This window comes from Hemicordylus capensis, chromosome 2 (assembly GCF_027244095.1).
Source record: "Hemicordylus capensis ecotype Gifberg chromosome 2, rHemCap1.1.pri, whole genome shotgun sequence".
Lineage (NCBI taxonomy): Eukaryota > Metazoa > Chordata > Lepidosauria > Squamata > Cordylidae > Hemicordylus > Hemicordylus capensis.
Genome location: NC_069658.1, coordinates 376,871,689 through 377,014,305, shown reverse-complemented (window position 1 = coordinate 377,014,305; position 142,617 = coordinate 376,871,689). Strand labels below are relative to the sequence as shown.

Below are 142,617 nucleotides of genomic sequence, written 5' to 3'. Positions count from 1 at the left end.
GGTCTGACTCAGTATATGGCAGCTTCCTATGTTCCTAGGTTTCCCTGTCTCAAATCCAGTGGCATTCACTTTGACTCTCTTGAAGTATCGCCTTAGGTAAAAAAGGCTGCCTTAAAAAACCCAGTAGTCCTACTTGTATCTGAGGGCAAGGAGTGGTGGCAGGTTGGAAGCTGTATCAATTCACAAACTATAGATGAAGATTTAAAAGCAATTCTTTTCTGCCCATATTGCATCCACGTCTGGCGGAGTTGTTCAGGGTTGTGAGAGGGCTAGTATGTGCCCTTCTCCCTTGAATCAGAATCTGGAACCATCGATTGCCCGCTGTGATGTGTTTAATGAATTCTTTGTGGAGAAAATATCTTGTATTCGGGCCGACTTAGATTCTGTCTCCACAATTACTTCAGTGTCTGCTGTGGAGGTGTCCAGTGACTCCTCTTATGCAGTTAGGTTGGATCATTTCCAGTTTCTGACTCCTGAGGATGTGGACAAGCTGATTGGAACCGTGCGGCCCACCACCTGTCCTCTTGACCCTTGCCTGACATGGCTTATACTATCTGGCAGGGTGGTTGTTGTAGAAGGCCTGGTAGAGATTATAAATGCGTCTCTCAGAGAAGGTAGGATGCCTCAAAGTCTTAAGGAGACAATTGTTAGATGGCTTCTGAAGAAGCCTACCTTGGATCCCTCAGAGCTGAGTAACTACAGGCCTGTCTCCAACCTTTCATGGCTGGGCAAGGTAATTGAGAGGGTGGTGGCCTCCCAGCTCCAGACAGTCTTGGAGGAAACTGATTATCTAGACTCATTTCAAACTGGCTTCCAGGCTGGCTATGGGGTGGAGACTGCCTTGGTCAGCCTGATGGATGATCTCTAACAGGGAATTGACAGAGGAAGTGTGACTCTGTTGGTCCTTTTGGATCTCTCAGCAGCTTTCGATACTATCAACCATAGTATCCTTCTGGAGCGTCTGAGGGGGTTGGGGGTGAGAGGTACTGCTATGCAGTGGTTCCGCTCCTACCTCTTGGGCAGGTTCCAGATGGTGTCCCTTGGAGACTGTTGTTCTTCAAAATCTGAACTTTTGTATGGTGTCCCTCAGGGCTCCATATTGTCTCCAATGTTGTTTAACATCTACATGAAACCGCTGGGAGAGATCATCAGGAGATTTGGTGCAGGGTGTTACCAGTATGCTGATGACACCCAAATCTATTTCTCTGTGTCAGCAGCATCGGGAAAGGGCATAACCTCCCTAAATGTCTGCCTGGAGTCGGTAATGGGCTGGATGAGGGATAACAAACAGATTAAATCCAGATAAGACGGAGGTACTCATTGTGCAGGGTCGAAACTCTGGAGACTGTTCTGGATGGGGTCACACTTCCCCAGAAGGAACAGGTATGCAGTTTGGGGGTGCTTCTGGATCCGAGTCTCTCCCTGGTGGCCAGAGGTGCCTTTTATCAGCTCCAGATGATATTCCAGCTGCGTCTGTTTGAGATAGATGACCTCAAAACAGTGGTATATCTGCTGGTAAGCTCCAGACTGGATTACTGTAATGCATTCTATGTGAGGCTGCCCTTGTACATAGTTCGGAAACTACAGTTGGTCCAGAATGCGGCAGCCAGGTTGGTCTCTGGGTCATATTACTCCTGTATTGAAGGAGTTACACTGGCTGCCGATATGTTCCCGGGCAAAATACAAGGTATTAGTTATAATCTATAAAGCCCTAAACAGTTTGGGCCCAAGGTATTTAAGAGAGCGTCTTCTTCGTTATGAACCCCTCCACCCATTGAGATCATCAGGAGAGGTCCGTCTGCATTTGCCACTGGCTCGTCTGGTGGCCACTCAGGGACGAGCCTTCTCCATTGCTGCCCCAAGGCTTTGGAATGTGCTCCCTAGTGAAATAAGAGCCTCCCCATCTCTGACAGCTTTTAAAAGGTCTTTAAAGCCTCATCTGTTCACCCAGGCTTTTAACTGATACTGTTTTGATTGTTTTCAATGTTTTAGAGCATTGTTTTAAAAAAATTTAAATTGTGTTTTAAATGTCTTGTTTTTGTTTTTAACTAATGTTTTAATGTTGTTTTTATCTGTTGTAAACCACCCAGAGACATAAGTTTTGGGCGGTATAAAAATATGTAAATAAATAAAATAAATTTAAGGAAATGGCTTTAGTTTGACAGGAATGAAGAGAGACTATTTAGCTTTAGATGCTGCTGCTTAGTGAAGACACAATAATTCAGCGCAGGTTTGTGTCAATCATGCAGGGGTAGGGGCAACCTTGGCTCTCAGCTGTTGAGCTACAACTCCCATCCTCCCCAGCCACAGTAAATTGTGGCTGGGAATGATGGGAGTTGTAGTTCAACAGCTGGAGAGTCAAGGTTGCCCCTACCCCTGCATGTCTAGCCCATTGTCCATTTAGCATGGAAAAGAATAAGTTAGTATTGATGATCTGTGACAGGAGAGTATGAGAATTATCCACAAAATAGATCCTGCTGCTCTATGGTATGGCTGATATCTGCTGTGACTGGGGGAGCGGGGAGTAGAGTATTATACCCCATAAAGTATAAACAACCCTCTGGGCAGTGGGGCACCCCCAAATCCTGCACTCTATTTGTATCCAAAAGGGAAGCTGGGTGCCATAGAAACTGAAGGATTGGCCCAAGATTCTGCAGGCAGCCTCTGAAAGGAATGGCAGCAGGTTGCTTGGATGAATGCATTGTTCTGTAGGGGAAGTAGCTGCACATGAGAAGGCCACATTGGCAAATGCAAGCCGATGGGAGGGAGGGGAGATGAACATTTTTTCCTCTCAAGGGACTTTCAAAAGGGGCTTTTTCATATATGTTAATTCGTGGGGAAAGCTAGTGGTTCCAGCAGAGCTATATGAGTCAGGAGCAATAATTTCCTATATAAAACAGACCTAGTTCTGATCCTGCCATCCCATGATCTCCTGCTTAAGGCCCAGTATAGGAGCAGCTGCTATTTCATACATAGCCATGCTCAAGCCTTCTTCCGTCAAGTGTTGTGGTAGTTAGAGAGGATCCTCCAGACTAAGTCAACAAGTAAACCATAATGTCAACTGTCCTTGTTGAGCGGGTGGGGCGTTCTGTAAAGCTGTATGTTATACTATCCCTTCCCCTTGGTGGCAGCAGACTGATGGTTCACACAGGCAGGACATTGAATAGGGGAAGAGGAGGACGGACTGATTTGCCAAGAAAAGGGCAGGGTAATATTTTAAGTTGGTTCTCTAGCCCCCTGAATTTTGCTTTTGAGGCTTGCACTACAAAAGGTTCTCTCTTATATCATTAAGGAAAGGAGATGGCAGTTAGCATTCTTCAGTTCTACATACAGTTATATGGGCAACAAAACCCCAAGCATGGCTTTGCTAGAAATCTAGCAGATGCCTCTGACTTGACATGTGTGAGTGAAGCTATAGGCAAGCCAAAACAAGGGAGCAGGATGTGGGATTCAAAGCTTTTTCCCCAATCAGCCACAGATCAAAAGGTCAAGGTGACTCAGAAGAAAGTAAATGGGATACAGGACCTTAGAGAGCGTTCATAATCAGTTCCATGGGACAAGGGCAAAAAAGAAAAAAAAAGGGGGTGGGGGAGGCAGTGTTTGAAGTATCCTGTTCCTGGACTAAGACTACATGATGAAATTTAATACAGGCAGATTGCACTGATGTGACCAAGATGCCTCTGCATGCATTGGCCTAAGGAGGTAACTCAGGGGGTGGCACAGAGAGTACATTTTTGAGCAGAGGGGGCTCTTTCCTGTATCATTGGCAATGCTACAGAGGAAAACAGAACTGACAGCTAGCATTCTCGATTTCTACATGTAGTTTCTTCTGAGGTGTGAAATACAAGTTTCACTGAAAAGCACAGTTAAAGGAGATCAAGTTTTTTTTTATAACAGCCACTAACATTAGCAAAAAATTCCAGATACTGTGACATTTGGAACATAAGATATTGAGAAGGCTTTCTTACACATTTTAAATTTACTTTGTGCTTTTACATTTAAAATATGTAAAATATTTTAAAATATTCAGCAGCACATTTAAAATACTAAAAAGAATTTTTTGTACAACTTTATTCTGTTGTGGGGAGAGATCTATAGAACTTATTTGAGCTTTTACATTTTGGCTGATGACTTCTTATTGGAAATGCTAGTAGATAGTTGCCCCATATCATCTTCGAAGAAGAACCTGTGAGGCAATGAGGCAGGTGAGAGGGTATACTTAATTTTTTGGCCTCTGGAAGAGGACAAGTGAGAACAGGTGGCGGTGGGTGGGAGGGAAGTTGGGAATTGTTCAGGGTCAGGGTGTGTGTCAAGGCCTAGCTGGTTCAGAATGAGGGAGCTGAGGAGTCCTGGGTTCTGTTCCCATCTCTCTAGAAGACAAGATGGCAGAGAGACCCAAGTGACAACAGGGAGGCATTGCTAGGACTCCAGCATTCTGACCCCTAGCTATAGGAAGACAGCAGGGGACAGGGCTTCTAAATGAGTCAGGGAGATGAGAGAGATCTAGTTGGGTGAGGGGACAGAAAGTAGCATTTGGGCTTCCTGAGTTCTTTCCAGTCCCAAGAGAAAAGTGTAATCTGAGGTATAGGGTAGGTCATCAGGGAAGGCTGGGAACCAGAGCACCGACTCACTCCCTGTATTCCTCCTTTGCCCTCTCCACTGCCTTGCCATGTGCTTAACAAGGATGACACTACTTGTTGCTAACATCCAGGGGGGTGGGGCAGACTCCTTGCAGAACCAGCCTGGGGTTATTGTCATCCACAGCCTGCTGCTGTCCCCGGAAGCAGGAAAGGCTGATGCGGAATGGAATGTGGGCCTCAGTGGTGCGTGCCACAGCCGTAGGCCTCAGCAGGGCATGTGTGGTGTGAGACACAGGCAATACTTTGGCCTCATGTCATACCTCTGAGCAAAAGAGGAGGAGGGTGAAAGGCTGTTCTGTCATCTTCCTCCTCCCTCCTCGAAGTTCATGTCTAGGTTGTTGAAACTCGATGGGATGCTGGAGGGGTGGGAAGGTACAGTAAGGCACGAAGGACCTGTTTGACATCATAAGGGAAATATAAAGGAAGTAGAAGGAAAAACAGGTTAGTATGGACTTCTGTTGCATAAATACAGTGAGACAAAAGCAGAGCTGCAAAGGCACCAACCAAATTGCAATGAGCTAGAGAATATGAGAAACAACAAAGAGTGAAGGGGGTTGAGGCTCAGAATAACATTAGTAGCAAAAGCTGGTCTAAGGACTGTAATAAATTTACTACTACTAGCAAAAGTAAGACAAGAGGATATACTGGATTTGCTGCACAGCTTCAAATGAGAAAAAACAGGGATGTTAAAAAGACAGAATTACTCAATATGTATTTCTGCTTCGGTTTTTGCAAAGAAGGAAATTGTGATGACGCATTTAGTACTGGCAAAAACAAGGATGGGGAAAGGTCAAAGGATAGGATAACAAAGGAATATGCTCAAAATACTTGGGTAATCTGAATTAATTAACGTTGGTGAGTCCTGGTGACATTCACAGAAGGCTCTTGAAGGAATTAGCTGCCGGGCACATCTCAGAACCAATCCTATTTGAAAATGCATGGAAAACTGGTGTGGATCTCAGAAATCCATATATTTATTTCACTTTCTATCCTGTCCCTTTCAAGCAATGCAGGCAACAACTGTTCAAAACAAAACAAAAATCTCTTTGAATACCCCTACCTGCTTTAACCCTGGCTGTTGAATGCTCACTCAGCCCAAAGAAGAAAGTTTCACAGCTCTTCTAGAAAGCATTCGGGCCTGGAGTTCAATAGATGGCTAGGGGAAGGAAGTTTCTCAATTGAAGGGCAGCTGCAGCAGCCATCTCTCTAAGTTTCCTTACTGTTCAAACTTGGAGCATTTCCTTACTTTGGAGCATGGTTGGTATAGGCAGGAAGGTGCTCTCAATGATCTTAACAGCCACAATGAGACAAAGGATAGAAGTCAGTCTCTAAGGTATGTAGCATCCAAGCCATTAAGGACCCCTGAGTTAAAAATGAGAGCTTTTATCTGTGTCCAGAAAACAGTGGGGAGCCAAAAGCAGTGCCATAGCAATATTGCTGACTTTAAAAAAAAAAAGAAGGAAGATTCAAGGAATGATAGGTCTGTTAATATGACTTCTGTTCTTGGGAAGATTTTAGAATAAAACTATTCATTTGTAAAATTAGCGAGCAACTGTGCAATCAATATGCACAGTTGCCTTCTTTTCTCTACTTGTGAGATTCCCAGATGTGGCTGGTTGATGTGGAATGAAGCAGGTTACTAGACTAGATGGGCCTTTGGCCTGATCCAGCAGGGTTTTTTCTTATGCCCAACAATCATGCCACCAGCCTAGCTTCCTTATATTATACAATAAATGGTTTAGCAGTCAAAATAAACTCAACTGACATGTGACAGCTTCTTCAAGGCTTTTGAACTAATGCCTTACGTATGACACCCTCATAAGAACCTTGAGAAACGAGGACAAGAAGAAATAGTGTAAAACAAGTGTGCAATTGGTTGAAAACCAGCATTCAAGGGGTTGTAATTTTTCTCAATTGACATAAAAGCTTGTAAAGCGGTATTCAGCAGTGTTCCTTAGGGATCGGTGTGGTTTTATATATTAATTAATCACAACTGAATGAAAGAGTGGCCAGGACATTTGCCAGGTTTGAAGATGGTTAAATATTAGGAAAATATTCTGATGTTAAAAAAAAAAAAACAGTTCAGCAATAGCAGGCTTATGGAATTTCCTTCCCTGAAGACTTTCAAGAAATGTATAGATAATACCTGTTTGGGCACAGGATATCCTGGGTAGGGGCATATTATCATTACATTAGCCATGTGGCCCCCAGTCTTTAATATTATGTAGGTGGGTAGTGATGGTCCATGCTGTGATGGGAACCAAGGCTCCGGTGTCCAGAAGGGGAACAGTTAGATCATCCCAGAAAGACTAAGAGGGATGCACAAAGTAAGCATCCATGGAAAACCTACTGACAAGTTCTCTTTTACTCTAGAATAAGATTTCTTGTTCCTTTCAGAACGGATGCTCTGTATGTCACCACATATAAAGAAGGACAAGGGGGGAGAGAGCACACAAGCTGTGTCACCTGAATGCACTAATGGGGTATAGAAAGGAGACTTGAGTTTCATTAATCAGTCCTGCCGTGTATGCAACAGTAAGTCCCGCTGTTCTTTCTGCCTCTGCAGAATTTTCAGCAAAATCTTGGCTGCATGTAATACGCGCCAAGACAGGGAAGAAGGCTGACTGAGAATTTGTAATGCTGTGTAGGATTCCCACAACGAACCTGTTCACCCTTGTCAGGTCTTTGGCTCAAAACCATTATCTTAACTCTAGAGCTGTCCAATAGCGCTCCCTGGTGGCACAATCATTAGCTAACGTTTGCTTTCCATGTAGTAAAGTAAAGTTGTACCAGTGAGTCATGTGGTGGCATAGTATGAGACGATGCCTTTCAGCATCTTCCTATATCGCTGCTGCCTGAGATGGGTGTTTCCCATAGTCTGGGAAACATAGTCATAATGTTTCCCATAGTTTGGGAAACACATCAGCAGGGATTCAAACCAGCAACCTCTTGCTCTCTAGGCAAGTTACTTCTCTACTGAACCTTTAGGATGTGCAAAAATCATTTCAGGCAGCTGTGGGTGGGGGTGAGGGCAGAGAGAGACAGCTTTAAGAATGAAGCACGCAGGTCCTTTACCTGCTCCTCCACCGCTGTTCCGGTCACAGCCTTGTCCTTCCCCAAAGGCTGTGTGTGGTTGCGTTGCGGCAGTGGCACACACATGGCTGCTGCACATTCCCAGCAGCCATGTGTGTGCCATAGCCGCACACAGCCTTTTGGGGAAAGATAGTGCCATGACCAGAACAGCAGTGGGGTGGCAGAGGAGCAGATAAGGACCTGCATGCCTCATTCTTCAAGCTACCACTCACCTTCCCGCCAAAACATTTCAGATGTGGCTGCCCAAATTGTTTTGGTGCCTTGCCAATGATGCGCCAAAACGATTCGGGCACATCCCTACCCTATAGCAGTGCTCTTCATTGTAAGAACTGAGGAACTACTGGCGGCCCACCATAAGCCCCAAGTATGGCTCTCTGACTTAACTCTGTTTGGCCTGTGTGACCCTTCAGCCAAAGCTGAATACTCTGCGTAGTCCCCCTGGCACCATGTGGAGGCAACCATTCTCACCACACTTTGCCCAGCGCTGGGGGCTCCTTGAAGAGAAAGAGAGCAAGCCCCTGCACCATCTTTGAAGGTATGCATGAAGTGCAGGGAAACGTAGTCGTAGCCCTTCCCAGTGCTTTCTCACTAGAGCTCTTAAGATGGCTCCTTCTCTCTTCACTGGCCCTCCCAGCACTGAGAAAAGCAGATCAGCATACTGAAGGGTGGTTGGGGTCCCCCCCCGCCCAAAGTGACCCCCCCACACATACACACTTAAATACAGTGAAGATTACTGCCCTATAGTAACATGTCATTTATATTGAGAATCTTTTCAGAAGACTCCACCAAGTATTCTCCAAAGCAGCCCAAAAGTAGGGAACCATTTTGGTCTGTTAAAACAAAATGACCAGGGGCAAAAAGTTAATACCTGCATTAAGCCCAAGCAGGGTCCACAGTGTATTATGCAAATGTAAGTCACCACACACAGAGGTAGTGTATAGCTCCTCCTTTCTGGATGGTGGTGAACTGTAGCATGGATGGGTTAGTACATGCAGGTAGGATTAGGAGCAGGGGAGAAACCCGATGATTTGCAAAGAACCTGTTGCAACTACAAGAGATGGGTGGGTTTGTGAAAGAGCAACAGCCTCACAGATACTGATCTTTCCCTGCAATTTACTGTTGCTTATCTGGTTCATTAAAATTAGACCAAATCTCTGATAACTCCTCCTCCTGATCCAGCAGGGCTGTCCTGATGTCCCTTGCTCCAGAGTTTAAACACACAAAACCAGCTGTGACACATAGTGCATTTGTAAAGGGTGGGGATTAAAACTAAAACATATGCCCCTTGCTTCACAGTTCTCATGCATACCTTCTGTATTACAGACCAACTTGAGCACAGTGCATTTGTTTAAAAAAACTTTGTTTGCATATTCAGATGTAACAGTTCTGCTTTCACTACATTTGCTAACAGGGACCAAGAGATGGTTTAGATCTGCCTGTTCTAAATGGGGTTACACTCCCCCTGAAAGCTCAGGTCCTTTGTCTGGGAGTGCTTCTGAATCCCAAACTCTCCCTGGCTTCTCAAATTGAGGCAGTGGCTAGGAGTCCTTTTTGTCAGCTTCAGCTGATATGCCAGATACATCAATTTCTGGAGACAAGTGACCTTAAAACAGTGGTACATATGCTGATAACTTCTAGGCTTGACTATCGTGATGCACTTTATGTGAGACTGTCTTTGTACATAAGCAGCCAGATTGGTCTCTGTGTTTACCTGAAGGGACCATATAACACTGATTTTGAAAGAACTGCACTGGCTGCCGATATGTTTCTAAACAAAATACAAAGTGCTGATTACCTGTAAAACTCTTAATGGCTTGGGTCCAGGGTACTTAGGAGAATGCCTTATCTGTCACAAACCAGATAACCAGAGGTGGGCTGTGGGCCACCTCCAGCCTCAAAGGCAGGATGCCTCTGGGTACCAGTTGCAAGGGAGTAACAGCAGGAGGGAGGGCATGCCCTCAACTCCTGCCTGTGGCTTCCGGCGGCATCTGGTGGGCCACTGTGCGAAACAGGATGCTGGACTAGATGGCCCTTGGGCCTGATCCAGCAGGGCTGTTCTTATGTTCTAAACCCTGTCATCTACTAAGGTCATTTGTTACGGAGATCCAGTTATGGCTGCTGCCAACATGTTCGTTGGCGATCCAGGGCTGGGCTTTCTCTGTGGCTGCCCCAGCGCTTTGTAATGCACTCCCTGCTGAAATAAGAGCATCTCCTTCTCCATTTGCTTTCAGGAGGACTCTGAAGATGTACCTGTTTTCCCAGGCAAATCTAAGTTTTAATGTATTTTTGAGATTTTATCTGTTTTATGAATTTTAACTGTTATATATATATTGTTTTATGTTCTAATTTGTACCCCACCTGGAAATTTCTATATCAGGAGGTATAGAAATACAATAAAAATAATAAATAGTTGTGCTCTATTGACAGAGAACTCTTTCTGGCAGCTTTACTGCAATATAGAAAAAATCATTTTGAAATCACAGGATTGACTGATTTACTTGAAATACAAATACACTTGAGTCCTGCCATCTTGGGCTACATATGTGCCCAATTTCAGAACTCTAAGCCCAGCTACTCTGGAAATGTAAAGGGATGGGCAAAGAGAGGCGGGGCATGGTGCACTTTTTAATCAAGGTGAATGGCAGCATGATGGTCGGAGCAGAGGGGTTTCAGTTCCAGAAGTGTTTAATTTTCTGCCTTGAAACAAGCCACTTATAGAACTTGATTTTTAAAAAAATTCAAAAAATCATCAATCAATGGATTGACTGATCTACTTCAGAATTAATGCTAATCTGTGCTAAGTTTCAGAACACTAGGCCAAGCCATTCTGGAAAGATGAAAGGGGCCCTCTATTTCCTCTGGGGAAATCATGGGAACCTCTAGGAGAGTGGGCACATAGATCTGGGCCCCCAGGACCAGGCTTAACAGTCCCCTGGATGCAAGGATAAATTCCATATGTTCTGAATATAACCCAAAAGGTCATGAACATTTGACAACAATCACTGTAAAGTCTTGTTTATAGTCTTATGAACTTCAAGCCAAAATGGAACAGTGACAGGACTAGACCATGTGTATCAGTATTCCCACATCCAAATTACACCTCCAGTAGCTCGTAGTCTTCAACCAGCCCTTATTAAACATGCTCTGAAGTGTCCAATAAATATCAAATAAAAGTTCATTGTATTAAATCTCATATTCAGATCTAAATAGGAGTGTTTCACTGCCTTCAAGGCAGCTAGCCATTCGTTTGAAAAAATAGGATCTATATATTTAATTCGCTTAGCCAGCATACGTGCCCGGGATTTGGCGGTGGAACTCTCGTGACAGGTTGCGAGAGTTCTGCTGCCAAAGGGCGAGAGTTGTGGGCAAGAAAAATGGCAGCGGGCAGTAGCGGTGGGCCACAAAACGGCCTGAGGAGGTGGGCTCGGCTGGCCGCCGGGAGGCGGCGGGACGGCCTGGCCAGGTCAGGCTGTCCCGGGTAAGGACAAGGAGGCGGTGGCGGCAGCCCAGCCTGGCCTGGCTGCGGGGAGTGGGAGGCAGCGCCAGCAGCAGGACGACCAGAGTAGGCACCGGCGAGAGGGGTGAGTGGGAAACAGGTGACGGCGCAAAGCCCCGGCTCCTGTTGGAGGCCAGGGTGGGAGGGAAACAGGTGGTGGGACTTCGCCGCCCGGGAGAAGGTGGGAGGAGAGCTGGTCTTGTGGTAGCAAGCATGACTTGTCCCCTTAGCTAAGCAGGGTCCACCCTGGTTGCATATGAATGGGAGGCTAGAAGTGTGAGCACTGTAAGATATTCCATTCGGGGGATGGAGCCGCTCTGGGAAGAGCAGAAGGTTTCAAGTTCCCTCCCTGGCTTCTCCAAGATAGGACTGAGAGAGATTCCTGCCTACAGCCTTGCTGGAGAAGCCGCTGCCAGTCTGTGAAGACAATACTGAGCTAGATAGACCAATGGTCTGACTCAGTATATGGCAGCTACCTATGTTCCCTATGTTCCTAGGGTTCCCTGTTTGCCACCCACTGAGGTAAGATGCACTGTGCGGGAGGGGGGGCAAGAGAGAGTGGGGCGGGAGGGAGCAGCTGGCCCCAAAGAGCGCACAGATGCTCTGTGCGGGTAGGCTAGTTTTCACTATTACCTGAATTCAAGACTATGTTTTTTCCAGGTTCTTTGATGTTGGAAACTGGGAAATCATCTGACATTCAAAGTTCTATTCCTTTTGGGTAAATGCAGATATAACCTGTATTTAATCTCTATTTTTAAGGGGGTCTTAAATACAGAGTAAATCTTCTATTTGGGTAAACATGGATAGTTTTTCCAGAGTTCTCAAATGTAATCAGTATAAATCTTGTCTATATCTAAGTTTTTTTTTAATAAAGCAAGTGTTCCAGATACAACCGAGAGGGGGTTTCAGAGGCAGCAATTGCATCAGGACTGAAAAGTCGTACTAGCCAATGTTTAAGTTGAATAAACTGCTAGTTGGCATAGTGAGATAAATTAAACTCAGCTTTCAGAAAGTTGCAAACCATGCCTACTACCCAGAATTCTCCATATATGTCTTGCAACTTGGAGCCCAGGTAATACTTCAGAACAACAGCACAGACATATAAAGGTCCCAATACTTGCCATGATTTCAATGGAGCCATATAGTAGCTTTCCAGCTGCACCAGAAAATAAATAAATGTGTGTATTTGTGAGAGAGACAGACAGACACCCACACAGAAGTCATTGTTCAATCCCAGAACACAGGATGAAATATGCACCCAATGATACATTTGAAAGTGTGGGAAGTTAAACCCACCTTCACTAATGGGTAACTGCAATTTGCAGAGAGAAAACAGAGGTAGAACCCCCTTTCCATATGAAACTGTTAGTTTATACACACCCCTAAAGTGATATAAGAATGGGAAGACCTCTTATTATAAGCCAAGGCTTATAATAAGAGGTCTTCCCATTCTGTTGGATTCATCTTGACTATGTTTATTTTACCCCTAATATTATAAGGAATCCTGAACAACTGATCCAAGTCAGTTTTCATATGTGTCAGAAACCTTGAAAAATTCAAGTTAACTAATTGGATGGAGCTTCCTTGGGATTACCATACAGACAGACAACACAATCTGGTCACCACCTAACGCCCCAGGCCTTATCAACTGTGTTGTTGGAACCCAATGGAATCAAATCCAATTTACATGATATCTAGATAAACTACCAACTAAAGAAATAAGAAATGGAAGACTGACTTAACATTTCATGTGCATACAAAACAGTTATATTCCACCTCACCTAATTTGATGCCATTTATATTCTCAAAATTCCAAATGGCTCAAGCCAGAGGTTCTAACACCAAATTAAGAAAGAGAGAAAGGGAATGAAGGGTACCCAACTGGGACTCTGATCAAAATTAAGACAGACAGTACCCCATGAGTAACAAGTGAGTATGGTACCTATACAGTGATGTAAAGCAAAAAACAAACAAACTTGGGGGAAATAAAATTTAAACACATTCCAGAAACCCTATGTGCACCATATCAAAGGATCTCTGCATCCAAAGATGTCATAGCAGCTGGATCTTGCTTTAATAATAAAGACACTAGGTCAATCAGTGGTCTGATATCTGACCCTTGTCAACCCTGTATAAATCCTGACTGGCTGTATTTCTAGTGCAAATAATCTGCAACAATACCTTAAGTCCAAGTACCATCAATAAATGTTTAATCTTTTATGCTATGTGTTTTAAGTGAATCAGGGCAGAGGTCCATTAATGAGCATTTTCCCGAGTTTGTTGCTTGGAGTAAAAACCAAAAAAACCAAACCTACCCACATGGTAACCTTCCTTTTATTTTGGTAGGCTTTAGGTACCTTTTGAGAGATTACTATAGAATTCAGAAATGCCCTTCAAACCTACCACTGCCCTCAGGATTCTTTAAATACGTACAGTCATCCCTTGTCAACCGTGAGGGTTACATTCTAGCAAAACCCCATGGTTGGCAAGACATAGGAATGAATGGGAAACAGGGAATTAAGGGAACCATGATCACAAACACACCTAAAAATCAAGGGGAAAATGCTCAAAAATGGGTAAAAACCACCAGAAACACCTTAATATTACCAAGTCACCAAGAGAACTGAGCAGATTGAGTCTCCGGAATTTTTTTGAACCCCACTAAATCACTAAAGTTCACCTTAAATCTCCAAGAGTCGACAAGGGTCACCAGGAAGAATTAGCAAACCAAACCTCTGAACCCACCCCCACAGCCATTCACTAAAATGCCCTGCCAACCGCAGATACTGGGATCACTGTTGGCCAGACCAGTCACAGTTTGCCATTTGTGGATATTTAAAACCACGGTTGGCTAGGGATGACTGTACAACACATCTCAAAAGATCAGACAGCATTTGATCAATCCCCTCTCTTATACAAAGCCCATTGTACCTCTCAGTCCTTAACAGGCATTGATCTTTCTGTGGAGGCCAGTCAGGTCTGCTGAAATAAGCTGGTTTCTTTAACAGAAGGTGTTGTCTATTTTATTTTATTTTAATTTACATTTTATATCCGGCTCTTCCTCCAAGAAGCCCAGAGCGGTGTACTACACACTTGAGTTTCTCCTCACAACAACCCCGTGAAATAGGTTAGGCTGAGAGAGAAGTGACGGGCCCAGAGTCACCCAGCTAATTTCATGGCTGAATGGGGATTTGAACTCGGGTCTCCCCGGTCCTACTCCAGCACACTAACCACTACACCACGCTGGCTCATTTTGCAAGTGCTTCCATGAGAGCTCATTTCTACGAGCTATACAGCAACACAATTATGCTATGATCCAACTGGATAGAAGATATGGAAATAGCCAGGTCCCCTGAAGCAACCAGAGCAAAGGAATTTCAAGTCAAGGACTTTACAACAATTCCAATACTGCCAAGTTATACCACATGCTGACAACCCCAAACTTTGTACTCCAAGAGATTACAGCTGCAGAGTTTGGACTTCGAGGGGAGATATTGGTGCTGGGTAGCAAGTGCTTTTCAGTGCACCCAGCAGCCTTGTCCGCCTGTACCATTCGCCACCAGTTCACAAATTCCATGTGCAGCTTGCAAAGCCCAAGCCCCTGGCAACATGGGAACACTTCAGATGCTTTAGGACCAGCTCCTTAGAAGCACAGGATACAGGTAAACACTCACTGACAATTGTTGCTAAACCTTTGTCATTCTACATCAAAGTTTTTGCATTTAATCTGCTGTTATGAACTGTGGAGAGTGTTTAAAAAGCCTCCAGCATAGGTTTGGAGTCTAGGTAGAATTCCCAAGCAACTGGAGGCCGATTGAGGCATGATCTCTACGACCATGGCCCGATTCAAAGAAGAGTTTGTTCTACTTCTTTGGGAATGCATAGCATACCTTCCAGGAGACCTCCCTACAGCCAAAAGGGCATAGGCAAATACTGCTCAAAACCCAAGAAAAATGACTTACCATTAACCTTACTGGGAGGCAGTCCCAGAGAGAGAGTGTATGAGGCTATTCTCACAATGGGAGAAAACTGGGCTAAAGGAGAGAACCACCGGGCTCGCGGGCAAGCCCGGTGGTTCTCTGGCGGCTAGCCCGCCAAAGCCCTCCCCTTCAACAGGGTTAGCAGAGCAAGTGTTCCGCTAACCCCATTTTCTGTGTCGTGAGCCACTATGGCGCAGCTCTGTGCTGTGGTGACTTGCAAGGAGACCCCCACTGGGAGGCTAAAATGAGCCTCCCAGGTTTGGGGGTTTCCCCAGGATACCCCAGGCATCCAGGGGCCAGATGGCCCCCGATCCCTGCAGCCCTACTGGCTCCATGATGGAGCCGGTAGTTGTGTGGGTGGCCGATCCGGCTGCCCAGCAACGAGTGTCTGCAGGGAGAGTGGGCTAAGCCCACGGATCATGTGTAAAGCCTCAGTGAATCACAACTCCCATGAAGTAATCACTCCATTTTAGCTAAGGTAAGCTTGCAGCTTACCTTGAGTAGGAGATCACAGTAGAATCTAAACAGTTGTCTAGAATACAGTGGGGCTATTCACATGTCTGCATGTGTGGGGAGGAGGCGGCAGGGTGCAACCTACCTTCTCCCAGATGTTCGCTCTTAGCCCCTGTGGCATGCAAGTTGCATGCCCACAGGACCCATGCTGCTGGGAGCAGCGCAGATGACGATTTGTGATGTTCCTGCCAGCACAAATAAACAGAGGCCAGGGCTCATAATCCTGTACTCCGGGTATCCCACAGTGCACTGAGCGTGGTGCACTCAGGAATTCCCCCCAGGGGACGGGTGCTCTAGGCGTGTCAGCACAACTTGCAATCAGCTCACACCAACACACAGTCCCAGCAGCCAGCTTAAGAATGAGTTTGCACCCTTAACCTTGGCTAAGAGCTGGGCTTCAGTGCTAGATTTGGTGCCGCAGGGCTGCTTGGATCCACATGAGTCCCAGCAATTCTCACTGACAAGCCCAGGATTGGCTGCTCATGAGAACAGCCTCAACAGGTTACTGTCAATAAGTAGTGCAAATAGGCAGCTATTGCACAGCCTAGTGGTCCAGGCCCATTTTATCCTCCAAAAGAGGTTGCTCTAGTCACCCTGCATCTTCTGCTAATCTTGCCTTAGAAAAAAGTGCCAGGAGCTGGTTACACAGCCGACACATCCAAGCCAGAGTGCCCTCGGGCTCCTATGTGCTCACTAACATAGGAGGCTTGTTCTAACTCCACTTTGCCTTGGTACCATTTGTTAGGCCCCATTTCTGTTACTTTACACCCATTTGGCTTTCTTTCAAGATAAAGAGAATTTTAATTTCCCACAGGCTTGGGTCTAATGGAGTTTGTTTTCCCACCATCCCCTCAAAACAAAGGGTTGCAGAGGCACATCCGTTACACCTCATTAAATTGGTTTGGTGAGCATATATAGTTAATGGAGTAGCAAGAAGCTTGCCTCCTCAGTCCGAGATTAATCGAGTGGAAAAACCACAGGTAATCCCGGGAAGTTTGCTTGTAGTGTTTATGCTGCACAGCTAGTTTAGACAACACTAGCCTCTAAGGTTAGATTTAGGTGACCTCGTTCTAGCCAGATGTAGACAGGATGTCTCAAGTGCCCATGTCTTAGTATTACTGCCTGACAGAACAGTTTTTTCTAGACTGGTCGGTCACTAGGAGACTCCCTCTATTATACACCAGAAACCAGTTAAATTGGAGGTGAAGACCTTTGTTGGAAGAGACTCAAAAGAGGCACATGGCCAGACGTGAAAGGCACTGGGATTAGCAGGAGCGATTTGCGAGAAAGGAATGGCCATTCAGGACTTTTGCCTGGAAGAGAAGGGCCTTCAAGGCTACGCTTCACCATCCATGGACAGAACCTTCTTTCGGAAGCATCTTGCCACACAAGGTATAAGAGCTTGCCCTATTTACCAACCAAAAGAGCAAGTAAATTTGAGTGTTTAAACATTTCATTGCTATCATTCAGTTGGTAAAAATGGAAAGGTTTTTTTAAAATTAAGATTGTGGATTTTCTCCTTTTAGGGATCCATTCTGTGTTTCTAGAAACTGAATCTGCCCAGAGGGGAAAGGAAGTCCTTCTACCCAGTGGGACTTTATGAACTGAATTTCTATCTGCAACAGAACTGAGAAACATATACCAGGGAAGCATGTTCCCAGTGTACTTTAATTCATAATGAAGTTTAAGCAGAAGCTTCTAAGCAGCATATCCTCACCGGTTTTCTTCCATTGGTGGCTGCAGCCTAGTGAAACTAGGCTTGAGGAAGAGATGGGGAAGAAATCCTCATTGTGACCCACTATCTATTCAGTCTCTCTGGAATTTCTCTCACCTGAAGGAACTGGAAGTTTATAACCCAATTTACTACAGAGGGAACAGTTAGGAATTGTGCCTCACCATTACTAGAAGTATTTCAAAATTAGGAAACTGAAGTACAGAATAAATCAGGCTTATTTTAACCACAACTTTTATTGAGGCATGAACAAAGGTTGCCCTACTCAAATGCATATTCCAGCTACCTCTACTAATAACTACCCATGGGAGACTCGTCTGTACCCCAGTTCCCCAAGAGAGCCTCCCCCCCCACCCTAAATTGGGAAGATTCCGTATGAGACAACCCTTCACATTAGATCAGTTTCCTTCAGAAGCACAGCAGTCATGGGAGACAAGCCTACTGTTGCTTGGCAAAGAAGGTCTTGCTGTCTTTCACAGTTGGCTTGATCGTGTCACCACCAGGTTGCCAGCCAGCTGGGCACACTGCAAGAACAATGGGAAATGTTGGAGCAAGTGGAGTAACAAGATCTCATATGGGGATGGGAAAGACTGACAGCAGGAATAAGCAGACAGGCAAGAGAAGTGGACTAGGGAGCCTGGAGGGCATAGGTTTATATTCCAAGAGTCTCCTGTACCTTAGGAGTGGCACTTGAAGTTCTGCCAGGTGCAGCTTGTATCCACTCACAACACTGGGGAGGTAAGAGGCCTACCAAGCACAACTCATTGATGCAACTTTTCAGAGCACCTTTCAGAATTTGGTATCTAGTGAGACAACCCTGGGTCAGGGAGAGGCTGAATTCTAATTCACCAGCGGAGGTAGACCTTAGGCTGAGTTGCTCCAAGCAGGCCAAGCCAGTTAAGCCTGTTCTAGCACAGTGGACAGCCAGTGGCACTAGGCCTGGCCTCCCTTCCTACAGTGGCAGTTTTGCTTTTGGAGATGTGCAGCTTGTACCACAGTTAAAGTTGAAGAGCAATCGAGTAGCAGCTTCAAGTATACATGTGATTAAGCCAATTTATGGTACAGCTTGCCTTCAAGGCAGGGAAGGCCATATTTCTTCCCCACAGTTTGCACCACATCTTGATTCAGTAGCTTTTGACTCCTAGGAGCTGGTACCTGTGCTCACAGTAATCATGTCTCTCTCGAGGAGGAAGAAATGCATCAAGTCAGTTGCAAATAGACCAGAGTGGTTCCTTCAGGTGTCATGTTGTTGTTTTTTTAATTTAAAGGACATGGTTGGTCTTAAGTCTCAAGTGGACAGTATTTGGTTGTTGAAGTTTTTATACAATGATTTAAAGGCAATACTTCAATTTTCCATTTTGTTTAACCCAATATTTGATGAACCTTAAAAAAGATCCATCATTTCTCTACATGCTATCACTGGATCCACAATCAAGACTGCCATTTTGCATTTTCTTTGAATCTAGGATATCCATAGTGTCATGAGCAATGAAAGGGCACTAACTGTGCTCATGGAAGGTTCTAGACTGAAGAAAAAACCTTTAGAAGAGCTACTTAATGCAGGAGTATTCCAGAGCCAATTCACATATGTTTTCTCTACCCACCTACCTACACACACACACGCACCTCTAAAGTATGGGAAGAGAGCTGGTCTTGTGGTAGCAAGCATGACTTGTCCCCTTAAGCTAAGCAGGATCTGCCCTGGTTGCATACGAAAGGGAGACTAGAAGTGTGAGTGCTGTAAGATATTCCCCTTAGGGGATGGAGCCGCTCTGGGAAGAGCATCTGGGCTCCATGTTCCTTCCCTGGCATCTCCAAGATAGGGCTGAGAGAGATTCCTGCCTGCAACCTTGGAGAAGCTGCTGCCAGTCTGCGTAAACAATACTGAGCAAGATGGACCTATAGACTGACTCAGTATATGGCAGCTTCCTATGTTCCTAGGTAAAGTAGAACCCTCATGCTGAAGCTACCCTGTGCCTTTTGCTAGAAAGTGGTTTTGAAGCTGCTGTGCATGGTCCATAGGGAAGATCAGACCCATCTTGTGCCCAAGAGGAAGATACAAGACAGAAGAACAGAATTTCTAAGACTGATTATTCTCAGAGGACCGGGGGGGTCAGGGGGATCCTACCCCTTACCTTCACCATGCTGGTCTGTGAACTGGAAGGCCTGCACCAGGCGCAATGTCTCATCTACAGAACGCCCCACAGGTAGGTCATTCACTGTGATCTGCCGCAGAATCCCTTTGTCATCAATGATGAACAGACCTCTAGGGAAGAAGGGCAACAATAGAAAACCTTTACTAAGGGGCAAACTCTTATTTCCTTCTAAGGGTAAGCCCTACCCAGCACTGGGACTTAAAATCCATGTCAACCTTCTCCACTGCCTTCATTAGAAGACTCTACTAATACCAGGGCCAAAAATCAGCCTGCGGCAGTTCTGAAAAAATTGATACAGACATGACAAAGAACTTGAGATTTTGAAAGGTGGGAAGAGACTCAGCAGAAGCAGCTGGTAGTGGCTACTTTTATCTATTCAGGATCAAGGTTCTCCAAGCCCATGCGCACCATGGAACAGCTTTTCCATCACCTGACCAAGTTTACATGGGGCCTGCAGAAGTAGCCACGCTGGTGAACACACAAGGTGTGCATCAGGCAACTGTGCAGTTCCAAGAGGAATGAGTAGGCTCTGCAATAGCTGCAGACAAATCACAGGGGTCCTATAGCACTGGGATCAGGTGCCCAACTAGGGCTTAGTCAGCCATGGTGCTTCTTTGTTACGGAAAGCAAGATGGATTACTGCTAAAATGCTATTCGCTACAGCCCCCACCCCCCAAGTCTAATCTAGAGATACAACTGCCCTGCAAAGCCTCCATACCTGTGTGCAATGCCATCCTCCACCTTCAGTACTCCATATTCCTTGGCAATGTTGTGGTTTACATCTGCCACTAGTGGGATGTTTGTGGAGCCCAAGCCCCCTTCCTTTCTTGGTGTATTGATCCTGCAGAAAAGACCATGGATAATATTTGGCCAGGATGCTATTACATGTAGCACCTACTTCTTCTAGTTCCATCAGACACACTATTTAGGACTTAAAATCCCAATTAACTTATACTGTCCAACAAAAAGCTACAGGGAACACAAGTTCAGACTTTGGGACTCAAAGCTGTGCCTAGAACCTGTGTAAGCCATCTTGCTCAACAGGAATTAAGATGGGTATGTAAAGTGTTAGTTTTGCTCAGCTGCTCTGCCCACGTCAAAAGAAAGCTGATGAAGCTCTACTAGCAGCCAGAATTTGCTAGTGAAGACTGGGAGGAACCTTCACAGCCTTCAGTCAGTTAACTTGTGCCTAGATCCTTCCTAGTGTTAGGTCAATGGATTTTTGTTGAAGTATCAACTCTAGCCCTCTGAGCAGAGGGACAGCTGGACAGAGCATTTGAGCAGATGTATTCACAGTTGCAAAGTAGTCATGTCATCAAGTCCCTAGAACACCCTTCATATGCTTCCACCTAAAAAGACGATAGAGGCAAGGTTAGTCAGGACAACTTATTGCAGCAAAGCCTTGTGCCCACAGCAAGGTAACAGGAGAGGTGGAGGTTGGATAACAATTGTATGGTGTACTATAGACAACAGGAAAATTATTCCTGCTGTCCAAGAAAAAAAACTGCCCTGCCACACATACCATAAGGGATCATGTCTTCTCTGCAATGAATTAGTCTGAAATGTGTCCCTCTAACCAAGCATAAAATGCTCTGGTTCATTCATGGGTACAATCAATTCTGGCATGACTGCTGGTCTTCTAAATGTACCTAGAGATCATCATCAGTGAGACCAGGTCAGAGCACGCTCTTCGGGAGTTGCAAATACTTGCAGTATACGCCTTTCAGTCAGTTCTAGCCAGGCTTTATCTAGTACTTGCTTCCCAGAGTAATGAAGTGTGTTAGTACTCTTAAGTACTAAAAGACTCACCAGGCCAAGTGGGTGAACTCCGAGTCAACAGAAGCAGCAATAACCTCACAGTTAATCTTGCGGAACTCTTCAGCTCTGTCACTGAAAGCTACAATCTCCGTGGGGCAGACAAAGGTGAAATCCAGAGGATAGAAGAAGAAAACTACATATTTACCTAAGTGAGGGGGAAAAACTTGTTAAACACAGTAACTAGAAATCTAGTACTTTGATCCAGAAGCCTTGCCTACCAACTTCCCAGGCAAGTACTCCATAATTTAATTAGGGCAATGCCGGAGGTCATCAGTACAGGAAAGTTAGACTATTTCATCCTTCCTCCAGGGCTAAAGCAAACCCATGACTTTTTGTCTGTACACCATAACAGATGCATTCAATGCTGTTCACCACCCCAAGGCCATTAGGCTCAGTGGTTTAGGTGCCAAGACATCACTGCTCCCCAACCGCCATATGTTCATGTGCAAAGCCAGAGTGCAATGGGGCAGGGGAGAAGGAAGCAGTTGGGTCAAGGCCCAGCTTCTTCTGAAGTTAGGCCTGGAGAATCCGTTTACTTATATCTAGTCTTTGAAAACAGTTTACTAAATTAAGCACTACAGCCACTATGGTATTAAGCGTTAAAAGCAATCATGATTTACCTTTGTAGTCCGACAACTTTAGTTCCTTGATGGCTCCATCCACCACTGCTGTAGCATGGAAGTCTGGAGCTGGCTTTCCAATATGAGCATTACCAGAGGCCATTTTCTGAAATTAGTACAAGTCTTGGATTGGCTACTGAGCTGAATCACACACTGGAAGATTAGATACAATAAGAGTGGCAATTCCCTTTAGGAGGGCGAGAGCAATTGGCCCTATCCATCACTAGCACAGCATCCTTCCAGTGGCTCTTGCTGGTGTCAATCTTCTGTCTCTTTTTTTAGATTGTGGGCTCTTTGGGGACAGGGACCCCTTTTATTTCTCTGTGTAAACTGCTTTGGGAACTTTCGTTGAGAAGTAGTATATAAATATTAGTTGTAAATATTTGCTGTATTCGTATCCCTCTGATTAGAGGCTTTTACTTCTAAGAAAAAACAGCCTCCTCTGAACCTGCATAGTGTTGTACAAATCTCCCGTCACATGAGAGTCCGTTGAGTTGTAGAATGTAATCCTTTTCCACTCAAGGCAATCCTTGAGGAATGCAAGATCAGGTAGCCATGGATCCCAATTCCTGCAAAGCAGCACTCAGAGAAAACTTCTGGATGTATTGTGATCCATAGCCATTTTTGAGCATCACTTCCCATTTCTTGGCAGGCAAGGCTGCATCTCGTTAAAGACACATTCCCATATTTCATACTTTAAGTTGGGCAATACATTGGAAGTTTTCTAATCCAACCCCCTGCCCCCACCACCCAAAGCAGGAAACTGCTACAGCACACCTGTTGGGGTTTATTTTCCTCACCACTCCCCCTCCATTCACAGCAAGTCTACCACACTACAGCCATTCACTTGCTAATTTGGGTCTGCCAACATTTTGCAGAAGTTAAGCCTCTCCGTTGCTTCACAATCCCAAGTCTTTTGCCATTTTAAAAAAATGGCCTTAGGTGTGTGCATAGGAATGGAGATGCAACTTTTACCAAGAGATAAGCTTCAACTTTTTCCAAGAAGCAACACAGGGAAGAAACTTAATACTTGGATAATGAGGGGTAGAACTGGAGCAGCCTGCAAACAAGTACTGACCTGAATGTAGCCAGAATGCTGCAAGGCACCACCATACCAGCAAACAGCACTTCGAGAGCAGACAAGTGCCCAGGTTACTTAAACTTGGGTGGAAAACAGGGTATAAAAGTTACGTTTATTCATTCTCCTTGCCCTGTACTTTGGGGTCAACTTCGAGATACTGTTTGCATGGGAGGCAGAGCTAGGGATAGTGACCAGGATGAAGCTGAACATGCCACTCATTGACTAGTAGGATGCAAGTGTTGAGGAAAATGGCATTCTTCTTTGATGGGCTCCAGCAAGCCTGAACAGAATGTGAGTAGTAACTGCAGGGAGTTCTCCTGTGTAGACAGGTGGGTGGCCCCCTGCAGGTGGGCCTCCCTCAGATGTTGGTTACTCGTTATTGGGGTGAAGCTGGTAGAATACACTGCATTCCAAGCTGGGCCACACATTTGCCACAGCCACTCTAGTGACATGCAGAGGGAGGATTCTATCACCCACCTAATTAGCCAATGCAGAACAAGACTGAGGTAGCATGTTGCTTAAAAACGAATGATCAGGGAGAGCATAAGGAGGGAGCTTCCTTCGGTGACCCAAGACCAGCAATGCATTTTTCAACAGAGAGGTCACCAGAGCACAAACCTGTCTGGAAATGTGGCCTGCATCCTAGCATTACCAGATTTCAACCCAAGAGCTGGTTATCGGTCAGTGAAGGAAAGGCTCTCATGTTTATTTATTCCAAGACAGAGCCGCGCCAATGCTTGCATTTCAGAGCTAAATAATGGTACGTCCCAACCAGTGTTCTCTCTAATTTCTCATCTGTGTGCAGAATGAGTTTATTTCTAGGCAGCAGTATCAAGGCAGTGTGTGCACACATGCATTCAGAGTGGGACCCTCCTGAATCAACCTGAGCAGGATCTAAAATTAACTGAGCAGACATCAAAAGGCATGTGAGCACACGCACACCTTAGAGGGAAACTGATGCCAACTCAAATTAAGGCTTGCTTTCAAAAACCAAGCCTCAGATGTTCTTCATATTTTGAAGATAATTTGAACAGCCTCTTTCTCTGCAGCAAAGATTCTCTAGAGACAGAAGAAGAGTTGTTGGGGTTTTTTTTTTTTTTTCGTTTTGCAGAAGCCAAGAAGCCTTATCACAGCACTCCAGACATGGGGTGTTACAGAATGGATAGCCCACCCTGAGGCAGGTGATTAACGGTCTTTCTGAACTGCATTCTGCACACAGGACAAAGCAAAACCACGGTTTGCTTAAGCAGAGTCCCTGTTTATGGGTTAATCCAGTTAGCACAGAGATGAAAAGTTTTTATCCTTTCTCTCCTCTCTACCCAAGCCGTTGAGCAGACGGCTTAGGAGTCACAGTGCCCAACCCGCATCTCCAAGACTCTTGCACTATACTCTTCCCTCCCTTCCCAACAGTTCTAAACTTCTTCTGGAAAGAAGAAAGTTCTTCCTAGTGCCATCTTTCGTTTGTGCCGTTCTCCCTAGCTAGAATTAGGGTTCCAAAGTGGCAAGTTGAATTCCACCACGGAATCTCCCTATACTAACCCCCTTTTGAAGCGCCACAACCGTACCTTTTCGATCGCCGTTCATTCACTCTTTTACATAGCATCTCCCCTTAAGGATATGGAAACTTTGCCTAAAGCCCTTATATGAGAGATGGTTGACTAAATGCAATTCTGAAGCCGAGACCAGACTGAAAGGTTCTTCTGGAGATTGGGGGGGGGGGGGGGCAGGCGCAGAAGGAGCACCGTCCCCGGAGCTGAATGAAGCCCACCGAGAAGCAGAGGCCGCCTGGCTGCGTTGCTTCCTTGCCCGCTCCGCGTAGTGCTTGGAACACAAAAGAGAGTCCCGCGACTCAGATGCCGAGGAAGACACAATAGGCGGCATTCACACCGCTTTCCAAGGAGACCGATGGGCAGCTGGGGGGATGGGGGGAGAGAGGATCCCCGACGCGCAGGCTTTCCCCTCCTGCGCTTCAGTCAATGGAAGCAACTCCCCCTCCCCTTTACGAAATTTAGAACAAAAAGAGGCGCGGGGAGGTGCCGAGTCTAGGGCTCAAACGAGGCTCTTCGCACCCTCCTGCACACAATGCAGATCCGAGCCCGTGAGCGAGAACGAGACCCTTTAGCAACCGTTAATGTCTGCAAAGGCTGGAGAGTGGCGCTATCGCTTCAGGCCCACGACCTTAGGGCGGGCCTTATGGGGCGAGCGCTACCTGCCCCCAACGCCTGTACATGTACAGCACTGCAGCCCCATGCTCGAGCGCTGCAAAGCCCTGCCAGAATTCCCGCCCATCCCTACCTCCTTATCCGTGCACCGCCGCCGTCAGCAAGCAAAGTCAAGCAACCGGTTCCAAGCGCAAAAGAAAGAAGCGTGGTAGCACTAGCAGAAGGAGCCGCAGGAGAGCCGGCTGCCCGGCTTTATAGGCAGGCCGCGGGAGAAGTGGGCAGGGTTAGTAAGCGTGGGAAGGCGGCGCGCGATTTCGACCCTCCTCCTCTCCGGAGAAAGGCATTTGTGCGCCTCCTTTGCTTTTCCTCTTCTGTTGGGCTTAAGGGATTTCAGCCCAGCCCCTAAATATTATCCAGTCTGCTATGCGTGAAACCCGGCCGCGGGTTGCTGTCTTTTCTCCTCGCTGCACAACTATGCGACATGACAGTCAGACATTCAACAGGTGAGGCTTTCGCCTTCACTTCATCTACATGCCGAAGATAAGCTGCACGTACTGGATTTTCTCTCTCCATGTCATGCCAGAAGCAAAGATGTCAACTTCATCCCCAGCCTGCACTCGGAAAATTAGAATATCGTGCAAAAGTCCATTAATTTCAGTAATGCAAATTAAAAGGTGAAACTGATATATGAGACAGACGCATTACATGCAAAGCGAGATAAGTCAAGCCTTAATTTGTTATAATTGTGATGATCATGGCGTACAGCTCATGAAAACCCCAAATCCACAATCCCAGAAAATTAGAATATTACATGGAACTAAGAAGACAAGGATTGTAGAATAGAACAATATCGGACCTCTGAAAAGTATACAGTGTACTGTGCTTGACTGGCCAACAAACTCGCCTGACCTGACCCCATAGAGAATCTATGGGGCATTGCCAAGAGAAGGATGAGAGACATGAGACCAAACAATGCAGAAGAGCTGAAGGCCGCTAATGAAGCATCCTGGTCTTCCATAACACCTCATCAGTGCCACAGGCTGATAGCATCCATGCCACGCCGCATTGAGGCAGTAATTGCTGCAAAAGGGGCCCAAACCAAGTACTGAATACATATGCATGCTTATACTTTTCAGAGGTCCGATATTATTCTATTCTACAATCCTTGTCTTCTTGGTTCCATGTAATATTCTAATTTTCTGGGATTGTGGATTTGGGGTTTTCATGAGCTGTACGCCATGATCATCACAATTATAACAAATTAAGGCTTGACTTATCTCGCTTTGCATGTAATGCGTCTGTCTCATATATCAGTTTCACCTTTTAATTTGCATTACTGAAATTAATGGACTTTTGCACGATATTCTAATTTTCCGAGTTTCACCTGTACATCCTCTGCTCTCCGTGTGGAAAACAGGGTTGCCACTCCCCCTCCCTCACCACCCCACCCATAGTGCTCCGAGGCCTTTACCAGCCTCGGGACAAACGTCCAATAGGTTAACTCTCCAACACTGCATATGCATGTCAGATGAAAGTTACACCTGTTGGATTTCTGCCTCTTTAAGCCACTTAATGGCACAGCGGGGAAATGGGTTGACTACCAAGCCAGAGTATAGGAAACGCCTATATCGGGCAGCAGCAATATAAGAAGATGCTGAAGGCATCATCTCACACTGTGTGGGAGATGGCAATGGTAAACCCCTCCTGTATTCTACCAAAGACAACCACAGGGCTCTGTGGGCGCCAGGAGTCAACACCAACTCCGGCACAACTTTACCTTTACCTTTACAGTTGTAAAAAGCACAGGAGCTTTGCCGGAGGAGTGGGGGGACTGGGCAGGGCAGCCTCACACCAGAGGAAATTATCTATGCTTAGGAAACCCCATATATGTAAACCATGCCCACACACAGAGGTGCACCTAGGTAATTTTGGAGCCTGGACCTAAAGGCCTTTGGAGGCCTGCCCCTCAAACCCCACCCCCCAAGTTAAGCCTCATCCACCTATACAGACAGACACACACACCAGGTACTTTTAACACATGGGTTCTTGAGGACACAAACAGCAACTGAACTCACAAGAATGCAAAAATATAACACAGGTATACATATGCAAATATGCATTAGCAGAAACATTTCACCATGCAACTGAACATATTCCTGTCCCACATACTTCTTTCCCCACTCCCCACTCTGTCTCTAAAGCACCCAGCGCAGGTCACAATCACACCTGGCCACCTGGCGCAGTGTGGGCCAGCAGCGCAGCACACCACCCAGGACAGACTAAAGAGGATGTGGGGGCCCCCCAAGTGCTGTGGAGGCCCTGGACTTCGGCCCTGAAGTCCAGGGTAAGAGCACCTCTGCATGGCAGCAGCGTCTCCAGGTAGAGCTGGGAAAGACTCTTGCCGGAAAGCTGGGAGAGCCACTGCCAGTCTGAGTAGACAATGCTGAGCTAGATGGACCAAGGGTCTGACTCAGCAGATGACAGCTTCCTATGTAAGGGCAAGTCCTTTGCTCTTATTTGCATCTGCGGACTGGGGGAAACGGTGACCTGAGAGGGGGCATCTGCCGCCAGCACTCACCCCCCTTCATGGTTACAGTAACTGCTGGCATGAGCCAGAAGAGCCCCTCAGCACTGGGCCTTCCCTGGAGTGGACTGGCCACTTCTACACGGTCTGCCACATGGAGCAGTGTGAAGGCTCCCCACTCATGTGCCGCCCAGATGCAGGTGCTTTGTGGGCGGCAGGTCTCCCATCTGCTCAGTGAGTAGAGCAAAACGCTGCCCCTGAAGAGAAAGGCCCTCAGTCCACCCCAGGACAGGCCGCGTTAGGGCCTGGCTGGCCACACGGGAGGTGGGGGGGGGAGGGGGGCTGCGTGGCTGCATGCACACAGGCAGGAGCTGCCATCCCTGCTTATACTCCCAGAAGGGCCGGCTGTTCATAACAGTTTGGTCAGCGGCCCGGAAGAGGCTCCTTGTGCTTGCGGAGTCTAAACACAGGGACACCATGGCTGCAGAGATGTGCCCTCCTTCCTGAAGACGCTTGCCTCCACACCCTAAGCAGAACAGCTGGAGAGAGACATCTGGGTACAGGACAGGATCCAACTGGCAGCGCATCAGCCACTGCTCCTCTCTTACTCCTGTTTTAGAAGTTCTGAAGTCATGCTGTGGTCACATTTCCCAAGCATTTGATAAATAAATATGCTTGTTTTTTCACCCTCTCAAAGTACGTTCATGAGCATCTCTCCCTTGAGGAGAGGAGAGCTGGTGGAGGAGAGGAGAGCTGGTCTTGTGGTAGCAAGCATGACTTGTCCTGTTAGCTAAGCAGGGTCTGCCCTGGTTGCATCTGAAAGGGAGACTTGATGTGAGCACTGGTTGCATTTGAATGGGCATTTGAATGGTTGCATGTGAGCACTGTGAGATATTCCCCTCAGGGGATGGAGTTGCTCTGGGAAGAGCAGAAGGTTTCAGGATCCCTCTCTGGTTTCTGAGGAGAGAGGAGAGCTGGTCTTGTGGTAGCAAGCATGACTTGTCCTGTTAGCTAAGCAGGGTCTGCCCTAGTTGCTTGATGTGAGCGCACTGTAAGATATTCCCCTCAGGGGATGAAACTACTCTCTGGGAAGAGCAGAAGGTTCCAAGTTCCCTCCCTGGCTTCTCCAAGATAGGGCTGAGAGAGATTCCTGCCTGCAACCTTGGAGAAGCTGCTGCCAGTCTGTGAAGACAATACTGAGCTAGATCGACCAATGGTCTGACTCAGTATATGGCAGTTTCCTATGTTCCTATGAAAAATGCTTTGGTAATCTTGCAGGGGAAGAACAACAGGGTGATAAAGGTCTCCCCAGGCAAGTAGTTCACTTCCCACCGCATTGCTGCATCCTAAACTGGAAATTAAAATAAGGCTGCAATCCTAAACATGCTCATTTGAAAGTTACCACCATCAAAATCAATAGACTTACTTCAGAGAAAATATGCTTAGGATGGGAGTGTGAGTGTGAGTGTGAAACACCTTATTCTTCTTTCAGATATCTAACTGGGCTAAATCTCCCCCCCCCCCGCCAAAAAAATGCACTTGGTCCTCCAATACTCACTTCTGGCATCACCGGCATACTCTCACATCTGCTGGGGGGGGTGGAATTGCAGTTGTTCCCATTTTGCAGACAGGGAACTGAGGATAAGAGACCTCAAGGAAGGGCTTAAATTCAGCTCCAGATGTGGTATGCTGGGCCCTGCAGCATATTGGTTCTCTCAGCTGGCGGGGGGGGGGGGGAGAGGGCTGCTAAAGCCCTGGAAAGCAATCCTGGCCTCATCTGGGTTTCTTTCTTCCCAGTGTGAAGAGCCAAGCAGGGTCCCTTGCCCCCAAGAGAGGGACAGGGAGGCCTCGGATCTCTGCCTAGTTGCAGAATCAGACCGGCAGCTGTGATGGCAGCAAGGAGGCTTGGGCAGGCGGATTCAGGGTGAGGCTGTTGTCAAACAAACACAACACAAACATGGCGCTTCTCACAGGCCTGCATTTGCAAAGACTCCCTGCAGTTTGCAAAGTCAAGGTTTGCAACAGAAATTGAAACAGATCACCAGCTGACAAAGTCAAGGAGAGCCCATGAGCCCCCCACCCCATGAGTTCCCAGCATGCACCCTACTCCTGTATTCAGTTTCTGCCCGTGTAGAGGAAAGGAAAGGTTGTGCCATTGAGTCGGTGTCGACTACTGGCGACCACAGAGCCATGTGGTTTTCTTGGTTGAATACAGAGGAGGTTTACCATTGCCATCTCCCATGCAGTATGAGAAAACTCAGGTACCTGGGCTAGAAAAGACTCTCGCTGAAGATCCTGGAGAGCTATCAACAGTAAGAGCGGACAACACTAGCCAAATAGATGGATGATGATAGCCCAATGTAAGCTTCACATGTGGCATTCATCAAGGACAGGTGTGACCCAGCTAGAATGGGGACGAATGCTGAGCTCAAACTTGTCTAAATCTCAAAGCCTTTTCATAGTAAGGACTTGAATCTTGAAACCAGGAGTCTACTTCTCACCATATCATCCTATTCTTTTACTAGTTGAGAACTCCTGCAATGGTTGTATAGAGGCTGGAGTTGGGTTCCATCCTGTGGCTGTTCACTTGTTCTGCGACTTTCTCCCACAACGAAGAACTACAGTGCCCAGAAGGCCTTGCACACTGAAGTCTCTCCCGTGCCCCCACACTATTTCCTGTGCTGGGAGGTTTCTCTGGAGTTTCCCGAGCGCGGGCAAATATGGACCTAAGCGCCTTCGAACAGAACAATTCGGTGAACTGTTTGTTGGACTCTGCGGTGCCTGTCATCTGCCGGACTGAGCCCTGCAGCCTCGGCATCGATGAGGCAGGCAGGGGTCCGGTGTTGGGTAGGAGCCCTTTTATGCCCGGGGGTAGGGGGGTAGGGATCCTTTGTACCAATTCTGAATCTCGTCCTGGAAAGCATCCTCAAAAAGCGGCGAGTCACGAGCGAATCCTTCCTATTCGGACGCCCGGGGATTTTCCGGACGGGGCGGGGGCGTGTCTTTGCGGCGACGTTACTGTTTCTCAAGCTCAGTTCCTCATTGGTAAAATGGGAGTGATCGTGAATGATCGCATGATGGGGTTATTGTGGGAATAATTTAGGGTTGCAAAACGTTCTTAGAGAAATGGTAATTAAGCATTAGCACAAAAGCACTGTTGTGCTAATATGTCTCAGTTCAGACTCACACACGCCCAGAATGTACCGGCTTTCCCCACTTCCTGTGCATTTCTTCTGAACAGCAGCCTCACAAGGAGAGTTCAGTAATTGTATTGTTATGGTGGCGGGAGGGAGAAAGAGGGTCTTGTGAGGGATTATCTGTTGTATGGTCATAATTTGCCCTGTAGCTGAAACAACAATTATTATTTATAATATTTATATATAATATGCTTAAAAGTAAAAGGTAAAGTGTCGATTTCAGTCAAGCCGATTTCGACTCCTGGCGCTCACAGAGCCCTGTGGTTGTCTTTGGTAGAATACAGGAGGGGTTTACCATTGCCTCCTCTCACACAGTACGAGATGATGCCTTTCAGCATCTTCCTATATCGCTGCTGCCCAATATAGTACCAGTGGGGATTTGAACCTGCAATCTTCTGCATGTTAGTCAAGCATTTCCCTGCTGCTTAGAGTACTCAAAAATATTTCACACATATGAGCTTGTTCTAACCCTTGTAATAATAACTCTGTAAGGTTCATCAATATTATCCCTTTATTGCACATGGCGGGGGACTTCGGCTGGAAAAGAGTGGCTTGTGCCAATTTCTCTTTTCTCCCCAGGTCCCATGGTCTACAGTATCTGTTATTGTCCTGTGACCCGACAGGAGGACCTAAAGACACTGAAGGTAGCAGGTATAAAAGGGAGTGCCTGATTCGGATTGTAATGTAGTGGGGACAAAACTGAGTAACATGAAGTGGGTTCTTGAAAGACAGGGTAAACGAAGTGCCTGGAGTTCCACTGGAGGAAGGTTTCTGGTTACAGATTTCAAACACAGTCCACTTTCTCCTCTTCCTAGGCTGCGTCTCTCAGGTTTGTTTCCCCCCCCCCTTTGGTTCCTCTTTCCAGACTCCAAGATACTGACAGAGGCCCAGCGGGAACAGCTCTTTGAGAAGCTGGATGCAGCCAAGGATTTTGTAGGTTGGGCCTTGCACATCCTGTCACCCAACTTCATCTCAAACAGCATGCAGAGGCGGTGAGTGAGCATGGATAAAGCCATCTGCCCATTAGATGACTTAAGAAACCACTAGAATCCCAGATTTGAAAGGACAACAAATAGGCCTGTCCTGCAATTGACTGGAAATGAAACCCATGTGGATCTGATTCCAAAAGGGACCAATGCAACTGAACACTGTCAGAACATAAAATACTGATGGCCACTTTGTTTTGGATCATTGACAGTGTTCCCTCTAACAAGGATTCCTAGATGTTGTTGACTACAACTCCCATAATCCCCAGCCAAAGGCCATTGCAGCTGGGGATGCTGGGAGCTGTAGTGAATAACATCTGGGAATCTCTGTTAGAGGGAACAGTGATTGAGGAGAATTGCCAACACTTTGTGTGTCTTAGAAGGCAATTCGTATCTGAGGATAGAGCAAGGGAAGCGGGCTGGAAACTTGAGGTCTCCGACCTCCCATTATATCTTGGAGATGATGACAAAGATTAGATTGACCCCAAGGCTAAACTTTCAGCAAAGGGAAGCCATATTGTTATGTGCTCAGATTCCTGCCCTTCCGTCCTGCAGACTCCTGTGGTCCACAACAAATCACTATACCCCAATATTATGTAACTGCCAAATATGTGAGATTTTAGATCCTGGTGGTTTGCTGTGTGACAGTGTAGCTTCTGCTGACAGTATGCTAGAGGAGCTAACATTCTGTTTTGCATGCCCATGTCCTGGTAAAAGGCATAGTCTCTTTGTTACAACTTTTTCATTCAGCCCCTTCTCAATGGTTAGGCCTTGTTGCTGATAAGTTAGCATATAATCCATTCCATTGCAGAGTGAAGTACAATCTAAATGCACTTTCACATGACACAGCCATTGGCCTGATCCAGCATGCACTGGACTCTGGAGTGCAGGTGGCAGAGGTGAGCCAGTTCAGCATTCTATGACTGTAAGAAGTAGCAGTAGCTCCTAATTATAAATCTTATGTTGTTCCTTCCTACTTCAGGTCTTTGTGGACACAGTGGGGCCAGCAGAGAAGTACCAAGAGAAGCTCAAGCGACAGTTCCCAGAGCTGGTGATCACAGTGAAGCCCAAAGCAGATTCCCTCTTCCCTGTTGTCAGTGCAGCCAGTATCTGTGCCAAGGTGAACGCCTGGCACGGGCTTGGGAGATCCTTGTCTCCAGCTAAACTACATGCTCTGGTACCTGGAGGGGTGCTTGGTCAGATTGTGAAGATCTAGCTGCTGCTTTAATCATAGCAGCTAAATGGATCTTCCATGTCTTGTGCAGAATCCATGTGACTATTGGATGCTGGGGCTAAACAGTAGGGAGCTTTGGCTGTCATGCTCAGTTTACTTCAAGCTGACCACCGTTGGAGACAGAATACTAAACTGGATGGATCATTGTTCTAATGTAGGAAGGTCATTCTCATCTTTTGTTCTGCAGGTGGCAAGGGACCAGGCTGTAAAGAACTGGAAGTTCTTGGAGGGTCTGGAAGATGTGGGATTGGATTATGGCTCTGGCTATCCCAATGGTAAATTCCAGCCTTCTTAGCATGGTGTCAGAATTAGGGGCATGGAGCACTGAGTCTGCAATGCTTCATTCAAACTAATAATCTAAGCCATTGCCTTGGCACGACTGTGTTTTGTTATACTTTTAACTCTTGGAGTACACATGGGCAGTTTGCATCATACAGCCCCCACAATTATGAAGGGGTCCTGCTGAGATTAGTCCATTGGGATGTCCTTCATGGACTTTCCATCACCCTCTTGATGCATCCCTTCATCGTATGGGAGGCGGCTGTTAATACAAACGGCCCCTCTGCGTGCACTCCAAATGCTTGTTTAAACAAGTTCTTGGAGCATGTATATAGGGACCATTCAGATGGACAGCCCCTCACACAATAAAGGGACATCCTGGGAGAGTGTCAGGGTGTCTGTGGAGTGCATCTCAAAGGGTGCACTCAGCGCATTCTCTTCATAATAGCTTGTGCCGGGAGCTGTATTGTGTGATGTGGCCCAATGTTAGTTTGTTTAGCAACAGTGTAGGCTTTTTCCCACCAGATGTCATCAGCTGTTTGAGATCTCTGCTCCTACCTCTCCCACAATCCAGCCCCACTAGTGTATGTGACTGTGCGGCTGGGACACTGCTCTGATTCTGTAGATGCCATTGGTTGACATCTGCTCCATTCAAGAACTAGATTTCCAGTCCATACAGCTCAGATGAGAATGAAGGAGGATACAAAGTGACACATAGGATATTTCACAGAGAGCAAGTGCAAGAACTGAGGGCAGAACTTAAAGATGTCCCATCCTGTCATTTATCCCACACAATTGCCCCCTTTGGTAAGCAGGGCCCAGTCTGGTTTGCATTTGAATGGGAGATGTGTGAGTAAAGGTAAAGTGTGCCATCGAGTTGGTGTTGACTCCTGGCGACTACAGAGCCCTGTGGTTTTCTTTGGCAGAATACAGGAGGGGTTTACCATTGCCTCCTCCCTCGCAGTATGAGATGATGCCTTTCAGCATCTCCCTATATTGCTGCTGCCCGATATAGGTGTTTCCCACCTATAGTCTGGGAAACATACCAGTGGGGATTCGAACTGGCAACCTCTGGCTTGCTAATCAAGTTGCTGTACCATTAGGTGGCTACTGTAAGATATTCCCCTCAGGGGATGGGGCCATTCTGGGAAGAGCATCTGCATGCTTGCATGCAGAAAGTTCCACGTTCCCTCCCTGGCATCTCCAGGATAGGGCTGAGAGAGACTCCTGCCTGCAACCTTGGAGAAGCTGCTGTTAGTCTGTAGGCAATACTGAGCTAAGTGGACCAATGGTCTGACTTGGTATATTGCAACTTCCTATATTCCTATGAACCTGGGACTCCTGGCTGAGACTTATTCTTGGAAGTGCGGACAACACCCGAGTACTAGTACTCCAAGATCCTAGCCTACCTTTTGGAGGAAGTTAATGCTTGGGTGGTGGCTGGAAATATTTGTTTGGATTGTTTATGGACTGTGGTTTTATTCTAGCTCCTATGAGGATTCACAGCTTTATTGTGTTTTATATTATAATTTGTTCTGCTTTCTTGTTGGTTGCCTCCCAGAAGAAAGTCAGGATATAAATGTTTAAAAATTATCCCTTTTTTCCAGACCCCAAGACTAAGGAGTGGCTCTCACAGAGTCTGGACCCTGTCTTTGGCTACCCACAATTTGTACGATTCAGCTGGAGTACAGCTCAGATCATCCTGGAGAGCAAGGCTGTTCCTGTTCACTGGTAGGTGGGGATGGAAGAACGATTCAGTCATGGAAAGGTGCATGTAATTTAGGGTGGGAAATAGAAGGGGACCTTGGAGCTTCTGTGGAAATTACTGCTGCTGCCGCCCTGGGTTCCTTCTAAATAAGGTCTGCCAAGTGGGCACAGAAGAGAGAAGGCATCTTGCTGTAAGGCAGTGGTTTAGTTGGGGCCCTGCAGCACAAGAAATATGTGGGTCAGTGGTCCCTCTGGTGTGACTGGCAATTAATAGAGAAGCAGAGAAAAACTGGTGGCTAGTTGAGAGGTTAGGGGCTCCATATAATTTATGCAGCTGTGTTGTGGTGCAGATTGAAGCTGAATGAGTGTGCTGTGAGTATCTGTGGGACTCTTTCCTTTAAGTCCATTGATTGTCCTTGAGCAGGGAGGGTATGGCTCATCAAATTCCCTCTTTGAGGTTGGCTTACCCTGGTGGTTTCCCCATGCCTTGCTCTCTGCTTGATGGTGATGTTGGCTGTACAAAATACTGCAGAGTCCAAGCAGGAACTGTGGTTGCCCTAGAATGTTCATGACTCGCCTAGCTGATCTCCACTGCTCTTGGGAGGTCCAGCCCAGTCTGTTGAGCAGCTCCCCAATGGGTCTGAGGAGCTGCCAACTCCATTGCTGGTTTCCATCTTAGACCGACCTCGGCAGGCATGTACGAAGCTCCAAAAGGAGCCATGGGGTGGAGGGTGAGAAGAGAAAGAGTTAGTTACCTTTTCCCTAGTAAGATGGTAACAGTGCCAACATCTGTTCTTCTTATTAGAATGCAGTGAAGGTGCTGAAGCAAGTGGAAGTGGCTGGAATCCAAGACAACTAGATAGAACACTCAGTGCAAGGCAGAGTGTGATACTAGAGGAGTGTGTGTGTGAGGTTGCTGCTACATCTAGATCTCTCATTTCTCTCCTTTTGCTTCCCTGACCAGGGATGATGATGAAGATGACCCCTCCCAGAAAAACAAACAATCCCTGTTAAGCTACTTTGCCCGGAAGGAGACTCCCACCAAACGCCGACCTCACCGCTTCTTTTATGAACGCAAACTTGAGACAGTGACCAGCTTGTAAGAAGAAACAGAACATTTCCTTCTTGCAGAGATCATCTTGAATTGACTTCACAAGAAAGCTGCAATTTGTTTGTAATTGCAAAGTTTGTTAGTTTGGTTTTATGCAGAGCTTTTAACTCCTTAGAGTCACAGTTTGTAGCCTAAAAGGGAAAATGTGAGCAGAAGCATTGGTAAACCGGTGTGGAATCTGTCTTTAAGGCCTTTGTGCTTATATTCTACGTATTTTCAGTTAATATATTTTATTATAAAGTCTGTTATACTTTAAGTCTTCCTCCTTGCTGGGTGTAAACTGACTGGTGGTGGTGTCCAATAATAGAACGGACCAAAATGGGACTGAAGTGCCTTCAGATGGGTAACTTTAAAAATTGAGATTAAGTAGGACAGTTTGAATAGTCAGCTTTTCCACATACAGCAAGGCAAAATATGCTCGCTCACCCACTGGAATTCTGTTTGAGGAAGAAAATTCATTTCCTATTCTAATATGGCAAATCACAGTGAACTCCAGTGGTTAGAGAATGGGATCTCTTTTGTGCTGTAGTCATGGAATGGCTTTATTCTGTCTCTGGGTTACTCTTACCTTTTATGAATGTACAAGGAAGACAAAGCCTCCTCAAGGGAGGAATTTTCTAGTCTTCTCTTCAACTTGCCTAGTGTTCCATCTTTAGCTGTAGGCATTCCTGATGTTTGAGGTCAATGAGGGTGGGGAAATTTTCCCTAACTCCTTCAGAGCAGGGCCAGATGCTTAAATAGCAATCTCATATCATGACTAAGCGTGTGAGCTGGAGAGTCTCTGCTTCAAATTTCACTGCAGCCATGTGAACTCCTTAATTGGCCTCTCAGCCAGAGCCCTCCATCTGAAGTTTGGTCATAATAATATTTGCAAGCTGAACCATCTAAAGCCCTGTTGAAGTGCGAAGCATTATTACTGTTGCTCAACAATGAGATGAAGCTGCGTCTATGGGGGAGAGTCTATATGTAACTTCTCTAACTCTTGCTTTTAAAGCTCTCTTTCTGTCCCAACTTTATCTCTTTGTTGACTCTCCTTCTGCTCCACCCCCCTCATTCCTAAGTTTTGCACACACTCCTCCACTATTGACTCTGTCTCCTCCTCTGTGCCTAACACAGTATCTTTCTGTCTTGTCTGTCAAGCTACTTTCCTTTTTCTCCAAGAACTTTCTCAGGATCTGCTTTCATAACAAAGCCTTGCCTTCCCCTCCCTTCCCTGCTCCTCCATTAGTTATCCCATCTTCATTATTTGTCTGTCCAACGTTGGACTCCCTTCCTTGCCCTTTAGCTAGAGGCCGCATCACTTTTGCTGTAGCAACATTTAGCAGAATTAGAAAGTTGTCTGTTCAGCATAACAAGTTTGTTGGGTACTCTTGCGATACAGTCCAGAGCAAAGGAGGGTTAGGATGGACAAATGGGAGTCAAGTGTGTGGAGCAATGACGGAAAGCCTCTTGTTTCGGAGAAATCAAGCTACTGGTTCCTAATGGTCACAAATACTCAGTATGAGATCTTGCAAAAAATACTTCTAACAGCATAATGTATTAGACAGGCAGACCCTGTTATCTACGGGGGTTCCATTCCCGCAGATTTCTGCAAGTAACGAAACCACATTGGGCATCAGGGGAGGTTAAATTCCTGAGGCTGCGAAAAAGGATGAGAAATGGTGTAAATAATCAAAATTAAGTGCCCTGCCCAGTACCCTGCCATTTTTCCGTGAGTTCTCACAGAAAAAAAGTTTTTTTAAAATTAGCCACAAAATGGCTCCTTTTTCCAAAATGGTGGTTGGCACCCTGACACCATGGATATGTGAAATTTAACCCCTTTTTTCCACATATGCTGAGGTTGGGCGTCAATTGCCCAGCCACAGATATACAGAACCACAGATGTCGGGGCCGTGTATGGTGAGGTTTGCCTGTAAATAAGAAATGGTCTCTAATAAGAGACTGCACAGCTCTTGCCTGTTGGCTTCCCTGAGGCATCTGGTGGGCCACTGTGTGAAACAGGATACTGGACTAGATGGGCCTTGGGCCTGATCCAGCAGGGCTGTTCTTATGTTCTTAAAGCTGTCCCCCTTTCCTCATCATTTTGCCTAAGTTTGGTTTGCCATTCTGGCCAATAGCCTATGCACTTTTTGCTAATGAGCCAGCTTATAGAACAGTCCATTCCTATCCACTGATTTCTGACACAGACACACATGCATCACACAGATGTGTATATATATTTATTTCCCCCACCCCTAAAGTATTGATAGGTTGATGAATTGGCTCAATGTGTCATTTGCAGCAAACACAACTAAGGGTGAATAAGCAAGAACACAAGAGGGTGACTGATAAAGCAGGATGGGTCTATTTTGGATAGAGGCTATTCCAAAAGGAATTTATACACAGTACTTATATGCAAGTCTACACAAGGGTTGATTTGGCAAAGTTCATGGACTGTTGCATATAGGAAGGGCGCTTGGGGCTCTCCCCTTGCCCCCACGAGAATACTTTTTCTTTTGGACTACAGCCTCCTGTTCTGTTCGGATAAACTGCATGGCACTGACCACTTTTCACTGCATGTTATGCATCCCATATAGAATACTTGACACTTTATTTTTTGCTGACACATTTGCATTATTATTCTGTAGTTATAATCAGCCCAAGTCTATTCACACCGATTGCATGTATTCCCCCTTTCCCCCATGTTTTTGGCTGCATAAAAACTACAGCTACTACCAGGCATAAGCCAATCTCAGGGCAGCTCACGCCCTATTACTATTAAAAGTAATAATTAATAGGACAGCTCACGCCCTACACCTTCTTATTAGGGAACCAAGTAGTCCTCTAGTAGACTATTGGTCCCCTAGTAACTGCAGCTGGTCTGGCCTGTGCCTGTATGGGTGCAAGTCACCCATGGAGCTCTCTAACCCCAGCGACTGGCTAGTGGTTTTGCGATTGCTTATAGTATTCATATTGAGCTCAACCAGTGAAGGATCTTCATTTTAGCTCAGTCCTACAGGCAATAGTGGCTAGGGATGTGTATGGAACCAGCAACTGCCGGTTCAAAGGTACAGGGGGGATAACTTGAAGGACTGGGGAGGGTGCTCTTCACCACCACCACCCCGGCGTGTCCCCGGCCACCAGCGTGGTTCTCAAAAACAGTCCCGCTGGGGCAGCAGCATACCTCCTTGCCACCCCGGTACGTCACAGACCAGTAGTGGCCACTGCGCATGCGCATGTCACACTCGCTTGTGTGCACGTTGCAAAGTGCGCACGTGCCACAGCCGCTTCTGGTCTGCAGCGTACCAGGGCGGCAAGGAGGTATGCTGCTGCTCCAGTGGGACTGTCTTTGATAACCACGCCGGTGGGGGAAACATGGCGGGGATGTAAGAGCACCCTCCCGAGTCCTTAAAGTTATCTCCTCCACCCCTGAACTGGCCGAACCACAGGTCTTTCGAACCGGTTTGGAGGCCCATAAAGGGCCTCCGAACCAGTTCCGTGCACATCCCTAATTATAGCTAGAACAGTAGGGCTCAACACCTTTTCAGTGTGGATTATTTCACCTATTTCCCTCCTCAGTCCATGCAGCTTCTAGCAATCTCCTTTACCAGAGCCTACCATCTCCACTCCCTTTCCGCAATAGAGAGGAATCTGATTAAGGACAAGTAGGGCCAGCAATTAAAGGGACTTAGAGAAGCACTAGTTAGAAGGGAAGGCAGGGTGTTGGGAGTGAAGACATTACCAGTTAAACTACTGTCTTCCTCTGTCTTTCCAGCTGTACAAACCTGGAGAATACACTGGCCACAGGTGGGTTTATGGGAGATTAAGGTGCCCTGTTAGGGTAAGCTCTACTTCTAAGGCATGGGACTCAGAGCCCTGCTATGATGCCAGATCTGTTTCCTATGCTGTGAGCAAATTGCAGAGAGCTATACAAGATGGCAAGAAGCTGGTAACATGGGATGTGATGGATTTGCATAGATCACAAGTGATTACCCCCCACCCACCACACACACACACACACACACAAGCCCCAGGCAATCACAGGGGAGGGGGTTATTTTCCCCTGGAAAGGTGGCTGTGTGGGATCAGAACCCACTCCCACTCCCTTCTGCATCTTCCATGAAGACTGAACGCTTCTGCATGTTCCTTCTCAGGCGTTGAATTAGCGGGTGGCCTGTGCAGAGCCCCCTAGGGCCAATGCGGCCTTCTCTTTTGCGACGCTCCTTGGTAGTGTCGGGTTCCTCAATGCTGTCACTATCTACAAGATGGGAATAGGCTGAAAAGGGTGGGTCGGAGGTGGTCAGTGTCAGGCACTCACAGGGATCCTTGCTTACTGTGAAAGAGTCGTCCCAGATGGTCTTGCAGAGCTCCTTCCCATCCCTGTACATCTGGGGAAAGAGAAAGTGTAAGTTATGAGTATAAAGACTTCCCTAGGGAAAATTGCTCTGATTCAGCTCTATGTTGGCTGGGGAGGAACCACTTTAGGGGTGAGAAGGGGTGGAGAGGTATTCAAGTCTACTTGGCCTTGTTGGTCCTCATGTCTTTTACTGAACCTGGAGGATGACTGCTTTCCCCACACCAGCCATTTCACAGAGAATGAGAGAGAGACACTCTTAAAAACATTTTCATAGCAAGTTCACTGAGGATCTAGTTACAGAAAACTGCAATTCAAAACACATTCCAAATCATTTTCTAGATAAATAGTTGGTGGGATTAAAAAGCAGCAGTGTAAAGGCATTTTGTATTCATTCCAGTACAATTATCATAACAGTTAGTGACTGACAGAACAGGTCAAGATGATTGCTAGGAACTCCACCCAGCTTATCATCATCCCCAGCCGCCTCTCCCCTCCTTTGGGCCAGTAGTATCCACATCAACATTCCTCTGTCCCCCAACTGAATGGCACACAATTAAACAAGTGCATGCAAACTTGCATGGTCTGTCCATGTTGATTGATTACATAACATGGGGGCCCTTTAGCACCATATTCTAGCAGTCCCTGCAAATGGGGCAGTTCTATCCAGGGGCTGCTAGCCTGTAAACTTAGGCTATTCACAACTGGGAAAACAGGAGATTGTCTTGAAGGTATGAACAGCTCTCCATACCAACTGCAGTATGGCAGGAAAAAACCCACCAATAGCACCATTCAGGGGCCAAGTGATGTCCACAGTCAGAAATTTCCAGTAGGGGCAACTTCACAGTTATGGGATGGAGGCTTGAGGCTCTTCCCACCCGCAAATCAAAGAACGTGGCAGGGAGAGGGAGAGGGAGAAAGGCTACATCACCTTGTTTATTGGCTCTGGTTCTCTAAACTAATCTCCTCAAACTGGCAGGTGGGGAGGGGGATGGAGGGGATAAACTAGTAGCCAGGCTCAATCTTCCAGCCCCCTGTGCTAGGGCAGCATCTCTTCCTACACCAGGGGCGAACCCTTCCAGGGTGCTGTGGTCCAACCAGCTGCCCAGGGGCGCCAGCCACTGCCATAGAGAACAGCTGACATTTTTCAGTGGGGCGATTATGACACATGGTTTCTTTTATAAATAGTTTACAAGCCCTGGTGTAAGGAAAGAGGTGGGAGCGTGTTTTGTTTTGTTTTAAATGGAGGCCCACAAACAAAAGGTCACTGGATGCCCCTGAATCCCCGTCTCATGGTGGAGGAATATTGGGGGAGGAGTCAAATGGTACTGACACTGTCAATCACCTACTGTCCAGATCTTCCGACAAGCTCCCTTTTGCTGTTGCTCTCTGCCCAACAGCTTTTCTGGGACGCTAACTATGCTGCCTGCCTCAAGGTGCAGCTGACTGTCTCAGTGCAAGGCCACCAGCGTTCAGCAGGATTTAGCTTTGCCTCTGGTGGCCGAAGCCTGTCAGGAGGAGTTAACATGTTATGAGAGATCTCCATCTCCCTTGATAACTGGAGGCAATGTACTATGCTACCTCTTGGACTGCAGCTGGTTTTGTTTTCTAAGACAGGAGGTCAGTTGAGGCTCCACAGATCAAGAGTCTAAATTCTTGAAACTGCCTAACACTCAGAATAAAGGCAGACATAACACTGAAAACCAGGGGCGTAGCAAGGTTGGAGTGGGCCCAGAGATAAGATTTTAAAATGCCCCCCCCCCGCAAAGCTAAGCTCAGGAAGTAAAGAAATCTTAAATGAGGCTAAATAGTGGTAACAAAAAGCACAGTAAAATTTATATCTATCTGTCTATCTCTGTCTCCCTATGTGCCACAATAGAACATCATCCTAAATTATTTTTTAAAAGTTTTTGTAAATTGTGGACGCTGCAAGTCATTTAATGGTACTAGAGAAAGACATGCTGTTCTGGTAGCTCCAGGTCTTAACACTCACATCAATTTCGGAGGATGAATGGAAGCCCAGGCGGTGCGTGGCTGGGGGAGTCAGTCATGTGACGTGCCTGTGGGGGGGGCAAGGCAGTGGGCCCCCAGACAACTGTCTCCCCTTGCCCTATTATAGTTACGCCCCTGCTGAAAACAGAAACCGCAATGGGGTTCTACAGCCATGGGGCATATTTGCCCTTTGCAATGTATATGTTAGGGCAGCAAACTGAACGGGGTTCCACTATGACCATTGTCCCCCTCCACCCAGCTTCTTGTGGGTTGTTCCCTCTATAATGCCATGTTCTGTTAAAAACAAACAAACCACACACACACACACACCACCTGGGGCTTTTCTATAAGGTTGCTCAACTGGTTGAGAGAAAAAGCACCAGAGGTGAACAAGGCCCTTTCACACCATGTATTGCATAACTCAGCAGCACTTGCATGCAGAGGTTCCCAGGCTCAATCTCTAGGAAGACCTGGGGACGGGGTGTGTGGAGGTGGACCCTGTCTGGGAACCCTGGAAAACCTAGGCAGTGCTGAGCTAGGTGAGCCACGAGTCTGACTCACATCAGGATTAGGCTGTTTAATAGGTTTGGGCCACTTGGATTATTGTTCGTGCCTCTTGGGAAAATTTTTCACTCTTGTTCCGTGTCCCCTGATCTTCAGATAATTGCTCCTCCTAAACATGGTTGCCCACAAAACCAGTAGAGGCAACTATTAAGATCCTGGACTGTGCTTTTGAAGTGGTGGCTCTCTTGTATTTAGCAGGGAGAGAGCAAGTGTTAGGGATGTGCATTATCCGCGGCCCAAGCACAGTTCAGTAGTGGGGACTGGGAGCTTTAAGAAAGAGGAGAGCAGGTCTTTACCTGCTCTCTGCCATCCCATGCAGCTTCCTGCTGGGGTGGCATACATCCCATGAATCCCTGCACAGTGCCAGCACGCACATGGCATCCACGCATGTGTGGGCACAGTTTGGATGTTGACCATGCACATGTGCAGATGCCATGTGTGTGCCATTGGGACATGCGCTGCCCCAGCAGAAAGTATGGTGTTGCTGACCATACAAATGGTGCCTGTGCATGCATGGATGCCATGTGCATGCTGACGCTGCGTGTGGGTTGTTGAGACGTGTACCCCCTGCAGGAAGCTGCGTGGGGTGGTGGAGAGCAGGTATGGACTTGCTCTCCTCTTTCTTAAAGCTCCCTGTCTCCACTTGGACCGCAGTTCATGCACACATCCCTAGCAGCCGTCCCTTTCAATCCCAGCATAGCATCTTCGGTGGCTGTTGCTAGTATCTAACTGTTTTTTCATTTTAGATTATGAACCCTTTGGGGTCAGAAAACCATTTTCTTCTTACTATTTTTTTTCTATGTAAAGTGCTTCAAGAGTATTGTTGACAAGCAGTATATAAGTAATTTTTGCTGGTTCATGTGCCTCAGAGCTACATCTCAGCCTGAAACCAAGGAGGTAGCACACCCCTCCATTGGTCAGCTGTCACTTTTGGTATCCTCACCTGGCCATACGAGATACAATCCTGACTGCAGTTGTTCCCATCAGGCCCCCATCGCCAATCAGTAAGCCAGTTCCGAGCACAGGTTAGGTCTTCCTTGCAAGCCTCATACCTGAGGGGAGGATAAGATGGGAAGGTGAGGACGATGCTGGGCTGCTAGATTCCTACTGGCAAATGCAAAAACTCGTGACTTATGATGCTAGACTATTTCTGGTCAAAAACAGTAACTGCATACTATTTCTGTCCTTCATTTCCTTCCCTACAGTTACCAGGACTAGATTTTGAGACCCAAACTACACATTACACACAAATACTTCTGTCAGCAAGCAGCCCATATAGAACCAGGTAAGTTGTTTCCTGTGGGTGCAATCATGGGCTGAGAAACATCAGAAAGGGCACATTTAACTTTCCCCCCACTTCAGGTTGGGGCAATTTGGACCATTGAACCAGCAGGCAAGGAAACAAGTACTTATTCTCTCACTGCACCGACCAAAAGCAGCTTTTTCTGTTCAAAATGGCTACCTTTATATGCATTTGTATTCAACATGTAATTTGGGCCTGAAAAATTCCTGTATCTTTAATGGTTGCTTGGAAAGTAGAATATAATCAGGTAGCTCTTCCAGTTACTTTTTTTTTTCCAGTGAAGAAAGAATCTTCACATGACAAAATATCATGTGCAAAAAATTATCTTGTGTATTATTATTATTATTATTATTATTATTATTATTATTATTATTATTATTATTTTATTCGATTTCTATACCACCCTTCCAAAAATGGCTCAGGGCGGTTTACACAAAGAAATAATAAATAAATCGATGGATCTTAAAGTTCTTAAAGGTACAGGAATCTTTTAATGTCTGGACGGGCACCCCACCCCACTCATTCTTTTAAACTTCATCAGCTTCCCAAATGGCTAGGCCTTAAGCACAATCAAGAAAAAGTTGTGTACTTTCTCCATCTCTCTGCATATTTCCCCACTATCATTACCAAGATCAGTGCCTCCATTTAGTCTTCCTATCCCCTCCAATGCTTTGTGCCAGAAGAATGAAGGTAGGTCTGTATGAGACAGGGTGGCATATATGAGAGGAGAATGCCCTCCAACAAGTGTATGTACCCCCTCGATATCCAGTTGAATGCCTGCACTCAGGTAAGCCTTTCCATCTCTGATGTTTTTATGGCCATACTCCAAAACAGAATGAGCTCTGTACAAAGGGAAACAGTCACTGCATACGTACAACTTCTCCAATCATAGTGTACTGAACTGATGGGGGAAATGTTGGTACTTCAGAGGTTAGAGAGAAACTCTTGAGCAGTCAGAAAAAATCATGTATATTTCACGTCTTAACATAGCATTTTGTTTTACACTATGCACAATTACTCTGAAGCAAGTCCCATTTCTTATTTCTGAGTAATGAGGCACAATCCCAAGTAAGTGTGCACAGGATTACTGGACCTACATTTCAGTACCTTAACTCATCTAAATAGGAAATGGTGATTTCCTGACCATCTTCTGTCTTGCTCCCCCAAGGGGATGGGGTTCTTTCCCTATTCCTTCACATCCCCTATGAAGCATCCCTCCAGACAAGGAGAAAGAGCTCACCATTGGTTACAGAAACTCTCGCAGAGTGGCACGGCCCGCACAGCTGTAGGTCTCTGAGGATGGGGCCACTGGGCAGCAATCGGGGAGCAGAGGTAGAAACACTCCAGCTGCTGCAAGTGCTCCTCACATCTGCAAGGGAGAGGGAAACACTTTGCCATCAAGATGGCAGAGGACTCCTAAAGGTAGGCCAGGACCCACCCAGATACTAAGGCAGTCTTATTTGTTTGTTTGTTTAAATAAATTTGTATACTGACCACTACTGAAGTCCCTAGGTGGTTTACAGCATAAAATCAACCAAAAATAAAACCAACCAAAAATTTAACAGTTAAAACATACAAAACCAGATTTAAAATATCCATAAAAACACACTAAGTAACGAAAAAGCTTGGCTGAAGAGATGTGTCTTCAGTTGTTTTCTAAAAGCCAACAGGGATGGAGCAGCTGTAATCTCAGCAGGAAGTGCATTCTATAGTCCTGGGGCAACCACAGAAAAGGCATGCCTTTGACATGCCACCAGACGAGCTGGTGGCACCCTCAGATGAACCTCCCCTGAAGATCTTAATAGGTGGCGGAAGTCTTGAGAGTGAGTGTAGAACAGTGAATACAGGAGGGGAGAAGCATTTGGTGAGTCTGAAGAGCACCTTCCCCCCCCATCCCGGGTTGTTTGGCAACCACCAAGACTAACCCAGGGAGCTGCATAATTAAGCCCTCACCTTTGGTAGGGCTCCTGGGAAAACTATGAGCTGGTTCGGATGTACAGTCCTTACCCATGTAATTAGAAAGGAGACACACAGGGAGGACACCCAATATGATATCCTTTGCAGATGCCCCAATGTCCTTCCAGTACATTCCTTTATTGCAGGGGGTGGGGTGGGGGCTGTTAATCTGAATGATCCCTCTGGGGACACACACACACACACACACACACACACACACACACACACACACACACACACACTAAAGGGACGTACCAAGAAGGCATCAGGACATCTGCAGCTGGGACATCTGAGTGAGTCCCCTTCTCATCACGTCCCCTTTCTAATTGCATCGTCTGAACCAACCCTATACTGTCATTTGAGAAAGGGGCCACAAGTGAAGACAAATCTAACTGGCTTATTCCTTCTCCGAGGATGGAGGGTGGGCCTGACCTTCTGCTGAGGCTCCCACAGCGGTTCCAGTAGATGTCATTGGCTTTGGAAAGGTCTTGGGTGACTTCTGATGAGCAGCAGGCATCTGTGGCAACAAAGAACCCTTCTGTCAACATTTCCATTCATCTGGATTGATATGAACCATTTGCATTTGGGCACCTGACTCATTACCTTGACTGATCCAAGGGCTGCAGGTCTCATAGAGAGTAAATCCCAGGGAAGCCTACTTGCTAGCCAACTGAGGACTGGTTGTTAGAACCCTGTATTCCCGTTCTCTCACTCTCCCTTACACCTAGTATGCTAGGGGCTCTACAGTTTTGAAAAGATTCCTCCTAGAAACTTATGACGACACAAAAAGAAGAGGTATAAAAGGAGAAAGAATATAAAAGGAGAAAGAAATGAAAGGGTTTTAAAAGAGCCATTAATGTCGTTTTGGTCTCTTGGGACAATGTGACAAATAATGAGTAAGAACAGTTATTTCCCCCTATATTACTACTGGTGTTTATATACCACTCTTCAACAAAATTCTCAAAGTGGTTTACATGGTGGGGGGGGGAAGAAAACGTAAATAAGATGGCTCCCTGTCCCTAAAGGGCTCCCAATCTAATTATGCACTAAGAATAAATATCCCCCAATATTTAATAGACTTTATTAACTTCAAACACGTTAGAACAATGTGATTGCAGCTACAGTACCTATCAGTCAATATTTTTGCTTGGCCAGTACAGCTATCTTTTTTTAATATAAAGGTTTGACATGCAGCTATGAATTGTATTTACACTGCAATCCTCTGCTTAGTAGTTGCGAAAGAACAAGAGGTCAGCGCAAACAAAGTTTTGTTTGTAAAATGTACAGACCAAGTCCTTCTCTACTGCCATTCCCGTCAGGCTGCAGCAGAGGGCGAGGCAAGCAGCAAGGCCCCTCCATCAGCTTGAGGAGGAGGACCAAATACTTCCTGGACTCTCCTGTCTGACAACAACGATCCCCCCCATCCTTTTAAATTTTTTTAAAAAGTTGTTTACAAAATAGAGAAGCCTTTGGGGACAGGATTATTAATTTTAAACAATGCTGTAAGCTGCTCTGAGGCAGTCAGAAAGAGTGGGATATAAATCTAACAAACAAAAAGGAAAGGCACTAGACTCAATAATGGACATTCCATGATGAATAACTGCAAGTTGCAGTCCTGCAGCGCACAACGCTTCTTGTAACGTGATGGTTTAAACAGCCTCACTGAGTGATGCAGCGCAGCCCAAGACAGGCAGGAAACGGGGTCGTGTCTGCTGGATCATTCAAGTTTGCTTTGCCTGCTTGTAAAGTAGAAGCACCTGGGACCTATATATTGCACTATATATTGTATTGGACATTAGTAGCGGAAACCCAAGGAAAACGTTCCTAGCCCATAAAGGATTATGGATGCAAACTCCTCAAATGCTAGGGCTGATCCTATGCGCACTTGAAGGAATATGAAGGAAGCATATTCAATATTGTAGCATCAATTGCATTATAAATGCGTAATCCTGTTGTCACATTTAAGGCACGTTACTTCCTGAGAAGCAATTGTATTTTAAATCTGATCAGAATGGCAGCCAGATACTGTAGCTCAGTAGTAGAGTATTAGCGTTGCAAGGTCTCCCATTCAACCCCTGGCATCTCCAGGAAGGGCTGAGAATAAAACCCTCTCTGTAGCCCTGGAGAGTTGCTGCCAGTCAGAGTTGACAATACTGAGCTGGATGGACTAGTGATTTGACTCAGTAGTAGAGGCAGCTTTCTAAGTTCTATGTAGCTCCCAGGCAACTTTGGAGCTAGTTCCTCAAAAACCAATGGAAATGGTAATCTGTACACCACCTCGAGATTTCTATACTAGGCGGTATAGAAATGCAATAAATAAATACGTTAAATAAATGTCCAGAAAATCATTTTAACCCTAAAAACCAACACCACGCCTCTTCTTTGAAGAAGAAGAAAATCTTTTGCTCCCCCATTTGCCTGCTCCTTCTCTTCAAGCCTTCTCATTCCCCTTGCTGCTTTCATGTCCCCCACGAATACTCACTCTCTGCATAAAGCTGGCAGACACCCAGCTGGCCTTCTGGGCTTGGACTGGCTTTGTGTTTTCCTCCAGGCAGGCAGTGACCCTCCATGCCCTTAGCACCTGCCCAGAGCACGGTCAGTGCCCAAGCCATACTCAATATCCAGAGAGTGTTGCTGCTGCCACTCATGGCTACCTGAGGAGAAGAGAGAAAAGAAGTTACCAAATCAGTCAGGATAGACTAGCGCCTCCTCCGTCTTCCAGGCACATCAGCCAGATTAAACAAGATGGAATCCTCCCCGCCCCACATCCCTGCGTACTTCATGCTTTGATCTCCATCCCATTCCAGCAACTCCCCAATTTCTCCTCTCTCTTGATAAGCCACTGTCGAGTTGTACCCTTTGTCCATTGTTTGATTTCAGAGTAAAAAAAACCACTGCAGCTGCTGTTTACTCTCCCCAGGTAACTCAAGGCATGCCAGTAGCAGGCAACTCTTCACTCCCAGCTTTGGACCTGCTGGCCTGGGGAACGCCAGCAGTAATACTCTTCCTTGATTAAAGAACCCAGAAAGGCTTAATTTTTTTAAAAAATGAGCTGAACCACTCAGAAACACTATATCATTGATCCATGCTCATTACATAAGAATGTACCAATCAGTAAGCAAAGAATCTCCATATATAACTGGGACTGATCTCTGAGAATGGGCCTGCCAGCAGGCAAGATTTGTATTCTAGGGCTGCCAAATTTTCAGTTGATCTCTGCAACTGTATCTTTAACAGTGGCTCAACCTGCAGCAATTAGCAGGTGATAATGTTTATCTCCATGTCATTAAAAAGCATGGAGATAAACATATTCAACGTATTCAACATTTATAAACATAAACAAAAGGCATATTCATCAACTAATCCCTCCATATCAAGCCACTGTTAAAACCACAGCTAAAACAGTGGATTTTCACATATCTCTTGTGCTGCTACTTTATAATGAACTGGAAATTTTTGTTACACTTGATGAAGAATTCTATGTAGTTCAAAAGCTTGCATGCTCCTAAATCTCCAAACAAATTAGTCCAATAAAGTTGTAACATTTTGCCTGTTTCATTTATCTCTTACCCTATGGGTAGCAACTTAATACAGCCAGAGGTAGATGAAAGACAAGGGGATATTAGGCCACCCAGGAAGTTATAGGCTGAATGATGCCAAAGTATCCTATATAAGCACTGCTGAGCCAGCCTGGCTGTCTGCCAGGGCTCACTGCCTTGGGCAAGCAAGTCTGCCTGTGTGTCAGTCATCTTCTGAGAGCCTCATCTACAGGGAGGCATGAGTTTCAATTAAAATTTGCAAGCCATTCTGATATGCTTGGAAATTGCATGGTACTAGGGAGAGACTGTGAAAGAGCAAAAACATAGAAGGGATTCTAATGGCTGCACACCGAATCCGATAGTCCTGGTTTCCAGCTTCCTCCTGTTACATCCTAGATGCTCTCTCCATAATGACTTCCAGCAGAAGTCCCCACACCCACCAAATCTTTCCATAGGTCTTATAGTTTGAGTATTGCAGATACTAAAGGGAATGAGACCCACTTAAAGAACTATGGGAAAGGGAGGCCTCAATTCCCTCTGTGAGTTGTAGGTGCAATGATTCCCTGAGGTTTGTGTCCTGGCAGGGCAAAGAGCAGATATTGGATTACTTTCCAAGAAGGAAATACTGCAGAGTGAAATATACTGATCCATGCTCACTGCTGCCTTTGAGATGTGGCTTTGAGCAAAGTGTGCCAGAGGGCAACAGCTCACCACAGCAAGTACTTTCAGGGCAAGGTGACCCCATCCTTTTCTTTGCTGTGTCTAATGTCAAAGAAGTGGCCTAATTTGCAACAATATGAGCCAGGGACGTGCAGGTCTAGATCAGGGATTCTCAATGTTGGGTCCCCAGATGTTATTTGACTTCAACTCCCATAATCCCCAGCCCCAGTGGCCTTTGGTTGGGAATTATGGGAGTTGAAGTCCAATAACATCTGGGGACCCAATTTTGAGAATCCCTGGCCTAGATCACCTGTTCCCTGGAGAAAGAGTCACCTTGGGGCTTGGGATATAGACTGTCAAATGAACTTTAACCACAAGTCCTGCCTTCCTTTCAAAACCAGCTTTGGGCCAACCAATACAGTCAGCATGGTGCAGTAGTTAGAGTGTCAGACTAGAACTGGGGTGGCCAAGGTTCAAATCCCCATTCAACCAGGAAGCTTAGAGAGTTAAGTAACTTTTGGCCGGATACTTAACTCTCAGCCTAATTTACCTTACAGGACTGTTGTGAAGATAAAAATAACCTTGAGCTCCTTGGAGGAAGAGTGAGACATAAATATAAATAAATAAATAACTCCTGAATGCTGCTGGTCTGAGCCATCTGTATTTTCACCAGGTACACACTGAAGGATGGGGAATCCCTACAGACAATTTAACCTTAACATTTATGGGGGCGGGTCAGACCCATCCAAGTCACATGGCTCTGTTATTTGCTTAGCTCTCTCTTCCCAAATCTGCATGCAGTATTCTGAATCAAATTACCCAACCAATGCACAGTCATAGTAGCTCCCATTTCCTTTCTTCTTAAATCCCACATGACCAGTGTCTTTTAATTAATACATGTTAATATTCAAAAAGTTACAGCCGTTCTTCAGATTCAACAGCAGTGAAGAGGGGGCCATCTTTGTAACACATTCAACTTTCCCCACATGGAGTGGCCCCACCAGCGCATCCATTATGAGAGAATAATGCTGATGCCCAACTGCATGCAATTTATTCCTGCTCCCTTTTCTGAGGGAATACATTCCCAACCCAAGGAATCACCCTTTTCAAGGATCCCTGAACTGTAGCCCGACCTGTGAGGTCTTCTCAGCTGGCCCTCCTTAGTATCCCGGGCCCTGGTGTAGTGCGTGGTGCCTGGGCCCATAGGAGGGCCTTCTCTGTGGCCGCCCCTCTTCTTTGGAACACTCTTCTCCCCAGATTCGTTCAGCCCCCTCCCTGGCTGCTTTTAAGGCCCTTCTTAAGACCCACCTGTTTTGCCAGGCATTTGCCCTTTAATAATACTAATATTACTACTAATAAATATTATTTATTAATTAATAATTAATGGTAATACTAATAAAATTAATGTTATTGGTATTGTTGTTCACCGCCTAGAGTACTTGGAGGAGGTGATATATAAGAAAATTTTAATAAATAAATAAATAAATAATGTTACTTGTCATCCACAGCAATCCAAGGTGTGTGTATGTGTGTGTGTGTGTACACGTGTGCAAAAAAGGAAAGGAAGATTTAAAACTTGTTTTATTTTGCAAATGAAAGTCTTTACTTTAGCACAAAAACAAATGTTATAAAGTTACTGTAGAAAAGTGGTGGGGCAAGGGACCATTCTACAAAATTAATCATGGCACAGGCAGGCAATGCAGCTAAAAATCCCACCAATCAGCGGTTTGGTGGGAAAGGGAGAGGTGGCATTGAATCTATCTGCCTCTCCCTCTTCCAAGTAGCTGAACTGCAGGATGTTAACTTTTCTGAAAGGATCCCATGGGAGCAGAACTTGTAATGCTAGCAGTGCAACCAGGAAAGGAAGGGCTTCATTAACAAACAGCCTCATGGACGACTCCTCCACTCAAATGCATCAGTAATGTTCTGCTAGTCCATATGAAAGGCTGGGATTACAGTTGCACTGAAAGTAACACTCATGACCACAATCCAGGTCTTTAAGCATCCCAGAGAGGAGACTTCGTGAAGTATACCTTTAAACTTTAGTTCACTCTCCCCATTTCCCCTCTATACTCATGTGTGTACATAGAAGCACACAGAGGATAACACTTTATGCAGCTGATGAAATGAGCTGCAGTCCATGAAAGTTTATGCTACAATAAATGTGTGCATCTTTAAGGAACCACAAGATTCTTTGCTGCTTTTGCTGCTACAGATCAACAGGGCTACCCCTCCAGAACATAATTCTTTCTTTGTAACTTGTCTTTTACAGCCCCCATTCTGCTCTCAGCTGAAAGACTGTCTGATTATCCTTAGTCCATAAAATATAAATTAACAGTACTTTTGATGTGCTAAGTGCTCTGCAATATTTATTCATTTATCCTTAGAGCAGCCTGATGGGGAACATCTGTTGGAGATGGAGTTCCAGTCCATCAACCTTTCACACCAACTATCCTAATGACCACTAGGGGCACTGGGAGTAGAGGGAGTTAGTGAGGGTCCTCTTACCTATCCCTGCTTTGCCTCTATGACCCCTGCCTTGACTCCTCAGGTATTTCCTTTAGTGAGTCAGTTCTACTTCCTTTCTCTTTGGAGAGCAGATGGGAGCATCTCTCTCCCTCCTGTCCTATTCACTGAGGCTATTCCCACAATCACTGGAAAGCGGGCTAAGGAAGCTTGTCCCGCTTTCCAGTGGTCGTGGGAACCGCCGGGCTCGCAAGCAAGCCCAGTGCTCCCAAGGCGGCTAGCCCATCTAATTCCCCCTCCCCTTAAATGAGGTTAACGGAGCGAGCGCTCTGTTAACCTCATTTGGTTGCTTGTGTGTCGTCGCAGCGTGTGGACACAAGTAGACCCCTGACTGGGAGGCTGCTTGCACCCTCCCAGGCTTGGGGGTCTCTCCAGGATGCCCCATGCACTCACGTGGGGCATCCTGGAACTTCTGGGGGCCGTGCAGCCCCCAATCCCCGGAGCGCCTGCCAGCTCCGTAACAGAGCTGGCAGTCGTGTGGGCGGCCGATTCAGCCACCCAGGACTGCCTTTTGATCGTTTGTGGGGAGACCCAGAAGAAGCTCTTCTCATCGATCGTGAGAAGAGCTTCACTATGTAACTCATAGTTAGGACAGGTCTTTCCTATCTCAAATGTACTTAACTGAATAAATCCTATTTATTTTATACAACTGCACGACAATCTCCATGCTTGTTCTTGACTAACTGCAACAATCGGGCTCTGCATTACGTCGTAACTGGAGTGGGCAACTTCCTCTTGGTGCTTTGCTAAACAATCACAAATTACAACAAAATCACCATTATCTTTTATAGATGAGGAAATTAGACTGATGATGCTGAGACACAAGAGCCTCCTAGCAAATCATAGAACTGAACCTGGTTCTTTCAGGCCCATGTCAGTGCTGTGTCTATTGGTCCAAAGCTCCCATCTTTCTCAAGCTCCTCCTTTCTGTTCTAGAACCCGCAGCCCAGTTTGGTGCTAGGTGGAGTATATTCTCCAATCCTTGGGGCTTAAAGGTCACACCTAATCTTAGTTCTCTCTTTTCTTAACTAACATTGAATGGTGACTCTCTGGTGACCTCCTTCTGATCCATTCTACTTACTCCCTGGCTTAGAGCCTGGAAAATACTTCCAGGCTCCTCGCCAGGGAAGATTAGAGACAGGCCTCAAAGAAGCTGGCTTCCGGTCTCAGGCAATTGCCATGCTCCCTCCTCTTTGTCAATATTACTCTGGGTGATGATGATAGTCAATAGAGCAGAATAAATCAACTATGGGCACTTCCAGATAGGCTTCTTTGTGGTGCTAACTAGTCTCTGCTTTTCTGCTTCCAGCAGAAAAATGCAAGCAATAAAGCAATGACTGATTAGCACTACCAGCCTAATGGTAGTGCAGAACCATCATTTCCCTTTCACACAACATTATAGCGAGCTTTTGTGAGAGGATAGATTGACGCTTCCCCGCTTTAGCCCTCTTGTTCCCGTTGCCTGTTGTATCAGGACAGTTTCACAAGGGCACACTCATATAATTTACCTGTATGCATGAAAAGTATAATGTGTGCATGCAGCAATTCCTTTTTCAAATGACATGCATTATACGAGTGCATGCATCAGGGAGCCACAGCTCTCTACTTGTGTGTGTCCTGGCAAACGCTCATTTTCAATGTTCAGTGGCCCAAACTAAACATGGTCAAGAGACAGGGTGCAAAGAGTGTGAATTCTTTAATGAGCTGATTGATTTAAGAGTATGCACATAGGTGAAATAAATGCAAAGGTCTTTGTTACTTGATAGATTGCACACTCTTTACACTAAGAAATCTTGGTCCAGTAAAATAAATCACTTTGTGTATCTTATTACTTGGGACCAAACATCTGTTCTTGCTTATCTTGGGATGTGGTGTCCAACACAATGGTTCAGATCATTAATGGTTCAGATAAGTCACCAGTATGGTTGTTATCCTAAGCGCTGGGTAGTTGGCGGGGTGCAGGCAGCAGTGTGTTTTACGAGAGTCTGGATTAGGAGAGGGTTAATGGTCAAAACTCAACACTGCAGGTATATTAGGAGCTCATCCTCTCTACAATCCTCCTTCATCTCCTCCCTTTATTCAAATCTTTGCAGAAGCATTTCTCTCTTCTCTGCCTCTTGCTGTGCCTTTTCTTAGAACAACTGAGAAGAGTTTTGATGGGTTCAGTTAACATAAGTTTACTCTGAAAACAGATGGACTGATTGCACAGTAGGAAGATAAAAATAAACACTCACTGACTAGGTCACACATTAGAATTCAGTTTATAATAGGGCTGTCACCCAATTAAAGAAGTCTTAGTATTTTTACTTAAATCTTCATATATTTGCATATGAACAAAAATCATCATTTGGAAGAAAGCCATACTTGCTTTGTTTTCAGACAAGGCACACTCATGTTGCACTAAGCACCATATTAGAAGAGACATTCCTTTAAGTAAAAAAGGTAATAGGTAATTGGTCCTAGAAACAAATCCTAAACAATAGTCTGATCCTACTGTTTAAGAGAACATCTTCTTTGCCATGAACCCCACCACCCATTGAGATCATCAGGAGAGATTCATCTGTAGTTGCCACCGGCTTCTCTGGGGGCTTCTCTGGGGGCTCCTCTGGGGGCTACTGGGGTCATCGCTACCGCCTTCCCATCTCCAACAACTTTTAAAAAGGCTGTTAGTATAAATTTGTTCACCCAGGCTTTTCATTAGATTTGCAGTTTTTAATAGTTTAACATTGTGTTAAATTTTAATTATTTTAATGTTTTAATATTTCTAATTCTGTTTTAATTTGTACGTTTTGTTGTAAATTGCCCAGAGACATAAGTTTTGGGTTATATACAAATGGCCTAAATAAATAAATAAAATATAACAAAGCCTTTATTAGGACCAGCTAAATTACTGCTTCTGACTTTGCATCATTTTGGCTGGTCCTAATACAGGTATTACCAGACTGTGGCTTTTGGATTTATTCATGTGAGGAAGAAAGAAGAATGCCTCTTCTAGGATGATGTCTTCCACTCAGTTTGTTTGTTTTTTTGATGTTTCTGGGATGTTCTGGAATGTTAAACAATTTTTGGAATATGTTTTGGAATGTCAAATAATACACATTACAAATACTTGTGGTTTATCTCTGCTGAATGAGAGAGAAATCATGTACTCATTAATGGCCCCTTCGCATACCAGTCTGTAAATATGAAGAGTGAATCCTACAGGATTATTCTCTCTCCCACAACATAAAATGTGCCCACCTAAGGCTTAGTCAAAGCAAAATAGTGGAACTAATCGAATATACTACACTTCCTCACCTCCTAATGCCCACCGGATAATACCAAAACAGGAGTTCCTAATATTCCACCTCGCGCAATCTCTCCAACGATGGCTAATACACAAAAGCACATCTCTTTAATCCAGAATAATTAATTCGGAACAACACGCAACATCATTCTATGCTCAGTTCAGAAGGATGGATAAAATTAGAATAACAACCATAAACCTGTATTAAAAGCCTGGCGGGGACCACTGGGGCGAAGATCCACGCTTTAGCGCTCTGACTGCAGGTAGTGGTGGGAGTGGGACAATTAAAGAGCGTTGAAGGTGAACTACCCCACAGCAAGTGCTCAGGACTATACTGCGTCCCAAGAAGCCTGGGTTTCACCCCTCGACGTCCTGAGGCTTGGATGGCGGTGCCCCATCGCTTTGTTTTGGCTGGAGGATGACGCGTATTAAGAGGGGCAAGCAACTGTCTCTGACCCTTTTGTAACCCTACTGCTTGGGAGCAGCATCCCGGCTCCAGGCTGGAAAAAACGCAGCTCTGCGACTGCACATCATCAGGGCTTGCGACGACGCTCACCTACCTGAACCCGACGAGGCTGCAACGCGGGAGCTTTGCAGGGCGATGACTTCCTTGGCGGTGTCCTCCTCTCTCGCTCGCCTTGTCTGTAGCTTCAGCCCAGCGAGCCTCGATCTCTGACCAGGGGGAATCTGGGGTACGTGCGCTGTTGCCGCGGCTGTCTCCACTCCACGTTCCCCCTATAGGAGGACTGGAGGAGCGTCTGAGCGTTGCTGCAGCAGCAATGCACAGTCAATCCCTCCCCCTCCTCTGCCCAAGAGCCGCGCAAGGCGCTCGCCAGCCCTCGCGCGTCTGCTGGCGAAGAAGGGAGCGCGAGCGAGCGCGCCGAGTGGATGCTCTTCTAAGCTGCAACCGACGAGGCAGGCAGGCAGCAGCTTCGGGGTGCCTTTATTACTGCCGCTTCACTTGCAAACGGCCGGCTGCTCTTTCACGTGTATATTGCGCCTAGTGGCGGTGCTACCGTAGGAGCTGCCCAGGCAAAGAAAGGCCAATATCCAGCAGTGCTAAGCTGCGCCGGGCGCCCGCCTCGTTAGGCTCTAGTCCCGGAGGTGGCGGCAGTCAGGATGTCATTCCGGCGTGGTTCACAATGGTCAGACTTGCACGAATTATTGTGCTAAAGACCCCCCCCTCTGCCGCCCCTCCCCGTATGTAGCACAGCAGAGTTCCCGCGTAACGCGAGCAGGTGGCGACTTTCTCTATGGAATAATGAGCCCGCTGGAACAAGCCCCCCCCACATCCGTCTTGCTGTCTCCAACAGCCGACACTCAGATGCCCCTGGGAGGCTCACAAACTGGGCGGGATAGAGGCAGTCATCCAATGCGGTTTACTCCCAGCATCTGGGCAGTGTGGTTCATAGCCAAGAAGACATTCTCTTGAAATTTCTGAATGTTCTAAAATTTTAAATTGCTGTTTTTAATAGTTTTATTTCTTGTGTTTTATTTTCGTGAACTGCCCAGAACCCTTGGAGTGAGGTGGTATATAAAATACATCAATAAGAAGAGAGAAGAGGCAGGCCTACAGATGGGGTATGCCCATATCAGTGGCCGCTGCTCTGGTCACTGCCCCTGCCTAGTTTCCTAATAAACAGATAGCATGTCAAGCTCAGGTAAACCTACGTTATGAGGTCATTTGGAATGATTCCATTTTTAAAGGAGGAGCAGCTTTAGAAACAGAGTTGCTGGTATTTTCACACTAACAAGTCTGTTCCCTAGCCGAAGTATGTTGGTGCCATTCTCCCCACTGTGTTTCAAGGCCGTGAACACTCTCCTTGCTGCTCAAGTTAGTTTCTCTGAATGGGAAGTCAACTGGATCCCCCTGAATGGGAAGCCAAAGGACTGGATCCCCTTGGTGCTGCACAGAGGCAGCTGCTGCCAGCCTAGCCATCCCCGCGTAGTTACTCGCATTTCCAGCGCCTGGAGGGATGGATTCCCCCAGGGCTCCATTCTGTCACCAATGCTTTTTAATATCTACATGAAACCGCTGGGTGAGGTCATCAGGAGATTTGGTGCTGGGTGTTATCAGTATGCTGATGACACCAAAATCTACTTCTCCTTTTCATCTTCAGGAAATGGCACTCATTCTCTAAATGCCTGCCTACAGGCAGTAATGTGCTGGATGAGGGGGAACAAATTGAAGCTGAATCCAAGCAAGACGGAGGTGCTCATTGTGGGGGCTCAGAATCTGAGGGATGAGTTAGATCTCCCTGTGCTGGATGAGGTTACACTCCCCCAAAAGGAGCAGGTGCACAGCTTGGGAGTACTCCTGGACCCAGGCCTCATCCTGGCATCTCAGGTGGAGGCCATGGTGGTGTAGTGGTTAGAGTGCTGGACTAGGACCGGGGAGACCCGAGTTCAAATCCCCATTCAGCCATGAAACTAGCTGGGTGACTCTGGGCCAGTCACTTCTCTCTCAGCCCAACCTACTTCACAGGGTTGTTGGGAAAGAGAAACTCAAGTATGTAGTACACCGCTCTGGGCTCCTTGGAGGAAGAGCGGGATATAAATGTAAAATTAATAATAATAATAATAATAATAAATAATAATCTGCTAAGCAGGGGGGTATACTGTCCTTTGATAGGGATGTTCCATTCGCTCCACAGCCATTTATATATTTTCTTCCTGAAGTGATCTAATATTTTTAAAAGCCATAACATCATCTTGGGGCAATTAATTCCATAAGGTTAGTTATGCTTTAGATTTAAAAGATTTTTATGATTTGGTGTGCCTGTGTCTACTGCTACTCACTTTCAGTGGAAGGGAAATAAATACAATAAAATAATCTTTATGTTACTCTCTCTGCATTAAACTCCTCTCCACAGCTTGTGACAATTCTTTAATTTACCCCTTGGTGAGAGCCTCCTGGCGAAGATTGGTGATTATTTCCTAAAATGAAAGATGCAGGTCTCAAACCAGCAGGAAAGCCAGACCAAAGCCCAGCAATTCCTTTCTTCTATGCTTCAAATCATATGCTTCTTTTCTTATTCTTATACTGTCAGTACTTCACTTGCTCTAGCTTTAACACCTGACATTAGGTTGCAGAATGCTGGTGAGTCTGGGTACAAGAAAGCTCTATAGATCTCATGCACATTCCCAACTCCTGTGGATAAAAGTATGGCAATCCAGGTCTTGTGGTTTGCTCTTATTGTGGGCTGGAATCCCACTTCTAGGTGATCTCATCATGGGCTCTTTTCAATTATCCAATGATGAAAGCACCAGGAAGTAGGAGAAAGTGAGTCTCTATCTTTTATGAACTGTCTAGGGCAATGATTCACAACTGTGTTAGGACTTAGGTAAAGGTAAAGTGTGCCATGGAGTCAATGTCGACTCCTGGAGACCACAGAGCCCTGTGGTTGTCTTTGGTAGAATACAGGAGGGGTTTAGAGCCAGCATGGTGTAGTGGTTAGAGTGCTGAACTAGGACTGGGGAGACCCGAGTTCAAATCCCCATTCAGCCATGATACTAGCTGGGTGACTCTGGGCCAGTCACCTCTCTCTCAACCTAACCTACTTCACAGGGTTGTTGTGAGGAGAAACTTAAGTATGTAGTACACTGCTCTGGGCTCCTTGGAGGAAGAGCGGGATATAAAATGGTAATAATAATAATAATTTACCATTGGCTTCTCCCATGCAATACGAGATGATGCCTTTCAGCATTTTCCTATATCACTGTTGCCCGATATAGGTGTTTCCCATAGTCTGGGAAACTTACCAGTGGGGATTCGAACCAGCAACCTCTGGCTTGATAATCAAGTCATTTCCCCACTGTTAGGACTTACTGAGCATCATAACTTGGCAGCCAAGTTGTGTTGTCAGGCTGTTGAAGCTGGCGTCTCTAGGGCAAAAAAAAAAAAGGTTAGGGGTGACTTAACATGTAATTAAATATGAAATAATGTTAAAAACAAAAAGGGAAGAAAGAAAAAGCCAGTGTGTTCCAATAGAGGGTGAGATGGACTTGGAATGTATTTATCTGGGCTCAAGGAAGGAAGGAAGGAAGGAAGGAAAAGAAAGAGAAAGAAAGAAAAGAAAGAAAGAAAGAAAGAAAGAAAGAAAGAGGGCAGATTGTTCCATCTTCCATGCCATGTGCAAAACCTGCCTTAAGCCAAAGCAAGCAGCTTTCTAAAAATAACAATTGCATATAGTGCAATGGTTTCTTATTGCATTGTTCAACTGCGCAGATAAAAGGGCAGAGATTCCATTTGTCTAGTAGCAGAAGGGACTAATGGGAAGCAAAATTAACTCATGTATCCTCTTCAGCCTTGGGGCGGTGGGTAGTGGGTGTGGAGTCGGCTTATCATGTGTAGTTGAAGGTCATCATGTAGTGGCTGGAGGTTTTAATGGGTGCTCCAGTTCCACCTAAGACAATTTCACCCCTGCTAACTGGGCAAAGAGGCACCTTTTACCGTGGTGATTCTCTTTATTTAGCAGGGGGAGAGTAACTGGCCCTGTCCACCTCCAGCACAGTACTTCCAGTGACTGTTGCTGGTGTTTATCTTATGTTTCATTTTTAGAATGTGAGCCCTTTGGGGACAGGGTTCCATCTTATTTGTTTATTTGTTGATTTCTCTGTGTAAACCGCCCTGAGCCATTTTTGGAAGGGTGGTATAGAAATAGAATTTATTATTATTTCTTGTTTACACAGTCAGACAGGTGTTATTGACTGGTTTGTTTTATCCAGACATCGAGTCCTTCCCAAGGACCTGGGATGCCAGAATTTTATTGTCAAAGGTTATAGATATCGCCGCAGAATATAGGCTGTTCCCAGTAAAGCTGCTTTTTGTAATTGGCTGATGGTGATTTCTGTGGCCCCTATGGTGTTGAGGTGCTCTTCAAGGTCTTTTGGAACTGCACCCAGGGCGCCAATTACCACTGGGATTATTTTGGTCTTTTTCTGCCACAGCCTTTCAATTTCAATTTGTAGATCTTTGTATTTGGTGATTTTTTCTATTTCTTTTTTTTCTATTCTGCTATCCCCTGGTATTGCTATGTCGATTATTTTCACTTGTTTTTCTTTCTTCTCGACTACAGTGATATCTGGTGTATTGTGTGGGAGATGTTTGTCTGTTTGTAGTCAGAAGTCCCATAATATTTTTACATCTTCATTTTCGACCACTTTTTCAATTTTATGGTCCCACCAATTTTTGGCTACAGGTAGCTTGTATTTTTTGCAGATGTTCCAGTGTATCATCCCTGCTACCTTGTCATGCCTTTGTTTGTAGTCAGTCTGTGCGATCTTTTTACAACAGCTGATCAGGTGGTCCACTGTTTCATCTGCTTCTTTACAAAGGCGGCACTTGCTGTTTGTTGTGGATTTTTCTACTTTTGCTCTTATTGCATTTGTTCTTAGTGCCTGTTCTTGTGCAGCCAGTATTAAACCCTCTGTTTCTTTCTTCAAGTTGCCATTCTTAAGCCATTGCCAGGTCTTGGTGATGTCTGATTTTCCACTTATATTGTGTAAATATTGTCCATGCAGGGGCTTATTTCTCCATTTTTCTGCTTGGTTCTTGACTTGTTCTTTCTTGTAGGCCTGTTTTGTTTCATTGGTGTTGAATAGTTTTGCGTTCTTGACCATTTGAAGTGCATCTTCTTCACTGTCCCTTATAGATTCTTCAAGGCCTCTTTTCTCCTCCTCTACTGTTTGATGGACTTGCAGCATTCCTCTTCCACCTGAGCTGCGAGGGAGGTAGAGCCTATCTACATCACTGCGGGGATGCAGAGCATGATTGATGGTCATGATTTTCCTGGTCTTATGATCCAGTGTCTCTAGCTCTGCCTGGGTCCAGTCTATTATTCCTGCAGTGTATCTGATAACAGGTATAGCCCAGGTGTTTATGGCTTGTATGGTGTTCCCGCCATTGAGTTTGGACTTGAGGATTTTTCTGACTCTCCTGATGTATTCACTTCCAATTTTTCTTTTAACTTCAGTGTGTGCGATGTTATCAGCCTGGAGAATGCCCAAGTATTTGTAATGTTCTTTCTCTTCCAGGTTCTTGATGTTGCTTCCATTGGGCAGTTCTATTCCTTCTGTTTTTCTTATTTTTCCTCTGTTCATTATTAATGCAGCACACTTGTCTAGTCCAAACTCCATTGCTATATCGCTACTGAATATACGGACAGTGTTTAGCAGTGATTCGATTTCTGACTGGGACTTTCCATACAACTTCAGATCGTCCATGTACAGCAGATGGTTGATTTAACTTGATGTTTTAGATGTTTGGTATCCGTGGCTTGTTTTGTTTAGTATTTGTGAAAGTGGGGTCATGGCGATTACAAACAATAGAGGGGATAGTGAGTCCCCTTGGAAAATGCCTCTTCTAATGCTAACCTGTCCAAGTGTCTCGCCATTGATTGTTAACTGTGTACTCCACATGCTCATTGCTTTTTTAGTAAATATCTGAATGTTTTTGCTGACACCAGTTGTTTCTAAACATTTTAGTATCCATGTGTGAGGCAATGAATCGAAGGCTTTCTTGTAGTCAATCCATGCAACACTTAGATTTGTTTATTATTATTATTATTATTATTATTATTATTATTATCTAGGATAATTCTATTCCAGGAAGAAAGATGTTATTTTGGAGAGAGGCTGGGGGAAAGGGATGTGTGGTGGTCCTATTTTCCTATTTCTTGGCAATGTCCTTAAAGATTGTTGAGCTCGCCCAATTAACAACTCACTGACACCATCCTGGCTTTTGTCAGAAATTCCCCCTGTGAACCTTGAGGTTTGCAGGGGAAATTTATCCAGTTTATTTATCTCTTGTGCAATTTCCTACTTATACATACCAGTTTGTGACACCCCTATCTTACTTTCTACAGGCATTGCTTGATTAATTTGGGGTTTTAGCATATGCCTACTCTTTTAAAAACCATGTATTTCAGTTTAGCCCTCACCATGACCCATTTAACTCAAGCAATCAAGATAACATGATTTATGTACCTCTAAAGACCCTTCCCAGACAATTAGTTTATAGTGCAATTAATGTGCTGCTATTACCTGTCAGTTGTATGTTTTCCCACTATTGCAGAGGTGTTGTCCTTTTTTTAGCACGCAATGGAGCCTGACTCCAGAGAGTACTTGGTAGAAGCCACTAGCAAAGGTGACAGAGGTCAGGCTGGTAACAATGTTCCAAGAAGGTGAGAAGAGTTATTGGGGTCAGAGAGTGCTCAAAGCACTAGAATTAGCTTAGGATTTGTTCCATAATCCAGTCAGTTGGCATCTTGAAAATGTGGTTTACCTAAGACACAATTTGTAAAGACGTATGTGAGAACTTGCCATGTATGGAGCTGTTCAATGATAGTGTATTGGCAGGACATGTAAAGTTGGTTTAAAGGAGACAGGATGGTCTTCTGGAGTCTAATAGAAATTTTGAAGTAATCTGATATAAGAAACCTCCTGCTTGGTATTCTGTGCCCATTGCATATTCTAGATTGTTTCCAATTTTTTGACAAGCCACTTGATAAGGCAATGTTTGCTCACTCTTTTTCCTTTCTCCAAAGATAAAACATGATTTATTTCCACTGTGGCATGCTGATGTTTTGTATGCAGTACTTCTGATAGCCTGATAAAGCATCTTTCTTATATTTGGGACATCAGAGCAGAACGTGTCTGATTCAGATTTTCTCCTTGTCACATTGATGATGATGTTTACAATGCTTTAAATAGCCAAACAGGCAGGAGAAGAAGAGGCAAGCTTGTTAGCTGAGCTGCTGCAATACTTACTAATCCTCAGGATGTTCAGCTATGTTGGCCTCTGTTTCATAGCTGCTTCCTTTACAAACACAAAGTAATCTATAGATTTAACTAAGAGTATATTCAGAAACGACTATTTTTTCCTCCTTTCCCTCCCTTTTCCTTTCTGACACCATCTCCCACACTCTCAGGATCCCCACTGGGACAAACATCTAAAAGTTTGTCCCTTTGGGGGTTTTAATTACTGCAATTGTTTAATTCTTTTTTTAAAATGTTTTTAAATTGTTAACTGTTGTTGTATTGTTTTTAATTTTTGTTTTAGCTCTTTATTGTTTTAGTGGTTTGTTTTTAATTGTAAACCACCCTGAGTGTTGTGAACTACACCTGATTTCACACTCTGTACATGCTCAGAGGGAAAAAGGCAAAGTCACATCATACACAAACTGAATTGGTTCTTGGAGATGGCGACCATGTAGGGTCTGGGTGCGCAAACAGAGATAGAGAGAGACACACTCAGAAAGTTCAATGGGCTTTATTATAGAAAGTTGCTCATCAGGATAAAATAATCCACATTAAAAACATATTTCCGATTCAAAGTGTAGTGTAATGTGCCTAACTAACATATGTGTGTGCAATCAGTAATTACAGCCATCTAATAATCTAACAAAGCCTAATAAAACATTTAGAGAGAAGAAGGAAGGAGGGAGGGTTTAGGAAAGGGATGGCAGTGATTAGTAGAAAGGAGGGAAGAGGGATCCAAGGCTTGTGAAGGCAGCATATTACCAGGATCAGAGGCTTGAGAACGGTGGGGCTTTCAGCTAAAGGAGCGAGGCTGTGGCTGGAGACAGGAGCCTTTTAGAGCGATGATCAAGCATGCAGTTTGCTCAAAGCAAGGCTGAGAGTCAGAGCACCATGGTAGGGGAAGTCTTGACTTCTCACTGCGCAGCAGAAGTCACAGAGTTCCTGTGCATGGACAGAGTTCCTGCTTGTTGCCTCGCGGCTTAGCAGCAAACTCTGGGATGGCTCTTGAGCAAGTATGCTTGTTAGGCAAGATTGCTTGCTATCTGTCCAGTAAGCCTCATTCTTTATAGTTGTATCTTCCTTTGATCTCCCATAGAGTATATTCAAAATATCCTCATCCTTCCTGGGTCCCCAAAAGGTGACAACTTGCTGTTACCTTCTGGATATTGTCTTTCAATTATTCAGGCAGTCCAGGGAGATCTGAATCCCATCTTCTGTAAGCTGTAAACTTAGAAGGGGAGGGGGAACATTGCCCAAAGCAAATCTGCATCTCTGAGTTGCAAATGGGCACCTTTTCTTGTCCCAGATTTGCCAGCTGGGCAAAAAGGTGTTAGTACACCTTTCTGAAAGGTCCTAAAAGGTGTTAGTACAAGGATTTAATCTACAGGTGTTTTCTTTGTGTGCATTTACCTAGAGTGGAATTTCTATAGAGAGCAATTGAGTATAGCAGAGCAATCATTGACAAAGATTAACATAGACTTCTTGCAACAGGAGAGGGGAGATCAGCCCCTGGCCTATTCCACAGACATTATCTGATAGTGAGTTACATTTTAGCATATTGATTAGCTCAGGCCTAGCCCTTGTGTTTCTGTGAGTGCCCATTTCACAATACAATGCTGGATTGCCTCTTCCTTCACAGAGCCGTTAGCTGAGGCAGTCATGAGATCTGGATGTCAGTTCACCTTGAGGCCAGGCAGTAATTCATTCCTTAATAAAATGGAACTAGACACAGGCCTGAATTCCATATAATTCTGGGTTGGTAGCTCTGGGTTGAATGTTGGGGTCAAGGGGGGAGTCCCCAACATGAGCCATTTTGGAAGGGCGGTATACAAATCAAATCAAATTAAATAAACACATACATAAATAAACAAACAACTAAACAAAATAGACTGCATAAAATACAACAGTCTCCCTTTCACCTACACTTTCCTGCCCAGAGGCATCTGGTGGGCCACTGTGTGAAATAGAATGCTGGAACAGATGGGCCTTGTGTCCAGTCCAGTAGGGCTGTTCTTATACCTTCCCTTACCATCAATTGGGAATCATTTGGAAAAAGAGCCTTGTTCACGCATAGGCGTGGGTGGGGTGGAAATGGACACTATAACCATGCATCCAAATAATTATAAGCATCACTGAGCATGCCCAGAAGTCCCTCCAGAAGCATTATTTTTGCTGTGCTACTCAGAGTGATCGCATTTGTCTGAAGAAGCAAATGACACAAGCATGATCATGGGCATTTCCAAGTTCATAAGTCTGGGCTTCTTGCAGCCCAAGCACACACATTACTTTGGCTAAAGGCCAGGGTAAAAACTAGGGGTAGGGGGGCAGGCAGTACCAGGATCCATGCAGATCCTGGCACTGCACATGAACAGCCTAACCCTGGCTGGACTGCCCTAGCCTGGGTTAGGCTGCTTCTGTTAATTGGCTTATATTCTTGGCAGAAGAACAGGAACCAAGAATGCAAAACCTGCCTTCCTGATTGGCTACTTTAAAGGGAGGGGGAGGAGTAATTTTTGGGCAAAAAAGGTAGTGTGTGTAAGGGAGGGTTAGGTAGAGATTACAAAAAGGATCCAGAAGAAAGAAGCCAGACAAAGAAGAATTGCCAGGAGAAGAAAGCTGGTTGAGAAAGCTGCCAGAAAGACTGAGGGCTTGGTTTAGTAAGCTGGCTGAAATAGGCCACAGTTTAGACAAAATAGCTGGTTGTATTTATCCTCCTTTAGTTTCTTATCTTTTGCTCGTTTTGTTGGAGAAAATGTTCAGAAAACAATGTCTAAAGAAATAAAACTGGATTAGTGTTTTTCTTTCTAAGTACAGACATAACTTTGTTCTGATCTCTTGTACTCTCTGAGTTTGTTTCACACCCCCACACTTACTGGCCATCCTACTCTACCTGCGTAACTAGGTTATTGTTGTGATGTGTTTGAGTAAACCAAAGTAACTCCATTTTACATAGAATACTGAAGCATCTCCAAGTTTGCTTAGAAAACCCAATTCTAACTTAAAGTAACCCCAGCCCAGCTCAAGGACACGGCCTCACATGATTATCTCTCTCCACTAAATTGTATCTAAAGAAACTTGGTTCTCACCATTCTTTGCTGAGAAGTTAATAAAACAGGATGTAACCAAATAAGGAGTGATCACCAGATGAACAATGAATCATTCGCATGCGTACTAGATACTTAGTCCACCATTTTACTGCCACGTATACTATGTCAGCATCATTCAGATTGTCTGTATAAATGTAAGATGCACCTATAACCAATTTGTATTCAATGTGGAGCGTGAGCCCCATTGTCTACCTGCTTCTGCAGAGCATTAAACCAAGCCTCTAATTGATTCCCACTGTGTCTGTTTGATTGGCTTAAGGCGGACCCAGGGACGAACTGAATTCACATCAGTTGGAAACTTGGGGATATTGTGGGCTCGTGGGTGGAGGCAGCCAGGGAATGAAGACTTCTGCTTGGTGGCAGAGGTAACGTCCAAAAGGTGGGAGAAGCAAGAGGGGTTTTTTTTGCTTGCTTTCCCCCATATTAACAGGGCTAGCTACTGCTTCTTCAAGCACTGTAAGTCTGAGCAGCATGGCAAGTACAAGGCCTCCTGGCAATGTCAGCACGAGGGGCAAGGACTTCTGGGTGTGCTCCGACTCTGAGACATGATTACAGCACCCCCTTTCCCCTCCAAGTGTGAACAGAGCTAAGGAGTCTGCTAAACTCCTCTCTGGAGAAGCTGGGGTCACAATCACACTAAATGATGGGGGTGTAGACTTCTCCATCTTTGGCCCTCTGTCCAGACATGAAAGCTAGCAGCTATAGCTGACACCAGCCTCTAATTGTGTTGAAGGTATAAATAACCTTAAATGAATGATGCTATTGTGTGGAGGCTAAGTGTGTGAACTTTGAAGTCCCTGATTAAATATTCCCTCTGTCATCAGCTCACTCCCCAACTATACTAGGGGGATGATGAAATGAGCAGACAACCTGCTTGCCCCCCACCCTCACCCCATAGCCCCGCTACAACACTTTCCTTTTGTCCCTGCTGAGAACCTATGGCTCACTATTGGCAGCATGTCAGCATTTGATGCCACACACAGAGAGAAAGATAGATACAATCTTTAAATTACTCAAATGGCTGCCATGCAGAAGCTAGACTGCTGGAAAGCCCATCTGAATACAGTCTTCTCTTCTGCTTAAGGCATTCTTGAGAAGGCATGAGTTATACATGAATTCCTGATGGACATGTTAGTATGCTACAAAATGCTAGCGTGCTAAGAGTTAGTGTGCAAAAGCCACAGTGGGCTTTAACCTATTCAGATACCTCAGAGTGCAATCAAGGCCAAGAATCTGAACCTAAGTATGCAGATTACAGACAACAGAGCCTTTTGTTCTGGCTGTCCTCTGAATGAACAATACACACCCACATTCTCTTTCAAACCCTCTGTTACCTGAGCAGGGGTTTTGAACTATGAACTTTTCTGCCTCTGAGAGGTTTGAAACCTCAACCTTTTATAGGATATTTGAAATCCTATAAAAGGTAGTTTCCCTCAGCCACTTGATCTTTCTGTTCTTGGTTGCAACTGCTCTCAGGACACAGTTCCTGCATGATCGCTCGGAGAGGTAGTGAGGCCTTCTGCTGTTGTGTGCATTTGGCAGCATAACTTGCTGAATCACTGCTCCAGAGGATTAATCCAGATCAACATCTTCATTTGCGTTCACTCCTTTCCCCCTTCACTGAATGGAAATCATTGGGTTGCTGAGCCCCAACAGTTGGGACACTGGATTACACAGGATCCAGAGTTGTTATGCTGAATTCACTAGCTTTGAGCGCTTGTGTGGGATAGTTTGCAGGAAATTCAGTTCTGTGCTGCCTGAGATGATCTTAGCAACCTGAGTATGTGGAATACTCTGTGTGTGAATGTCTCATGCTTACACATGGGCCTTCTTGTGCTTGTGCTACCCAAGAGCAGCTTTAAAGGAATACTAGACACATATCTCTTTCAGATACACAAAGGTTCAAAAATCGTCTGTCCTTCCAGGTATACGCCAGCTGTATGTTGTTTAATACTTGCCAGGCATTAGAAAGAGGATATTTTTAATACACACACACACACTGGATCCATGATTGTTAGAGAATCTTGCAATGTTGTACTTCAGCTCTCAAAAAAACATCTACAGCTGGTGAGTTCAAGTTATTGAAGCTACATTGGTTCCCATCTCCTCAGGCTCCCTTTTTCAGTTCATCGCCTATATGCACTCTTCAGCCACTTACGGTTGGCCTGCTAATGAGGCTGGGTGAAGCAGCTGCCTCAGGTAGAGGCACTGGTGGAGGCAGTGAATTGCCTGCCTTTGTCAGTGCATCCCAACAAGTTTACCTGGCAGTGGTGAGCATCTACACGTTAGCAGCTACTGTCACCCTTGCTCTCTCCCTTCCAGCTCAACTTGCCCTCCCTTTTGGAAAAAAAACCAGAGGGGAGGGAACAGAGAGGCAGGAAGCATCTTCTGTTTCAGAAGGCAAGGTAGGAAGAGGAGCAGCAGGAGTGGAGATGGATCCCACTGTCAGGTAAGGGTAGACCAGGCAGAGATATGGAGGAGCAGAAGTGCTCTTACCCCTGGACTTCTTCAGGACCAAAGTCCAGGGCCTCCACAGTCCCTGGGCACCCCCAAATCCTCTTTAGTCTATCACGGGTGGCGTGGTTGCCCAGCGGAGCATGATGATGATTAATTTGCAGGGGGGCCCTCCAAAGGGCTTTAGGTCCAGGCTCCAGAATTACCTAGGTGCACCTCTGTGGAGGAGACCGAGGGGAATCCATGCATGGATTTTTATGTTATTTTATTTTAGCTGTTTTATTGTATTTTAAAATTTTCATTCCTGATCATTGATTGATTTTAACTGATTTATGATATTTGTGAACTGCCCTGAGCTATTCTGTAAGGGCGGTCTAAAAATCAAACAAATAAATAAATGGAGAACTCCATGGTGATAAAGAAACCAATCTTACTGATTTCCTGAGGGAAGTCAACAAGATTGGGGAAGGAGACAAGAGGCTAATTCACATGTTATGTGTAACACTTATAAGAGCGTACAGTATACAGGTACAGTCATTCACATATTAGGCTGAACACAAGTACAGAAGTACACTTCCTATCTGTACCATGCATGTGAAGGGCCTATATCCAGGTTCACTTTTAAAATGAACACAGATGTAGTCATTCACACAAACGTGTACGAGTGTACAGACATCTGTACACTCATACAGCATAATATCTGAATCAGGCTTAGGTGGCAGGGGAATCTGTGTACAGATCATTCCACACAGACAGAAAGGTGGTTAAGTACAGTGGCAGCTCTCTAGGCTGTCTCAGGTACAGGCAGGCTTGAGTCAGGCCCACAGCCACCTTGCTTCAGGGCTCCATGCCCTTTTAACTTTGATGCCTCCTGAGACTTCTTCTGCTTGTCTTCACAAAGGTCCTCTTATCCTTAGAGCCTGTATTACATATTCATTCAAGATTTTGTCCTCATAGATATCAGACTGCAGACATTTTGTTAGTCTTTGTTTTCTGAGCAGTTCTTTAACATTCTATGCTACCATGCCAGCTCAGCCAAAGTGTATTATAGTATTCTATCGATTCCTGGATAGAAGCTAGGAGTCTGTAGCACCAAGAAAACCTCCACAACTGCAACAGACAGCTCTATAAATAACCTTTGAGATATACCAAAATTATTTTGGTTCATTATATGCCACAGCAGGTTTGACTTTCCCCCTTCAAAACAGAAAGGTTCAAGTTAAAACGATAAAAGCAGACATGGGTTTATACAGAGTCATTTATTTAGAACAAGCAACATTACTTTCCTCTTAACTTCCACTTAGAAGAGATCATGCATTTAAGAGGCTTCAAGCAGTGAGAGAGGATGTAGCTTGTGGTTGCTTGCTCTCTATAGTAGCTGCTTCAAAACTTTGATACAGTACTGCCAGGATGTTGGTATTGCTGGCAAGCTTAGGGTTCCCCATTTTTCCAGTCAGGTTTCCTAGCTTTGCTTGTTAACAGCAGCTTCATCTACAGCAATCAGAAAAAGATAAATATGCAGAATTCTCCATTAATTAAGACAAAAGGGCAGACTTCAGGCTTACAGAATCCACTTTTTGTTACTGGAACCACAAGGTCCACCACCTACAACAGTTGCAAACTAGTGGCTGGAGGGCAGAGCCTAATGCAAAATGGTGCCTTAGGGGTAGGACACCAGTTACTTCCTAACTGCACCCCACTGGGATACAGTTATATACATGAACTGCACCCCACTGCATTTACATGAACTAATCTACAGGTGAAACTCGGAAAATTAGAATATCGTGCAAAAGTCCATTAATTCCAGTAATGCAAATTAAAAGGTGAAACTGATATATGAGACAGACGCATTACATGCAAAGCAAGATAAGTCAAGCCTTAATTTGTTATAATTGTGATGATCATGGCGTACAGCTCATGAAAACCCCAAATCCACAATCCCAGAAAATTAGAACAATATCGGAAATAGAACAATATCGGACCTCTGAAAAGTATACAGTGTACTGTGCTTGATTGGCCAGCAAACTCACCTGACCTGACCCCATAGAGAATCTATGGGGCATTGCCGAGAGAAGGATGAGAGACATGAGACCAAACAATGCAGAAGAGCTAAAGGCCGCTAATGAAGCATCCTGGTCTTCCATAATACCTCATCAGTGCCACCGGCTGATAGCATCCATGCCACGCCGCATTGAGGCAGTAATTGCTGCAAAAGGGGCCCAAACCAAGTACTGAATACATATGCATGCTTATACTTTTCAGAGGTCCGATATTGTTCTATTCTTCAATCCTTGTCTTCTTGGTTCCATGTAATATTCTAATTTTCTGAGATTGTGGATTTGGGGTTTTCATGAGCTGTACGCCATGATCATCACAATTATAACAAATTAAGGCTTGACTTATCTCGCTTTGCATGTAATGCGTCTGTCTCATATATCAGTTTCACCTTTTCATTTGCATTACTGAAATTAATGGACTTTTGCACGATATTCTAATTTTCCGAGTTTCACCTGTACATTTGAGTTCCTCCAGATCACATGGGGTTGTCAACTCTGAGTGAAGCAATTCCTGGAGATTTCTCTCTTGCAATATTTTTCACAACAGCAAGCAATTAAAATCTCCAGGATTGCTTTTCAGTAGTTACCTGGAGATTGATGCCAATTCCTGGAGGATTGGCAATCCTACAGATCAGAGATTCTAGCACAAAATTCCAGAACTGACCAGCAGAGCTGCAACAAAAGATTGATCAAAGGCAACCAATTCATACTCTTATTTTAAAAGTGAGGAACAGTGTGGCAGAGACATAAGCAATTAATACAAGGCCAGCTGTAGCAGAGAACGATTTGCTATCTTACCTGTTAAACTACAGGGAGTTAGAAAGAGACACTTTCCCTCCTTCTTCTTATGTCTCTCTTCTGGCTGGGTCTATAACATTGTTATTATTAGTAGTACATTTATATCCCGCTCTTCCTCTAAGGAGCCCAGAATGGTGTACTACATACTTGAGTTTCTCCTCACAACAACCCTGTGAAGTAGGTTAGGCTGAGAGAGAAGTGATTGGCCCAGAGTCACCCAGCTAGTTTCATGGCTGAATGGGGATTTGAACTCGGGTCTTCCTGGTCCTAGTCCAGCACTCTAACCACTACACCACGCTGGCTCTCTTTACTTTTTCTTTACTTTTTAACCAGATTTGCATAAAAGCAAGCCCTGATGAATCAAGGTCATCCCCCCACTTTGGTAATTTACCAGAGCTGAAGAATGTGAAGTTAGCAGATCAGAATACTAGAAAATGATGATCTACCATCTCATCCCAATGCAGTATTTGTAGAGTTAGTACTGCAGGATAGGGGGAAATTCAGGGTATCCTACTCTACCGTGTGCCTAACACAGTCTCCTCCAATCAAATATGCATTTCCTTTAGATAGAAGAACAAAGCAGGCTATATAGGCTAACAGGCATCTTATCTTTAGATTATTTAAAAAAGGTAAATGCTTCTATAGGGAAAACATTCTGTACAGGCACCTATAATTAGAACGACTAGATTATTTTTTTTAAAAGACGGCACTCCTAATTTCTGCCAGCCACGCAGAGATCTGGGAACCTCTGTAAAGACAAATAGAACAAGTAGCACCTTCGAGCACTCCCCCCGTTTATTTCACCATGGATCATCCCAGACCAGGATTTCTTAACCTTGGGCCCCCAGATGTTGTTAGACTACAACTCCCATTCATGTCTAGGGATTCTGGGAGTTGTAGTCCAACAACATCTGGGGGCCCAAGGTTAAGAAACCCTGTCCTAGACCACCTGCAGCTACAAACCATACATTCCCCTGGTTTTACTACGAAAACGTAGGTGAGTTGCCATCAGCTGCTTGAACTTTTTCAGCAAGCTTGCCTGGCAACAAATCCTGCCGTGTAATTGCAGCCGCCGCCCTGGCTTTTCGGCGTTACCGCCGCGGTGATTGGCTGGGGAGGCTTCGCTTCCGGCCGAAGACCGGCGCGTGACGTCACCCCCGCTTGTTGCCCCCAGAGAAGCGTGACAGGCGCTTCGGCTGGCAGCCCCTAACCGTCGCCCCCAGTTTGGGTTGCTCATTGGGCCGGTAGGGAAGCAGGAAATGACGTGAGAGACTGCGGGTTGTGAATGACGCAGCATCCGGAAGTCGTGAAAGAGAGTAAGTGGAGTGGAGGACGCAGGTAGGATCGTGTTAGGCGCAGGCCTGCAGGAGTGAGCTGGGGAGAAAAACGGGGGTGGTGGTGGGCGATAAGCGGAGGGGCCCAGCACAACCCACAGGGGTTGGGGATGCTGCCGGTGGTGAAGGGGAGGAATTGGGGAGCCCCCGCTGCCCTCTAAGACATACTAGGATTCTGTGAGGAGGCGTTTGCAAAGGGAGAGTGTGCGTTCTTGCTTGCTTTTTGTCCAGTGACAGAGAAAAGTACAGATAAAGGTCTGACTCCTGACATGGTGGAAGGTGGAAAATTTGAAAGTTTTTTTCCCCCGGAGGGCGGGGTGCAGGCTGACTTGCGAAGTATCTCATATCTATGAGGAGCGCAGTGGTTTGTTGGTCGTAAAGATAAAGTGTGCCATCAAGTCGATTTCGACTCCTGGCGTCCACAGAACCCTGTAGTTTTCTTTTGGTAGAATACAGGAGGGATTTACCATTGCCTCCTTCCTCACAGTATGAGATGATGCCTTTCAGCATCTTCCTATATCGCTGCTGCCTGATACAGGTGTTTCCCATAGTCTGGGAAACATACCAGTGGGCATTTGAACTGGCAGCCTCCTGCTTGTTAGTCAGTTATTTCCCCGCTACAATTTTTGCTTTGGGTGTGAGATCTGGATTCAGTCATTGGAATAATTCCATTGCACCTGGGGGTGGGGGTGGTGAATGGAGCCACACTTCTAGAAAATACTGGAGAAGAGGCCATAATCTATTGGTTGCCTCAGGTTCAGATCCTTGTATCTCAAATACAAAAAGGATTTTGAGTATTAGGGGTGAGAAAGACCCTTGCTTGAGACTCTGGAGAGCTGCTGCCAGTCAAAGTAGATGAACCAATGATTTGACTAAGCACAAGACATTTCTTAATATTTTCAGTGTCAGAAGAAGTTGCAGCTGATAACACTTTCATGTCATGCTGCTACTAAAAGTGTAGAATTGCAGTTCAAAGCCAGTATTTAGCAATTATCATTAGGGAAGAGAGTAATCTTCTTGTCCTGGATTGATGAGTGATTCGTTTGTACTATGTCTAGGTTTTTGACTTTGGATGTGGTTGCACTCCCCTGAAAATTCAGGTCTGCACTTTGGAAGTGACTTTAGATCTAAACATTTCAATGGCACCTAAGTGTCCTCAGTGACACAAAGTGGCCTTTATCAGCTTTGGTATACCAGCTGTGATTGGTACTTGTCTTTGTCTTTAAAGCCTATATGTTTTAAGGCCAAGGTACCTCTAGAACTGCTTCCTTCCATACTAATGTGCCTGGACATTAAGATCAGCCTCAGACTCTGCACTGTGTATCTTACCCATCAGGATCATGACAGGTGCATAGTGACTCATGACTCATGAGAGGGTCTCTTCTGTGATTACATCCTGTTTGTGGAATGCTCTCCCTAGAGAGGTACACCTGACACCAAGTTTGTATCCATTTTGGTGCCAAGTGGAACCTTTTTATTTTCCCACCCCTTTTAAGGCACTATAACTTACAGGCTTCTGTTGTCTGTTCCTGATTCTGCTTTTCTTGTGATTTGCTTTTAGTGTAATTGTTTTGTATGGTTTTATTTATTGTAATTATTTATTTTAAGTTTATTAGCTGCCTTAGGAAGCTTCACTTGAAGGGCAGAATAAAATTCTATAAAATAAATACATTGTATGCATACTTTGGTTTAGAAATTTAAATTTGCTTAGAGTGAACTGCAGACATGCAGTCAGTGTGGAGTTGGATGGAATTAGTTGATGATCTGTGGCTAATTTGAGGCCTTTTTGATCCAAGGGTGTCATTATGGGAAGAACTGGCATAATTATGGTCTTCTTGATATGGTGGGAGAAGTTTGTACAAAATCTGTTTATAAACTCAACTGAAGAGTTCAACCTGCTTCACTGAGTACTGCTATGATAATGGTTTAGTACTATTAAGTGCTTCACAGATAAGGCCAGGACTGAAAAAAATTAGCATCTCTAGGCATAAGTATCATGTTTAGATATTTTTCAGATTTGGCCAGTCTTTGCCACATATATAATATTAATTACTGTATGTAAATTTTCTTTCTTTGTTTCAAACAGATAACCGGTTACCTTTCAAGCTTAACATGGAATCTGAAAATGCCATTCCTCCTGAACTGGTTGAGGGTTTGAAACTGATAGATGAGCAAAACAGTCCTTCACAAACCAACTGCAATAATGTGTATGCCTCCAAAATTGCCAAAGAAGTCAGTCAGTTGCCTGAGTTGGAGGCCAGAGAAGATGATGACCTTTTCCATGACTGTAATGACTCTTTTGAAACAGGAGTGAAGCAAGAGAATCATAACAGTGAGACAGCTCCTTCAGAGAATCAAACAGATCCAGATGAAAAATATTTACTAGAACTGGAGAAAGACATGCCAGAGGAAGAAAAGCTGGTATGCTAAATAATACATTTCTTTAAACGTTGTGGTGACTAGCATCTCTGACTTACTATATTTACCTGCAATTAAGTACCATTGATTTCAAAATAATATATTTCCAAATGATGCTTCTTCTCTCAACTTCCGTCAAATCCCTCCTTAAAAATTTACCCATTGCAGGGGAGCAACATCAGGAGAGGGGGCATACTTGCCTCTTCCCAGAGGCATCTGGTGGGTCACTATGGGAAAGAGGGTGCTGGATTAGATATGCCTTGGGCCTGATCCATCAAGGCTCTTCTTGTGATCTTATGTGAGTAAAGGGGCTGAGGCTTATAAAAATATGCATGATGTGGAAAAAGTAGAGAGAGAGTAGATTTTCTACCTTGCTCATTGCACTTCGCTCGTATTCTTAAATGACCGTATGTTCCATGTTTGCCATTCAGTTTTTACTGCCATACAGTATTTTATTTTTGCTTGACTTCTGATTATGCTGTTCTACTTGTTACTCTGCTTTCCTATAACATAAATTAGCAATGTGTGTCTTCCAGCAATTGTTGCAATCTGTTCTTTTTCTTGGAATCCAGTGTGTTCGACTTTTATTATTTATTTATTTGACATATTTATCTACCACCTAAAACCTGTGTCTCTGGGTGGTGTACAACAGATATTAAAGGCAGTTTTGATCCAGCTGGTGTATCTATACATTGTCTTATTTCAATTTAGAACAGGATTTAGAAAAGACAGCAGCTCAGAGTTAAACCACAAGGTGCAATAGTCAACGGGCAGGTGCTTCCAGTGTAGACAAGCTTGCTCTTGCAATGTGATTATTTCCAAAGGTAGTCATGCTAACTGAGCTGTCTGAAAGAGAAATGGCCTTTCTTGCTCTGAGCTTGATTAACTAGCCTTTGGTTCTTGGCTCTTACAAGAAACAGCTTATTATCAAGAATGTCCATCTAAAATACAAGTGAATAAATAAAGTATTTTCTAAGCTTCCCGCTTGGTGAAAGCAGCAATGGCTGCCATTCTGCACACTGAAATCTTGTGTTAGGAAGCACCTGCGGCTGTTTGCAGAGGCGGACTGTTGCACAGCTCCTTAAAACAGCACACTGTTACTTGCGCTGTACTATTTCAGTTTCCCCCCATGGAAATAATGCTGCAGAAGTGCCTGCATGCTGTTTTTGTTTTAAGGAGTTTTGCAAGAGCCCAATGGCTGTCTTTAGCATTTGCAGCAGCTCCAGTGGCGTACTAACGCCAAGGTTTCACTATGCAGAATGTCGGTCACTGTATCCAGCAGCTTTAAAAAGCCATGTGTGAGGGAGGATGCATTCTGTGGTTGGAATAACAGCTCATAAAGTGATTAAAGGCACTGTCCAAATGTAGCTGTTCTTCGGCTCTCCAGATCTGAGCTCTCTTATTGCTCTCCCCCCTTATATCCAGAGGAAGATAAGTTCAACAGTGACTCAGCAAACTGTACATATAAGCAAGGCCTGAGTGTCCTTAAAAATTAAAATTAATACCAATATAATCTAACAAAGCTGATCTTTCTAATCTGTATACATATGCAGACTGAGCAAAGGTGCATATATATTTGCTTGTGTTGCATAGTTCTCCATCTTTGGGATGAGCAATTCGCTACACAGCAGCCACAACCCCCCTGGAAATCCTATCCTTGCACCATTATCTTTTTTTCTTCTTTTTTTTTTTTTTTTGCACTACCCTGAGAATGCTTGCTTGTGGTTAAAATATCAATGATTGAAAGCACTCTTGTTTGGTGGTTGTGCATTCTCTAGCCTTTGAATATTTTTCTGATGTTTGGATTTTTTGTCTCCTTGCTAAAGAAGAATTGTGGGGGAGGCCTTATTGGATGTCATTTGCATCTAGTGCACACCTACCATATTTGCTGGGGTGGGTAAGGAATAATGCTTTTGGCCCTCCTGTCTCTAAAAAGCACCAAACTGTGACAACAGTTGTAACACGGTAGCTGACTTGGAACTGCTCTCTTAACCTAGCTGGATGGAAGTGCCTTATCCTGCTTATCTACACAGGAAAGACCACCACCTCCAAATGTTTTTAAAGCATGAGAGAGGCTCTGCTGAAGTAGACCAAAAAGTCTATCTAGATTCCCCCACTGACCACTACTTTTCGGAAGCCCAGAAGCAGGTCACCTAGGCAAATAGCCCTCTCCCACTGTTGCATCCCAGCAACTGGTCTTCCGAGGCACACTACCTCTGCATCTGGAGGCAGCATCTGACTTGAAACATGAGGATTTTCACAATAAAAATGGCAAAACTCCTTGGTAGAAGGTTTTTAAAATATCAGGAGGATTGAAATGTAATTCATCTTATAGGCAGCTCCTATCCTACTAGCAAACTCAGTTGTGTGTGGATGAGAGAGATGATTGAGCTTGATTTATTTATTTTAGGGCACTCAGAAGTAGTGTTGCTTTTAAAGGAAGGGACATGTAGATCTGTCAAAAAGATGTCATGATGCCAGGTAGTCTTTCTTTGATCCACTGTTCAAATTAAATGAAGGCCAGTTGTTTTGCAAGCCCACTTGCTATTGGTTGAGCTCTTATGATGTCACAGGGCCTAGGATCTAGGAAGCAGTGTTGGGACAGAGGCCAAGAAGACAGGGAGCCTGGCTGTCATGGATGTGAGGATAAAAGGGGATTGGAGGAGGCAGGAACTTGAGGTAAGAGGGGCAGAGAAGACAACGGACCAAGAGGAACAGGGGCCAGTGAGAAGCGTGTGGGAAGCAGGAGGCCAAGAGCAGGAAGGGTGGAGAGGCAGGGGACTGAGGGAAGTGAAGAGAGGAGCAACAGAGGTGGTGAGCACTGGTGGCTGTATGTCTTCCTCTTTGCTCCTTCCTCAGGACATTGCCTGAGCTGCTGTGAAGTTGCAGGATAATCTGAGGTAGGAAACAGACCTTGGGGCAGGAAAAATAGGTGGTGGTAGTGATGGTGGTAAGTGAAGGGGCTGAAGGATTGTGTTTCTTAAAGGTCTGTCTACAAATGCTGACTGTTTCTTGCCTTATTGAAAGAACATATAACAAAACAGTTGTAAATGTTGCTGAGTATGTTGATGGAAAAGTAAAATTGTGACTTTTAAGATGCATTCTTTACTACTCTAAAAGCACAGCTTCCTTCCTGCTTTGTGTAGTAAATGAAGAGTCTGTCTTGCAGCTCCAAGTCAACAATCTCTTCTCAGCTATGGCTCTGGACAAGTCACTATATGTAACCCTTAGTTTTTAAATTTTGCTGTAAACCGCCTTGAGATTGTTTTAATGAAAGGTGGTATATAAATTTCTAAATAAATAAATAAATAAGTGTGTGTGTGTGTGTGTATGTGCACACGCACCATGGAAAGTGACCTACCCAGCAAGATAAATTAACAGTGTACAGGATTGGGCATGTCTCTTTCCTTATGCACTGTGGATGTACCATCTTCCAAACAAACATTGGCATGATGATAGTTTGTGTATAGATAGTATTGAGAAATAGCCACACCCCCAGAATTCTATATTGTTTCTTTGGGGTGGTGGGGAAACTATGGAATGTTGCTCCTTTTCAGAAATCCCTAACATTTAAGTATTCACAGCAGAGAAGCAAGATTACTAGTTTAAATAAATGTGGCTGTTCATGTAACAGAAGTTAAGATTTTTTTAAAAAAAATTATGGCTGTTGCCTTGCTACCGATTACACTTCTTTCCAATTGCCAATTGTGGTAGTAGTATTGTACCTGCCCATTTCAGATCAATAGCAACTGATTAGATGTTGTTGCTTATGTATTGCAGAAGAGAAGAAATGAAAGCACAAAACTGAAAGAAGAAGGAAATGAACAGTTTAAGAAAGGAGGTGGGCTAACTACTTATTATGTACTAAGATGATTATTTATAACTCCTTATTCTGTAAGATCAAGAATTCCAGCATTACATGGTCACTTTTCTCCAGAGTTCCTACTACTATGACCAACTCTTTCCTTTTGGGTAGGATCAGTCAGTTGTCAACAAGATATGTCAGGAATTTGAAGATTCAGTGCTTTTTGAAGTCTGTCTCCCAACAGATACAAGGATGGTTGAAGTCCCCATTATTAATAATTTTTGCTTCCTTGAAACATCAGTAAGTGGCCCGGCCCAACTGGTATCTTATCTGTCTGATTTGGATGGCTGTCTTTATATACATATACATTACTCCAAGGCATACCCCTCACTAATCCCATGCATGGCAGCTCTCGTGAGAGTTTGTGAGCAACTGCCTGGATAGCAATGGGGACGGGGGAGAAAATGGCGGCGGCTGGCAAGGGAAAGTGCTGGCCAGGCTGGCCAGCCGGTGAAGAGAAGAATGAACTGGGGAATGAAGATGGGGAGGAGAGACAGGGGCACAGATGCTCTGTGTCAGATCAGCTAGTTGTTTTATATTGTGTATTTGACCATGAAGCCCTTGAAAGAACTATGGTGGAGGTCTGAATACTTGGTAATGCTGAGGCTTCTGATGATCTCTGACTGCTACTAGAATTGGAATATCTTGGTTTTTGGATCCAGATAATCCAGGGTGGTGTTTCTTGTTCTCTGATGTTGGTGGTTCTCAGTTATATCCTACCTTGTCCCTAAGTTTCTTGTCAATTTAACATTTCAGATTCTATGCATTAAAAAATAAATAAAATCCAAATCCGTAAACACCTCCAAAGAAGCCAGAGTCTTTGCAGAAAACTAGAGAACAACCTTAAGTGGCGCAGCGGGGAAATGCTTGATTAACAAGCAGAAAGTGGCCAGTTTGAATCCTGGCTGGTACTATATCAGGCAGCAGCAATATAGGAAGATTCTGAAAGGCATCATACTGTGTGAGAGGAGGCAATGGTAAAACCCCTCCTGTATTCTACAAAAGAAAACCACAGGGCCATGTAGGCGCCAGGAGCTGAAATCGACTTGATAACACACTTTACCTTTAGAGAACAACTGGTACTGATGGTGTGTTTGCTCCATCTGAAAAGAAGAGCACTGTCAGGCCTCTGGCCAGTAGGTGGGGCTGTCATGTGTTTTGTTTCGTTTTTTGCTGATGGATTTCTTGCTAGGAGATGGTCCAAGCTTCTTGATCATTCACTGCAAATCCACAGATCTGAGCCAGAGTGCATTTGCAAAAAACCCAAACAGAAAACCACCTTGGGATTGTTTTAATGAAAGGCAGTATACAAATTTAACAATAAATAAAAGGTGCTGAGTGATCCAAAAGGATCAGCATAGTCACACTCCCTCTGTCGATAGCCAATTGGAGATAATCCATCAAGCCAATAAAGCCAGTGTTAAGTCCATAGCCCACTCGAAAGCCAGTTTAAAATGGGTCTAGATAATCCATATAATTCAAAACTGCCTGGAGCTGAGAGGCTACCACCCACTCAATCACCTTGTCCAACCATGGAAGATTTAGAAATGGGTCTGTAATCAGCTAACTCTGAAGGATCCAATAGAGCAGGTTTCTTCAAATAAGGTCTAATAATAGCCTCCTTAAGACAAGGAGGCATCCTGCCCTCCACTGTTCCCTCTAAGGTGTGCATGTACGCAAATGTGCACCGGCTTCCAGGTCCCTGTACAGAAGTTTCTGGTGGGTGCACAGTTTCTGCTACACCACGACACCCCATCTCTTCCCTCTCCCCCAGATGGGGAGATTGCCAAGCTTTCCCCCTCTCCCCAGCTGGTTTGCCGCCTCCCCCTCCCCATGGCTGGGCCTCTTCCTCCTCCAGTTCTGGCTCAGAGGAGCTAGAGGAGGACAGGAGGCCCCAGTGGCTCCCCACTCTCCCAGAAGCCCAGACGGAGACTGGAGCTGGGGGCAGGCGGGGGGAGGACGGGAGGTGGTGCCAGCTCCCCCCAGCAAGAGAAAAAAAGTTTAAAAAAAATTGTGCACCCCACAAAGCACAGCACAGTAGTAACAAACAAACTACTCTGTGTGTGTGTGTGAGTGATGTGCTGCCTCAATGCTGCCACTCAGGACAAAACTCTTTCCACTCACTAATTAAACAAACTATAGGGAACACTTCTGCCCTCAGAGAAGCTTTTTTTAATATTTACCGGACACCCCCCCCCCACCGGCTTTACCAGATGAGATAAGCCAAGTTGGGCAAGGTTTAAGAGAACAGGTTGTAGGACTCACAGTCCAAAGCAGTTTGTCCATATCCTCAGGAGTCACAAACTGAAAGTGATCTGCTCTAATACTATAAGAGGAGTTGCTGGACACTTCCACAATAGACTCTGCAGTAATATGCTGACATATTGCTTTTAATTCCAAAATGGGGGAACTGTTAGGCATGGACCTGGGGGTCCACATCTGTGTGCTCACCTCCTAGAGAACCCCATGACTTTTCCCAAGGGAACAGAGGGTCCCTTTTATATTTTTGGAATGGTTTGGCCTAGAGTTCTGAAATTTGGCACAGATATACGACAACTTATCGGGACTCTGTGTACTGATTTGAAGCAGATCAGCTGATCCATTGATTTCTAATGATTTTTTTAACTTCAAAAAAGTTTTTAGTGGCTTGTTTCATGGCAGATAATTACAAAAACATCTAGAACTGAAGCCACCCTGCCCCCCCCCCCCCCGGACCATCATTCCACCCCCATGTGAAGGAATCTTCCCTTTGCCTTCATAAAAAAAGTACAATATGCCCCCCATTTGCCAAACCCTTTACATTTCCAGAATGGCTGGGCTTAGAATTCTGAAATTGGGCACACATATAGTTCAAGATGGTAGGACTTGAAAGTGTCATCTCAGTGCACGGCAGCTGTGAAAAAGGCTAATTCCATGCTAGGGATCATTAGGAAGGGGATTGAAAATAAAACGGCCAATATTATAATGCCCTTATACAAAACTATGGTGCGGCCACACCTGGAGTAACATACAACTCTGGTCACCACATCTAAAAAAGGACATTGTAGAACTGGAAAAGGTGCAGAAGAAGGCAACAAAGATGATCGGGGCCTAGAGCAGGGATTTTCAATGTTGAGTCCCCAGATGTTATTTGCTTAGGGGCCTAGAGCAGGGATTCTTAATGTTGGGTCCCCAGATGTTATTTGACTTCAATTCCCATAATCGCCAGCCCCAGTGGCCTTCAGTTGGGGATTATGGGAGTTGAAGTACAATAACTGTTATGTCTGAATAAACAAATGGCACTGTGCTCAAGTTGGTTTGTGATCCAAAAGGTCTGTATGAGAATTGTGAAGCAAGGAGTATGTGTTGTGGTTTTAACACCCTCCCCCCGCCCCCCATGAATGCACTATATGTCCAAGTTGGTTTTGTGTTTGAACTGTGGAGCAAGGGACATGTGTTGTGTCCCAGTTTGTGAATGGTCAAGAAGCTGTGTGAATCCATTAGGGCTTGCATAGATTTTGTTTGCTATTTGCTTTTTTGTAAATGCGCTCTGTCCCAGATCTCTAGGTTTTCAGTGAATGATCAAGGAGATATATGTATAAACTAGACTTTTAGTTTATAGTTTTAAAGTTTAAAGTTTTTATCTGTATTTTAAACTGTTTTAATTGTGATGATGTTTTAATTGTTGTTTTTAGATAGTGAACCACCCTGGGTATGGGGGAGTGGGGTATAAAAATAAGTTCGGATCCTTTGGGGATTATGTACCGGTAGACTTTTATTTCCATATGCACTCTGGCCCAGACCTGTGGGTTTGTGGTGAAGTGTGTGTGTGTGTGTGTGTGTGTGTGTGAGAGAGAGAGAGAGAGAGAGAGAGAGAGAGAGATGTGCATACTTATTTTGCAGGGGACCCACCATAAGCTCATTAGGTCCAGGGTCCAAAATTACCTAGCTGCACCTCTGTTTCAAAAAAAAAATGCAAAGCTATTAAAACTGAAGGAGACTAATGTTTTTAGTGCCACAATTAGTATTTACACCATGGGTCTTGTTTTATCTTGTTTCTACATTGACTTTTCTTTATCAGTATTTTTTTTAAGAACAATTTGAGTTTAGAGGCAAGAATGGACTGTTATGCTTGCAAACTATTGGTTGTATGTAGCTTTATTATCTAGCATTATATTTTGCACTTAAATTTCAGAATATAAAGAAGCTGAAGATTCTTATGCAAAAGCCCTGGAGGTTTGTCCAGCTTGTTACAACACAGACAGATCAATTTTGTACTCAAATAGAGCTGCAGCAAGAATGAAACAGGTAAACGCTCTTGTGAAGCTCATTTCTGAGACTGTGGGTTGGAAGAACTGATGTGATGACTGTCACATTTATCCTTTCTCTTTCCTTCCCCTGCCACCCAAGTGGCTTCATCTTTAATTTTACAACTCAAGGCATTGCTTCCATTCTGTTATGAGTTTTGAAGCTCATTATGGTAGAAATGCTGAATTGGAAAAAGGGGAGCCAGGAGCTCTGTTCTGGATATCTAAGCAAGCATGTCAGTATTGGCATCCTAACAGTTGCTCTAGGGTCATGGAGTCTTATCATTGGGCAAGCATCCAGACTAGTTAGTTATGACTATAGTCCTATTAATTTCAGTCGCAGTTAGCCATGACTGAAATAATCTTCTCATTGTGTATTGTAACCATGGTTTGTTGTCATTGACTAGTGTTGTGTGCCTCACATAGATTGACTTGTCTTCATTTTCTAGCAAATGGAAAATCCTTGTTTAGCTCAGCGCATTGCCTTCCATTGTGCAGTGCATTTACATTCTGTGGGTTCCTTTACAGGAGAACATCCCCACAAATACAAACCATACTTTCCTAGACGTTGATTTAGCTAGCTTTTTTTCCCTGCAGCAGGACATTCAGAATATACTGTTATGAACAGCCCTCAATTTTTGGTGGGTGTTTGCTTTTAAATTGACAGAAGGGCTTGAGCAGAGCCATTCTGACCCAAGAGAAACCATTTTGTGCTGTTTATGCACAGTCCTGTTTTTGCCAAGAACATCATCTGTTGTGCACTCGGCACATGGCCTTCACTCCTAGGCAAAACAATGAGTTCACTGGCTTCTGGCTTCTTTGTTTTGAATTGGCAGGGGGGAAAGTGAGAGTGAAACAGTCTATCAGAGGCCTGAAAACATGATTTTCGAAGCAGAAGGGGAAAGATCTAGAGTGGATACTGCTGTGGTGTGAAAACATCTAGGACGGAGAAGTCAACTCGGAAAGCTTTTTAGCAAGCCCTTGGGGGTGGGGGGGAGGGAGAGCATTTTATTCTGAGGCTTCCCTTTTGTTTTTGTTCGCTTTGCTCACTTGCTACTGTACTCTGAAATGAAATGCCTCTATTCAAGTATGTGCCTTGCCTTAATGTCAATGACTGTGTTCTGTTTTTGTTATTTGTGTTTTCGTTCTAAGCAATAAGAGAGGTATTAGGGGAGACAAGAATCTTTCTTCTTTTCATTTTTTTTACTTGTCAGAACAATCCTTGGCCTAGCAACAGCTTAGGACCACAGGGTTCCCTTGGCTGGGCTGGAGGCCTGACAGAGATAAGATATACGTTCCCTTATATGTCCCTCCCTCCAGAGGTGTCGTATACATGACAATACTGCCTCTTGCATATCCCTTTCTACAGTATATCTCTTAGTAATTCTCTGAGTAGCTATACAGACACTGCCAGTTTCCTTGGTCTAGATGTGCTCAGAACACAAGATTTTCATAAATATCTCTACATCTTTATAAATGCTAGAAAAGTAGTATTTGGTGTTGAATGTTAATGTCCTCTTTTCTAGGACAAGAAAGAAGTTGCCATTAGTGACTGCAGCAAAGGTACTGTATTGCTGTGCTCTGTATGCTGCTTTCCTGTCTTCTTGGGTAGGCTGTTATCAAGGGTATTGTGTTGACTTCTGATCTCCATGTTTTGGGGCTGGTAAACTGGCAAGTATGGTCTGATGATGGTTGGGTGCGAGTATTGACATCCATGTTTCGTAGGGTGTAGAATGGCCAGTGGCACTACTGATCTGTATTTTCCCCAACACATGATGTTGCTGACCATGCAAATGGCGCCCATGCATGCACAGACACCATGTACGTGCTGGCACCATGTGGGGGTAGTATTGGGATGCACACCAGCCCAGCAAGAAGCTTCATGGGGTGGTGGGGAGCAGCTAAGGACCTGCTCTCCTTTTTCTTAAAGTTCCTGGTCTGAATTCCCTGAAAGTGCTTGAACTGCAGTTTCCAACTGTGAACTACCTGAACTGTGCTTCGAACTGCAATTTAAGCACATCTCTACTGAATGTTTACTCTAGATTGGGGCGGTTTATTAAGGCTAGTCACCTCAGTGGGTCTTCCATGGCAGATGAGCCCATCCTGGAGCATTCATATGAGAGCAAAACTTGAAATGCGTAACATGTGAAAACAAAGTGTCCAAGTGTAGCCAATTAAGAGTAAAATTAAAGTAAAATTGGAACAGGGGAGGTAGGGCATGTGGGAAGGATTTGAAGATGAGCTAGGTAGAATGGAGAAATAGTTCCAGTACTGCAGAGGGAACAGTTGGGAGCAACTGGTCCAAGTTGAAGTGGAGTCCATTTACTGTAGTTTGCCTACCTGTGAAATCTTTCTAATTGCAAAACCAGTTTGGAATTGGGCTGTGTTGTCCAGAATGTATAGTGTTGCCATCCTAGAGGATACTTATGTGATCATCAATTAGAGTTGAGGTTTCTGCCGGTCTTGTGGAATAGACTCTATCCTTATAGACATGTTCTCATAGGTATAATATTCCATGCCAGGATGGATTGACCTTGGATCAAATCAGTAGCTATGGAAAGCTTAAGCTAGTGACTGCAGGAGCTTTTCAGTTGATGTTTCCACTATTTTTCTGAAGAAATGTGCATGCTCATTAGATGGCATAATAAACTGTTTTGATTACAACAAAACAGAGCCTCTGCTTGTGGCACTCCTTTGCATGTTTTTGCAAAAAGTAAACCAAGTTAGAGTATAGGGAACAAGTTCTGCAGTAGCAAAACACCAACTATCTATCTATCCTATCTATCTATCTATCTATCTATTTGAAACCTTTGATATTCCACCCACTCCAAAGATTCTGGGCGATGTACAAAAACATGCAAAAATAGACAGCATTCAAATTACATTCTAAATAAAACTAAAATAACTAACAAAAAGAAAAAGAAAACAAAAAAGCAAATAGGTAAACTACAGGGTAAAAGCCTGGCGAAAAAGAAAAGTCTTCAATAAAGATTTAAAAATCAACAAGGAAGGAGCTAAACGAATCTGCAGGGGAAGGGAATTCCAGAGAAGTGGGGCAGCAACCGAGAAGGCCCTTTAACTATATTTTCATCTCTTATATTTGCTACCTATATTCAGATTCAGTCTGCTTTAAACAAACTTAAAAATGCTGAATAATCCAGAGTGTTTGCTTATCTTCATAACTTTCTCCCCTTGGCAGTACTTTTTGGCAGGTATAATTAAAAAAAACACCTCAAGCCAATAGGATCTGTGGGGAGAGCAGGCTTAGCCCGCTTTCCTCGCAGACAAGCAGGGAGCTTGCTCTGGGCAGCCAGATTGGCTGTCCACATGGCTATCGGCTCCATCACAGAGCCGATAGGGGCAGTGGGGATCGGGGGGGGGGACACCTGGCCCCCGGATGTCCCAGGATGCCCCGCGTGTGTGCTTGGGGCATTCTGGGGGGGGATCTCTGACAATGGGGGGCTTGCTGCAGCCTCCCGGTCAGGGGTCTCCTTGTGAGTCACCGCATCAGGGCATCTCACAATTGGGAAAACAGGGTTAGTGGAGCACAGGAAAATGGCGTTTCACAATTGGGAAAATGGGAGGGGGATTAGTGAGGTTTGCTGCCAGGAGCCATGTGGCTCCTGTTGCAGCACACAACTGCAGGAAAGTGGGCTGGGCTCCCTTAGCCCACTTTTGTGCGGTCGTGAGAATAGCCTCAATATGTTCTTTTGTACTGCTCTTACTTTTGTAAGACTCCTGTGCCAGCTTGATTACACCTTTGTTATTGAGAAGACCAGGTAGGGACAGGTCTTACTACACACGGTTTTTCCTCTTGAGTGTGTAGATATTCCCCGAAGGTTAGCCAGCTTTTGTTTGACAGCCATGAAAACCAGACAATAAAGGAAGAGATGTACCGTATTTTTCGGACCATAAGACACACTTCCCCCCCCCAAAAAAGTGGGGGGGAAATGAGGGTGCGTCTTATGGTCCGAATGCTGTCCAGTGGGGGTATGCACCAGCCGCCCCCCCACCTGATTAGGGGCCGAATCGGCCCAAACTATTGCCGCCACCAGCCGCCCCCGCGGCCCCCCCACCTGATTAGGGGCCAGATCGGCCCAAACTATTGTCGCCGCCGCCGATCGGCCTCCCGCCCTCCCAGCTGCCCGAGTCCTAACCTTGTAGGCCGATCAGGGACCCATAGACGGAGAAGGGGAGAGGAGCTCGCATACAGAGCTCCTCTCTCTGCAAAGCCTCGGCCCGAACTGGTGCTTTGGGCACAAAGGACGCCTGCGGCGGCAGTAGCTTGGGCCGATTCGGCCCCTAATACTGGGTGCGTCCTATGGTCAGGTGCGTCTTATGGTCCGAAAAATATGGTAATTTGATCTTGCTACCATTATTATACTTGATTTGCTGTACCTATTGTATTGTAGATGGGGGTTTGGTTTGGTTTTTGACTTTTGTGTATCGTAAATTGATCATAAGTAAAGTTCTTCTTTTTTCATAACTTTCACTTGAAGTGTCTGGAAGCATCAGCAAACAAGGAATAGCACTATAGAATACAGATCATTGTATTCACAAGATGGGATGGAGTTAAACTGTGAAGTACAAGTCCACTCAGATAAGATTGCTATCTCCTATATCTGGAGGTTTTTCAAGGGAAGGCTAACTTAAACAAGAAACTACTAGAGAGATTCTGAGTAAAATAGATTTCTGAAATACTTTCAGGAATTATTTTCATTGTTTGTTTGTTTGTTTCTGTTTTCTAGCCCTTGAATTAAATCCAAACTATATAAAGGCACTTCTGAGAAGAGCAGAACTGTATGAAAAAACAGAAAAGCTAGATGAAGCATTGGAGGACTACAAGAATGTGTTAGAAAAAGATCCATCAGTACTTCAAGCAAGAGAAGCTTGTATGGTAAGCCTTCTCCTAATAAAGTGCCTTCTTACACTAGTGTAAAAAAGTATTGATGTTGGATATGAGTCTTTTAAAATTTCTGAACCATCATCTTAGGTATGTAATGTATGCATAATTTTTGTTTTTGTTTGCCATAAGAAGTTGATGCTTCTGTTTTAAAGCCATAGCCTGGAGGGCACGGGTATAACTTATATTTGCAGATTTGGGAGGATTCTGCTAGAGAGAGATTTTTTTAAAAAACACACAACAGTAGCACTGATTTTTTGCAAAGTTCTGTTGGTTTTCAAAGATTGTTCACTTCCAGAATCTTCAAAGTAAAGAAACAGCCTGTATGCTTTTAAAAATATGTATATATTCCTACACAGCAAGATTGACTTGTGGCCTTAATTGCTGTGAAAGTTATGAATATTATAAAGTTGTAGAAATGCAACAAATTATAACAAAATAAAAGGCTAAAACCACAATTAAAAATTATAAAACAATGTTAGATACTGTTTTAATAGTTTCCAATTAAAAGCCTGGGTGAACAAATGTGTCTTGGCAGACTTCTTAAAAGTTGTCAGAAATAGGGAGGCTCTTATTTCTTATTTGTGGTCAGCATCCAGACTGGTATTTACATTCACGTAAGGCATTCCACTTGTGCAAGGGAGTGATTTTGCCAATCACCCCTTCCCTCTGCAGCCCCCTGAAAATATATCCCAGAGAGTTGGGGGATTCTCAGAAGGAGGTGGGGGGGGCGGTTACTGGTACGGGATACAGAGGGAAGTGGGGGACTGATAGAAATTGCCACTTGCACAGGTGGAACATCTTGCATGAGCAGAAATACTTGGCTGGGTGCTTCCCCATATATTGTAACTCATCTTAAAGGTTTTTAAGTGGTGCTGCTGAGTTCATAATAAAAATTTCCATGTGGTGGGTATATTAATTCAGGGCCTGGGATTTGATTGTCAAGGACTGTGCTCTTTTGTGGTGTGTGCCCCTGCCCAGCCCCCAGCTTGCTCTTTAATTTGAGCAAAGGATCCTGATAAAACTGTCTCCCCTCCCACAAAACATTTTGAAAAAATTTCAGAACTGAAGCATCAGAAAATGAGGATGCTGTTTATAATTGTTGGAAATAAAATTCAAATGATACTTTGTCCTACTACTTCATAATTAGAGATGTGAAGGCCTGGAAAAAGAATGGAGAACAGTGCTGTTGGGTTTTTTTTTAATTCCAGTCCCCCACCCCTCCAGACTTGACAACTTTATTCATAATATATTTAATGTTTAACTGTCAGTTTCTTTACAAGTGGCGTTGAAGCTTCTTATCCTGTTCATAACTCAAAGCATTCAAGGGACACTTCTCTCTAAACTGTATTACTTTAAAGGAAAAATGAGAAAACGATTTGGCTATAAATTGTTTGATTGCTTAAAGCGCCCTCAAGAAGAAAGCATGTGCATGATCCATCCCTATTTTCCATGTGGCCTATCCTCCCAGAGCTCTTTGAAGCCTTGAACTGCCACCCTTCAGCTGGCCATGCAGAGTGCCTTGAACTGCCTATTTCTCCAGGGCTGTGCAGCTGCCTTAGGTGGAGCAAGGCAGCTGCTGGATCACTTGATGGCATCACTTGCTGCATGGGCCTCCCATTTCACCCAATGGCCAGGTGTATTCCAGTGCTCCTGGCACTGTCTGTGCCCAGCAAACAATCTTGCCGAAACCATCTTTATAACATTGATCCTTTCTTTGCTTTCTTAGCGATTGCCAAGACAAATAGAAGAACGTAATGAAAAACTTAAGGAAGATATGTTAGGTGAGTAGTTTTGCTATCCAGCTTGAGTGGTCATTTCCATATATTGCTATTAAACATCGTGGTTTCCTCTACAGTCTTCTTTGCAGGCAAATGGTTTCTTATATGACTCCAGTACTAGATTTAATTCAAGTTGTTTCTGCTTCTTTTAGTAGGGTTTCAAAAGTCTTTAGCTCCAACTTATTTCTCTGAGCATCCCAACTCAGCAAACATCAGAGCTTGTGCTATGTTACTTTTCTATTGTACTGGGTTACTGTTGGTCTGGGAATTATACTGCCAGAGTTTCCTTTAACTGCAGTGCAGAGATTGTGCACAAATGGAAGACTGGCGATTGGATACATTGGTTCGCATACAGCACAGTGTTGTGTGGGTGCTTCGTGCACTGCAGGTCCTGCTGGGTCTTCCAAATACTAGTTGTGCAGCAGCATGAGTGCAAACCCTGAAATTGCGTATGGGAGTTGTGCAATGGCACGGCCATGATTTCCAATGTTTGTGCCATTGCAAAGCTCCCTCCTGCAGTTTGTGTTTACACAGCTTGCGCTCTTGCACAACTAGCACTGGAAAGACACAGCAGTGCCTGCGGTACGCAAAACATCCAAAGAACACTGTACAGCATGTAAGCCACTAACTTCAGTCTAGAGAGCTGTGGGAAGGATAGTGTGTGTGTGTATATGTAAGTATATCTTTTCTCCTGCCAGATTAGCAGGAAGGAAGTGCTTGCGCTGGGTCCCCTGACCCCAAAGGGAAAACAGTGAGCTTGCTCCATGAATATATGGAGATACGCAGCCCCAGGTACTTCATGTGTATATTTTGAAGCAGGTGGGGGTGGGGTGGGGAGAGAATTGCCCAAGCAAGCCAAGTGCTGGATTTTGGCAGAGACGATGATCTGCGTCCAGAAACATACTTCTGTATATGGTTCACCCCTTACTGGAGCCAATGTGATCATGTATACCTGTAAGCAAAGCTTGAATGTGAAGTTCGTTAAAGTATTTGGATGGGTTTAGCTTTAGTTGTGTGGTGTTTTTAAAGGAAGTGGGCCTTGTTACTAATGTAGCGAAACCTTGATTTTACAAGTTCCACCTTGTAATGTGAGGGGGAAACGTAGAAGAAAATGAAGAAAAGGGGTTTTATTAGCATCAGGTTTCAGTTAATTTTCTTACTGCTTTTCCACTGGCTACTTTTAAAGGAGAAATCAGATGAAAATAACTTGTATGTACCAGTGGCAGTTTTTCCTTTGAAAGCCTCTCATGCACTTTTCCAGACTGTTTTTGAGTATGGAAGTTTAAGGGTTCTGTGGGAAGGATGTCCTGATGAATATGATGAATATTTATATACCACTTTACATACATACATATACCTACCTACCTACCTCTCTCTCTCTCTCTCTCTCTCTCTCTCTCTCTCTCTCTCTCTCTCTCTCTCTCTCTCTCTATATATATATATATATATATATACACATACACACACACACACACGTGCGCGCGCACCACTGGAGGACTTCTGTGCTGGGGATGGATAGGGCCAGTTGCTCTCCCAATAAAGAGAATCTCTACTTTAAAAAGGTACCTCTTTGCTCAGTTAGCAGGGGACATAAGAGGCTTGCTGGATCAGGCCCAAGGCCTATCTAGCCCAGTATCCTGTTTCCCATAGTGGCCCACCAGATGCTTCAGGGAAGCCCACAACTGGGAGATGAAGGCATGCCCCCTCTCCTGCTATTGCTCCCTTGCAGGTTAATGTGTGGTCCCTTTGTGCACACAGTAACAATCACCCAGGATGTGAAAAACAACCAATTTCTTTCTCCATCACACATAGCTCAGTAGTAGACTGAGTCAATAATTTTCTTCCTCTCTTGTGCTGCTGAGCAGTCCATCAAGAAATTCTGAATCCAGGACTTGCTTGTGACAAAGCACCATCATGTTGTTATGCTCTCCTTTTAAGAAGATCTTGTGCAACACCAATATTTTACACAAGATGCTACATCCTACAGACTAAAGTCACCTAGATCTACAGTCTTAAAGGCTGATCAGGGGCACTAGGGATGCAGGAGCTGAGGCTATTATTTGTATGTTGTAAGGCTAAGGGCAAGCAGAAACAGGGCCCAGATTCTCTCCACTACATTTAAAGGTTTGCTTCTGCTTCGGTGTCTGCAACACAGCAGTTAAAAGCAGCAAATGTCAGTATGAACAATAATATTGAACCTTCAAAGAACTCTCTCTTTCAGGTTTCTGTGAAGAGTTCTTAACAATAATGCAACTACATCCCTAGTAAGAAGTGTAACTATGGTGCGGCCATACCTGGAGTACTGCGTAGAATTCTGGTCACCATATCTGAAAAAGGCCATTGTAGAACTGGAAAAGAGGGATACCAAGATGATCAGGGGGCTAGAGCACCTTCCTTATGAGGCAAGGCTACAACACCTGGGGCTATTTCGTTTAGAAAAAAGACAGCTGTGGGGAGACATGATAGAGGTCAATAAAATCATGCATGGTGTAGAGAAAGGTGATAGAGAGAAATTCTTCTCCCTTTCCCATAACACTAGAACTAGGGGTCATCCCATGGAATTGATTACCAGGAAATTTAGGACCAACAAACAGAAGTACGTTTTCACACAATGCATAATCAACTTGTGGAATTCTCTGCCACGAGATGTAGTGACAGCCAACAACCTGGATGGCTTTAAGAGGGGTTTGGATAACTTCATGGAGGAGAAGTCTATCATCGGCTACTAGTCGGAGGGCTGTTGGTCACCTCCAGCCTCAAAGGCATGCCCTCACCTCCTGCCTGTAGGCTTCCAGTGGCATCTGGTGGGCCACTGTGTGAAACAGGATGCTGGACTAGATGGGCTTTGGGCCTGATCCAGCAGGGCTGTTCTTATGTTCTTAAGTGACTTTAACTGGATTGTATAAAGAAGTTTTAATTATTTTTGGCACATAGTGGTGAAGCTGGCATTTGAAAGTGTCTTAACACTTAAGTTGATTCAGGGTTGAGCCTTGTATTGGTTCTTTTCTTGAACAGCTGTGCCCACAAAGTTGTATCTGTAGCAATAGCTTTTCTTTTGAACCAATTCTTAAGCTTCCTGTCCCAGGCCAGTGTTGATTTCACTTAATACAAGCAAGAATTGTTTGCTTTACATGGAGCTCGATATGCTTATCCAACACAGACTTTGCCCTCTTATCTCTTACCCATGTAGTTGGTCTCATTTGGATACTTCATAGTCTTTGGGCAGGTTTTATCTGGGCAGCATTGGGTCTCAGTTCTTAGCCTGCTTTGTTTCTGGTTACAAAGAAAAACTTAGAAGATACCACTCATTCTTTCCAACATATTTTAAGGGTTACTAATAAGTATTTGTGGGTTAGAGGGTAAGCCTCTTAGCTATAAATAAAATGGTCTCAACAATGAATGTACTTTTGCAGACAAAATACAGCCATGTATTCGAACTGAAGAATTATTTTTCGCCTTTCTGTGTGTTGGACACAGTACTAAACATCAAAACATTTTAGCTTAGTGGCTAACATTCAGACTAACATGCACACACTACAGAGGGGTGATTTTCACTGATCTCTTCTTGCTGGGAAGCCTACTGTGCCTCCCAAAAATATGTTTCTAAAGTTCCCAAAAATCATGTGTTGTACATCATATAGATATAGTGGGTGTAACAGAAACCTGGAGGAATGTGAGAACCAGTGGGACATGCTTATTCCTGTATATAAACTCTATAGAAGGGACAGGGAGGGTAGGGTTGGGGGAGGAGTGGTGCTATATATCAAAGAAGAGATAGATTCCAATAAGCTAGAAAGCCTAAGTGGACCAGAGTCCTCCATAGAATCCTTATGGGTAACATTATGAGGACTGAAAGGAAATGTTTTACTAGGGATGTGCTATCGCCCTCCAGATCAAAGCACTGAGAGTGACCTGGAGTTGGAGAAACAAATAAAAGAGGCATCAAATAGAGACAGGGCAGTAATAATGGGTGATTTCAACTACCCCCACATAGACTGGGTAAATTCACATTCAGATAATGAGAGAGTCTAAATTTCTAGACGTGCTAAATGACTGTGCCTTAGAACAGTTAGTTGTGGAACAAACCAGAGAGATGGCGACTTTGGATTTAATCCTGAGTGGTGCCCGGGACCTGGTGCGAGATGTCAGAGTTGCAGAACCATTGGGTAGCAGTGACCATAGTGTGATCCAATTCAGCATATATGCAAGTGGAGAATTGTCAAGGAAGGAAGGACTTCAGAAGAGGAAACTTCTCAAAAATGATGGGACTGGTAAGAAGGAAGTTGAAAGGGAAAGCCAGGAGGGTCAGATCACTCCAGAAAGCATGGAACTTATTTAAAACCACAGTACTAGAAGCACAGTTTGAATGTATACCAAGAAGGAGGAAAGGTACCACCAACTTCAGGAGGATGCCAGCGTGGCTAACAAGTAGTCAGGCAAGCTATAAAAGGGAAGAAGTCTTCCTTCAGAAAATGGAAGTCCTGCCCAAGTGAAGAGAACAGGAAGGAACATAAACTCTGGCAAAAGAAATGCAAGGACACAATAAGGGATGCAAAGAGAGGGTTTGAGGAGCATATAGCTAGAAGTGTTGAGGGGAATAACAAAAACTTCTTTAAATATAGCAGAAGCAGAAAACCTGCCAGGGAGGCGGTTGGACCCTTAGATGATGAGGGTGTGAAAGGGATTATTAAGGAGGATAAGGAGATTGCAGAGAAGCTGAATGAGTTCTTCACACCTATCTTAACTGCAGAGGATACTGACCATATACCCTCTCCAGAACTCGGTTTTTCAGGTTAAGCGGCTGAGGAACTGGGTGAATTTGAGGTGACAAGGGAAGATGTTCTAAACTGCCTTGAAAAGCTACAAATTAACAAATCGCCAGGGCCAGATGTTATCCACCCAAGGGTTCTGAAGACACACAAATGTGAAACTGCCAATCTCCTAGCAAAAATATATAACTTGTCCTACAATCAGGCTCTGTACCAGAGGACTGGAAAGTAGCCAGTGTGACTCCAGTTTTCAAGAAGCAATCCAGGGGTATCCAGGAAATTACAGGCCGGTCAGCTTAACTTTGGTGCTGGGTAAATTGATGGAAAGCATACTTAAGGATGGAATTGTTAAGCATATAGAAGAACAGGCCTTGTGGAAGGATAAACAGCATGGCTTTTGCAAGGGAAAGTCTATTCCTACCCTCTGTTTCCTGTCCTTCAACAACCAGTTACCGATCCATACATGAACCTGTCTCCTTATTCCATGACTGCTAAGTTTACTTAAGAGTCTTTGGTGGGGGAACTTGATCAAAAGCTTTTTGGAAGTCCAAGTATACTGTGTCAACCGGATCACCTTTATCCACATGCCTGTTGACACTCTCAAAGGACTCCAAAAGTTCTACCCCACGAAACTGAAAGTTGGTAAAGTTAGAACCGACAAGAGGAAGTACTTTTTCACACAGTGCATAATTAATCTATGTAATTCTTTGCCATGGGATGTGGTGATGGCCACCAGCTTGGATGGTTTAAAAAGGTGCTTAGACAGATTCATGGTGGACAGGTCTGTCAGTGGCTATTGGTCTGGTGGCTGTGGGCCATCTCCAGTCTGAGGCACAATGCCTCTCAATACCAGTTGCAGGGGAGCAACAGCAGGAGAGAGGGCATGCACATGCTTCTTGTCTGTGGGCTCTCCAGAGGCATCTGGTGGGCCACTGTGTGAAACAGTATGCTGGAGTAGATGGGCCTTATGCCTGATCCAGCAGGGCTGTTCTTATGTTTGCATTAATCTGTGTGTCAGACAGTGTTTAGAAGCAACTTGTGACAGAGGGGTAGATGGGATTTCAAACATCTGCAGTCTTTTCTGTAGGAATCTGTCTGCTGAACCAACTATCTACTGCTGCTTAGTACTGTACAGAACTTGATCCACACCTGTCTCAATATATAATTCATATTAGCCACACCTGTCTCAATATATAATTCATATTAGCCACACCTGTCTCAATATATAATTCATATTAGCCACACCTGTCTTGACTTGTAAGAGAAATTTACTATGGAACTTCTTATGTAGACAATAACCGTGTATTAAGGAACAAATTGCTCTCAGTGTGATCTTGTGTAATTGCTTGTATCTGAGAGGTATACTTATTTTTGTCACTGCAGGAAAACTGAAAGACCTTGGGAATTTGGTTCTTCGACCTTTTGGCCTGTCAACAGAAAACTTTCAAGTGAAGCAGGATTCATCAACTGGTTCCTATTCTATCAACTTTGTTCAAAATCCAAGTAACAACAACCGATAACATAAGCCCAACCTTGCTCTGGTAAAGTTTGGCTTTGAAGCTTGGTGATTATGCATTTCCTATAAGTGCAAAAAGGAGCTGAATAAATGTTGAGTGTGAAACATCTTTATCCAGATATAAAGAACTGAGGATATTCCTATGCATTTCTTATGTGGAGTACTTCTTGGAGGTATAGAGAACAGTGGGAAGTAACCTGACTTATGTGATGGTCTTACCACATGCACTTTATTTTGGCACTAATCATCCTCCCTGATGAAGTTGGGGAGCTTGGCTTTGTTAAATTAAAGAATCCTCATGCTCCCATCCCTGTAACCAAAGTACAACCGTTTCATGTTTTGTGAAGTTTGCAAATCTCGGTAATGTGTTTGTGTAAGAGAGGAAGCAGAAGTACTGACTGGACCCCACTGCCCCTAGGGGTCAATTCCACTTAAGTGTAATAAAATATTGATGGTATTGTGGGCTTCATTTAGTTTTCTTTGTCCAAAGCAACTTTGAAATGCTTTTCTGGTTTCTAGAAATATTGTGAATTGTAGATCCAGCGTGTGAAACTACCATGGTTGGGGTGGGTGGGGAGAAAATTAAGTTCAATAAGTGACTTCTAGCAACCTGGTTCCACTATCACTAGAGAAAACATCTCTACTGATAGACTTATCCAATCATTTAAGTAAGCTGATAGTAGTCAGTTCCCGAACTGTGTACCTAATGGCCGCCTTATATCTCCATGGCCTCTATTTCAGCAAGTCTACTAACCTTTTATGGGCAAAGAAGCAACCAGCTGAAGAAAAGGCAAAAGACTGCTTGGTATTTTTTAAAAGTGCAGAGAAAAAAGTCAAGGCTTTATTTGAATCGATGGTACACAACATTCTTGAACATTTAATTTCAAGCAAACCTTAGTAGGTGAACTGTTTTCCTCATTCAAGTCTACCAAACAAAGGAGGCATAGTGACATAGTATACAGACATGAATGGTAGCATGGAGCAAAGCTTAAATATTAAGCAACTCAAGCAAGAAGGTGAAAAGCAACAATACATTACTTCTACCACTAAAGTTTCCCTGACAATATCATTCCAAACCAAGATGGCTGCAGTTTAATGCAATTCTTCACCAACCAGTATAAACTAGCCATCTTATCTGTTTTTCAGAGACTTACCCCCACCTCTCTTGTTTCACCCATAAGGTAGAAACCTGCAGCTCTTCCACATCCTACAGTGTTGTGAATGTAAAATGGGGCAGTGTTAGTGCTCTTGAAGGAAAAAAGAATTAAGAGCACTCGCTAAAAGAACGATGTTGATGCAGGCACCACTGGCTCCACCCATTATCAATCCAGACATGTACCCTTGTTAGTACAGCCCAACACCATTTTCCTGAGTAGAAACTATCCCTTTGTGCCATGGTTATCTTCCAAGATATATACACCTTCTCTAATGAAGTACCCTCCCCACTTTAAATAAAAAGGATATTACAATGCAGCATCTTGTCTCTAGAGGCAAAACACACTGTACGTGACTTGCTGTAGTAGCTTTTTGTTTTAGTGGCTTCTCATGATTTCTAAAAGTTACTGAATCACATCATGTGAGAAGAGACCACACCATTCACTTTTTGCTTTGACTGCATTGGAAAAAGTTCTGCGAAGCAATTACTTGTGATCCTTACAATCATCTGCAGTTCATAAAAGTGGCACAGCTGAACCTAGTACAGAACATCACATAAGTAATTTTTTAAAAGTAGCTGCTACAGGCTCTCCCCATTTATAAATAATTTTAAATTTTTTCCTCACAATTACTAAAACTTTAATATAGAATTGCATTGTATTATATAGTTAATATGTATTTACTGTACTTCAAATGCTATTTAAAAAATAGAAATCGGTTGCCAAATAGCCAAAGGGATTATTTTTATTACATCATCATGCATGGAGATTATGAAGCCATAATATCAGTTTATATTTGCTGGTATGGGTAACTTTTGAAAAGTGTTCTCTTCTATTAACCTGGAAGTAGTTACCTTAATGCCATACATGAGTGATAAGTCTGTGTATAGAAGGCATCCCTTGAATTTTATTTTTATTGAAACTATTTGCATGTTTGTTAGTCTTTAGATTGTGCATATGTTTTACTTAAGTTTATCATCACCATGTCAGGATACCGGGTGAATCTTGTTCTGCTATTAAGAAAATTAAATGGAAGTTGAGGTGTATACATCTTAAAAGCAGATTGAAAAATATTGAAGTAGATATTTTGACAGCAGGTACAATCCTGTGAAAAATAATTATATCTAACTCCACTGAAATAAATGGAACCAAATTACACAGTTAAATACACAAATCCCATTGAAAAAATATTGGACACTTTTTTAATCTATGGGAGAAAAGTTGAAGTAAACCAACTACTCTTGGAAACAGTAAGGCCCCAATCTGGCTGAAGTTCATTGTGAACAAGCCCCAGTGAAATAAGTTAGGACTTAATTGTGACTTACTTTCAATGGGACTTAGTCATAACTAACTTTAGCTGGATGAGAGTCCAAGTCTTGCTGTTGGATACCTATGTGCAATATATCCATGTGCTAGAAAGGAAGGAAATGTAATAACTTTGGATACCAGTTATCACCCCATCTTAGCAGTAACTCCTATTTTTAGTGGATACTGCTAAAGAATAAAAGAGCAGAGACAGACATTTGTGCACCCTCCCATTGCATTTTTTTATAAATGAGCCTTAGTCCTGGCTATCAAAATAGTTTTCACAAAGGAGGATCTTTACCATGACCACTCAAGAGATCCACGAAGTTTGCTGTTGCTGCTCTCATTACCATCTCTATGGGAAACCTTGGTCTCAAAACAGGACTGTCGGTACTTGACACCACAGCTGAATTTGGACATGCTTCTAGTAAAAGATTACAGCTCCGCTAACACCTGCACTAAAGACTAAAGCTTGTTAAGATGTAAAATCTAACACACACTAAGAACAAAAGTAAAGTGTTCAGAAGTTTACAGCCAACTTTCCAGATGTCTTGATTCCATTGCTGGGGCCTATTCAGACCATCACATTTGAAGAGTAAGAGTGCGGTACACTTTGTGATTCTTCATACTAGTAATTCAAGTGGTTCCTTGCATGTTCACTTTGAACAGGCTCCTTGGCTCATGCCTTATTTATTGCAAAACAGTTTATAAAATATGTTCTAACACTTTTCAAATTCCAAAGTAAATTTACAGTAAGTACAGGTGTCCTGGAAATGGAGTGGATTTCTTTTCTTTTTAAAAGAACAAGTTATCTCCCAGTGTACACCATCATGTAAATTTCAGAGGAAAATGACATTTCAGATATCATTTCTGGTTAGCTGATCCTCTTCGTGCCAGTGTAGGGAGGTTCCATAAAAACAGCAGATGACTAATGTCTTTGAGCTGGAAAGGAGAAGGGGAGGAGAAAACATGGTAAGTCAGGCTTTCACTGCTATGTCCGTATTTTCATACCACCTTGGAGCACAGACAGTCAATAGTTTCAGTCTTCCTTAAATAGTAGGTTTGGACGTCTTCTCTAAGCCCATACAACTACAGCCACAGTCAACTGACCAACAGATACAGAGCCCTCAACAGGCTGTTTCCATTCTTCAGAACAGTTTAAATGTAATACTTCCAATGCTATCAGTAAGACGGTCAGTAGTCTCCCAATATTGCAGATGCAGGGGCTGAGACCAGGTGTTTTGCCCAAGGTCAACTAGTGAGTTCATGGCAGAGGCAAGATTCAAACCCAAGAGCTCCTGATCTATAGCACAGTGGTTAGAGTGCTGGACTAGGACTGGAGAGACCTGTGTTCAAATCTCCATTCAGCCATGATACTAGCTGGGTGACTCTGGGCCAGTCACTTCTCTCTCAGCCTAACCTACTTCACAGGGTTGTTGTGAAAAGAAACTCAAGTATGTAGTACACTGCTCTGGCTCCTTGGAGGAAGAGCGGGATAGAAATGTAATAAATAAATAATAAATACTATGCCACACTTGTTCTCAAGTCTCACTACTGCCAGAGTTTTACCGTATGCAGTCATGACATATTAGCCATAATCCAGTGTATAGCAGTGCACACTTAAGCCCAAGTGATTACATTGGGATTTAAGTGTGCATAAGTGAGGGCATGCCCAAGAACAGAAGTCCAGTTAGTTTATCTTGCCATGGTGTTCAGAGTATATCAAAGTCAGCAACGCAAGAAGGTAAAAGTTCACAATGTTTAGGGTATGTGCGCATACATGAGTAAGAAAACTTGAATGAATCAAATGCCATTTAGTCCCAACTTCCTGTCCAAAAGGTCAGAACCAAAAACTTGAGCAATGCAGTTCAGACTGCAACATGCCACCAGTTGGAAGCACAGCAAACAAATAGCACCAGATGGCTTGAGCAAGGGAACCAAAGAAGCAGGAACAAGGGCAAGGCAGTGAATTGGAAAAAAAATGCTTTGGGAAAACCTGGCCTAAGCAGCAGAGTTGAATGGAATCTTGAACAAGGGGGAAAGGCCACATATAAAGGATAAGCAGAGCTTGTTCACTCAGAACAGACCTCTTCCACTAAACCCTCTCCATAGGAAGCATCAAGCTTTGAGCACCAAGACAGCACAACCATGTCCTAACAGGTCCTGTTTTCACCTATAAAGGCAGCCAGGAACAGTAGCCCCAATATCAAAGGGCTTGTAGGAAGTGGGAGCTTGACATTTGTATTGCGCTTTTGGAGTGCACCAAGTGCTTCATGTGTGCCATCTTGATGTCATCCTTACCACAAGCCTGGAAGCCTGGAAGTACTGTTATCCCCATTTTGCAGCTGGAGCTGGGCGGGCGGGTGGGTGGACTGGCTGGCTGGCCGGCCTAAAGCCACTGGCAGAGGCAAGGTTGGAACGAGGGAAGCCCTGATGTGCAGCTCAGTCTCTTAACCACACCCTTACATTGCCTACACTCTGGAGAGTAATGCCTCTCCAGCAGAAGAGGATAGATCTGCTATACTAGCCACAACAGAGGTGCGTACTGAATGGTTTGTGCCACCACAGCTTCTGCTTGGAATGCTACCCCTACATTCATGGTATGTTGTGATGCTCTGGGATACTGCACTGGTATCACTGCTGGTGTGCCTCATCCCCAACACTGACAAAGCAAGTCTTGGGCAAGGGGCATTAGTCATCCTGGAACAAACAGCAAGAGCATGGCTTGAAGTTACGCTCCACCACGTTGTAAGATTCCCTAACAGACTGCATTCAAATGGGCCAGGGACAGGAGAAGAGCTCCCAGCTAAAACAGCACAAGCAGCCAGAGGGGTCGGCTGGCATGGAAACAGATTCACCCTGTCAGATAGAAGCTGCCTGGAGTCTTATCTTGGGGGGAACAGGCAGCAGGTCTCCTTGCAGAGAGAAGCTCCATGAACGATTATCAAGAGCAGTGCAGTTCCAAACTGTGGATCTTTAGCATGCACAAGATAGCACCATGCTGCTGAAGAGGAGGGAGCAGCTGTAAGGATTGGCTTTGCTCCCCTGCTGTCCCCAGAAGCTCAGTATGCCTTGAGTGCTCTCTGTGTAGCCCCCTGCAGAAACAGGCCAGTTCGAGACAGTGGCTGACATGCTGTGCAGCATCTCAGCACTGGAACACACTGTACCAGGGGGCTGCTGCCCCGATACAAAGTAGCACTACTGCAGTAATCCCACCCCCATTGGGGCAGATGGGAATCGCTGCAGTAATGCTGCTTGCACAACCACTCACTCATAACAATGTCAGGGCCACCTGCATGTCCGCAGTAGTGCCAGCATGAATCATTCTAGGCTGGAACACCGCACATCATGTCAATTACTGAATGCAAACAAGGGTAAAGCTCAGAATTTATACAGCAAAGGCTGTATGGAAGCACTACAGCTTGAATGAACTCAGCATAGCCAAGCCATGGAAATGAGGCTGCAAAGGAGGCACCTGCCCATGTAGTGGCAACACACACTCCTAACACAAGCTAGAATTCAGTAGGGCACCCTGCACAACAAATGGCCTTAAAGGACATGGAATGAAGTTGTTCCCATTGGGCCAACATTGACTCAGCCCATTTGATGACGAGAAGTGGGGCGGGGTTGGTTGGTCTGAGAAAGGGCAATTGGGTGTGAGCGAGAGAGTTAGCTAGCTTTAATTTCCACTTTGGGGCTTTTATAGCCCTAGTATTTGTATACTGATGGTATCTGCAATCAGTCTGACTCATGGAAACTTGCCTTTTCTTTCTAAGAGGGCATTTTCAATTTAAACATAGGAATTCTCCAGGCCATTGATCTTCATTTATCTTGGAAAAGTCATCAGATTCTGGGCTGAATTAAGGCAGTCCAAAGACAATCTAGGTGCCCCTGCTTCAAAGTGCGCTTAATCCACAATGTACTCCCAGCTCTCAAGTTGTTATTCTCAATATGAGTTGAACTCTTCTTGTTCACAGCACCTTATATAGATAGGAGTCACAGCAGAGAGACTCCTGCCTGCAACGCTGGAGAAGCCGCTGCCAGTCAGACAATATGAGCTAGCTCTGGGTCTCACTCAGTATAAGGCAGCCACCTATGTTCCTATGGTATAATTGGAGGAGACACAAGTCTGTACGTGTTTTTAATTGTCTAAACAAGTCATTAAGAATATTAGTTATAACCATGGTAAGTAAATGTGCTTTACAATAAGCAAAAGTGAAACTAATTACTCATTTCCTTTACTTCCGATCTTCTTGTTCATAACAGTACAGTACCAAGAATGCCCCCACCCCACACAAAACAAATAGGAAAACCATCAAGAATCTCAGATGAAAGACCTCTGTAGGAAAGTTAGTTCTGTGCTTTTAGACAAATTGAAGTCAGATCAGTATATGTGCAAGATCCATAACTGTATTTCCAGACTTTTTTTCTTTCAAAGGTTGGTGGTATTAATCCTTCTCCCCTGCACCATTTCTCTGATTTAAAATCCCACCCCGCAAAAGCTGCTATTAGTTGCAGGAGGTAAAGACAGGCACCTGTTTCAATTCCTCCTCTCCCAGCACAACTGCCCCTTGTCCTACTGCTTTTAACCCCACAGAGATGTTGGGAGATCAGATCATAGCACTTCCAGGTGGTTTTTAGTAAAGACACAAAAGCAGCAGCCCAAGCACAACACCTCCAAGACATAATACAGCAATAGCACATTTAGTTGCAACTAGATTCTATTGACACCAATGGGATGAGTGAGTTGCAATTAAAATGTCATTGTGATTTTTGCTGATGCTTATTATGGATGCAACGAACTATGCAACTATTTCTGCATGCCAGAAGGGATTTGGGGCATGTTCCTCTTGAATGCTAGCTCCTCCCCATAACACATGGCAGATAACTTTTGACACGGAGAATATATATCTACTAGAAGTCTCCACTAAAAAGGCCTTTTATATAGTTGCTCTTCAAAACACTCTTACTCTGCTGTACAAAGACTTCTCTACACATTCACACTCAAGTCTTGGGAAGTACAGTGCACTGTGGAACTTATCACCAAAATTATAGAAGTGGAAACTGGTTACTGTACTTTTTTTTCATTTGAACTGCATTTTGCAAGAAGTTCAGTTTTAATGGATGTTTTAATTTCAGCATTTGATATGCATATATAAAATATGCAGCTGACAATTAGAAAACACAGGTGATACAGAATTCGTCTAGATCAGGTACCAATTTTATGAGGAATATAAGGAACATTTGCCCATGCTTCATGGGTCTACGGACCCAGGAATTGCTTCCCCTCTCACCTGAGTTAGGGGAGGCCTCTCCAGTCCACAAATCAAAACATCTGTGAACTCACACAACAGGGTAACCTGTGCATAGAACACTCTGTATGCAGAGGTTCTGCACACACTAGATGCACTGTTACATCACAACATTTATAGAACATATATGTAGGCTTTATCACATAATGACCTGTGGGCTAGAATTCTAATCAGTTTTCATCCTGTGCTGCAAATGAATCAACAACCCTGCACATGATTTTTGGATCTGAAGGACATCTGATTAGCTACACCCCTTCTGGAGACAGGAAGCCATCTTGTTTATGTATAATCTCTGTAAATTGCTTGCTATACAGGTTGAGTATCGCTTATCTGGACTGCTTGGGACCAGAAGTGTTCTGGATTTTGGAATATTTGCATAATGAGATATCTTGGGCATGGGATCCAAGTCTAAACACGAAAGGTTACTGTATTTTATTTTTTTAGGTCCAACAGAGCAGGCGTCAAACTGAGCAGGGAGTGGAGGAGGGAGGCTTTCCCTTTTCCCTCTAGCGCCAAAGTGAAAACATCAAAAACATTAAAAAGCTTCACAATAAAAACAGAGCTGCAACTAGAGAGAATTACAGACAAAACCTCGGTCACTAACAGCCATCTGAAATAAGTAAGTTTTGACTGCATGTTTAAAAGCAGCAAAATTGGGAATCTGAGAGTGAGTGAACTGAGGCGTTTTGTTATTTGTTTTGTTATGGCGCACGCCGTGGTGGTTTCCGGATTTTGGAGCATTCTGGGTTTTGGATGTCCGGAAAAGGGATACTCAACTTGCTTGCCATACATAGCATGTAATAGAATTAAGGAGTAGTAAATATATGAATATTAATAGTTATCACCAAGTGTACCTGGTGAGCCACTGTGGGAAACAGCATGCTGGACATGCCTAGGCCTGATCCAGCCAGGCTCTCCTGGAGTTATATGTGGAGGGAGGGTGGGCATAATGCAAGGACCCTTGAGGGATGCAACATATGTCTGTGTACAGACACACATTTCAGCCACCTGCAAAATCCTTGGCAGTAAGCGTCGGGCTAAGAACAGAGTGCAGGGTTTCCTCTCCCCATAACAGCATCCCCAGCTTCTGTGATTTACACATGCTGGTATGAGAGGAAAGGAGTGACACCACTGGATACGACCCTGCCTCCAACATCAAAAATCAATGCTCTGCCTTGCCTTGCTCTCTCTCTTCATCTACTTCATTCCATCCTGGGTTCTGTCTCTTGGCCATCGTAGCATGCTGCTGAATACTGAGAACTTGTGTGTGTTTTAGATAATCAGAAGTACATGTGTTGTCGCCAAGCGCCAAACCATTGAAAACCTAGAGTGCAGAACATCCCTTCCAGGAAAGGGCATCCGCTTTACCCACTGAGGTTTTTACTATTCTCCTACAAATTCAAACTTGCACTTCCTCCCAAGGCTATTGTGGTATTAGGCATGTTTAAATAGCCATGTTAATCAGCAGCCAGCACACTTAACCTATAAACAAGTTTTCTCATTCCGGCATGAAGACAAATCCTGTGTAAATTCTAATTCTATTTCTAATTCAACATCGCCTACTAATTATGGTAAAATTGGTATCTATCTATCAGCCAAGCAGAATGCATCCATTAATTTCAACCTTTGTCCTTTAATCCATTATATTGCTATTTTGCACCACGTTGTCTTCTTGCTTCCCAGCTGTACAGAATTTGTTGTTGCTGTCTAATAACTGGTTCACCTGCATGTAAACATTTACTACCCCTGCTAACTGGGCAAAGAGGCACCTTTTAACGTGGTGATGCTCTTTATTTAGCAGGGGGAGAGTAACTGGCCCTATCCACCCCCAGCACAGTACCTCCAGTGACTATTGTTGGTGTCTATCTCATCTTTATTTCTAGATTGTGAGCCCTTTGGGGACAGGGAGCCATCTTATTTGTTTTATTTCTCTTTGTAAACCGCCCTGAGCCATTTTTGGAAGGGCGGTATAGAAATCGAATTAATAATAATAATAATACTTTTACAGAATGTGACTCCCAAACCCATAAGACTATGAAAAGGAAGTAGGAGAGATTTCTCATTTCTCTTCATCTAATGAAATTATGATTATTTAAACTGCCTGTATTCAAATTATTTAAACTGTCTATATCTCTTAAGCAAACTGTACCAAACTGTAGAAGGACTTGTCTACAGAGCAGATTAACCCATACTAAAAAGGTTATTTAACATGCTAATTAATTCTTATTAAAATGCTTGTATAGACAAGTTACTGTCACAGCTCCAAGGAGGAAAGCACATAGAGTACATTCCACATGTATAATTTATTTTTATCCTCCACCCCCCGCCCCAGAGTTTGTTACATGTTTATAACATCTACTCTGTGCACTGATCATGTAGGAAGATATTATGCATGTCACCACTTATGCTAGATCTCAACAATGCAAAGAAGTCTTCTCAAACTAGGGCTATAGTGTTTAATTAAGAACTCTCTGATCAACCAAAAAGGTGTGTCCAATTAACCAGACAGCAGCTTTTAAAAGCTGTATTAGCCTCCCTACAAGTCCTACGAACAACCTGTGGCAAGAGCCATCTCAGAAGTGGCATTCCTTCCTCTGTGAGGAAGTGGGCAAGGCCTCCTGGGAAATGATGCTTGCTACAACATGTGTATGCATCATCCAGCAAACAAGGGCAGTGCACTTCTTTCTTTAGAACTCCTGTTCTCAAACAAATGTATGCAGATTTAATATATACATTAAAGTTCAAATAATTAGATCTTAATCTGGTAACAACCAAACTAAAACCGTAAGTGTAACTGTGCAATCCAATCCAGGTCTGCACATTTAACCTGCACTGAAATCACAGACTGAGCACATAATTTCTACAGAATTGCAATACAATTCTCACAGGTATGACACCTGGGAATAGAACTGGTAGGTGAGAGCAACAAGGTGTTAGGGCTCCATTATCAGTCGGAAGTAGTTTTGTTTACGATAACAAGCCATCTGTTCCACCACTAGTTTCAGTCTGTTAATACTGTATCCCATAGGTACAATTTGGGGTATGAAGCACTGAAAGTTACACTAAAATAAACCACTAACTTCAAAGTCTCATTTCTAGTTCAAAGGCTTCAGTTCCTCCGTAGGTATACAGGGATAGATTCCATGTTCCTTCCACTACAAAGGTAATCAGCTAAAGTGGAGTAAGCAAAGATGTTTGATATCCCCAGCCCAAAACAAGAAATACACAAGCAAAAGGACTGCACAGAAACTGAGAGTTAGTTTCTATTACTATATAAATATTCACACGTGATCCACCCCCCACCCCCCAAAAAAAATTCAACAGGTTGTGTCCAAAGACTGCCTGCTGTTACCAATTCCTGTCCCTATTTACAATTGTCCCTGAGAGTCCCCTCAAACCACAAGGGCACTTTTGGGAAGCACAGGCTGCTGCAGTTTTCATGCTACATTTTTGCTCATTTTGTTGAATGTTGTGCCTGACATACTGAACAGTTGTGCTTGATGAACTCTTCTGCACATGCATGGAGGGGAAGAGAGATTTCCGGCAATCCCACCACTCTTCTGCAGCAGCCTGTGCTTCCCAAAAGTGCCCTTGTGGGGTTTTTTTTGGGGGGGGGGGCTCTCAGGGACATATTTTCAGGAGGCACAGGTGGCTGCAGCAGAGAGGTGAGACTGGCCAAAAATTGCTCTGCCCTCCATCTGCAGAACTGATTCCTAAGAGCAAGCCTTACTCAGTATGTGTCAGGCTGCATTTGATTCTGTTTGCAGGAAAGAGAATACACAGTATAGGAGTGAAATATGCTATTAAGGCATTAATTGTGTGTTTTCTAATTTCAAAAAGCATTGATTGAAGGCAAGTTTGTTTCCCTATAGGTTTGGAGATTTATAATCACCTAGCGAAGAGCTCTTCAAAAAAGCTGAGAAAGTTAGAGCAGATTTCAAAGTTGTACACAGCACCAGAATAACCCTTAATATCTATAAAATTATGTTTAAAGAACATACCTTAGCGAACTGTCACAAGAGCCTTCTCTCATTAATTCTTTAGAGTGTGTATTTGAGATACACAGATATGAATTTAGGTTTCACTCATCCCACAACCACCCCAAGTGCTAAGTCACGTACAATGGCCATGTGGATTTCTTGGGAATGAAAGCAGGCATTTCTCACAACAGTGTAAAGCCAGAACAAGTAAAAGCTAGCCAAGTCCATTGGAAAGTGTGGCATCTACAAGTAAGTGAACCAACTGCATATACATGCCCACCAATGTAGAGCACAAGACATGCAGAAGATCTTACAAGCTAGTGGATGCTGGGATTAAGTAACATCAAATGGTGGAAAAGGTTAGTCCTCTGGAAAGATACTCTATCCTTTATAGAATGTTTGACAAGGATTTACTGAGAGGAAGCAGATTGTTGAGTAATTTATCAAAAATTAGAACCTTATTTATCTGTACACAAATGGTGTTTTATATGCGATTAGTGTAACTAATTTAGAGTGTTGAGCAAGAAAGAATTACTTCAGTTTTAAAATGTCTCCTAAATAGTGTGTGGACAGAAAACAACCTTGTTTCCTGATTATTTTTTCAAAGCTTTTTGAGAAACACACACAAATAATTAGATTTAGTCAATTTTATTTACAGTTCTTTTTGTACATTTCAGAGCATTACACAATTACATTTTCCATATTTTCTGACCTGCAAACAGATACCTTAAATGGAAATATTTAAAAAAAATATGCAGTTCGGTACATCCAAATGCAACAATTACACATCTGACAGTTCACAAAGTGTAATTTACTAGGACGTATCCTAAGAATTTAAGAACAAGTAGTCAGGAAAAAAATCTGACCAATTATTTACACAACACAAAATCTCTCAAGCTAAACCTGCTCAGGACAATTGTCCTAGGAGCCCCCCTCCCCCGAAAGGAAGTGATGATTCACACCTATGCAGCATTAACAGCCCTTGATCCCAAATACGGAGGAATTTTCTGGACCTGACTGAGTAATTGGCTTCCTCTTAACTTGCCAAAACCTGAAGTTCACACTTATATCCCTGGGTGCATAGCATTGAGTGTTTAGAAAGCGTTGACCACCAACATTCATTTAAAAGATCACACATTTCTAACAAAGTTCAGTTTGAATTGGCTTCTAAAAGGACCAGTCCTTCTAAAAGTGGCCAGTGTGAATGAAAATATTTTTAAGCATAGGTTAAACTCTTTGGGCCCGCTCATTCTATTAAAATTAATTGGGGGTAAAAACACTGAAGTAAAATTCAAAGGCTTGGACAGGGCCGAGGGCTCTGCATTTAAGGTGGACCATCCAGGTCATGTCTACAACTTCCATTTCTTGTGTCTACCACCCCCTCCCCCCTTTTCAACACACTTGACATGGTATATATAGTGGGTAGAAACGAGTAAAAATTCCCTGCAAATAAACTGCTCTTCAGCTGAGGTTATGGCTCCTGTGCATGGGGTGATCAGAGGAATTTTAACTTTTACAAAAGTGTTTAAGAGTCCTCTTGAAAAATACTGAGATTTCACTTTAGGTTAATTTGATTGCATGTACAATTTGTTAAGTATAACTTTCAGTCAAGATATCTTGCTACAAATGGAAATTTCAGTATAAAAAAAGCAGCCAACAGTGCAATTTTTGTTTTAAATTGGCCAAGTCCTTCATGGTCTTTAACTAGGCTATACATTTCATGGAGCCTCCACATTTTTCGCCTACCTTACTGTTCATGTTCATGTTTCAAACTGTGTCAGCAGGGCTCGAACTTCAGGAGTTAGCTGCTTAGCAGCCTTGGCTGCTTCTGTAATGGCCTTGCGGTAAAGACCTTTTCTCTTCTTATTAAATCGCGACTGAAAGTTTTCTAAAAAGGGGGAGAGCTGTGAAAGAGCAAGGAAAGATGTTGTTGGGGACCCAAACCATGAAATACGAGCTTCCTGTCGGACTAAAAGGCCATTATCTTTCCGGCTCACAGTTATAGTAAGAATACGGGCTGGCCACCATGGGAAGCCATATATCTTGGCCCAAACAATGTCTCCTACACATATGGTCCTGCCATCTGGGGTGACACATTTAGAGACATTTTTTGAAAAGACTTTCATTTTCAAGGAATTACTGAGCTTTTTCTCTTCCTTTGAAGAGGACGAGGAGGAGGAGGAGGAAGGTGCATGCATGCTGCCAGGAGGAAAATCAAAGCTTTCAGTAGAACTACACTCAGAGTTGGTGGACTTCAAGTCATCTGTGCTATCACTACTACACACTGATGCACTGGAAGAGTCAGGTTTATTTTTATTAAGGGTCATGTAAACCGTTATATTGCTTTTGCTGCCTCTCTTGCCCAGTGTCTGCTGTTCATCCTGATCAACAGGTACATGCACTTCATTTGTGTCCTGAACCTCACTGCTGGCCTCTTCAGGACCTTCTGAGGGGCTCTGATTTTCTGAAGGGGCCTCACCTGCTGAGCGGGTGGAGGAGCAGCGAGACTGGGGCTTAGCTGCCATCTTGCCACTCTGCAATTTCTCAAGCCCTGTCTTGAGAGAAGAGTCGTTTTCTTCATTTCGATATCTTTGTGGTTTTAGTCGCAATCGTGGGGGCAGGGAACCTGAGCTGGTGTTCTGAAGACGCCGTGTGAAGTGGACCTTTGAATGTGCATTTTTGGAAGTAGAGGTTGCACTTTGTTTCTTTTGTGCCTTCTCTTTGGCTATTTTCAAAACTTCCCGAGCTTTTGCATGATCCATGTTTTTGCTCTGGAGAACCTTTTTAGTATTTAACTGTGTTTTTGACATATTTGCTTGAGTGGAAACTTTGACTACTTTGCTTCTGCTGTGGGCAATATTTCCAACTTTGACCACAGAATTCCTTTTCTGGCTTTCATTTTGGCTTTTCCCATCAACTTTAAGATCAGTTTTAATTTTTTTATTCACAGTAGTTATGCTCTCATTTCTTCGTTTTCTACTATCCTCATACTTTGAGGAGTCGCTTGCATTGCTGCCCTTTTTAATTTCTTTTTTCTCTGCAACAATACTGTTCTTACATTTGTCACACAAGACCTGTCTGGGTCGTAGTTTGATAGCATTCATAATAGAAGTGGGTTCCTCCCTGTACATTTTCCGCTTGGGCCGTTTAATTTTCCGAGGTGGAGGCTGAGGTATTGACTGGTTATATGTGTCCCTGATAAACAAAGGAGGAGGATATGGTGCTCCCTCGTGGAAAAGGGGAGGTGGTTTGGAAGTCCATAGGCTTTTAGCTAGGTTAGATTCTGATTGCTGGATGGGAGAAGAGTCTGTGACTACACCATTGGCTTCACATTTCACCTGTGTCTCATCTTGGAATGATTTACTTTGGAGCTGCATCGCTTCAGGTTTATCCTTATATTCCCTTTTGGGAAATATGGTCACAGGGATTCCATGGGGTCCAAACCTTAAAGAGAGAGAGAGAGACACACACAGGGAGAGTTAGATATGAATCTCCTTTATTTGACTCGCTTTTAAGAAGACCAAACAAGGACATTTCCAGACATCGTAGTTAACTAATGTTTCATAGTCCATGAAGCAAGATTTTAGAATACACCAAATAAAAATGGTTCAGTTGAGAACTACTGCTCTAGAGATAACCACATGGGTTCGATCTGGTCATTTTCACTTAGATCCGAGCCTGGGTTCCACAAATGTGATCACCAATGATAACAGTGAAACTCTTCTTAGCAACTGCTTGGCCAGTTCCAGTATGATATGCAATAATCCTGCCCTTCCCCAAGTTCACTATGTAAAGAACCTGGAAGGATATCAGAAGCAACAAGAGGGTTTCTCAAAGTCTGGTGTGAAGCAAGGCCTCTCTTCCCTCATATGCTGGATGAATCTGAAATGTACCACAAATCAAAACTTGGCTATCAAGACATGAGGTTCTCTCATCTGTATGTGACCTTATGATTTTTAGGCTCATCTAACTGAAAAAAATATTTTCTAGACTTCAACTGATCGGGCAAATTAGGAACTTGTAGAACTGAGTCACAATTAAAACTCAGAAATCCATACAATCAATTCAGCTCTTGAGCACAGACCACACTCAGTAACATGAAGTTGTGTTAAGTGTTAACTGGGGTCTATGAATTCAAGATAAATGTGGTGCCCAAAATAGTTCTCTCGTAGAGACTGGAAATGGGAACTTAATAATAAAATACTGTTGCCATTATCAGAAGGGCAGGAAATTTGATTTATCCAATTTAAAAAATTGAACAGAGTGTCTGTATCTGCAAACACTTGCTAAGTGGCACAGGGTGTGGAGTTAAGATTTCTGAATTGACTCTATAAGTCACTATATGTACAAAATGAGGGTCTTGTTACCCAAAGTGGGCAATGCTACACCCAAATACATACCTTTTATATTCTTTCAGCAGCAAGCCTTGCCTACAGTTTCCTATGCTGCCCCTGCATCACTTTGCATCGCTGAAAACTGATGAGTAAGTAGAGCTACAGGTAGGTTGCCATGCCACAACCTTAGCCAAGATTTACTTATGAAAACATTTATATATCATCTTTCCACTCACCAAGATACTCAATGTGTCCAACAAGGTAAGTAAAAATATCTTATGTAACCCTCAACTCGCCCCACACATCTCCCTGTCTCTCAGTTACTCCCTTCAACATCCACACTACTATGCTTTAGGGAGGAGAGTTGGTTCTGTGGTAGCAAGCATGAATTGCCCCCTTTGCTAAGCAGGGTCCACCCTGGTTTGCATTTGAATGGGAGACATGTGAGCACTGTAAGATATTCCCCTTAGGGCAGGGCTGCTCAACTTTGGCCCTCCTGCAGATGTTTGTTTCTTTATTTATGCAAGCAAATTTAATGACCCCCTGACTTCCATAGACTTGAGGCAGTTTACATAAATTAAAACAAAAACAAGAGGAAAAAAGGGGGGAAACAAACACACAAATAAAAGCCTGGCAAAATAAATAAGTTTTCAAAAGCCTCTTAGAGGTCAGAAGGGAGGTGGCATTATGACTCTTAGGAGGCAGGGTGCTCCAGAAGGAGTGGACTGCAACAGAGAAGGCCCTCCCACGTACCTCCCCTGGGCCTGAAACTCTGAGAAGGCCCACCTGAGACGACCTCATACTGGCAACCAGTGCAGTGACCACAACAAAAGTGAAACATGGTCATATTTTCTGCTGCCCATAAGCAGCCGGGCCACGGCATTTTGGGCCAGCTGAAGCTTCTGAGTAGTCTTCAAAGGCAACCCCAGGCAGAGCACATTACAATAGTCCAACCGAGAGGTGACAAGGGCATGAGTCACAGTTACTAGGGCCTGCCAGTCAAGGTAAGGCCGCAGTAGGTACACGAGACGAAGCTTGGCAAAGGCTCTCCTGGCCATGGCTTCCACCTGCTATTCTAGCAGGAGCTGAGAGTCCAGGATGACCCCCCAAATCACAAGCCTGCTCTTTCAAGCGGAGCATGACCCCATCAAGGGAGACACTCAAAACTGGAACCTGGCCAGATGTTGGCCCACAATTCCCATAATCCATGGCTATTGGCCACTGTTTTCTGGGGATTATGGGAGCCGTAGTCCAAAAACAGCTGGGGGGCCTAAAGTTGAGCAGGCCTGCCTTAGGGGATGGGGTTGCTCCAGGAAGGTTCCATGTTCCCTCCCTGGCATCTCCAATATAGGGCTGAGAGAGACTCCTGCCTGCAACCTTGGAGAAGCCGCTGCCAGTCTGTGTAGACAATACTGAGCTAGATGGACCAGTGATCGAACTTGATATAAGACAGCTTCCTATGCTCCTTTTTGTAAATTATACTTGTACACCACAAGTTTTTGCAAAGGCAAATCACCTTGGATTTCTCCTACTTACACCAACCACTAGGAAGCTATCCAACATCCCATGGAAAAACACAGTCAAAAGACACACTAGCTATACGAACCCTCCCCAGGAACAATTATCTTGCGGTTTTGCTTTTCATGCAAATTATGTCCTGGCCTATAGACAGGTATAGCTTGCTCAAACAGATGAGATATAACCTGCTTCTCCTTTATTTAGGATTGATTCAGGATAAGTTAAAAGCAAGAGGAGAGATTGGGGAGCTCAATGGAGTTTGTCAGTTACTAGATATTTCAAATCTGCGAATTTTCAAGTTCTACACAATCCCACACATGAAGCTATGAATTTAGGAGTTCTTTTATATTGAATGTGTGTTTGTTCCCTTTTCTATAAGAAGAGTCTTGGGGTTCTATGCCCCTCAGGACCTTTGCACATGATACAGTCACTATCCCATTGTTCTCATCATATATTTTGAACTCCTTCCCACAGAAGGTCTGTGCTGCCTCAACTCTCCCGGCCTTTGAGTACTTACTTAAAACGTATTTAAAATTTATTCCAAAGCAATGTTCCACCATTGCTTTGAAACTGTTGAGCTGGAAATATTTGCAGCAGATAAAGCTTTATACTGTCTTATTCTGGGGATATGTTTATGTTTTTATGTGGATTTGTATTCTACTTTATTATACTGTTAGATGCCTTGGTCTTATGACAAGTGGCCTATATATACTGAAGATTTTTTTAAAAAGATACATTGGGCTATTGTTACTTTCCCCCCCACTTCCCAGAAATAGCCCATTACTCAGGGCATCTCATAAGACTGCTTTTCTACCTAACATTTGGTAAGAAATCACATACATATTATGATTTATGGTGTATCTGGCCATAAATGCAAGTTAGAGATGGACAAACAGGGACACCACCACACACATAGCAATCTCATAAGCCTTCTCCCCTTTGGAAAGTAGGCTAAAAATGGTGACTGCCATGAACCAGCCCTGGGAACACGATCAGCACTTCAAGTGCTTCTGAAGCCTCTGCTGCCCAGGGTTGCAGCAAAACAGGTTAAAGGATCTGGAATTTAACTGCACAGTCTGAGAGTGCAGGACCGCTTTCCATTCCTGAGCCTCTTACACACAGTGCTCTCTCTTTTTAGCATTTGGCAAGTACTTGTACTGCAAACTTGACAAATTTTAAACAGCCTGCTTATGGACTCATAGGTCCCAATGTCATTTATTTCTGGCAGAAATAAAACAGTATGTCAATAGTAAGAATGCCTGCCTCCTAGTTCCTACATGCAACAATTTAACTCTTTCTTTATATTTATCCCATTAGCCCAAAGCACAATGAGACCAAACTGACTTTGGAGGACTCAAAACCCTTCTCTAGCATAATCCATGCAGAGTTAAGCACTTTTAAGAGAGAATCCGAGGTTTCCAAGGGCCAGTAGGACCAGGGAGCAGAGTTCAAATCCCCATTCAGCCATGAAATGTCTGAATTATAAAATGTACTTATAAAATGTAAAAAGTTTTAGTATTTCCAATTCCAATGGAAGAGATTTAAGCATGTACTTGACTCTCTTAGCGAACAAATGAGAACCAACAATACTTAACTTTGCCTAGATTTCACCACCTAGAGACTTCTATATTAGACGGTATAGAAATTCAACCAATCAATCATTCAATAACACCCTCTGATATTAGAAATCTATATTTCTAGTCAACATATCCCAATGTAAATGTTCCCTGTTCATCTAGTATAAACAGCAGTCAGCACCGGTGTTCCCTCTATTTTTTTTCATCTGTGTGCAGAATGTGTTTTGTTCTGGGCAACAGTATCAAGGCAGTGTGCCCACATGAGCATTTAGAAAGGGGCCTTCCCGATTCAACCTGAGTAGGATCTAAAATCAACTGAGCGGACATCAACTTGTGAGTGTGCACACATGTGCATGCCTTAGAGGAAACACTGGTCAGCACACTATCTCCTTAACAATGCTTAAATATATCTTGCAAACTGAACCAACAGTTTCTGTAAGTAAGATTAGACCATAATCACATTTGCCAATAATGAAAAACTACAAGCATCCTATGTACCACTTTGTACACTTTACTACAGGAAATGTTTGAAATAAATCCACACTACAGTGTGCAAACATGACTCAATGTGCAATCTACTCATGATACAGCCATTCATATCAGGTTCAGTTCCAGATTTAAGGGGGCCCTCAGCAAGGTGATCTCTCATGAGCCCCCATGCCCTTACCAAGGCAGTAGGTGCATGTTTCTTTCCTTTGTGGTGTACGTTCAGGTATTTTTCTAATGTGTCTACCACACTTTCCCCCACTACAATGCCTCATGTAGCATCACAGTGCTACATGACACACTGTGAAAGGAAAAAACCATGGTGGGCAGCAGCCACATGTTAGAACACCACTGGTTTTTGCTGGCCCAAAGAGAATGAAATAAATCAACATCTGCCGTTATTGAAAAGGGCCGTTATTAGTAGATACCAGTTACTGGCTGGGGTCAATCCTGACCATAGAGCCAGAGCAGGCATCAGCAGAGGGGGCCCCTTGGGATGCCTTGTCCCAGTGCCAACCACAATTAATGATCCGTGCAACTTGTGTAACAAAATTTTTGGAGTATAGTTTAAGAAATAAAGCTTCCACTAGAATTCTGGCAGACATGTCAAGAATCTATATTCTTCACAGTGGCTTGGATCTAAAAAGCATTTAGCTCGAGTGGAAAGGGATGGGTGTCTGTAGTAAACAGACTTCCATCTACAATCCCCCATGCCATATCCCACACTATACCAGCGATTATACTATATCCCCCAACACTCAGAATTAGCTTTGCAAAGAGCACTGAGGCCTGTACGGGAAAGCCCTGCTGTGTGAGCAGACTACCATTTGCAGTCCTTCAAATTCAAACAATGGTTTATTCACTGAAATAGCTATTAAGTTCTGTGTAGACCTGGCACCTTGGACAATGGAATATTTTTCAAGCCTTGTCTACTTTAGATTCCTATAAATCCAAGTGGTTTTTTAAAACCTATGCAGAAAAGTAAATCACTTAATTGCTTCCTAACACTATGCCAGTTTGAGATTCAATGAGAAGTCTCAAAATCATGGCCCAGGCACACCATCTAAGTGGCCATTTCTGTAGAATCACTGCAAGTCGTAAACCTAAGGCACACCCTCAGCAACAAATATGTCTTATGTCACAAATTTCAAGGTAGTGGGGCCAAAGTCATCGGTGAGTTATGCAATCGGAAAGTAACCCAATGCATGCTTATTGTAAATGCACATTCCAGGTTAGGGGACATGTTGAAAGCAGATAAAACTGCTAGTAAGCACCACTGACAAAGTTCCAGACTAACCAACTTAGAGAATCTAGTCAGGTTTCACCAACAGTTATAGTGAGAGAGCTTCCAAATGCCAAAATAATCAAGGAAACGGATGTATTTGACACACTGAGGCACTTCACATGAGTGTGAAGCAGTGCTAGATGGGGTTTGTGCAGGGAGAGGGGGCTTAGCCCACTCTTCCCGCACATGGGCAGTTATTCATTGCTGGGTGGCCGCATCGGCTGCCCCGATGGCCAGCTGTTCTGGCCAGCCGCAGCTTTGTTTGGCACTCCGGGGGAAGGGGAGCGCCACCATATTGCACCCCGGCCCCCCGAACCCCAGGAAGGTGCCACTGCCCCCCCGGCTGACACGGAGCACTCGCTCTGTTAACTTCATTTAGGGGCAGAGGCTTTTAGGTGGGCTAGCCGCCAAAGAACCATTGGGCTCGGCTGCCAGCCTGGTGGTTCTCACGATTGCTCAAAACCGGGCTGGGCTCCCGTAGACCGGTTTTGAGCAATCGTGTGAATAGCTTCACTGTGTTAGCATTTTAGAGTTACAATCACCCTAAAGTAGTTAGGCCTACATAGAATATTTTAAGAGAGATCATCATAGGGAACAATCTTCTGGATTGGCAAAGTTATAGCTGAGAATAATTTGCCCAGCATCAAATCGTGACCATAACAGCTAAGCAAGGATTCAGGCAGTCCCGGCCCACCACCTACATAAACTCAAATCTATATAAGCATACAGTAACTGTGATATGTGAAAAAACCTACTAGGTTGAAGAAGCATTTATGAAGCAGTTGAGCCATCAAGGAAGGAAGCAGAAGAGGAGCAAGTTATATTCAACATATCAAATTACTAAAGACGTTTTCATATGCAACATCTTTTTGGTTGGAAATGTGTCACTTCTGACCACTGCTAATGCAGTACAAAGCAGAAGAGAGCCATTCTAAAAACTGAATGTACCTCCAACTCAATTTATAGACACAAAGGATATAAAGATACTGGAAATGTAAAACTAATTTAGTCTCACTTGTGAAAGTGGCATAAAGGCTCGGGGTACTGCTCAAGAGAAACAGCTCAGCGCTGTATCATTGGAAGTCACCAACTTACAAATGGGTTGTGTTCCAAGACTTTTAAAATCCAATATTCATAACTGAGAATGCATATAGTTCTCAAGAGCAACAACTTGTCTGTATGTGGAGGCTGGCATTTGTTAGTTGATGACCTTGGGTTTAATACAACTCTCTTTAAAAATATATAGGTTAAATATAACAATGTAAAATAAGTCATTAGAAAACCTGTTCCCCGCTGGGTTATTTTGGCGGGGGGTGGGTTTGAAACTGGGGGAAATTGAAATGTATATATTTATCAAATTTGTTTGTCGCCCCAAACTTGCATGACTGGGCGGCTCAATTTATAGGCACTGGAAGTGCAATGCTTTTTTCTAGTGCCCTTTATGGGTTTAAAAGTCACTTTGTTTCTTTAGGAGCACTTATTATGTACAACCTGCTCTGCTCATAACATTGATCATGTTTATCACTGAGCAGTTTCTGCTTCTTAGCCTTCATTTTTATCATCTTAATGACTTATGAAAACTGAATTGCCTGTACTGAGACAAGCCTCTCTACCTTTTCACGTTTATTTCTTGATCTGGTGTATTTCCAAACATAGACTAGTTTCTTTCACATGCTGTAGAAGACAAAAGAGCTTGAAGCAAGCAAAAAGCTTGGGAAAGTAAAGGCCAAAACTTATTTCCTTATATGAATATATCTGAACACCTTCTCTTAATTTATTCCTTCATTATTCCAAAAGAAAATGTCATAATCCAATTTGTCTTGGAATTTTTTGTATAAAACAAGTCCTTTCGGGGAAAATTGGAAGGCCCCCCCCCTTTTTTTCTGGTTTTCCCTCAGGCCTTCACATCTCTAGTTAAATATAGGTTATATTATATACCCCAAAGAAAGAGAACCCTAGACAACCTCCCAATTTCTAACATCCAAGAACTTGGAAAATAAATCAGAGATTTGTAATTCTGATGTGAAGCTTCACCCTATTCCCTCATTCCACAGTGCCACTGTTAGGAGGCTGCTACTCAGTATTGGGTTTTGCCAGCACAGCAAAAGGGCGAATACTCTCATATGGGTCTTCATAGGAATTAATCACAAACTTTTATTTACACGGAAGAATGTAAAGGGAGTTACAAGAGGATTTCCTGAACAATGTCCATAATTGTGGGTCTTCACTATCTCCCTCAAAACTCACTGTAGCCACACAGCAGGGAACGGGGTACAAAATCCAGCTCCCACCCACAACATGGCAACCTCAGTATTAGGTGTCCCAAGGGCAGTCCTTTATTGTTTTCCTCATTTGTTTTATGCATTTATAAGCCACCTTCCTACAAATCAGGACTGAAGACCGTCTATAAAATTGGCGCAATTTATTTCTATGGTGGAAGTTATCTCAGGCAAGTTGTGCTATGGGGAGGACCCCCAGTGCCCATGATTTGCCATTTTCTTTTGCCTTGCTGTGAAGGAAGAGATTCTTTTCCTGCCAATAGCAGGCCTGAAGAACCTGCTGCCTAACTCCATTAGGCTGATGCTTCCTTTTCTTTTAAGATTTCACTTGGTAAAAACCATTTGGGCATTAGGTATCACCTTTTCGCTCTAAGGGGCATTTTGGTCTGCAAAAAGGATACTAGAATTTCTTCAGTGTGTAACTCTATGGCATTGTCATGCTATAGTTTGTAAATTATCGCTTTTGGGGCCATTTGAACAGGAAAACAAATTTCAAGAACGAAAAACAAGTCATTATTGTATAATATGTATTTTTTTTTTTGCATCCATACTATGGTTATTCCACATCTGCTACCATAATTCTGCTGGCATTTGACTTGATGCCACCTCCTAGCTTGGGACCAAGTGGGGCAGTAAGAACTACTGATATTATGCACGATATCATAAGTTACTAATTTGACTTCTCTTTCAGCTTGCATAAACTGAGTTGCAACAAGCTGTAATGATAGTTTCCACAATTCAATAATTTATTTACAGCTGCTTATAAGGAGGCTTATTTTGCATGGTATTGGTGAGCTTAATTGGTAATTAATTGGTGAACTTATATGGCCATTGGGGGAAAAAAGATTGGACTACAAATCAATGGACTCAAGTTTCACATATATCCAGCACACATACAAGAACTGGGCCCAGAAGTGAGAGCAATCAAAATGAATCAAGAGGCTGCAATATCTTCTTACAAGGCTAAGCAGTTGGTGCTTTTTGGGTGGGGGGGTTGGGTGGGGGGGAAGAATGTAGAATAAGAAAACATGACAGTGCTATAGAACTGTGCGGTATAGAAAAAGCAAAGAGAATTTCTTCTCCCTCTCCCAACAATACCCAATCCCAGCGACAAATGTATTACAAATTCACTGTATAAGATGTGATGATAGGCACTGGCTTCAATGTCTTTAAAAGATGATTTGACAAATTTATGCTTTTATCAACAGATGATACCTAAATGAAATTTCCATGTTCAGAGACAGAATGTCTGGATACCAGCAGAGTGGCCAGTGGCGGAGGAAGAAAAAATGGGGGTGAACTATTACCTTCATTCCCTACCTATGGATTTCCCAGGAGCACCCAGCTGGTTTCCACACTAAATAGGATGCTGGACTGGAGAGATCCTTGGTGTTATCCAGCAGAACTCATTGTGTATTCTTACTAGTTACCCACTTCCGGCTTTCCTCATTTTTTGTAGTGAATTAACTCTTGGGCCCATGGAGCCCTAGTGACATTTTGTGTGGCTACATTGGCTTATTGATCCACACTGCATCATATATTCTGTAAGGGCTGTCATGTAGGAAGATAACTTGCAGAAGGATGGATGAGGTAGCTAGAGAGGCTTGCAGCAAATGGCCAGGGGAAGTTGAAGTACATGTTGTAGCAAACAGCGCCATTTAAATCACTATATCCAATTAGGCCTCCCTTTGTCATTCTCACTTAAGTGGCCTCCCTTCATGGCTCTCTTATATTATCACTCAGTTGTAGGTTATTTTGGATGAAGCCACCCTACTGACGCATATTTCATGGGCCTTTAGTTAGTCTTGATCATGTGTATGTTGCCATGACAAAATGCCCTTAAGCAAGCTGCCCTTGTAGCATTCCCCCAAGCCCAATCAACAGATAAAGTGCTTTAAGAAGCTGGGGTAGTAGACAGTACAAGCTCTTGTCCAAACTTTATCCAGATTAAGATATTCCTACATCATGTCAGCAAACATTGACATGACAGTATCTTTCTTCCAGAGCTTTTGATAGGAGTGTGCACTGTAAAAGTCTTGTTGGAAATCCAATCTGAAGAGAAGGGAAACAAGCATTATTGCTCCAACACCCTCACTGTCATGCATACGTTCTTACAAAACCCAACATATAGGACTTGCTTGCAATATGCCTCACTTATGTGCTCAGATCTATTCTAATTAGTAAGCTTGCTGTACACAGAGTGGTAGCAGCAATAACTGACTAGGAGTCATTAGCCGAAGATGAACAGGAAATTGGGGTGCGTTTTCTACCCCATTTTCAAACTTTTGACGAAACCATGAGATTGAACATGGAATTAGTAACTCTTTAAAGATATGTCCTTGATGTCAATACTGCATCTGCGTCTTGATAAGTATGAAAGATACACACACTAGAAAAGATTCCAATGACAGGAAGAAATAATGGCTTTGAAACACAAAACAAGAGAACTAAAAGGAACTAAATAAGTTTAACCCAGCCAAAACACACCCCATATCCATTTTTGAAGATGAAGAAATATTTTTAAATGTCATGAAAAGAATTATTTGCCAGGGTCACTAAGAGAAAGGTGAGAAGCAGCACTTCAAACTGTAGCTGAGTAGATTTAGGATGGTTTCATTATATCCAACTTAAGAACATTCGAGCTACTGAGCAGGCTGTTCAGTAACTTAGATTTATCTCTGGAGGTTTTTAAAATGGTACATGATTAAATAATAACCACTGGATATTTGTTCTAGGAAGTATTACCAGTTCCAGCAACTGAACAAAATAATCTGAAGTACCTTCCAATTCTATTACAGGTGTATGATTTGAAAGAAGTTAACTCTTTGCCAAATGCCATCTGATTTTTTTATTGCTGAGTTTTATTGTCAACCTTTTCCTTCATCCTACTGTTCATGTAAGAACCCATTAAGTATCTCCAGCTAGCTGTCATGGTGATCAGCACTAACATGTGAGCACTGCAGAATATGAATGTTTTAAGAAATGTAGCACACAGGCGAGCAAGAGTAATTTATTGCCTTAACATTCTAAGCTCATAGGCTTGTTGCTAACCAACTGCCTGCATGATTGCTTGCTGGCTGTTCAGCCCTATCCCCATAACCCCCTCTCTTGCCCCAAGGAGTCCTGCCTCCCAAGGCCTAAAGTCTGGGGTGACTGCTAGACAGTAGTATATGAAAGGAAGAGGTGAGCAAAGAGGGGCTGATACCACCTGATGCCTGCCAGCTCGCAGATTCTGATCACTATCCCAGAATAAGCTCAGAAGATGGGTACCAACTTTTAAGTCTCTTAGTTTCTTTGTAACTAAGGAAAAAGAGAAACATGTAGGAACCATTCCAATGCCAAAATGTCACATGGAGTATGCACAATTCAGCAATCACAGGTATACTGCCCACAGATGAACATGGGTAAGCGTCAGCATAACAGGCACTTAAGGAACACGGATATTATCTGGACAAATTACTTCTGATATAAAATATGGCAGTCCTTAAAGTTTATGGCACTTTCATAAAAGTAAGGCTATTCCAAAAGATATGTCTACACCAATACCCAAATGGGGAAATAATGCCTCCTAAAGAACTGAATTAAAAACAGAGTATAAGAACAGCCCTGCTGGATCAGGCCCAAGGCCCATCTAGTCCAGCATCCTGTTTCGCACAGTGGCCCACCAGATGCCACTGGAAGCCACAGGTAGGAGTTGAGGGCATGCCCTCTCTCCTGCTGTTACTCCCCTGCAACTGGTACTCAGAGGCATCCTGCCTTTGAGGCTGGAGTATGACAGTCCTATGCTAACATCTTGGACACAGACCCATTTATTTCCCAGCAACTTACGCGCAAATCAGTTCATTTATCACCCGCATGACTGTATATACTGTCTGTTTTGATACCATTTCTAAGTTAAAATGATAACCAAGTAAATACTGCAGTATCCTACTTGGGAGTGCAAGCTTCCAGCTCCTGCCACATTTTCTCTTCTAATAAAATAACTCTTTCTATGTACTGTCAAAGATGTTATGATGGGAATATCCTTTCTTCATTTATTCTGAACAGTCTGGCAATCTATGGCTAGTGGGTGAGAGAACTTCAAACTCATTCATTCTTGATGGCAGGGGGCACACGAGTGTCCCACCTGCACTCACTGCAATCACTGTTCATGCTACTTTAAGCCAAAGCAGAGACAACGTTTTCAGTTCTCCTTTGAAAGTTCAAAGAAAGTATTAATAGTACTTGCAGAAGCTACCAGAACAAACAAGCTGGCAATACAACTGTGTGAACTTAAACTGGTGATCTACTCAAAACATCAGATATACAAAGATTGAGAAAAATAACCAGCTGACTTAATTTCAGTTCCTTGCTTTTATGGATTTGAGTTTTGTTTTCTCCAGTTAAACTAACAAATGGTTACTTTGTTCTCCACCCCTACTTGACTCCTCCTGCTTATCTGGAATTCACACCTGCAAAAGAGAATGTAAGGTAAGACACTTCACCACACACCTAAAGACCACAGATTTGAAAAATCAATTGACAAGACCCAGACTAAGTTAGTCACGACTAAGCACTATTGTAATAAATGAGACAAGCTAGTTATAACTAACTTAGTCTGGATCCTGACCGAATAGGCAGGATCCATAAGTTGGCCATTTCCAAGCTTCTCACTATGAGCACTCTACCTATATCAAGGTAGATTGAATACAGGTGACTTCTTTTAAAGCAAGGACCATGTAACAAATTCACTGTGGAACACATGAAGCCATATGCTGAGCTGGTAATCTGTAACAAGAGATGACAAACTTCATATGGTAAGGGAATTTCTACTATGCACCTTGAACTATTAAAAATGGGGGTGGCAGAAGAGCGATTAACTGAACCTCATACTGAAATGCTACAGGCAACCAGCCCTCCACATGACTGTTAGGCCTGTGCAAGTCGGTAAAGTCGAGGAAGGATGTTGGAAATCCTGGCCTCCACCATGAAGAGGCAGCAGAATGCAGGGCAATTGCCCCAGGTAGTTCAGCAGCAGAGGGGCTCTTTAAATGTCCCAGCACTGGTGCAGAGGCAGCTGAAGAGAATCTTGGAAGCAGGCAAGGCATGATCCAGGGCAGGCTGGGAAAGCACATGGGTGGCAGAGAGGAAGCATAGGATCCTGAGAGAAGCTCTGAGCAGGACGACAGGACCCAGCCACCCAGCGCTTCCTCCAAGCTGCCCCGCATGCTTTTCCAGGCTTCCTTGCATCACTCCCTGCCTGCCCAGAGATTTTCTCTGGCCAGTGCTCTTTGGCAATCAAAGAGCCACCGCCACTGCACTACTAGGGGCAATTGCCCCGCCCTCTGTTGCCTCCTCATGGTGGGGGCCAGGATTGCAGACATCCTCTCCCAACTTTATCACCTTGCACAGCCCCGATGGTTGTTTCAGTCAGAACACAGCAATTACCACATCATTCTTTAGCATTAAAAGCCCATATAAACTGGAGCATTTGCACTAGACCGGTCAGATAACAGCAAAAGTTCTACAAAATTCATCTGAAATACTCTTTATTTTCTCTGAAGTACTGCACAAGTAGATATGTAGAATTTCTAGAAGTTTGAAACCATGGGGGGGGGAACCATTTTTTCCTGGAAAAGCCAGACAATTGGAGGAAAATATATATACACGCCTTACTTTTGCATTACTGTTTTAAAAACAAAAATTAACTATGTATATCTTATTTAGCATGTAAGATGTTCCTTTTAAAAGATAAAATTAAGGCATTTAGACTTTTGTGTCACAAGTATACTAAACAATAGTTTAAAATCTATGTCAACCTGCAAGCTGCTGCAACTTGAGGTATCTGGACATGTCTAGTAAATTGCCAGTTGAAAATTAGGAAGGGGGAGTTGAAAGATGTGTGGTAAAATGCAGCTTATGTACTTCCATCAGTGGATCTTGATGTCAAGGTGGGATGGAATGGGACCTGGAAGAAGCAGTTTCCAAGCTACCCAAATCTAAACCTTCAGGTTTCTCCTGAGGCTTGTTAGTCTCTTGCAGCACACACATGGACCAATTTAGATGTTAGTTATGAGACAAGCTACTTCCAATCACTGTGTTGCATTGAGAAGTCAGTCATGACTACTCCCACTGAAATTATGGGCCACATTTACTTGTCCCATCAATTCCAGTAAGTCTGCTGAAGCGTAACATAATCTGGATGCAAACTAGTGACTGAAGTTGCCCATCTTATAACTAACATTTAAGTTTGTGTGTATGTGTGCGCATATATATATATATATATATATATATATATATATATAAAATACACAGACACACGTGTGTACACACGTGTGTACACACATACACACACCCCTTTAAGCGTTACACAGTTAGGAAGACAGGCTACTCCAGTCACTGGCTCACATCCATGTCAAGTTACTCATAAGCAGTCTTACTGAAATTAATAGGACAAGTAATTTCAATGGAATTACTCAGTGCTAATTTCCCGAAGTCTTTCAGTCAGGCTGGGGGCAGAGGTACACTGAGCTTCAGCATGTAGCAATAGCAATAGCACTTACATTTATATACCACTTTATAGCCGGAGCTCTCTAAGCGGTTTACAATGATTTAGCATATTGCCCCCAACATTCTGGGTACTCATTTTACCAACCTCGGAAGGATGGAAGGCTGAGTCAACCTTGAGCCCCTGGTCAGGATCGAACTTGTAACCTTCTGGTTACAGGGCAGCAGTTTTACCACTGCGCCACCAGGGGCTCCTGATGTAGCCAGCCAATCAAGGGCAGAGAGGGAAGGTCTTCACCCTCTTCCCTCCCCTTCTGCAGTGGACACATAGCTGAGGACACATCCTCCTCCACTCAAACTAGTGATCCTCAGCTGGGGAACAAATAGCACAGCTGCAGCATGAAGGGCAGATGGGCTCCAAGTATCCCTTGGAAACCACTGAAGTACTCCTAGGGGCACTAGTTCCCTGTTGGGAGTCCCTGCTGTAGTGGACAGAGCTGGATTTGGACATCTAAGGGATGGATTCTACAGCACACTTAACTGTGCTGCTTCTCTCTGGCTATACCAGAAACTTCTGGCTCTTGTGTCCATCTATCCCCACACCACAGATAGGACAACAAAGCTGCTGTTACATGTTACTTTTATAATCAAGTATGTTTCAGTCCATGGTAGGAATAGAAATAATCCTCACATACAAAGAATGCCACAATATAGGTGTGTTCATACTGTTTTCTCTGCTTGGAAAGAGTGTATCTTGTAATGTATGGGTGATGCAATTAATACTTTTTACCTGAATACATGCAAGTGAGAAGACAAAATACATGGCAACTTCCCAACATGCAAAACTCTGGCAAAAGAGAGGATATCGCTCACCCACGACGAAGTGAACTTTTTCCATTATAGAGGTTAACTGTTTTCCCTAACCCCTTTTTAGGAATATTCTAAGAACAATTACATACTATATCATCGACAATAAGTTAGTTTTAGTTAAACGAACCCCAAGCAAGTTTGGATATAACTATAGTATTTTGCCCTTTCATTTTATAAATCCAACCAAGTGAATTTCTATGCAATAATCGGCAAGAAATGATGGGTTTCTTTGTGTTTTGTGTTCTTGTTTTCCTTTCCGTTACCAATAGGCGATGGTCTCCCCAGCTTTACGTGGGACCACTGAACAGGGTGGCAGCCTTCCAGCATCGGCCCGATACAGATCGGCCAGGGTTCCTTCCCAGACTAAGCCCTTTTCTTCGGGAGGAAAGAAAGGAAAACCTTTGCGAGAGATACGAAGCTCGTAGCCCCCAAAACTAGTTGAAGCTGGAAGGAGATAAGCCCCTTCCCTGCTTGGAGGGATCAGACCAAGGCTCTGAGCGCGACCACGAGGCCACTTGCGACAAGGCACTCTCGCCCTCTTGGCGGAGCTCGCCCACCTCCCTCTACAACCCACAGCAGGCGAGCCGGGTTCCCCTTTCAGAGCCTCGGCTGGGGGGGAAGAGGAAGAGGACCCTCCAGGCGCGACAGAGACATGGTGGGGGCGGGTGGGCTCCTTTCCTCCTGGAGCAAACCTGGAAGGCGCAGTGCGAGCGAGGGAGGAAGGAGGGAGGGAGGGAGAGGTCCGTGGGGCGCGGCCGGCCAGCCAGCCAGGCGCTCACCTTTTGGAGAGGTCCATGAGGACCCCGGAGAAGAGCTTCTCCCCGAGCCGGAACGACACCACCAGCGCGTCCTCGATGATGTGATCCAGGGTGACCAGTACCTCCGAGCCCGGCAGCAGCAGCGCCTCCTCCTCCTCGCCAGCGGGCACCGCCGGCTCCACAGTCACCGAGAGCTGCTGCTGCTGCTGGTGGTGCTTCGCGGCGGCAGCATCCGGCTCCTCCTCCTCCGGCCGGGGCGGCTCCTCCCCGGGCTCCGGCCCCGCGGGGCCCCCAGCTGCAGGCGGCGGCAACAGCGACAGGCAGGGCTGCGGCTTCTCCTCCTCCTCCTCCTCGGGGATCTGGAAGTGCCCCGCGGTGAGCGGGCAGGGCTGAGGCGGCTCTCCCTCGGGGCCCCCCGGGCAGGGCTGGGCCTGCGGCAGGTCTTGAGTCCCCGTCGGGCTCCGAGGTGGCGACGGCGGTTGCTCCTCGGCCTCCCCACCTGGAGCGGGCTCGACGGGCTCCTCTCTGGCATCGAGCACCGCCGACTCCACGGCGGCCTGAGTGCCGGCTGGGAGTGGGTCTGTGCCGGCCTCGCTGCCCGGAATGGGCTCGGCCTCGCCGGCTCCCCCATCACCCGGCACCGCCGCAGTCGCAGCTACGGCCGCCATTTTCTCTGCTGTTGCTTCCTCCTCCCTCTACCAGCAGCGGGATCGATAACCGCGGCCTTCTTCGCCCGCCTGGGAAGGGAGGGGGACACCGCCTACCAGGGGGCAAGTACCTTGCCGCTTCTAATTTCCTATTGGAAGCAGGAGGAATCCATCAAGGCCAGGGGGAACTTCCTATTGGCTAGGGGGGGAAACGTTGAACCTGAGGGCAGGAAGAGGAACAGAGAGGCGGGGCTAGTGGTATCTGTGTCGACAAAGATCAAAAGGGGCAGGTTAATGGGTTCCTCTTCTTCCATTCGTGAATAAAAAATAGGCCCGCCCTTCTCCTTGAAGCTTATGATTGGTCCTACACGATGTCCTTTGAAATGAAGGTTTGAGTGCGAGATAGAAGCGACCGTCATGTAGGACTTGCTAGTAGCTGGGACGTGTCCTTGGTTTCCCGGGACCCAGACTCCATCCTGATGAGACTCTTTAAAGAAGGGCGGGAAGGAGAGCAGGGAAGTTTCTCCCCTAACCCTTACTCAGGTGGCAGTGCCTATTCTTAGCCGAGAACAAGTGAGGCAAAACGTAACGCGAAAAAGGAAGACCACTACCACAAGGAATCCACCATGTGCTTGCCCAAACAGCATCAGATCAGGAATTTGTGCTATTGATTTTCGGTAGCAACAATCCGTAATCCAAATGGGGAAGTACTTTCTATCTCTTATATAGCATCAGCTTTCTACCAATCAAAATATCAATTCCACCCCACTGCCCCGTAAAAAAGAAAAAAGCGTGTGGGTTGAGAGAGACTGCCCATGTCTTCTTTAGGAGGTCTGACTGCCTCACTCTGGAAAAGTCTGGTTCTGTAGAAAGGGGGAAACGTGGGGAAAGTTGCAATCCTCTGCATGTCTACTTGGGAGGAAATCCAATTGAACTTCGTGGGACTTCTGAGTAAACATGCATTGGCTCAGACTGCACAAGTGGTAGTGGAAGAGAAGAGAAAATAAGAATCAGCATGTTTGCAAACTTCAAATGTGGAAAACATGTAATTACCAAACTAACCCTTCCTTTGGATTTTTTCCTATCTTTATATATTTATATTTTTACACTTCTATCCTGTTCTTCCTCCAGGGAGCTCAGAGTGGTGTACATGGTTATTTTTATCCTCACAACAGCGCTGTGAGGTAGGTTAGGCTGAGAGATACTTGACTGGCCAAGAGTCACCCAGTGAGCTTCATGGCTGAATGGGGATTCAAACTCAAGTCTTCCTGGTCCTAGTCCAATACTCTAACCATTATACTATACTGGCACTAAACCACTATCACTAAAACGTACTTGTATTGCAGTAAGAATCTCTCACTTTAAAATCTGCTATGTTTTACACACAGATGATGCAATAAAATAAAATACAATGAAAGCAATAAAATAAAATATAAAATACAATGAAAGCAATAAAATTGTGGGTGTGGTTTATGAGGTTATGTAGAATATATTTTTATGGAATTGTGTTGCTGTGTATGTTATTTTTATTTATTTTATTTTTATTAAAACATTTTTATACCGCCCAAAACTTATGTCCCTGGGCGGTTTACAACAGAATAAAGACAAAGTAAAACATTAGTTAAGACAAAAATGAAAAAAGTAACACATTACAAGAATTTAAAATTTTTTAAAGAATATTTTAAAACAGCATTAAAACATTAAAACAATATTAATTAAAAGCCTGGGTGAAGAGATGCGTCTTTAAAGACTTTTAAAAAGCTGTCAGCAATGGAGAGGCTCTTATTTCACTAGGGAGCGCATTCCAAGGCCTTGGGGCAGCAGCGAAGGCCCATCCCTGAGTGGCCACCAGATGAGCTGGTGGCAAATGCAGACGGACCTCTCCAGCAGATCTCAGTGGGCGGTTGGGTTCATGACGAAGAAGGCGTTCTCTTAACTACCCAGGGCCCAAACTGTTTAGGGCTTTATAGGTTATAACCAGCACCTTGTATTTTGCCCGGAAACATTGGCAGCCAGTGTCGCTCCTTCAATACAGGAGTTATATGGTCTCTCCGAGATGATCCAGAGACCAGCTTGGCTGCGGCATTCTGAACCAAATGTAGTTTCCAGACTATGTAGTTTCCAGACCAAATGTAGTTTCCAGACCAAACGAAGAGAATAGAAAGGAACACAAACTCTGGCAAAAGAAATGCAAGGTGACAATAAGGGAGGCCAAAAGAGAGTTTGAGGAACATTTAGCCAAAAGTATCAAGGGGAATAACAAAAACTTCTTTAAGTACATCAGAAGCAGGAAACCTGCCAGGGAGGCAATTGGACCATTAGACAATGAGGGAGTGAAAGGGATTATTAAGGAGGATATGGAGGTTGCAGAGAAGCTGAATGAGTTCTTTGCGTCTGTCTTCACGGCAGAGGATACTGAGCATATACCTGTTCCTGAACCAGGCTTTTTAGGGATGGAGGCTAGAGAGCTGAGTCAGATAGAAGTGACAAGGGATGATGTTCTAAACTGTCTGGAAAAACTGAAAGCTAACAAATCACTAGGGCCGGATGGCATCCATCCAAGAGTCCTCAAAGAACTCAAATGTGAAATTGCCAACCTCCTTGCTAAAATATTTAACTTATCCCTGAAATCGGGCTCTGTACCAGAGGACTGGAGAGTAGCAAATGTAACACCGATTTTCAAGAAGGGATCCAGGGGCGATCCGGGAAATTACAGGCCGGTTAGCCTAACGTCTGTTCCAGGCAAACTGATGGAAAGCATCCTCAAGGATAAAATTGTAAAGCACCTAGAAGAACAGGCCCTGCTTGGAGTGAGCCAGCATGGCTTCCGCAAAGGTAAATCTTGCCTCACCAACCTTTTGGACTTCTTTGAGAGTGTCAATGAGTGTGTGGATCAAGGTGATCCAGTTGACATAGTCCACCTGGACTTCCAAAAAGCTTTTGACAAAGTTCCTCATCAAAGACTCCTGAGGAAACTTAGCGGTCATGGGATAAGGGGACAAGTACATGTGTGGATTGCTAACTGGTTGAAAGACAGGAAAAAGAGGGTGGGTATAAATGGAGAGTTTTCACGATGGAGGGAAGTAAGAAGTGGGGTCCCCAGGGATCTGTACTGGGACTGGTGCTTTTTAATTTATTCATAAATGATCTAGAAGCAGGGGTAAGCAGTGATGTGGCCAAATTTGCAGATGATACCAAACTCTTCCGGGTAGTGAAATCCAAAACGGATTGTGAGCAGCTCCAAAAGGATCTCTCCAAACGGGGGAGTGGGCGACAAAATGGCAAATGCGGTTCAATGTTAGCAAGTGTAAAGTGATGCACATTGGGACAAAAAACCCCAACTTCAAGTATATGCTGATGGGATCCGAGCTCTCGGTGACAGACCAGGAGAGGGATCTTGGGGTCATGGTGGACAGCTCGTTGAAAGTGTCTACTCAATGTGCGGCAGCTGTGAAAAAGGCCAATTCCATGCTAGGGATCATTAGAAAGGGGATTGAAAATAAAACGGCTAACATTATAATGCCCTTAAACAAAACTATGGTGCAACCACACTTGGAGTACTGGGTACAATTCTGGTCACCACATCTTAAAAAGGACATTGTTGGACTGGAGAAGGTACAGAAGAGGGCAACCAAGATGATCAGGGGCCTAGAGCACCTTTCTTATGAAAGCCTACAAAACCTGGGGCTTTTTAGTTTAGAAAAAAGACGACTGCGGGGAGACATGATAGAGGTCTATAAAATCATGCATGGTGTGGAGAAAGTGGAGAGAGAGAGATTCTTTTCCCTCTCACACAACACTAGAACCAGGGGTCACTCCATGAAATTGATTGCCAGGAGGTCTAGGACCAACAAACGGAAGTACTTTTTCACACAACGCGTGATCCACTTGTGGAACTCTCTGCCACAGGATGTGGTGACAGCCAACAACCTGGATGGCTTTAAGAGGGGTTTGGATGACTTCATGAAGGAGAGGTCTATCAATGGCTACTAGTCGGAGGGCTGTGGGCCACCTCCAGCCTCAAAGGCAGGATGCCTCTGAGTACCTTTTATAATAGCAGGTGAGAGGGCACGCCCTCAACTCCTGCCTGTGGCTTCCAGCAGCATCTGGTGGGCCACTGTGCGAAACAGGATGCTGGACTAGATGGGCCTTGGGCCTGATCCAGCAAGGCTGTTCTTATGTTCTTATGTACAAAGGCAGCCCCACATAGAGCGCATTACAGTAATCCAGTCTGGAGGTTACCAGCAGATGTACCACTCTTTTGAGGTCATTCACCTCAAGAAACGGACACAGCCGGTGTATCAGCCGAAGCTGATGGAAGGCACTTCTGCACACTGCCTCAACCTGGGAGACCAGGGAGAGCCTTGGATCAGAAGCACCCCTAGAATGCGTATCTGTTCCTTCTGGGGAATTGTGACCCCATCCAGAACAGGCAGATCAAAATCATCTCTCAAGTTCTGACCCTGCACAATGAGTACCTCTGTCTTAGCCGGATTCAGTCTCAGTTTGTTATCCCTCATCCAGCCCATCACCGACTCCAGGCAGGCATTTAGGGAGGTTATGCCCTCTCCCGATGATGCTGACATGGAGAAATATATTTGGGTGTCATCAGCATACTGATAGCACCCTGCACCAAATCTCCTGATGATCTCTCCCAGTGGTTTCATGTAGATGTTAAACAACATTGGAGACAATATGAAGCCCTGGGGCATACCATACAAGAGTTCAGATTTTGAAGAACAGCTGTCTCCAAGGGACACCATCTGGAACCTACCCAAGAGGTAGGAGCGGAACCACTGCAAAGCAGTGCCTCCAGCTCCCAACCACCTCAGATGCTCCAGAAAGATACTATGGTCGATAGTATCAAAAGCCTCCAAGACGTCCAGAAGGACCGACCAACAGAGTCACACTTCCTCTGTCCATTCCCAATGATCTCCAGATCATCCATCAGGCCGACCAAGGCAGTCTCCACCCCATAGCCAGCCCGAAAGCCAGTTTGTAATGGGTCAAGATAATCAGTTTCATCCAAGATTGTCTGGAGCCAGGAGGCCACCACCTTCTCAATTACCTTGCCCAGCCACGGAAAGTTGGAGACAGGCCTGTAGTTGTTCAAGTCCGAGGGATCCAGGGTAGGCTTCTTCAGAAACAGTCTAATAATTGCCTCCTTAAGACAAGGAGAAGAGAAGGCATCCTACCTTCTCTCAGAGACGCATTTATAATCTCTACCAGGCCTTCTACAACAATCCCCCTGCCAGATAATATAAGCCATGTCGGGCAAGGGTCAAGAGAACAGGTGGTAGGCTGCACCATTCCAATCAGCTTGTCCACATCCTCAGGAGTCACAAACTGGAACTGATCCAACCTAATCACACAGGAGTCGCTGGACACCTCCACATCAGAAACTGAAGTAATTGTGGAGATGGAGTCTAAGTCTGCCCGAATATGAGAGATTTCCCCCACAAATAATTCATTAAACACATCACAGCAGGTAATCAATAGTTCCAGATTCTGATTTAAGGCAGGAGGGGCACATACTAGCCCTCTCACAACCCTGAACAACTCCACCGGACGTGAGCTTGCGGATGCAATACGGGCAGAAAAGAGTCGCTTCTTTGCCGCACGTATTACCTGAGCACAGGTCTTCAAATGAGCTCTATGTTGCAATCTGTCTGATTCAAGCCAAGTCTTTCTCCACTTGTGCTCCAGTCGTCGCTTCAGCCCCCATAATTCTTCGCCGCTTCAGCCCCCATAATTCTTCCGTATACCAAGGGGCCAATTTTGAAGCGGGTTGGAGATGATATAACCGTGAAAGCCGGTTCTTGTCTGGGTGGTACACGACGCTAAATAATACACACACACAGGGAAAAGCTTATGGGATGTTTACTGCTAGCAAGTAAGACTTTCGGGGCGCACCCAAATCGAGAGCAAAGACCCCCAGTTACAGGTAAGTATTTATACACAGAGGGTAGCTTAGTCATCTATCATGGTGTAACAAAAGTCTTAGAAGGAATGCAAAGCCTATCATCAGTGCAGATCCACCTTTGTTTGCATCAGAACGGAACAATTGACCATCCCTTAACTTGTATCAGTTTCCCAACATCCACCCTTTATAGCCTATTCCATTTCCCCATTCATTGCCCCTTCCCTTATCTTCCTAGAGGTGTCAGCTAGTTATATGGGCCCCTTGTCTATGTTTCTCTCAACAGCTGCAGCAGATTTACTCCGTAAGAGGTAAAGGCTACCTCCCTGGGCAGAGAGGGCTGGGGGAATTAACCCCTTAGTTTCCAGTGTGGAAGAGGCATAGAGAGTTATGGGACTTCATATTTAGATGGCTGTACTGTGGTTCCCTAGGCCTTAGTTTTAGGTTAGACTGCCCTCCCAATGTGGATGGTTTGCATGGGTATATCAGAGAGGACGCTTATGAGCGATCATGTCTACACCCCGGTGAGTTTGCTGTTCCAATTCTCCACAAGGGCATCAACAGGATCACCAGCAGAGCCAACACTAAATCCCTCCAAGGCTTCTTGAAATCCCATTGGATCCAATAACCTTCTCGGGCGGATCATCCTAATATGCCCCTCGCCCCTGAGAAAGTGGGAAGTGATTGTGAGTCCAACCTTAACCAGATGGTGGTCCGTCCATGACAAAGGGGAAATCACAGGATTCCCCACCCACAGAATACCACCCTGATCAGAGTGAAAGACCAGCAATGTGTGTCGGCCCTGAGACCACTTGGGATAGGCCCATAGTTGTCATGGCCGCTATGAACTACTGAGCTGCCTTGGACAAATTGGTCCCAAAGTGAACATTGAAGTCCCCCACCACCACAAGCCTGGGGGACTCCAATACCAAGTCCGTCAGCTCAGTTAGGGACTCGGTTGAGCAGTGGGGCGATCGGTACACCAACAGAAGTCCCAGTCTATCCCTGGTCCCCAGACTTAAGTACACACATTCGATATGGTCCGACACTCTAACAGGGATCCTGGTAAGGGAAAGGTTATTCTTATAGACCACAGCCACTCCACATCCCCTCCACCCGTCCCTCACCTGTTCCTCAACAGAGTACCCTGGAGGGAGAAGCTGGGACCACACTGGGCCCCCAGCCTCCCACAGCCAGGTCTCTGTAATACATACCAGGTCGGCACCTTCATCCAGAATCAAATCATGGATGGTTTCTGATTTGTTCTGGACCTACCTGTTATTGCATGCAAGCCACCCTGAGTCCTATGGGAGTAGGGTGACATATAAATGACATGTTGCTGCCCCCAGACTCTGGAATGCTCTCCCAGTGGCTATTCGCTCCTTGGTCTCCATCACAGCTTTTAGAAAAAGTGTAAAATCTTGGCTTTTTGCCCAGGCATTTATTTGATTCTCTGCTGCTGCTCTTTATAATCTTTATTGCTTTTATGCTTTTGTTTTTACATTTTTAATCAGATTTGTTTAATATTTTTCCCCACCTAATATTTTAATTGTGTCTTTTTTTACCATCTTGTGTTTAAAAAAAATAAATAATTTTTTTGCTGTAAACCACCTTGAGATTGCTTTAATGAAAGGCGGTATATAAATTTAACAATACATAAAAATAACAATAAATACATCTAAATAAATAAATAAATAAATTTACTTAGGTTTAAAGCTTAGAGCCTTTGAAATCATACCATCAAGAGTTTAAATAAAATACAATTTGTTTTGTAAATGTCATTTGATATTGTAGATCATGTTTTCAAGTTTTTCACATAAACTATAACATAGAAACACTTGCTAAAGAAAAATATTATAGCAGTTGAACCTGGTTCAAATAAAAGCTGATTGCCACATCAGTGTTTACATACATGCACACACACATGCACATACACACTTGCAGACATCTACAGGCACAGTAGCAGTATTCCAGATCATGCCAACTGCTGCTCCCCTTCATAATGTGACTATATGAACCTTAGAAGAACACATTCCTCCATGTTTAACAGCACCCTCCTATAACATGGTTCCTCTTGCCCAACATCTCCAGAGAGATGAGAATTTTATGGTTATGCTTTAAACGACTCTGGTCTGTACAGCACTGTGTATTATAAATCATTACAACTTCCTGAACAAAGAACAGCATCAACATTTACTGTGACCAAGGCTTTACAAAATAATTGTGCTGTCCGTTGTGCATGTACATAAAAGCACTAAAAGAGGTGGGGTGAGACAAAAAATATGAGGAAAAAATAAATAGGTCTGCCAAAAGTTTTAGCGTATGTAATCACAATAGTTCCTCTTCTTGTGCCTGAATCAGACTTGGGACTATGAGGTGGGCAGAAATGGTGGTAAATTTTAATCCCTGAACATTGTGCCTGATTCTGCATTTCTAGAAAGTTGCTACTGAGAAACCACACTGTACTCCTGTCATTCCTTCTCTTGCATCTAGATGTTCAGGATCTTGATCCTGCATTTGCTCACATTTATCCCTTGTTGTTTTGTTACCTTGTGTTCTCTCCCCACTTCCATTGTTTTTTTTTTAAAAGGGTCCAAATCCCTTGCAAAAACGCCTTGGGTTTTTTGCTTGTTACTCTGTTAACTCCATTACACACCAGTGTTGCTATTTAAAACAATAAGAATATTGTTTCTAGAGACTTCGGGAGTGGCTGTATACAAATCTGCTAAATGAATGGAATGAATGAATAAAATTGCATCCAGCCCAACTTCAGTCCCCCTAAATAAGTTGTAAGGAAATGCAAGAGTGAAATAAGAGACATATCACCAATAGCCATCAAAATGTCCCGAACTAACCTGTTATAAAATTAATACCAAGGATGTATTTGCACATTCAATGAAATAATGCAGACATTTGGGATCAAAACTTCAAGGAGTGTGTATGTGTGTCTGTGTCTGTGTCTGTGTATGATGGAGCAAGAGCGGCAAGAGAGCTCCCAGCATTCAGGCTATTGAAGTGGATGAACTCTTGCTGATCCAAGTTGCTTAGCCCCAGGCAACATGGTTTGTCCAGCCGTACAGAAATAGAAGAAGGCATCAGTGGTCCTGCCCCTTGAGATTATAGTTCTTACACCATGGCATTTTCGGAAGACCATTGCCTCATTACATGACATATGATGCGCAATCAGATCTGGCGCCACCTTACAGAGCATCAAAAGGTGGTGTTGTGATCAGGACGCAGCTATCTACTTGTAAAAGGCAGATTATAGTAATGGAATATAACAATTCATTAGGGAGAAAAATCATCTGCAGTTTTGTAAAGATGCACTATTTCCCATCTACAGATCATGAAGGGGAAGATATGTCCAAGAGTGGATCTTTTCTGCATCTGTGTCTATGGCCATTAATCAATAATGCATTTCTAATTTATTATTGCTTACCTATTAATAGTTTCCAAAAGGCTTAATACAACTGGATGTAATGTGCCTGAATATCCCAAGGCTGCAATTCCATGCACATTTATCTGGGAGTAAGCCCCATTTAACACAGTGGGACTTACTTCTGAGTAAACATGGATAGGATTCCACTGTAAAAGTACACAAGTTGGAATACAGCTATAACACAACAAGTCTCATAGGTTCCAAGCCACAAGGTATCTGCTATTATCCCAAGCCTCTTGAAGGCAGAACCCGCAGGACCAATTATGTGATGGTGCTGTTTGGTGCATCTTTTGTGCCAAATGGACAGTGGTGGGGTGGGTGGAGAAGGAAAGGAACCTAAGAGTGGAGAGAGAGAGAGAGAGAGAGAGAGAGAGATTGTTCAATTTTATACCTCCTTTCATAAGGCATCCCGAGGCGGTTGATAGAAGCTAAAATACAAGAAAACTCCATAAAATCACATTTAAAGCCTTAACATCAGTTAAACAGTAAAAGCCATATAACACACAGACACAAACCAACCATCAAAAAGACAAATAGAAGCAGGAGGGATGAGAGACCTGGCAGCCCCTAACGGGTAAAAGCCTGAACAAATAAAATGGTCTTTCCTTGGTTTGTAGAAGCAGCCACAGATGTCAAAGAGGGGACATTCATTGGGAGAGCATGCCAGAGCCCCGGTGGGGGGCAACAACAGAGAAGGCCCCGTCCCACCTGCAGGACAATTTCACCTCAACGTCCGCAAACAGAGGCATTGTTACTTTGCTTCATCTCTGTACCACTCAAGTAATGAGAAACAGATCTCAAAAGCATGCTTCTAATCTGTTGCATTTTAATATAGGTTTTTCATGATCTAATCAGTGCTTTGGTCAGCCACATAAAATTTAAAGTTTATCACAGTATCCAATGGAGTACCTGCCTTTTTGCACTTGCTATGGTACTGTTTATCCAACTGTTCTGGCCTTTAGATAGAGATAGACATCTCTGGTGTTGACTTCTGGCTACTTCTGACTTTCTATCCCTGTCTGTTGGCTCTCTTTCCCCCTCTCTAAGAGTAGTTTTCGCAGCTGCTGGGCAGTTGGCCAAGGCAGGTCCTGACAGATAACCCAAAGGGACCATATAACACTGATTTTAAAAGAACTGCACTGGCTACCAATATGTTTCCGAGCAAAATACAAATTATTGGTTATTACCTATAAGCCCTCAACGGCTTGGGTCCAGGTTACTTAAGAGAGTGCCTTCTTTGTCATGAAACCTGCTGCCTATTAAGATCATCTGGGGAGGTTCAGTTACGGTTGCCAGAAGCTTGGTTGGTGGCGTCTCAGGACCGGGCCTTTCTATGGCTGCCCCGGGGCTTTGGAATATGGAGATGCTCTTTTTTGAAAATATGAGCATCTCCCTCTCTGATTGCTCTAAAAAAGGCCCTCAAGACACATCTGTTTTCTCAGGCTTTTAACTGAAATTAATTTTAAAATGTTTAATTGGTTTTACTCCATGAATTTGTTTTAATGTTTTTATTCTGTTAAATTGTTTTAATTGTTTTTACTCTGTTTTATATTTGTTATGTTTTAAATTGTGTACACTGGCTAGAGATACACATATCAGGCGGTATAGAAATATGAGAAATAAATCAATAAATCACGTGTCTAACAATGCTGATGTGAGTCCACCCAGCATTTGTCCCATTCATGTAGATTGGTTTACATATATCCAAACTCTCTAGGCCTCCCTATTTTGCTTCATTTTTTCCATGAATGCTGCCTTCAGGTTGTAAACATAATATACAGGTGGCCGGTGATGTAACTGTTACAACACTGTGAGGCTATTCTCACGGGCAGGAGAAATAGGCTAAAGAAGCCCAGCCCTGTTTCGCCTACGCGTGAGAACTGCCAGGAGCCACTTGGCTCCAGCCGGGGGTGCAGTGGCAAACTCGCCTCCAGAGCCCACCTTCAAAATGAGGTTAAGGGAGAAAGTACTCCCTTAACCTCAATTTTTTAAAAAAATTTCTGCCAGGAGTGCATTATGGGAATCCTGGGGGCTGAGTCCAAGCCCCGCAAAACTCCCTGCTTCCAGCAATCGTCTGGGCCAGTGATCCGCTGCCCAGCAAGGCGCCAGAGATAATCTGCAGGGACATCACCGTTTTAAGGCTTCCTTCCCGCAATCCCACGAGCCCTTTCTCTGCAGTCATGAGAAAGGGATCACTGTCTGACAACTCTTTATAATTGTACCAGCCTCCAGATCAAATATGCTCAAAACTACATTGTCGTATAATATTTATTTAGTATCGTTCTCTTTTTCAAGGAGCTCAGTATAACATACTTGGTTCTCTCTGCCCACACCCCCATCTTCAGAACTATCTTGTAAGGTAAGTGCAGGGTGAGAAATGGACAATGACTGCTCCAAGGTCACCTCGAAAAATTCATGGCTCAGTGGGGATTTGAATCCAGGTCTCCTTGGCCCAAATCCCACACTTTACTCACTACTGCATTAGAATTCATCATCTTTGTGTATATGAGGTCTTATACACATTGTGCTCAATTGAAAAAATGCCGTTGAAGTCCCCTAGAAATGAAACTATGAAGCACAGCACTTGTGCTTGGTGGAATTACCCCCTAACCTACTAAGGAGCACAATCCATGTTGAGTTTACATTAGAACCTGTCTATTCAGAAATGCCATTGCACAACTACTGAGCTGATGGATGTTTTGCTCCAAATTGCTCAGCAATTTTGTTTTAATCTTTGCTTCATTGCAATAGATGAGAGTTAAAATTAAGCTATGAATCTCCTGAAATTCTATAAGGTGTATGCTTTCTCATGACTATTAAAGCATCCTCAATACTTTGTTTACATTTTTTCCAAAGTTCATTATGAATGAATTCCTTTAAAGCACCACTGATAATTCTTTTCAGTTGCTGACTCTGGTCACAATGCCAAGATTCTAATTGACTGTCAATGATCCATTATAACAACTGCATTTTGCATAACAACTGCTGAATTAAAAGATTATCATCTCAGCATTTTAATGGCTTAATGGTGTGAGATGCTTTTGTGTTCGGGAACTAGTAGCTATCAGGATCTGTGTGTGTGTGTGTGTGTGTGTGTGTGTAATTTCAAACCCAAAGAGAAGTGAGAATGCAGTTAGTAAGATATGAAAGAGGATGAGACATAGTGTACATCAAGGTCTTTTCAGATTATGTGTGTGTCTTGCTTAATAATCGTGCAGTTGTTGTTCAGTTTTGCACGGGATCAAATGTCCTTCCTCAAGGTTGCTTCTCTATAGCTTGTACTAGGAGCCAGCGTGGTGTAGTGGTTAGAGTGCTGGATTAGGACCGGGGAGACCCAAGTTCAAATCCCCATTCAGCCATGATACTTGCTGGGTGACTCTGGGCCAGTCACTTCTCTCTCAGCCTAACCTACTTCACAGGGTTGTTGTGAAAAAGAAACTCAAGTATGTAGTACACCGCTCTGGGCTCCTTGGAGGAAGAGCGGGATATAAAATGTAAATAATATAATATTATGGGGGAATCACACATTTGCCACTGGTAAAATGCTCTCCGTAGCACTAAGGAATCAGTTAATTGCAGTAGTGAGTGCTGTTTGGAATGTGACTGTGCAACTGAAACAGGCATTTAGTGGACAGTGACAACACAGTTTGCAAATTACAAAAATCTTTTCTAGCATCGATGATAATGCCATTGTAAGATTTAAAAAATCTCATTAAAGATTTAAAATCTA

The 142,617-nt window shown here is 44.1% G+C and overlaps 5 protein-coding genes across 14 annotated transcripts; 2 read left to right on the top strand and 3 right to left on the bottom strand.

Moving 5' to 3' along the window:
* Positions 1-17,671: 17,671 nt before the first annotated feature.
* PRDX2 (peroxiredoxin 2) lies at positions 17,672-25,582 on the bottom strand. The gene is made up of 6 exons (XM_053296995.1): positions 25,425-25,582; positions 22,049-22,154; positions 21,420-21,573; positions 20,329-20,451; positions 19,590-19,720; positions 17,672-17,978 (listed from the first exon to the last, which is right to left on the bottom strand). The coding sequence occupies exons 2-6, from the start codon at positions 22,149-22,151 to the stop codon at positions 17,893-17,895; spliced, it is 597 nt and encodes a 198-aa protein (XP_053152970.1). The 5' UTR covers positions 22,152-22,154; positions 25,425-25,582; the 3' UTR covers positions 17,672-17,892.
* A 4,880-nt stretch (positions 25,583-30,462) lies between these two features.
* RNASEH2A (ribonuclease H2 subunit A) lies at positions 30,463-36,572 on the top strand. 2 transcript variants are annotated; one of them, XM_053296990.1, is made up of 8 exons: positions 30,463-30,662; positions 31,592-31,663; positions 31,878-32,004; positions 32,810-32,897; positions 32,981-33,118; positions 33,420-33,507; positions 35,119-35,242; positions 36,183-36,572. In XM_053296990.1, exons 1-8 carry the CDS (start codon positions 30,536-30,538, stop codon positions 36,319-36,321), a joined length of 903 nt encoding a protein of 300 aa, XP_053152965.1. In that variant the 5' UTR covers positions 30,463-30,535; the 3' UTR covers positions 36,322-36,572. The 2 variants fall into 2 exon arrangements, with proteins under 2 accessions (XP_053152965.1, XP_053152966.1); XM_053296991.1 differs by lacking the exon at positions 30,463-30,662 and adding an exon at positions 30,810-30,944.
* Positions 36,573-38,533: 1,961 nt separating this feature from the next.
* On the bottom strand, positions 38,534-57,688 carry RTBDN (retbindin). 3 transcript variants are annotated; one of them, XM_053296994.1, is made up of 6 exons: positions 57,049-57,688; positions 48,960-49,127; positions 46,910-46,994; positions 45,762-45,890; positions 44,162-44,270; positions 38,534-40,696 (listed from the first exon to the last, which is right to left on the bottom strand). In XM_053296994.1, exons 2-6 carry the CDS (start codon positions 49,123-49,125, stop codon positions 40,394-40,396), a joined length of 792 nt encoding a protein of 263 aa, XP_053152969.1. In that variant the 5' UTR covers positions 49,126-49,127; positions 57,049-57,688; the 3' UTR covers positions 38,534-40,393. The 3 variants fall into 3 exon arrangements, with proteins under 3 accessions (XP_053152969.1, XP_053152968.1, XP_053152967.1); XM_053296993.1 differs by having other exon boundaries at positions 48,960-49,131; positions 57,049-57,685; XM_053296992.1 differs by lacking the exon at positions 57,049-57,688 and adding an exon at positions 49,256-49,294 and having other exon boundaries at positions 48,960-49,131.
* Positions 57,689-69,675: 11,987 nt separating this feature from the next.
* On the top strand, positions 69,676-97,994 carry TTC1 (tetratricopeptide repeat domain 1). Of its 5 annotated transcripts, none has more exons than XM_053293944.1 (8): positions 69,676-69,805; positions 76,086-76,420; positions 80,198-80,258; positions 84,457-84,569; positions 86,095-86,131; positions 89,317-89,465; positions 91,201-91,255; positions 97,405-97,994. In XM_053293944.1, the coding sequence occupies exons 2-8, from the start codon at positions 76,112-76,114 to the stop codon at positions 97,539-97,541; spliced, it is 861 nt and encodes a 286-aa protein (XP_053149919.1). In that variant the 5' UTR covers positions 69,676-69,805; positions 76,086-76,111; the 3' UTR covers positions 97,542-97,994. The 5 variants fall into 5 exon arrangements, with proteins under 5 accessions (XP_053149919.1, XP_053149915.1, XP_053149917.1 ...); XM_053293940.1 differs by lacking the exon at positions 69,676-69,805 and adding an exon at positions 73,827-73,981; XM_053293942.1 differs by lacking the exon at positions 69,676-69,805 and adding an exon at positions 73,876-74,003.
* A 349-nt stretch (positions 97,995-98,343) lies between these two features.
* PWWP2A (PWWP domain containing 2A) lies at positions 98,344-129,761 on the bottom strand. 3 transcript variants are annotated; one of them, XM_053293938.1, is made up of 3 exons: positions 128,903-129,761; positions 111,768-112,732; positions 98,344-100,938 (listed from the first exon to the last, which is right to left on the bottom strand). In XM_053293938.1, the coding sequence occupies exons 1-3, from the start codon at positions 129,547-129,549 to the stop codon at positions 100,925-100,927; spliced, it is 1,626 nt and encodes a 541-aa protein (XP_053149913.1). In that variant the 5' UTR covers positions 129,550-129,761; the 3' UTR covers positions 98,344-100,924. The 3 variants fall into 3 exon arrangements, with proteins under 3 accessions (XP_053149913.1, XP_053149911.1, XP_053149914.1); XM_053293936.1 differs by having other exon boundaries at positions 111,035-112,732; positions 128,903-129,760; XM_053293939.1 differs by lacking the exon at positions 98,344-100,938 and adding an exon at positions 122,075-122,819 and having other exon boundaries at positions 109,921-112,732; positions 128,903-129,034.
* Between the last annotated feature and the right edge of the window lie 12,856 nt (positions 129,762-142,617).

What these genes read in the sequence shown, in the direction of transcription:
- PRDX2 (XM_053296995.1), bottom strand. Translation starts at nt 22,151, where the DNA reads ATGGCCTCTGGTAATGCTCATATTGGAAAGCCAGCTCCAGACTTCCAT. An exon ending in GAGGATGGCATTGCACACAG is followed by an intron (nt 19,721 to 20,328) that starts GTATGGAGGCTT and finishes CTTCTTCCCTAG; the next exon opens with AGGTCTGTTCATCATTGATG. An exon ending in CACAGACCAGCATGGTGAAG is followed by an intron (nt 17,979 to 19,589) that starts GTAAGGGGTAGG and finishes TTGTTCTTGCAG; the next exon opens with TGTGCCCAGCTGGCTGGCAA.
- RNASEH2A (XM_053296990.1), top strand. Translation starts at nt 30,536, where the DNA reads ATGGACCTAAGCGCCTTCGAACAGAACAATTCGGTGAACTGTTTGTTG. An exon ending in AAAGACACTGAAGGTAGCAG is followed by an intron (nt 31,664 to 31,877) that starts GTATAAAAGGGA and finishes TCCTCTTTCCAG; the next exon opens with ACTCCAAGATACTGACAGAG. An exon ending in AAGGCTGTTCCTGTTCACTG is followed by an intron (nt 35,243 to 36,182) that starts GTAGGTGGGGAT and finishes TTCCCTGACCAG; the next exon opens with GGATGATGATGAAGATGACC.
- RTBDN (XM_053296992.1), bottom strand. Translation starts at nt 49,279, where the DNA reads ATGGGATGGAGATCAAAGCATGAA. An exon ending in TGTGGGAGCCTCAGCAGAAG is followed by an intron (nt 45,891 to 46,909) that starts GTCAGGCCCACC and finishes TCTCCCTTGCAG; the next exon opens with ATGTGAGGAGCACTTGCAGC. An exon ending in GAGAGTTTCTGTAACCAATG is followed by an intron (nt 44,271 to 45,761) that starts GTGAGCTCTTTC and finishes TCCTCCCCTCAG; the next exon opens with GTATGAGGCTTGCAAGGAAG.
- TTC1 (XM_053293940.1), top strand. Translation starts at nt 73,951, where the DNA reads ATGACGCAGCATCCGGAAGTCGTGAAAGAGA. An exon ending in TGAACAGTTTAAGAAAGGAG is followed by an intron (nt 80,259 to 84,456) that starts GTGGGCTAACTA and finishes CTTAAATTTCAG; the next exon opens with AATATAAAGAAGCTGAAGAT. An exon ending in CATTAGTGACTGCAGCAAAG is followed by an intron (nt 86,132 to 89,316) that starts GTACTGTATTGC and finishes TCTGTTTTCTAG; the next exon opens with CCCTTGAATTAAATCCAAAC.
- PWWP2A (XM_053293936.1), bottom strand. Translation starts at nt 129,549, where the DNA reads ATGGCGGCCGTAGCTGCGACTGCGGCGGTGCCGGGTGATGGGGGAGCC. An exon ending in CTCATGGACCTCTCCAAAAG is followed by an intron (nt 112,733 to 128,902) that starts GTGAGCGCCTGG and finishes TCTCTCTTTAAG; the next exon opens with GTTTGGACCCCATGGAATCC.